The 144,179-nt window shown below is 40.8% G+C and overlaps 3 protein-coding genes and 2 long non-coding RNA genes across 12 annotated transcripts in view; 2 read left to right on the plus strand and 3 right to left on the minus strand.

The window, feature by feature from the left end:
* Nucleotides 1-29,436: 29,436 nt before the first annotated feature.
* Nucleotides 29,437-35,678, minus strand: LOC121393152 (protein spinster homolog 1-like). Its single transcript, XM_041560781.1, has 11 exons — nt 35,354-35,678; nt 35,060-35,125; nt 34,709-34,845; nt 34,386-34,537; nt 34,153-34,222; nt 32,879-33,024; nt 32,312-32,455; nt 31,719-31,908; nt 30,613-30,678; nt 29,857-29,952; nt 29,437-29,765 (listed from the first exon to the last, which is right to left on the minus strand). Exons 1-11 carry the CDS (start codon nt 35,541-35,543, stop codon nt 29,559-29,561), a joined length of 1,464 nt encoding a protein of 487 aa, XP_041416715.1. The 5' UTR covers nt 35,544-35,678; the 3' UTR covers nt 29,437-29,558.
* Nucleotides 35,679-44,984: 9,306 nt separating this feature from the next.
* On the minus strand, nt 44,985-82,614 carry phrf1.S (PHD and ring finger domains 1 S homeolog). 5 transcript variants are annotated; one of them, XM_018260062.2, is made up of 20 exons: nt 82,457-82,614; nt 79,880-79,991; nt 79,673-79,762; nt 77,262-77,476; nt 69,263-69,346; nt 68,668-68,786; nt 66,719-66,813; nt 66,415-66,578; nt 64,747-64,879; nt 64,383-64,480; nt 63,816-64,003; nt 63,092-63,211; nt 62,811-62,965; nt 57,437-60,162; nt 54,616-54,904; nt 52,803-53,095; nt 50,583-50,760; nt 49,483-49,541; nt 47,534-47,662; nt 44,985-46,269 (listed from the first exon to the last, which is right to left on the minus strand). In XM_018260062.2, exons 2-20 carry the CDS (start codon nt 79,965-79,967, stop codon nt 46,123-46,125), a joined length of 5,370 nt encoding a protein of 1,789 aa, XP_018115551.1. In that variant the 5' UTR covers nt 79,968-79,991; nt 82,457-82,614; the 3' UTR covers nt 44,985-46,122. The 5 variants fall into 5 exon arrangements, with proteins under 5 accessions (XP_018115551.1, XP_018115548.1, XP_018115549.1 ...); XM_018260059.2 differs by having other exon boundaries at nt 62,811-62,968; XM_018260060.2 differs by having other exon boundaries at nt 79,673-79,765.
* Nucleotides 82,615-85,570: 2,956 nt separating this feature from the next.
* Nucleotides 85,571-90,121, plus strand: LOC108715174. Of its 2 annotated transcripts, none has more exons than XR_001935470.2 (2): nt 85,571-86,406; nt 89,575-90,121. It is a non-coding gene; the product is annotated as an uncharacterized LOC108715174 (long non-coding RNA). The 2 variants fall into 2 exon arrangements; XR_005960768.1 differs by having other exon boundaries at nt 85,571-86,402.
* Nucleotides 90,122-91,749: 1,628 nt separating this feature from the next.
* On the minus strand, nt 91,750-132,194 carry rassf7.S (Ras association (RalGDS/AF-6) domain family (N-terminal) member 7 S homeolog). Of its 3 annotated transcripts, none has more exon segments than NM_001091312.1 (6): nt 91,750-92,206; nt 94,376-94,471; nt 97,031-97,196; nt 101,888-102,786; nt 103,751-103,931; nt 132,025-132,127. In NM_001091312.1, coding segments are annotated over 5 exon segments (1,296 nt in total). In that variant the 5' UTR covers nt 103,854-103,931; nt 132,025-132,127; the 3' UTR covers nt 91,750-92,174.
* A 93-nt stretch (nt 132,195-132,287) lies between these two features.
* Nucleotides 132,288-144,179, plus strand: part of LOC121393153 — a 13,730-nt gene continuing 1,838 nt past the window's right edge. The window contains exon 1 of the long non-coding RNA XR_005960769.1: nt 132,288-132,360. This is a non-coding gene — a long non-coding RNA (uncharacterized LOC121393153). The remainder of the gene's footprint in view (nt 132,361-144,179) is intronic.

Raw genomic sequence — 144,179 nt, forward strand, 5'->3', positions numbered from 1 at the left:
AAAACCACATCGGTGAAGGTATTAACCACCACAAGCAAACCGAGAATTACGATGATTGACACGGAACGGCGAAAGACGGATCTATTGGAATCTTGTTCTTCCATCTTTTCTTCTTCTTCTTCTTCATCAGTCTTGTTTTTCTCAATATCTATATCATCAATCTGTTGTTTCTTGAAATAATTCATTGTTTTTTGTTTGATGTTTTGTAGAGATTGTTTGAAGCTGAAATCATAAGAGAACGAATTTAGATATTATGGAAATAATTGGAACATTTTCTAATTGGACCAGTGTTGTTAGTGGAGTCCCGCAGGGCTCTGTACTAGGTCCCTTGCTTTTCAACTTGTTTATTAATAACCTGGAGGTGGCCATTGAAAGTACTGTTTCTATTTTTGCAGATGATACTAAATTGTGCAGAACTATAGGTTCCTTTGCACAGTGATTTGTCTAAGTTGGGAAACTGGGCAGCAAACTGGAAAATGAGGTTCAATGTTGATAAATGTTGGCAAAAATAATATAAATGCAAGTTATACACTAAATGGCAGTGTGTTGGGAATTTCCTTAAATGAGAAGGATCTTGGGGTCTTTGTAGATAACAAGTTGTCTAATTCTGGGCAGTGTCATTCTGTGGCTACTAAAGCAAATCAAGTTCTTGTATAAAAAAGGGCATTAACTCAAGGGATGAAACATAATTGTGTCTCTTTATAGGTCCCTGGTGAGGCCTCATCTGGAGTATGTTTTGGACTCCAGTCCTTAAGAGGGATGGGAGGGAAGAGTTAAATTATGAGGGGAGACTGACAAGGTTGGGGTTGTTTTCTCTGGAAAAAAGGCGCTTGTGAGGGGACATGATTAGACTTTACAAGTACATTAGAGGACATTATAGACAAATAGCAGGGGACCTTTTTACCCATAAAGAGAATCACGTACCAGAGGCCTCCCCTTCAGACTAGAGGAAAAGAAGTTTCATTTAAAGGAACAGAGTAAGGGGTTCATCACAGTGAGGACAGTGAGGTTGGGAAATGCACTGCCGGGTGATGATTCAGTTAATGACTATAAGAGGGACTTGGATGATTTCTTGGACAGACATAATACAAAGGCTATTGTGAAACTAAACTCTATAGTTAGTATAGATATGGGTATATATAATTTATGTGACAGTAGGGAGTGGGGTGTGTATGGGGCTGGGTTTTCATTTGGAGGGGTTGGACTTGATGGACTTTGTCTTTTTTTCAACCCGATTTAACTATGTAAAATTTAAACTGATCATTTTCAAAGAAACCCCCCCATTGATATATTACCCCAATACCCACAGTATGAAATGTGTGCTTCTATTAGATGTGTTATGCCCCAGCCGCAGTAACAAATATGCTTTTGACATATAGGACACACAGTGACTACTGAGAGTATCAGCTTGTTATAATAAAATACTTCAAAGTTGATCATTTGTGGGAAACATGTTTCACATTAACACCGTATATTTCAATGTGTTCCCAACATATGATATTGCACTGGAGCCCATTTTTTATTAATAAATACTATGAATGACTGAACATATATTGACAGAGTGTTAGGGGGTTATTTACCGAATGTAAAAATTCCGATTTTTTTTTCAATTAAATCGGACTTTTAAAAAAATCACACATTTTTCAGAATTTATTAAACCCCAAGGACGGAAAAGTCAGAATCTGAAAATCCGGCATTTCAGACCTGTCGAGGTTGCATATAAGTCAATATAAGTCCCAATGATTTTTTGAAGCATCCTGGGTTTTGTGCAATACCCCGAAGTGAAAATCGGATGGAAAAATCTGAAAAATTGTGAAAATCTGATTTATTTTCCCCGCAAAACAGATTTACAGGAAAATGTAATAATAAATAGGTGTAAACAACACTTGCGGATTTTATCGGAGTTTATAGCAGAAAATATTGAGGTAAATTCAGACTTTGATAAATAACCCTTAGTGTTGCTTAATCACAACAGAGCTACTAATATAAAGAAACAGCCACAAATGTTGTGTAGCGATTGCTGTTTGCAACAGACAATTACAGCAGTTGGACCGAAAGATATTCAGTTAAGGGGATGCTTTGCTTAAATCTATTTAGTACACACCAACAGAATGACCCAAAATCTCCAAAATAACAGTTTTGGCCTTAAATACACGAAGAATCCATAATTTGGAGTCAAACCACAATTTACAACACTCCCTACCCTGACACTACAGAACAAATAATGGGTTTCATTAAATGAAGTCAAAAGCTTTACAAGTCTAGATGAATATATCTATATATAATTACTAGGTATAAATATATATGATTCAAGGCCATGCGATTAACTGGGATGACAAGAAAGGCGCTCACTTACCAAAAGGTCATTTTGCACTCTGTTCTCGTCGAGTGTAGAATGCAAAATGATTTGTGTTTCACTGGCTACAAGTAATGCCCTTAACTGTATTATGACATCATGATGCTCTCATAATGGTTTCCATAGAAACTCCACAGCTGTTAACAATGAAACAATACTTGACCTTGACTTCATTATGACATCATAATACTCTCCCAGTGGTTGCCATAGAAACACCATACTCTGTTTACCCAGGATAAATTTATACAAATCACTGAAACAAGGGATTCCTAGGCAAGATGGTCGAATATAATAATAATAATATAATAGGGATCTTTAGTTTATTGATTATAATGACTAGGGGGTGGTACCTAACAAATTGCTCCTATCCAGTGATTAAACCTTTTCTTACTGATCAAGTTCGCTTTACGTATTACACAATGGCCTATGTTTGTCACCGTTTTTAAATTGTTTGTGCCGCTGCCTCTTTCCATCTTGTAATTTAAAATTTCCATTGTAATATAAAATGCAATGTTTGCTGACAAACAAAAAACATTGCTCCAATTTTTTTGAATTCGGCCACAAATGTTGTGTAGCGATTGCTGTTTGCAACAGACAATTACAGCAGTTGGACCGAAAGATATTCAGTTAAGGGGATGCTTTGCTTAAATCTTTTTAGTACACACCAACAGAATGACCCAAAATCTCCAAAATAACAGTTTGGGCCTTAAATACACGTAGAATCCATAATTTGGAGTCAAAATGCAATTTAAAACACTCCCTACCCTGACACTACAGAACAAAGAAAGGATTTCATTAAATAAAGTCAAAAGCTTTACAAGTCTAGATGAATCTATCTATATATAATTACTAGGTATAAATATATATGATTCAAGGCCATGGGATTAACTGGGATGACAAGAAAGGCGCTCACTTACCAAAAGGTCATTTTGCACTCTGTTCTCGTCGAGTGTAGAATGCAAAATGATTTGTTTCACTGGCTACAAGTAATGCCTTAACTATATTATGACATCATGATGCTCTCATAATGGTTTCCATAGAAACTCCACAGCTGTTAACTATGAAGCAATACTTGACCTTGACTTCATTATGACATCATAATACTCTACTAGTGGTTGCCATAGAAACACCATACTCTGTTTACTCAGGGTAAATGTATACAAATCACTGAAACAAGGGATTCGTAGGCAAGATGGTCGAATATAATAATAATAATATAATAAGGATCTTTAGTTTATTGATTATAATGACTAGGGGGCGGTACCTAACAAATTGCTCCTATCCAGTGATTAAACCTTTTCTTACTGATCAAGTTCGCTTTACGTATTACACAATGGCCTATGTTCGTCACCGTTTTTAAATGGTTTGTGCCGCTGCCGCTTTCTTTTATGTTGCAAACTCATCCACTAGAATTTGGAACAACCATTGGCCAACTGATTCTCAACTGATACTCAACTAAATGTGCAGACATCAGAAGGCTGGTCCTGCAAACTCTGGCATCTCTTCTGGGGCACCTCTTATCTAGCAATTACTTCTGTATATGGGACCTACTGGCATAAACAAATATTAAATGAATAAAAACACAACACACAAGGATTTGCATATGGTGGCAGTTTAGTGCTTTTGAAATGTGTTGCCCTGTATATCGTACGTGGCAGCTTCTTTGTTTCCGCTGGATGTGGTATTTCTCCCATCAATTTTTATAACCTTTATGGTCAGTTCCTGTACCCCGTCCTTGGTTCTGGCAATCAATTGAAAGTATAGTTGGTGGAACAGACCAGGTAGACGCAGAACTTTGCTGCAAAAAAATTATTTTATTGTCACTACATGTTTCGAGCAGAAATGCCCTTTGTCAAGGGGCACATTTACCTAGGGTCGAATATTGAGGGTTAATTAACCCTCGATATTCGACCGTCAAAGTAAAATCCTTTGACTTCGAATATCGAAGTCGAAGGATTTTGCGCTATTTTTCACTCTAACTAAGTAAATGGGCCCCGTAGTGTCAATAAAATAATTTTTTGCAGCAAAGTTCTACGTCTACCTGGTTCCACCAACTATACTTTCAATATGGTACGTGGCCCCATTCACCCAATTTACCTTCATCTTTCCAAGGTACTGTATGTATTCTGCTAATAAAATGGTCTTTGTACAGAGCCATCTGCTGTCAGTTTTTCAACTTTGATCCAGGCAGCAGAACTATTTAGAATAAAGGAAGAGAATTGTTCTTAAAAATACATTTATCTGAGGTGTCTCATGTCTTTGCTAAACAGCATGCCCAACACGGTGCTTGGTTGGTACAACATTCATTATAACAGAGGTGTACATTTTATTAATGTTTTATTATTATCTTGGGATGTACAAAAAAAAAAGTAATTTAGACTGGTTTGAATAGAACTGAGCAATTTAAAGGTTTACATTTGAGGTCCAACATTTTGTCAGGGACTGCCTTATAAACAGGTTACAGACAAAAAAGAATTCTTTATCAGTCACTATAAAGGTGGCCATACATGGGCAGATCCACTTGTTTGTACAGGTTGCCAAACAAACGGATCTTTCTCCAATGTGCCCACCCTAAACAGGTTTCATCTGGCTGATCCGATCTTGGGCCCCAGGGCCCAACAATCGGGTCACAAGTCCAGGAATGCAGGATGTGGGATCAAGGACAATTTTAACGAACCAATGTGGTCCTCGATCCAATGGGAATTTTAATCCTGCCCAATCTACACCTCGATGACTTTCAGCCAGATAACAATCGTCAAAGCCTGATGGAGGGCCCCAATACACTGGCCAAGAAGTTTCTGACTTTGTCTGTCGTCAGCTTTTCTTGGACTGTGTATGGTCTTATTTCACCAAAATAACAGTAACCTTATTTCTCCCCCTACCTATTACAAGGGGAACTATTGCAAAAATGAAAATATGAAATAAGCTTCAGCATAATAAAATAAGAAACTTTCCGCCTAAATATTCGGAAGGGGTTTTTTACAGTGAGAGCTGTGAAGATGTGGAATTCTCTCCCTGAATCAGTTGTACAGGCTGATACATTAGATAGCTTTAAGAAGGGGTTGGATGGCTTTTTAGCAAGTAAGGGAATACAGGGATATGGGAAATAGCTCATAGTCCAAGTTGATCCAGGGACTAATCCGATTGCCATTTTGGAGTCAGGAAGGAATTTTTCCCCCTCTAAGGCAAATTGGAGAGGCTTCAGATGGGTTTTTTGCCTTCCTCTGGATCAACTGGCAGATAGGTAGTTAATAAACAAAAAAAAAAAAAAAGGTTGAACTCGATGGACATGTGTCTTTTTTCAACCTTACTTACTATGTTACTATGTTACTATGTAAATATCAGGCCCGGCCGATTGGGCCGATTGGTCGCAATTGGGCCCCGCAAAGCCAATGAGCAGAGCTGAGCCGAAGGGGTTAAGGCATGGGTAGATGGGGAAGCAGATTGTTAGTGGAGGAAGGCGCAGCATTGTGAGCTAAAATGAGATAGGAGACGAACATGTTGTGATTAGCCCCCCCAACAGGTAATTTTTTAATCACATACTTAAAGGGATCCTGTCATCGAAAAAAACATGTCTTTTTCAAAACACATCAGTAAATAGTGCTACTCCAGCAGAATTCTGCACTGAAATCCATTTCTCAAAAGAGCAAACAGATTTTTTTCAATTCAATTTTGAAATCTGACATGGGGCTAGACATTTTGTCAATTTCCCAGCTGCCCCCAGTCATGTGACTTGTGCTTGCACTTTAGGAGAGAAATGCTTTCTGGCAGGCTGCTGTTTTTCCTTCTCAATGTAACTAATGTATCTCAGTGGGAAATGGGTTTTTACTATTGAGTGTTGTTCTTAGATCTACCCGGCAGTTGTTACCTTGTGTTAGGGAGCTGCTATCTTGTCATTGTTCTTTTGTTTGTCTGCTGGGGGGGGGGTGATATCACTCCAACTTGCAGTACAGCAGTAAAGAGTGACTGAAGTTTATCAGAGCACAAGTCACATGACTTGGGGCAGCTGGGAAATTGACAATGTCTAGCCCCATGTCAGATTTCAAAACTGAGTATAAAAAAAATCTGTTTGCTCTTTTGAGAAATGGATTATGCTCAGTGTTGTTTTGCATACAGTTTATTTTTGATACCTTTCTAACTCTAAAAGTAAACTGTCATCTGAATAAGTTTTCACATTGCCAGAAAACAATGAGAAATATTGTGTTTGTATAGAGTAGTTTTGGGGAAAATTTTAATTTCCTTTATGTAAAATACAGAGAATTGAAAATATCCAGAATGCTTGGGACCTGCTATTTTCCAGTTACCTGATCTTTCTGTAATTTAGATCATCATATATCAAGGGGCACATTTACTTAATTAACCCTCGATATTCGACTGTCAAAGTTAAATCCTTTGACTTCGAATATCGAAGTTGAAGGATTTACCGCAATCCGTTCTAACGATCCGAAGGATTTTAATCCATCGATCGAACGAAATTCCTACGATCAAAAAAAGCTTAGAAAGCCTATGGGGACCTTTCCCATAGGCTAACATTGAGGTTCGGTAGGTTTTACTTGGGGGTCGAAGTTTTTTTTAAAAAGACAGTACTTCGACTATCGAATGGTCGAATAGTGGAACGATTTTAAGTTCGAATCGTTTGAATCGAAGGTCGAAGTAGCCAATTCGATGGTCGAAGTAGCCCAAAAAAACGCTCGAAATTCGAAGTATTTTTTCTTCTATTCCTTCACTCGAGCTAAGTAAATGTGCCCCCAAGTCTACTAGAAAATGTTACTGCTCTTTAAATTGGGGGGGCCCCACCAAAGTTGCTCCAATTGGGCCCCGCAGTTGGTAAGACCAGCCCTGCTAAATATAATCAATGAAAAAAATCTGCATTGTTTCTGAAATAATCAAGTTTATCTTCACTATTCCTCTCTCAGCATCTGTTTCTCTTCATTCTGTCTTCATGCAGCAGTTGGGTGTCAGATATTCACTGACAGTTAGATCCAATATATCTTATAGGGGGGCTCCTTTCCTAGCAGATGTATTAGAGCTCAATCAAACAACTGATTCCAGTACAAACTAAATAACTGTGTTTTGCACAAATCCTGCATGTAGAGAGACATGATGATGATTTTAAAGGAGAATTCAGCCCTAAACTTAATAAAAACCCTACCCCCAGCCTAAGTGTTACTCCGGGCAAATGCGGCACATGCGCAGTTGGAGCAATTTTCTGTTTCATCACAACTGCGCATGCGCCGAAACTCACTAAAATTGCCAAAGCGCCGGTCTCATTACAAAGATTAGCGAAGCGGGTGAAGATGGCGTCTGCAAATTCCAATGCCTGAATCTGCACCAAGGGGTAAGGAAATCGTTAGGGGCATTTGCCCGGGGTAACACTTAGGCTGGGGTAGGGTTTTTAAAGTTTAGGGTTGGATTCTCCTTTAAAGGGTTTATTCACCTATGAGTTAACTGTTAGTGTGATGCATAGAGGGATATTCTGAGACAATTTGCAATTAGTTTTCATGTTTTATTATTTGTGGTTTTTGAGTTATTTAGCTTTTTGTTCAGCAGCTCTCCAGTTTGTAGTTTCAGCAGTCTGGTTGCTAGGATTCAAATTCCCCTAGCAACCTTGCAACAATCTGAATAAGACACTGGAATATGAATAGGAGAGGACTGAATAGAAAGATGAGTAATACAAATTAACAATAACGATAAATGTGTAGCCTTACAGAGCATTTGATTTTTAGATGGGGTCAGCGACGATTCGAAATCAGCAAAGTGTCCGAAGAAAAAGGCAAATAACTATAAATATATAAAAAAAAATTAATGAAGACCAATTGAAAAGTTGCTTAAAATTGGGCATTTTACAACATACTTTTAATAGAGTGAGCTCTGATACATCTTCTAGGCAAAATGAGCCCCCCTATAAGAGATATATATAAATATATAAAACTGTGCTGCATGAATCCGTACTGGTGGCAAAACAACGCAAGCGTTTCGTAACCAGATAATATCTCCTATACTTGTAATAGTCATGTAAATTATACTGTTTTAATGACCGTATATGTTGTTTGTCAACTTAACATTCAATGTTTCTAGGATATACCGTTTTTTGTGGTGAAGGTTTATATGATTTGAAGCTGTAGATGTGGCGTGCAGGGGGCACCAGCGTAACACGCACATAAACAGCTTGTGAGTAAAGTTACCAATAGGCAAGTCTATATGTGTTTGTGATCTACACTAATACACCTTGTGCCAACAGTGATGACATTAAGGGCAAGGCCAGACGTGGTGTTTTTACTTTGCGTTTTTAAAAATGAACAGCCAGGCGTAAATACGCATAAACTGCACTACCACTGAAACGAATGGAAAACGCACTATAGCAATTTCACACAGGGTTCTTGCAAGCTGAAATCCGCCACAGGACGCCAGTTTTTCTGCTAAAAAAACGCCAATACGTCAAGAAACTACCAAATCATTAGACTCTATGGGATCTGCACGTTTGAAACCACACTGTATGTAAATACGCAGCGTATTTTAAATATGGCGTCCAAATTCAATGAGAACAATGAGAAGTTCATGTTGGGAAAATAACCGTACGTGCTGAAAAACGCATGAAAACCGCATGTTGACGGTTGCGTGTGGTTTCAGTAGCGTATTTACGCCTGGTTGTTCTTTTTTAAAAACGCAATGTAAAAACGCCACGTCTGGCCTTACCCTAAGGCAAACACTTCTATTGCTGAAAATACACCCCATGACCAAGCACTGGCGCTTCACTTATTTCTAAGGATGCACCGAATCCACTTTTTTGGATTCGACCGAACCCCAGAATCCTTTGTGAAAGATTTGGCCGAACACCGAACCAAATTGACCCCTATTTTGCATATGCAAATTAGGGTTGGGAAGGTGAAAACACTTTTACTTCCTTGTTTTGTGACAAAAAGTCACGTGGTTTCCCTCCCCACCCCTAATTTGCATATGCAAATTCGGACTCAGTTCGGTCAGGCAGAAGGATTCGGCTGAATCTCAATCCTGCTTAAAAAGGCCGAATCCTGGATTCAGTGCATCCCTACTTATTTTCCTCTGCCCCATTAATAGAAACGATCATTGATCTTGTCATTAGTCTTAGAAAACTAGAATCTAAACCCCTTGCCATAAAGCATGACAGGATTGCAGCGCTCTTCTCTTTCTTGTTTGCGATCTCCTTCAAAGTTCAGCGAGTCCCTCCTGCTCTGAGATTACAGTCATTTCTCAACAAGCCTGTATATATGTAAGGGTTAAACCACCCTTGAGCCTTATCAAGCCTTTAAGTATTGGAGGGGCAGCCCATCAATCACTAGTGAGCAGGAGGGCCAGCGGCCCCATTGAACTTTGATGGAGAAAGAGAAGAGAAAAGCTGCAGAAACAATTACATGTATCTCAAAGCAGGTACAAATTTTTTAACAGACAAAAGTGTTTTATTTAGTGCTAGGAACCTATTTATGCATTTTTAAAATTTACTTTAGATCCCCTTTAATGTACGATCCCTTATCCGGAAACCCGATATCCAGAAAGCTCCCATAGACTCCATTTTATCCAAATAATCCAAATTTTTAAAAATGATTTCCTTTTTCTCTGTAATAATTAAACAGTCGCTTGTACTTGATCCCAACTAAGATATAATTAATCCTTATTGGAGACAAAACCAGCCTATTGGGTTTATTTCATGTTTACATGAATTTCTAGTACACATAAGGCATGAAGACCCAAATTACGGAAAGATCTGTTATCTGGAAAACCCCAGGTCCCGAGCATTCTGGATAACAGGTCCCATACCTGTACTAACAAATTCTCTAATACCTTTAAAAAAGATTGTGTCCATATATTGCAATATACTGAAGCTGGTCAACTACATCAAAGTCATCCCTGGTCTAATGTAACCCCTGATTAATGTCCTATACAGTATACAGTTATGGGATCCTTTATCTGGAACCCCATAATCCAGAAAGCTCTTAATTACAGTTAATACCATAAATTATGTTTATTGGTATTTCAAAATAAACAGTAAGAGCAAAGTCAACAAGATATTGGCTTAAAAAAATAAATTGGGGGCCCCAGAGAATATTTTTAAAAAAAAAACATTGGTGGCAGGGGCCCATAGAGTATTAAAATATTAAATTTTTGTCTAGGGGCTTAAAATAATAAAAAAAACACACATTGGTGTTCAGTAGAACTGAACTCGTGGCTTCAGGACTTCAGCTTAGACTCCTCTTGTGACTTTGGGCAGTACAGCTGTGCCCCTCTGTGCCCCTCTGATGGCGGTTGTTAAAAACAACAAATAAAGTTTGTTAAAGAACAAGAATGTAGCAGTGCGTTAAACTCTTATAATTATAGAACTGTGATTAAAGAAGTTATATTTTGGGCTGATTTATTGAAAATTTCTCCAAAACCCTACTAGTGTTGCACTTCTTTCCCAGGATGTGCAGGGGGACCTTGGCAATCACCAAACTGCTCTGTAGCTGGGGTAGCCACCCGGCCTGGCTGCTAAAAATGATGGTTGATCCCAATGTTAATAGGGAAAAAAGATAAATATATCTGTAGCAAAGGGCTGCAATTTTGATGTTTGTACATCTGCTGCTACCAGTATTGTAATATGGGAAAGCTTATATAAAGTAATATGGGAAAGGTTATGTAAAGTAATATGGGAAAGCTTATATAAAGTAATATGGGAAAGGTTATGTAAAGTAATATGGGAAAGCTTATATAAAGTAATATGGGAAAGGTTATGTAAAGTAATATGGGAAAGGTGTGGTTCTACTGGTATAGAAATATTTGTCCCAAAGTCATAAGGGTAAGTGTCACTACTCACAATTATCACAGTAAGTTCAAACCTAAAACCTGTATTTCTGTTCTTTGGGGAAAATTATGGCTATTACATTTTGCTTATTGTCAGGAACCGATATGCCCAGGCTTGTGAATTCATATTTCTTGAGAACACATAGATCTAAAGTACTTCTAGGATGTAAATAAAATTGTGAAGAGTAAAGGTCCAATCTCAGCAACTGATGAATATTGATACAAGGAAACCAGAAAATAAGGATCCAGTATTTATGCAACTGAATTGGTCTGTTGACAAACCAAGCTTTCTCTGGGGAGGGTTGTGGGACAATTCTGAGAGTGACATAGTGGAGAAAAAGCTGGGTAAGTAGTGGGGTATATGGAAAAGGTGGGAAAATAAAGGCTGTATGAGTAAAAAAGAAAAATATATAGGTATTTTTTTCCAAAAAAGGTTGCAACCCTATCTGTAGCACAGGGCTGCAATTAGGGTTGCCAGGTTTTCTGGAAAAAAATCCCGGTCTTCATATATATTTATCTTTATTCCCTATTAATAACATTGGGATCACTGACCTTCCTATATATTTATCTTTATTCCCTATTAATAACATTGGGATCACTGACCTTCCTATATATTTATCTTTATTCCCTATTAATAACATTGGGATCAACCATCATTTTTACCGGCCAGGTCAGTAAAACACCGGCCAGGTGGCAACCCCAGCAGCAATTGGCTCCCCCTCATCTACAACAAGGACACGTATGCTGCAATTTTTGGGGTAGAAAAGCGACTGACGAGGCGGATTATGTATATATATATATAATGTGTTTGTTACAGTGCGTATATATAAATATAGGCATCTCTGAGGGACGCTCCCCTAAAGTTACAACTCTTGGCACAGGCCCTAGGGTGTCTACATATAAACACAGCCGTGGCTACAGATTTTCAGTCTAATCCTGACCTGAGGGAATTACCTCAGGAGACAGAGGCCCAAGCTTAGCCTTACTCACTATAGGGGCTTTCAGTAAAAATATCAGTTTAAATCCGACTTTTTGCCTCACAAACTGAAACAAATCCTGCACAAGAGCTGTGGTGTAAATAGATGTTTAATGTACATTCATCTGTACTACTGAGCCAGCATTCTTGCACTTCTACTGATACGACAAAGAACATCCCTAAACTATCGTGTTGTAAGTAATGGCTAGAACTAGTCCCACATTATTTTGCTTTGTGACACAATGAGGGAGGTCCAGAGCTCAAGTTCCTTGTCATGACACTGACAGGCCGTCTCTCTCTCTGAACGACTCAGCTAATGGCCGTCACTGGGACCCGCCCCTTGTTACAAAACAAACACAAGAAGTGGCCGGTGTCATGTGACTTGTAGTAAAAGGCGGGCTGTTTGGTATCACACGCAGTCCTCTTACAACGTGTTTTGCATAAGACTTGCCCAGAACGCTGTGATTGGCTCTCCACTGAAACGTCACTCAGAGCTGGGCGGGGCTATGTTGTATATAGGGACAAGACTAGGCTCTAGTGACTGACACAGACTGAGAGCTTAGAGTGGAGTCACTTGACTGAGGTAAAAACATGAGGCTTTTGTGCTTGGCCAGTTATGTGACTGTGGGGCACAACAATAGAATATTTCATTGCTCAGGTTCCTTCTCTTACACAATGGGGGAAGGATATACACTGGGACATATCAAGGGACTGTTTTCTACTTGCACCGGCTGCTCCTTCTTTACATCCCAGCTGTTAAAGGGGAAGTAAACCCAAGAACACATTAGTGAAAGAAAAAAAAGGTGCCTTTTAGTTATTTAGTCATAGAGATGTGGGGCCTGCACATAATGGAGGTACGGAGAGCACAGACAGCGAGTCGCACAACTATGAGAAACATTTTGTGTTTTCAACTTCTGGAAAAGCGTCAGTTTCTGACGGCAGTGACCTGACCCTACAAATCAATTAAATATTCTATGTAATTTCTGAATATATGTCAGATATTCACTGACAGATCCAATATATCTTATAGGGGGCCCCTTTCCTAGCAGATGTATTAGAGCTCACTCACATAACTGATTCCAGTACAAACTAAATAACTTTGTTTTGCACAAATCCTGCATGTAGAGAGACATGATGATGATTTTAAAGGAGAATTCAGCCCTAAACTTAATAAAAACCCCTACCCCCAGCCTAAGTGTTACTCCGGGCAAATGCGGCACATGCGCAGTTGGAGCAATTTTCTGTTTCATCACAACTGCGCATGCGCCGAAACTCACTAAAATTGCCAAAGCGCCGGTCTCATTACAAAGATTAGCGAAGCGGGTGAAGATGGCGTCTGCAAACTCCAATGCCTGAATCTGCACCGAGGGGTAAGGAAAACGTTAGGGGCATTTGCCCGGGGTAACACTTAGGCTGGGGGTAGGGTTTTTAAAGTTTAGGGTTGAATTCTCCTTTAAAGGGTTTATTCACCTATGAGTTAACTGTTAGTGTGATGCATAGAGGGATATTCTGAGACAATTTGCAATTAGTTTTCATGTTTTATTATTTGTGTTTTTTGAGTTATTTAGCTTTTTGTTCAGCAGCTCTCCAGTTTGTAGTTTCAGCAGTCTGGTTGCTAGGATTCAAATTCCCCTAGCAACCTTGCAACAATCTGAATAAGACACTGGAATATGAATAGGAGAGGTCTGAATAGAAAGATGAGTAATACAAATTAGCAATAACAATAAATGTGTAGCCTTACAGAGCATCTGATTTTTAGATGGGGTCAGCGACGATTCAAAATTAGCAGTGTCCGAAGAAAAAGGCAAATAACTATAACTATATGAAAAAAAATAATGAAGACCAATTGAAAAGTTGCTTAAAATTGGGCATTTTACAATATACTTAAAGTGACCACCCTTTTAATAGAGTGAGCTCTGATACATCTTCTAGGCAAAATGAGCCCCCCTATAAGAGATATATATAAATATATAAAACTGTGCTGCATGAATCCGTATTGGTGGCAAAACAACGCAAGCGTTTCGTAACCAGATAATATCTCCTATACTTGTAATAGTCATGTAAATGATACTGTTTTAATGACCGTATATGTTTTTTGTCAACTTAATTTTGACGTTTCTAGGATATACCGTTTTTTGTGGTGAAGGTTTATATGATTTGAAGCTGTAGATGTGGCGTGCAGGGGGCACCAGCGTAACACGCACATAAACAGCTTGTGAGTAAAGTTACCAATAGGCAAGTCTATATGTGTTTGTGATCTACACTAATACACCTTGTGCCAACAGTGATGACATTAAGGGCAAGGCCAGACGTGGCGTTTTTACGTTGCGTTTTTAAAAATGAACAGCCAGGCGTAAATACGCATAAACTGCACTACCACTGAAACGAATGGAAAACGCACTATGGCAATTCGCACAGGGTTCTTGCAAGCTGAAATCCGCCACAGGACGCCAGTTTTTCTGCTAAAAAACGCCAATACGTCAAGAAACTACCAAATCATTAGACTCTATGGGATCTGCACGTTTGAAACCACACTGTACGTAAATACACAGCGTATTTTAAATATGGCGTCCAAACTCAATGAGAACAATGAAAAGTTCATGTTGGGAAAATAATCGTACGTGCTGAAAAACGCATGAAAAACGCATGTTGACGGTTGCGTGTGGTTTCAGTAGCGTATTTACGCCTGGCTGTTCTTTTTTAAAAACGCAACGTAAAAAAGCCACGTCTGGCCTTACCCTAAGGCAAACACTTCTATTGCTGAAAATACACCCCATGACCAAGCACTGGCGCTTCACTTATTTCTAAGGATGCACCAAATCCATTTTTTTGGATTCGACCGAACCCCAGAATCCTTTGCGAAAGATTTGGCCGAACACCGAACCAAATTGACCCCTATTTTGCATATGCAAATTAGGGGTGGGAAAGTGAAAACACTTTTACTTCCTTGTTTTGTGACAAAAAGTCACGTGGTTTCCCTCCCACCCCTAATTTGCATATGCAAATTTGGACTCAGTTCGGTCAGGCAGAAGGATTCGGCTGAATCCGAATCCTGCTTAAAAAGGCCGAATCCTGGATTCAGTGCATCCCTACTTATTTCCCTCTGCCCCATAATCCTATGTCTCTTTATGATACAGTGCTGTAAATGCAATGAAAATCTTATGTTTTTTTTTTTAAATATTTTTATTTCTGGAAAAGAAAATCTTATGTTTTTAATAGAAACGATCATTGATCTTGTCATTAGTCTTAGAAAACTAGAATCTAAACCCCTTGCCATAAAGCATGACAGGATTGCAGCGCTCTTCTCTTTCTTGTTTTAGCTCTCCTTCAAGTTTCAGCGAGTCCCTCCTGCTCTGAGATTACAGTCATTTCTCAACAAGCCTGTATATATGTAAGGGTTAAACCACCCTTGAGCCTTATCAAGCCTTTAAGTATTGGAGGGGCAGCCCATCAATCACTAGTGAGCAGGACGGCCAGCGGCCCCATTGAACTTTGATGGAGAAAGAGAAGAGAAAAGCTGCAGAAACAATTACATGTATTTCAAAGCAGGTACAATTTTTTTAACAGATAAAAGTGTTTTATTTAGTGCTAGGAACCTATTTATGCATTTTTAAAATTTACTTTATCCAAATAATCCAAATTTTTAAAAATGATTTCCTTTTTCTGTGTAATAATAAAACAGTAGCTTGTACTTGATCCCAACTAAGATATAATTAATCCTTATTGGAAGCAAAACCAGCCTATTGGGTTTATTTCATGTTTACATGAATTTCTAGTACACATAAGGCATGAAGACCCAAATTACGGAAAAATCTGTTATCTGGAAAACCCCAGGTCCCGAGCATTCTGGATAACAGGTCCCATACCTGTACTAACAAATTCTCTAATACCTTTAAAAAAGATTGTGTCCGTATATTACAATATACTGAAGCTGGTCAACTACATCAAAGTCATCCCTGGTCTAATGTAACCCCTGATTAATGTCCTATACAGTATACAGTTATGGGATCCTTTATCTGGAACCCCATAATCCAGAAAGCTCTTAATTACAGTTAATACCATAAATTATGTTTATTGGTATTTCAAAATAAACAGTAAGAGCAAAGTCAACAAGATATTGGCTTAAAAAAAATAAATTGGGGGCCCCAGAGAATATTTAAAAAAAAACATTGGTGGCAGGGGCCCATAGAGTATTAAAATATTACATTTTTGTCTAGGGGCTTAAAAAAATAAAAAAAAACACACATTGGTGTTCAGTAGAACTGAACTCGTGGCTTCAGGACTTCAGCTTAGACTCCTTTTGTGACTTTGGGCAGTACAGCTGTGCCCCTCTGATGGCGTTTGTTAAAAAACACAAATAAAGTTTGTTAAAAAACAAGAATGTGGCAGTGCATTAAAGTCTTATAATTATAGAACTGTGATTAAAGAAGTTATATTTTCGGCTGATTTATTGAAAATTTCTCCAAAACCCTACTAGTGTTGCACTTCTTTCCCAGGATGTGCAGCGGTACCTTGGCAATCACCAAACTGCTCTGTAGCTGGGGTAGCCACCCGGCCTGGCTGCTAAAAATGATGGTTGATCCCAATGTTAATAGGGAAAAAAGATAAATATATCTGTAGCAAAGGGCTGCAATTTTGATGTTTGTACCTCTGCTGCTACCAGTATTGTAATATGGGAAAGCTTATATAAAGTAATATGGGAAAGGTTATGTAAAGTAATATGGGAAAGGTTATATAAAGTAATATGGGAAAGCTTATATAAAGTAATATGGGAAAGCTTATATAAAGTAATATGGGAAAGCTTATATAAAATAATATGGGAAAGCTTATATAAAGTAATATGGGAAAGGTTATGTAAAGTAATATGGGAAAGGTGTGGTTCTACTGGTATAGAAATATTTGTCCCAAAGTCATAAGGGTAAGTGTCACTACTCACAATTATTACAGTAAGTTCAAACCTAAAACCTGTATTTCTGTTCTTTGGGGAAAATTATGGCTATTACCTTTTGCTTATTGTCAGGAACCGATATGCCCAGGCTTGTGAATTCATTTTTCTTGACAACACATAGATCTAAAGTACTTCTAGGATGTAAATAAAATTGTGAAGAGAAAAGGTCAAATCTCAGCAACTGATGAATATTGATACAAGGAAACCAGAAAATAAGGATCCAGTATTTATGCAACTGAATTGGTCTGTTGACAAACCAAGCTTTCTCTGGGGAGGGTTGTGGGACAATTCTGAGGGTGATATAGTGGAGAAAAAGCTGGGTAAGTAGTGGGGTATATGGAAAAGGTGGGGAAATAAAGGCTGTATGAGTAAAAAAGAAAAATATATAGGTATTTTTTTCCAAAAAAGGTTGCAACCCTATCTGTAGCACAGGGCTGCAATTAGGGTTGCCAGGTTTTCTGGAAAAATAACATTGGGATCACTGACCTTCATATATATTTATCTTTATTCCCTATTAATAACATTGGGATCAACCATCATTTTTACCGGCCAGGCCAGTAAAATACTGGCCAGGTGGCAACCCCAGCAGCAATTGGCTCCCCCTCATCTACAACAAGGACACGTATGCTGCAATTTTTGGGGTAGAAAAGCGACTGACGAGGCGGATTATGTATATATATATATATAATGTGTTTGTTACAGTGCGTATATATAAATATAGGCATCTCTGAGGGACGCTCCCCTAAAGTTACAACTCTTGGCACAGGCCCTAGGGTGTCTACATATAAACACAGCCGTGGCTACAGATTTTCAGTCTAATCCTGACCTGAGGGAATTACCTCAGGAGACAGAGGCCCAAGCTTAGCCTTACTCACTATAGGGGCTTTCAGTAAAAATATCAGTTTAAATCCCACTTTTTGCCTCACAAACTGAAACAAATCCTGCACAAGAGCTGTGGTGTAAATAGATGTTTAATGTACATTCATCTGTACTACTGAGCCAGCATTCTTGCACTTCTACTGATACGACAAAGAACATCCCTAAACTATCGTGTTGTAAGTAATGGCTAGAACTAGTCCCACATTATTTTGCTTTGTGACACAATGAGGGAGGTCCAGAGCTCAAGTTCCTTGTCATGACACTGACAGGCCGTCTCTCTCTCTGAACGACTCAGCTAATGGCCGTCACTGGGACCCGCCCCTTGTTACAAAACAAACACAAGAAGTGGCCGGTGTCATGTGACTTGTAGTAAAAGGCGGGCTGTTTGGTATCACACGCAGTCCTCTTACAACGTGTTTTGCATAAGACTTGCCCAGAACGCTGTGATTGGCTCTCCACTGAAACGTCACTCAGAGCTGGGCGGGGCTATGTTGTATATAGGGACAAGACTAGGCTCTAGTGACTGACACAGACTGAGAGCTTAGAGTGGAGTCACTTGACTGAGGTAAAAACATGAGGCTTTTGTGCTTGGCCAGTTATGTGACTGTGGGGCACAACAATAGAATATTTCATTGCTCAGGTTCCTTCTCTTACACAATGGGGGAAGGATATACACTGGGACATATCAAGGGACTGTTTTCTACTTGCACCGGCTGCTCCTTCTTTACATCCCAGCTGTTAAAGGGGAAGTAAACCCAAGAACACATTAGTGAAAGAAAAAAAGGTGCCTTTTAGTTATTTAGTCATAGAGATGTGGGGCCTGCACATAATGGCGGCACGGAGAGCACAGACAGCGAGTCGCACAACTATGAGAAACATTTTGTGTTTTCAACTTCTGGAAAAGCGTCAGTTTCTGACGGCAGTGACCTGACCCTACAAATCAATTAAATATTCTATGTAATTTCTGAATATATGTCAGATATTCACTGACAGATCCAATATATCTTATAGGGGGCCCCTTTCCTAGCAGATGTATTAGAGCTCACTCACATAACTGATTCCAGTACAAACTAAATAACTTTGTTTTGCACAAATCCTGCATGTAGAGAGACATGATGATGATTTTAAAGGAGAATTCAGCCCTAAACTTAATAAAAACCCCTACCCCCAGCCTAAGTGTTACTCCGGGCAAATGCGGCACATGCGCAGTTGGAGCAATTTTCTGTTTCATCACAACTGCGCATGCGCCGAAACTCACTAAAATTGCCAAAGCGCCGGTCTCATTACAAAGATTAGCGAAGCGGGTGAAGATGGCGTCTGCAAACTCCAATGCCTGAATCTGCACCGAGGGGTAAGGAAAACGTTAGGGGCATTTGCCCGGGGTAACACTTAGGCTGGGGGTAGGGTTTTTAAAGTTTAGGGTTGAATTCTCCTTTAAAAGGTTTATTCACCTATGAGTTAACTGTTAGTGTGATGCATAGAGGGATATTCTGAGACAATTTGCAATTAGTTTTCATGTTTTATTATTTGTGTTTTTTGAGTTATTTAGCTTTTTGTTCAGCAGCTCTCCAGTTTGTAGTTTCAGCAGTCTGGTTGCTAGGATTCAAATTCCCCTAGCAACCTTGCAACAATCTGAATAAGACACTGGAATATGAATAGGAGAGGTCTGAATAGAAAGATGAGTAATACAAATTAGCAATAACAATAAATGTGTAGCCTTACAGAGCATCTGATTTTTAGATGGGGTCAGCGACGATTCAAAATTAGCAGTGTCCGAAGAAAAAGGCAAATAACTATAACTATATGAAAAAAAAATAATGAAGACCAATTGAAAAGTTGCTTAAAATTGGGCATTTTACAATATACTTAAAGTGACCACCCTTTTAATAGAGTGAGCTCTGATACATCTTCTAGGCAAAATGAGCCCCCCTATAAGAGATATATATAAATATATAAAACTGTGCTGCATGAATCCGTATTGGTGGCAAAACAACGCAAGCGTTTCGTAACCAGATAATATCTCCTATACTTGTAATAGTCATGTAAATGATACTGTTTTAATGACCGTATATGTTTTTTGTCAACTTAATTTTGACGTTTCTAGGATATACCGTTTTTTGTGGTGAAGGTTTATATGATTTGAAGCTGTAGATGTGGCGTGCAGGGGGCACCAGCGTAACACGCACATAAACAGCTTGTGAGTAAAGTTACCAATAGGCAAGTCTATATGTGTTTGTGATCTACACTAATACACCTTGTGCCAACAGTGATGACATTAAGGGCAAGGCCAGACGTGGCGTTTTTACGTTGCGTTTTTAAAAATGAACAGCCAGGCGTAAATACGCATAAACTGCACTACCACTGAAACGAATGGAAAACGCACTATGGCAATTCGCACAGGGTTCTTGCAAGCTGAAATCCGCCACAGGACGCCAGTTTTTCTGCTAAAAAACGCCAATACGTCAAGAAACTACCAAATCATTAGACTCTATGGGATCTGCACGTTTGAAACCACACTGTACGTAAATACACAGCGTATTTTAAATATGGCGTCCAAACTCAATGAGAACAATGAAAAGTTCATGTTGGGAAAATAATCGTACGTGCTGAAAAACGCATGAAAAACGCATGTTGACGGTTGCGTGTGGTTTCAGTAGCGTATTTACGCCTGGCTGTTCTTTTTTAAAAACGCAACGTAAAAAAGCCACGTCTGGCCTTACCCTAAGGCAAACACTTCTATTGCTGAAAATACACCCCATGACCAAGCACTGGCGCTTCACTTATTTCTAAGGATGCACCAAATCCATTTTTTTGGATTCGACCGAACCCCAGAATCCTTTGCGAAAGATTTGGCCGAACACCGAACCAAATTGACCCCTATTTTGCATATGCAAATTAGGGGTGGGAAAGTGAAAACACTTTTACTTCCTTGTTTTGTGACAAAAAGTCACGTGGTTTCCCTCCCACCCCTAATTTGCATATGCAAATTTGGACTCAGTTCGGTCAGGCAGAAGGATTCGGCTGAATCCGAATCCTGCTTAAAAAGGCCGAATCCTGGATTCAGTGCATCCCTACTTATTTCCCTCTGCCCCATAATCCTATGTCTCTTTATGATACAGTGCTGTAAATGCAATGAAAATCTTATGTTTTTTTTTTTTAAATATTTTTATTTCTGGAAAAGAAAATCTTATGTTTTTAATAGAAACGATCATTGATCTTGTCATTAGTCTTAGAAAACTAGAATCTAAACCCCTTGCCATAAAGCATGACAGGATTGCAGCGCTCTTCTCTTTCTTGTTTTAGCTCTCCTTCAAGTTTCAGCGAGTCCCTCCTGCTCTGAGATTACAGTCATTTCTCAACAAGCCTGTATATATGTAAGGGTTAAACCACCCTTGAGCCTTATCAAGCCTTTAAGTATTGGAGGGGCAGCCCATCAATCACTAGTGAGCAGGACGGCCAGCGGCCCCATTGAACTTTGATGGAGAAAGAGAAGAGAAAAGCTGCAGAAACAATTACATGTATTTCAAAGCAGGTACAATTTTTTTAACAGATAAAAGTGTTTTATTTAGTGCTAGGAACCTATTTATGCATTTTTAAAATTTACTTTATCCAAATAATCCAAATTTTTAAAAATGATTTCCTTTTTCTGTGTAATAATAAAACAGTAGCTTGTACTTGATCCCAACTAAGATATAATTAATCCTTATTGGAAGCAAAACCAGCCTATTGGGTTTATTTCATGTTTACATGAATTTCTAGTACACATAAGGCATGAAGACCCAAATTACGGAAAAATCTGTTATCTGGAAAACCCCAGGTCCCGAGCATTCTGGATAACAGGTCCCATACCTGTACTAACAAATTCTCTAATACCTTTAAAAAGATTGTGTCCGTATATTACAATATACTGAAGCTGGTCAACTACATCAAAGTCATCCCTGGTCTAATGTAACCCCTGATTAATGTCCTATACAGTATACAGTTATGGGATCCTTTATCTGGAACCCCATAATCCAGAAAGCTCTTAATTACAGTTAATACCATAAATTATGTTTATTGGTATTTCAAAATAAACAGTAAGAGCAAAGTCAACAAGATATTGGCTTAAAAAAAATAAATTGGGGGCCCCAGAGAATATTTAAAAAAAAACATTGGTGGCAGGGGCCCATAGAGTATTAAAATATTACATTTTTGTCTAGGGGCTTAAAAAAATAAAAAAAAACACACATTGGTGTTCAGTAGAACTGAACTCGTGGCTTCAGGACTTCAGCTTAGACTCCTTTTGTGACTTTGGGCAGTACAGCTGTGCCCCTCTGATGGCGTTTGTTAAAAAACACAAATAAAGTTTGTTAAAAAACAAGAATGTGGCAGTGCATTAAAGTCTTATAATTATAGAACTGTGATTAAAGAAGTTATATTTTCGGCTGATTTATTGAAAATTTCTCCAAAACCCTACTAGTGTTGCACTTCTTTCCCAGGATGTGCAGCGGTACCTTGGCAATCACCAAACTGCTCTGTAGCTGGGGTAGCCACCCGGCCTGGCTGCTAAAAATGATGGTTGATCCCAATGTTAATAGGGAAAAAAGATAAATATATCTGTAGCAAAGGGCTGCAATTTTGATGTTTGTACCTCTGCTGCTACCAGTATTGTAATATGGGAAAGCTTATATAAAGTAATATGGGAAAGGTTATGTAAAGTAATATGGGAAAGGTTATATAAAGTAATATGGGAAAGCTTATATAAAGTAATATGGGAAAGCTTATATAAAGTAATATGGGAAAGCTTATATAAAATAATATGGGAAAGCTTATATAAAGTAATATGGGAAAGGTTATGTAAAGTAATATGGGAAAGGTGTGGTTCTACTGGTATAGAAATATTTGTCCCAAAGTCATAAGGGTAAGTGTCACTACTCACAATTATTACAGTAAGTTCAAACCTAAAACCTGTATTTCTGTTCTTTGGGGAAAATTATGGCTATTACCTTTTGCTTATTGTCAGGAACCGATATGCCCAGGCTTGTGAATTCATTTTTCTTGACAACACATAGATCTAAAGTACTTCTAGGATGTAAATAAAATTGTGAAGAGAAAAGGTCAAATCTCAGCAACTGATGAATATTGATACAAGGAAACCAGAAAATAAGGATCCAGTATTTATGCAACTGAATTGGTCTGTTGACAAACCAAGCTTTCTCTGGGGAGGGTTGTGGGACAATTCTGAGGGTGATATAGTGGAGAAAAAGCTGGGTAAGTAGTGGGGTATATGGAAAAGGTGGGGAAATAAAGGCTGTATGAGTAAAAAAGAAAAATATATAGGTATTTTTTTCCAAAAAAGGTTGCAACCCTATCTGTAGCACAGGGCTGCAATTAGGGTTGCCAGGTTTTCTGGAAAAATAACATTGGGATCACTGACCTTCATATATATTTATCTTTATTCCCTATTAATAACATTGGGATCAACCATCATTTTTACCGGCCAGGCCAGTAAAATACTGGCCAGGTGGCAACCCCAGCAGCAATTGGCTCCCCCTCATCTACAACAAGGACACGTATGCTGCAATTTTTGGGGTAGAAAAGCGACTGACGAGGCGGATTATGTATATATATATATATAATGTGTTTGTTACAGTGCGTATATATAAATATAGGCATCTCTGAGGGACGCTCCCCTAAAGTTACAACTCTTGGCACAGGCCCTAGGGTGTCTACATATAAACACAGCCGTGGCTACAGATTTTCAGTCTAATCCTGACCTGAGGGAATTACCTCAGGAGACAGAGGCCCAAGCTTAGCCTTACTCACTATAGGGGCTTTCAGTAAAAATATCAGTTTAAATCCCACTTTTTGCCTCACAAACTGAAACAAATCCTGCACAAGAGCTGTGGTGTAAATAGATGTTTAATGTACATTCATCTGTACTACTGAGCCAGCATTCTTGCACTTCTACTGATACGACAAAGAACATCCCTAAACTATCGTGTTGTAAGTAATGGCTAGAACTAGTCCCACATTATTTTGCTTTGTGACACAATGAGGGAGGTCCAGAGCTCAAGTTCCTTGTCATGACACTGACAGGCCGTCTCTCTCTCTGAACGACTCAGCTAATGGCCGTCACTGGGACCCGCCCCTTGTTACAAAACAAACACAAGAAGTGGCCGGCGTCATGTGACTTGTAGTAAAAGGCGGGCTGTTTGGTATCACACGCAGTCCTCTTACAACGTGTTTTGCATAAGACTTGCCCAGAACGCTGTGATTGGCTCTCCACTGAAACGTCACTCAGAGCTGGGCGGGGCTATGTTGTATATAGGGACAAGACTAGGCTCTAGTGACTGACACAGACTGAGAGCTTAGAGTGGAGTCACTTGACTGAGGTAAAAACATGAGGCTTTTGTGCTTGGCCAGTTATGTGACTGTGGGGCACAACAATAGAATATTTCATTGCTCAGGTTCCTTCTCTTACACAATGGGGGAAGGATATACACTGGGACATATCAAGGGACTGTTTTCTACTTGCACCGGCTGCTCCTTCTTTACATCCCAGCTGTTAAAGGGGAAGTAAACCCAAGAACACATTAGTGAAAGAAAAAAAAGGTGCCTTTTAGTTATTTAGTCATAGAGATGTGGGGCCTGCACATAATGGAGGCACGGAGAGCACAGACAGCGAGTCGCACAACTATGAGAAACATTTTGTGTTTTCACCTTCTGTAAAAACGGCAGTTTCTGACGGCAGTGACCTGACCCTACAAATCAATTAAATATTCTATGTAATTTCTGAATATATGTCAGATATTCACTGACAGATCCAATATAGCTTATAGGGGGCCCCTTTCCTAGCAGATGAATTAGAGCTCACTCACATAACTGATTCCAGTACAAACTAAATAACTGTGTTTTGCACAAATCCTGCATGTAGGAGAATTCAGCCCTAAACTTAATAAAAACCCCGACCCTCAGCCTAAGTGTTACTCCGGGCAAATGCGGCACATGCGCAGTTGGAGCAATTTTCTGTTTCATCACAACTGCGCATGCGCCGAAACTCACTAAAATTGCCAAAGCGCCGGTCTCATTACAAAGATTAGCGAAGCGGGTGAAGATGGCGTCTGCAAACTCCAATGCCTGAATCTGCACCGAGGGGTAAGGAAAACGTTAGGGGCATTTGCCCGGGGTAACACTTAGGCTGGGGGTAGGGTTTTTAAAGTTAGGGTTGAATTCTCCTTTAAAGGGTTTATTCACCTTTGAGTTAACTGTTAGTGTGATGCATAGAGGGATATTCTGAGACAATTTGCAATTAGTTTTCATGTTTTATTATTTGTGGTTTTTGAGTTATTTAGCTTTTTGTTCAGCAGCTCTCCAGTTTGTAGTTTCAGCAGTCTGGTTGCTAGGATTCAAATTCCCCTAGCAACCTTGCATCAATCTGAATAAGACACTGGAATATGAATAGGAGAGGACTGAATAGAAAGATGAGTAATACAAATTAACAATAACGATAAATGTGTAGCCTTACAGAGCATTTGATTTTTAGATGAGGTCAGCGACGATTCGAAATCAGCAAAGTGTCCGAAGAAAAAGGCAAATAACTATAAATATATAAAAAAAAAAAATGAAGACCAATTGAAAAGTTGCTTAAAATTGGGCATTTTACAACATACTTAAAGTGACCACCCTTTTAATAGAGTGAGCTCTGATACATCTTCTAGGCAAAATGAGCCCCCTATAAGAGATATATATAAATATATAAAACTGTGCTGCATGAATCCGTATTGGTGGCAAAACAACGCAAGCGTTTCGTAACCAGATAATATCTCCTATACTTGTAATAGTCATGTAAATGATACTGTTTTAATGACCGTATATGTTTTTTGTCAACTTAATTTTCGATGTTTCTAGGATATACCGTTTTTTGTGGTGAAGGTTTATATGATTTGAAGCTGTAGATGTGGCGTGCAGGGGGCACCAGCGTAACACGCACATAAACAGCTTGTGAGTAAAGTTACCAATAGGCAAGTCTATATGTGTTTGTGATCTACACTAATACACCTTGTGCCAACAGTGATGACATTAAGGGCAAGGCCAGACGTGGCGTTTTTGCTGCGTTTTTACGTTGCGTTTTTAAAAATGAACAGTCAGGCGTAAATACGCATAAACTGCACTACCACTGAAACGAATGGAAAACGCACTATAGCAATTTCACACAGGGTTCTTGCAAGCTGAAATCCGCCACAGGACGCCAGTTTTTCTGCTAAAAAACGCCAATACGTCAAAAAACTACCAAATCAATAGACTCTATTAAATAAACGTACGTGCTGAAAAACGCATGTTGACGGTTGCGTGTGGTTTCAGTAGCGTATTTACACCTGGCTGTTCTTTTTTAAAAACGCAACGTAAAAACGCCACGTCTGGCCTTACCCTAAGGCAAACACTTCTAATGCTGAAAATACACCCCATGACCAAGCATTGGCGCTTCACTTATTTCTAAGGATGCACCAAATCCACTTTTTTGGATTCGACCGAACCCCAGAATCCTTTGTGAAAGATTTGGCCGAACACCGAACCAAATTGACCCCTATTTTGCATTTGCAAATTAGGGGTGGGAAGGGGAAAACATATTTTACTTCCTTGTTTTGTGACAAAAAGTCATGTGGTTTCCACTCCCCACCCCTAATTTGCATATTTGGACTCGGTTCGGCCAGGCAGAAGGATTCGGCCGAATCCCAATCCTGCTTAAAAAGGCCGAATCCTGGATTCAGTGCATCCCTACTTATTTCCCTCTGCCCCATAATCCTATGTCTCTTTATGATACAGTGCTGTAAATGCAATGAAAATCTTGTGTGGTTTTTTTTTTAAATATTTTTATTTCTGGAAAAGAAAATCTTATGTTTTTAATAGAAACGATCATTGATCTTGTCATTAGTCTTAGAAAACTAGAATCTAAACCCCTTGCCATAAAGCATGACAGGATTGCAGCGCTCTTCTCTTTCTTGTTTTAGATCTCCTTCAAAGTTCAGCGAGTCCCTCCTGCTCTGGGAGCTGAAGAAACAATTACATGTAACTCAAAGCAGGTACAACATTTTTTAACAGACAAAAGTGTTTTATTTAGTGCTAGAAACCTATTTATGCATTTTTAAAATTTACTTTAGATCCCCTTTAACGTAGAATCCCTTATCCGGAAACCCGATATCCAGAAAGCTCCCATAGACTCCATTTTATCCAAATTTTTAAAAATGATTTCCTTTTTCTGTGTAATAATAAAAAAAGTCGCTTGTACTTGATCCCAACTAAGATATAATTAATCCTTATTGGAAGCAAAACCAGCCTATTGGGTTTATTTAATTTTTACATGAATTTCTAGTAGACATAAGGCATGAAGACCCAAATTACGGAAAGATCTGTTATCTGGAAAACCCCAGGTCCCGAGCATTCTGGATAACAGGTCCCATACCTGTACTAACAAATTCTCTAATACCTTTAAACAAGATTGTCTCCATATATTACAATATACTGAAGCTGGTCAACTACATCAAAGTCATCCCTGGTCTAATGTAACCCCTGATTAATGTCCTATACAGTATACAGTTATGGGATCCTTTATCTGGAACCCCATAATCCAGAAAGCTCTTAATTACAGTTAATACCATAAATTATGTTGATTGGTATTTCAAAATAAACAGTAAGAGCAAAGTCAACTAGATATTGTCTTATATTAAAGCCCATCAATTTACAAAATAAAAAAAAAGGGATTATTACAGATCCATCCAATGAAAATAAAGCAACAAATGTTGACTTTAAACAGAAATCATAAAGAGAAATAAGTTGAAACAAAATAAAAATACAACATTTTCCTCTCTATCAACCAGACAAATAAAGCGTTTGTTATATTACTGGACAACATTTCTACATCATTAAATTATCCTGGAACATAGAGTGAGTAAAAAAAGAGTTTTCATCAGAATTCTACATAAACGTCCCAATAATAACTTTATCATCAGACTCTAGATGTTCTGCCTACCCTTCCCTATTTTTTTTCCCAAGAGCACAGACGATAAATTACTTGTGACCTGTAATATGTCTATTTTTTACAAATATTTAATGTAGTATAGGCTATATAATAATAACATCTGAATAGTTTCAATTGGATGAGAAATACTGATCTCGTGGCTGATCGACTACGATTACATTTGGAGAAATGTTTTTTTTCCCCTCAAATTAAAATCAGCCCATTATGTGAATTTCATCATTTAGTTTGGACTTTTGAAGGCAAATCCCGCCTTAAAACAAAATCGCCAGCGTTTTCTACAACTTTAATGCATTTCTGATATACATTTTTCTCAGTTCGCCTGGTCTGAGGTGCGAAGTAAACTCTGGCGAAAGAGGTAACGTTCAGTAAAATTCGCATTTTAGTGAATTTGCAGAGTAACGACCGTTCGGCAGATCAAAAAGTCGCCTGGCTATGGGGTGCAAATGAATGCTAGCGATGGTCTCGTTCGCAAGCGAAATGTCCTCTTACGTCTCTTAGTGAATTGTCACTAGCGACGGCCACTTTGCTCTTTTCTTTTTTATATCCCTGGCCACAGTGTTTATTTTTACTTTTATAGAGCCCTGACCACTATTTTTTTAAATTCTAATTTAATGGGGGACCCTGGCCACTGGTTGTTTTTTTTTTACTTGGGGAGTGGGGACTGGCCACCAATGTTTTATTTTTTCAACTTGGGGGGCTGGCCATCTTTTATCTCCTTTTATGGGGGGCCCTGACCATCAATTTTTTTTAACTTGTAGGGGGGGGGTCTGGCCGCCAATGTCGCATATTTATATTTGGGCTGCTTTGATGTTTTTGCCAGGGCTGCTTTTTACTGCTAGTCCAGCTCTGATATAAAGTCAAACCCTGTCCTCCCAGATTTTACAACATTTTTTTATTGGTTCCACCAGAGTTTAAGTCTTGATTTTTCTGAAAATTACTGTTTCATGGACTTTATTTTTCATGGCCCCTTGAACAATGTAAAACCAAGGTTTGACTGTCTATACCAAGCTTTTTAACATTCATAGGAAAATTCACAGGGCTTTACCTCTTATACAATATAATGTTTGGTGTTTGAATTGTCCCTCCATGGACGAAATGGTAATATCTGAACCTGAAAGTTATCAGGTGGGTCCATGCACCCCCTGATCCTACATCACACACATGGGCATAATGAGCGAATTAGGACACTCAACCATTAAGTGAATGCATGTGTCTCAGCGGTGCTTTCCATATGAAAAGGGGTGTGTTTTAAGTATATTCAAATTTTGTGTAACGTTATGAGCATATGGAACACTTGTCTAAAATGAACCAATGTCATTTAGATCGAAGGTTATATAACGCAATAATAATACATGGGACAATTTTTTTTATTAAATTAATTTTTATTATAAAAATATACATGACAAACATTTATATACAAAGATATATACAATATACAGTATATTCTATAACAAATATATAATAAAAAATATATACAAAATAAAGATTTGTAAAAAAGGCATTTTCTTGTGAGTCTTTGTTGTAAAACAGTAGAGCATTCCCCTGGGCTATGGAAGTAATATGCCATTCAGTCTGAAGATTCAAGAACTTCCGCAAGGTCTGGTGGGTTTAAATATTGCTGAACTGCCTTCTCATCATCCTCAATATATTTAGTTGTCATTGTAAACAGGCCAGCGCCGATCAAAGCCATGAATGGGCAAATCAAGATCACATACTCCATACTATTCTGGAACAGTTCAGAATGTTGGTTGACTTTTATCACTTTTACAAAGATCTGTTGGAGGGAGATAAAACAGTATTATCAAGGTTATTTTCGTGTTTATTAGAGCTCACACAATTTCTAAAGTTAAAAAGACGCTACTTACCTTATTGAAAATTACTGGAACCCCATTATTTGCAGCTGATTTTCCAACTGACTTTACGGAATATGCCCAACTGTAGCTGGTTGGAATCACTGTTGTCTGGAGAAAGAGAAAAACATTGTGGACTGTAAGCTTTTTTGGCAACTATAGTTAAATTATACAATTACAATTAGGGATTCTACCTAAATAAAATGTTTGCTTTGTGCTCTCTTCTTAGGGCTTTTCTGTTAGATATATTAGTTATATAGCACTGCAGACCCCGCAGTTTGAGTGTGTGTGTATATATATATATATATATATATATATATATATTGGGCAAAATCATTTATTTACCGAGTATATGTTGCTTCATTGTTTTAGCTTGTTCAATGAACAGGGCCTGTACTAAACATACTGCTTGTGTATATAGCTTCAATAACACATCATTTAGTTTATCAGTGTCTAATTATCCACCCAGATATAGAATAATTCCTATTTTGGTATTTATTCTGTGTAGCTTAAGCGCAGAGACACGCGTGGAGATTCATGGTGCTCTGAAGAAGTGGCGAGACAAGGGCACGAAACGCGTTAGTTTGCACCCCACTGCTGTAACTGTACTTGTGTGCTTATAATAAAGCGCTTTTGATATTACTACCAGTTTCCTCTCTTGGATCAGCGCCTGATTGCGAGACAGAAGCAGTATAACATCCCTAACAATAGCACTGGTACTTTATTTGTGTGAGACATTACAGGGGCAAGAAAGAAAACTGGATACGTTACCATAATAATTTCATTTGTCGAGATCTCGTTCAGAGACAAGAAAATCCCACTTAAAAGGAAGAGAATCTGGAAAGATAAAGAAGATGGGAGAACGGTTGGTTAGATGATGTTTATGTTTATACGGTGTACTATTACATACAGTAGAACCTTCATTTTACATCCCCTGATTTTAAGTTTTCCCTCATTTTACACTGTTGTTTTATATGTGGGGGTTGGGTAAAACCTGACCTGCACCTGACCTGAACCCAACCTCCCTCCACTCACGCCCACCCGCACCCGACTTCCAGGTTCCTTTTATAGACCCGTGCTGACCCACCCTGCCAATGACATCACAAAAGGGGCGGGCAAGCAGGCGCGTGGCTATTACTGATATCAGGGCCGGCCCGATAACCACAGGACCCGCGGGTTTGGGCTGACCTCGCACTGTTCTTCACGGGTGGTGGTTGAGCTCTTCTCCTGCTCTCCCCGCCCACCACCATGAAATGCCAGTTTCCGGGTTCATCGTTTATAGATGCTGCACCTGTTCACCCCGCCCCTTTTGTGACATCATCAGCGGGCGGCTCGGTTCTATAATATCGAACTGAAAGTCGGATGCGGGCTCAGGTAGGGCAGGTTAGGGTCGGGTGCGGGCCGACCCACACATCACTAGCGGCTATAAAAAGCGGAAGGCAGTGCAAAGTGGCGGGTGGGGAAAGCAGGAAGAAGCAGTGGCGGAACTACCGGGGGAGCAGGGGGTGCAAGCGGACCCCCTCAGGGCCCCCCCCGGAAGCACAGTGTGCCACTGAAATTCGGGCCGTACGGAGGCGGGCGGGGGCCCGGCTGCGCGTCATGCACCAGGGCCCGCCCCCCTCTAGTTACGGTACTGGGAAGAAGAGCTCAACCCGGCCCATCCGCCACCCTGCAAATGGGTCGGACCAAACCTGACCAACCCGCAGGTCCCATGGGTGTCGGCCCGGCTCGCACATCACTACCACCTATATATTATGCATAATACATTTCCCTGATCTAACATTTTCCTGGATTTTACTTATTTATCTCTGATCCCCTGAAAAATGTAAAATGGGGGTTCTACTGTGTGTCCTAAAATTTCCTAGGATTATACTAACTTGGGCTGTGAAGAGATCTCTCTTGATGGAAATAATACCCCCGCAGAGAAGGGGAGCAGCGAGGAAAAGTCCTATGAGGCACAGGTTCGGATGTGCTTTTAGATTCGTCTTTTTGAAAAAGTGGCTGATCACTGTGCCCAATGTAGTTCCCACGATGGTGGACACACAGTTGAGCAATTCATATTGCACGCTGAGAAAAATAATAGAGATTAAATGGACACATATTAGGAAATATTCACAACTTTAGAATCAGTCTGAATTAGAAAAGAGCAGTGTCGGACTGGCCCACAGGGATACCAGGAAAAGTCCTGATGGGCCCCGGTGTCAGTGGCCCCTCGTGCTGCTAAACATTTGGCCTATTTCATGGCCATTCCCTATTTCTATGAGAACAAAGAGGCTAAATAGATGGAATAATAGATTATAGTCTGTAAAGAAAAGAGATTAGGAGAATAGAGGTTGAGTGAGGAGAGGAAAACTAATAATAGTGAGAGTGGCCCCTGGTCTAAAGTTTTTTGGTGGCCCCTGGTGTCCCAGTCCGACACTGGAAAAGAGTAACAAATTAACCAGTAAGAATTAGGAAATTAAGGACCTACTTGTAATCCAAAGTGCAGATAAATGAGTTACACGGCTTGTTCACATTGTGTACTCTCTTCATTATGGAGAAGGCCCACATAAATATGCCTGTGCTAACACAAGAAGCAGCTGCATAACCGGTGACGGAGCAAATCAAGCTGCGGCTGAAATACGATAGAGCATCAAATGAGTCACAAAACAGCACATTTCTCTCTCTCTTGCCCCTCATTCCTCAATAGAAGACCATTTATATCACCAAATTAACAAAAATGTCTCTTTTGAGGTGACACAAGTTATGTCACTCTAGAAAGTATAATCATTCTTTGTCTGAAGTGGAAAATCTGAATTGTATTAAATCGGTTTGCTAATATGAGAGACACCTTTAATATCTTGTCAAATCTGTTTCCTAGTTTTAAATGAATGTTATGCTTTGAATGTATTAGTGTATTCAGTTCACGTCAATGATCAGGGCAAGGTGTGATTAAAAAGTAAGATAAAATCAGATCGATGTAATAACAGGATCTCTCTTTTCTTGCCATCTTGGGTGTGTTACTTGCCCCTTTTCGTCTACTATAAAAGATACTCACTTTACAATCAAAGCCAATATATTTGACATGATGCTTCTTTTCTTCGGGTATTTTTTAGGATTGATCACCAAGCCGCATATTTTTGGACTCCTGGACCGTATACACAATATTAGTAGCAGAGCAACGATGGAAATTCCGGCATCCAGCTGTTTTCAAAAAAAGATAGCTGTCAGTTAAGCGCCCATTGATCTACACCAGTGCTGTCCAACTGGCTGCCCCCCCTTGTGTGCCCCCCCACATGAAAGTCTAACTGCTGTGTCTGCTTACCATGTGTAAAGACCCCCATACACAGGCCGATAAAATCTGCAGGCAGACCGAGTCGGCAGCTTATTAACCTGTGTGTGGGGCCTTGCAACAGGCTTCCCCGATCTATATATGGCCAAAAGTCGGTCAGATCTTGATTGGGCAGGTTAAAAAATCCCAACGGATCATGGTTGCATCTGTGTGTTTATGTGGTCCCGCTATCCGCCCGCCCGTATTGATTGCATTATGATCCGATTGTGGATCAGCCCAATATCGCCCATCTCAATGTGGGTAAATCTGGGCTCGTTTGACAACATCGGCAAACGAGCGGATCTCTACATCTATGGCCACCTTAAGATTTAAAAGGTATTCACTACAGAGAATAATTGGCCTCTGCATTGTTTTTACATCTCAGATTTATAAACACCTCAGATTTATAAACTCTTGCATTGCTCACACTTGTGGGGGTGCTGTGTTATCCACAGGGGGGAGGAGGCACATGGATTTAAGGTTATGTCGTAATATGACAACTTTTTTCCTATAGGAGTGATGTCATATCCCTGCAGTGACCACCAGGGGTCCCCAACCAGAACCGGGCCTTGGACAGTCCTGAATTGGGCCACCGAGCCTAGCCAGCAATTAATGTGGCGCACCAAATTGGACGCACAGTTGCTGCTGCCCCCCCAACCCCCTCGTGACACCCCCCCTTGGTCCTTGCAAAAAATGTTGCCTTTACGCTGGTCCCTAGGCCAAAAGAGGTTTGGGGGCCGCTGTCCTACCACAATTAACATGGACAAGCTCTCATGCTCTACACTTTTAACCTATTAGGCTAAGGGCACACAGGACATTTTGTCACCCATAATAAATCTCAACTACCACAACAAAGCAACACTAGTTTCCTTCCTACTGGCAGTAGTGTGTATTGTCAGTATACAGTGCAAAGCAATCTGAACTTCACATTATTTTGTAACAGGAAAGAACGCAAATGCTTTCCCACTCACATTTGTTACATCCATAAACATTTCTCTTACCAGCAGTATGTGGCGCCAATTGGGATTCAAAAATGTGATCATATTTTGTCCATAAATGCTCCCCAGGACACTACAAAGGAATAAGACAGAGTTAGAAATCTAGACGCATGGGTGTGATACAAGGTGTTTCAAATAAATGAATATTAGATTTTGGGAATTCAAAGTTACCATGCTGGAATGCAGACACACACACACAGAATAAAGCATAAAACACTAGAATATTAGGAACTTACCATCCCATAGAATAAAGAATACAAATGATGCACTGTAGTTTCATTCGAGTTTCTCTGTAGAAAAGGTCAGCGGTGATCAGGGGTGCATTCGTCATATAGCCGCCTCTTATTGAGCTCGTTACACTTTTAAAGATGACTAAGATCCAAAATCCCTAAAGGGTCCAAGAAATACCACATATTTAATGCATCAATAGGAAACAATGAACAATAGTAATTGTTGGGTGAAGTGGCATATATATATATATATGGTTATAACTGTATGTAACATGCTTTATTATTGTATTCAGTTTGCTCAAAGAGCAGAAAGGAAATAAAAGATTTACCTTATTTGGAATGAATAAACTGGCAATGGAGAATATTATCCGTGTCGCAACAGCTCCAACAAGTATTTGTGAACTACTGTATTTGCCCCATAACAAGCCGAACAACGACGCAATTACTATTCCAGCGACGGGACATACTGTTAAGATAAAAAGATTCGATTGTGAGGCAAAGTGTTAGAAACATTCAACAATAGAAGGTATATTATAAGAGAGCAGTTTGTAATCCAGTACTGATTTACTCAACAGTGGGCAACCCACAAAATAAAGGGACATATTATGGTAGGTAATGAGAGATGACAGCTTTATAGATGATATACAAAGAATACAAACAGTGCAAATAAGATTCATTACTTTTCCTTATAATCCATGGCTTCTCTTCAAAGTGTTCATGTTCTTCTTTCATCCCGTTTAACGAACCTATGGAAAAAAAATCACCAATAAGTCAATGAAAGGAAGTTAGTGAAGATACTCTATTACCTTCTAGAATTAACTCTGTGATTTATTTTGTCTATATCTCATTAGTAAGGCATTTTAAAAGTTATAAAATACACTGACATTTCTAACAGTTGAAAGAAATAAATATTCACAATTCAGCTGTAAAAGAGTCTTAGATTCAAAAGTAGTTTGAAATAAGTTCTACCTTACCCTCAAAAACCACATCGGTGAAGGTATTAACCACCACAAGCAAACCGAGAATTACGATGATTGACACGGAACGGCGAAAGACGGATCTATTGGAATCTTGTTCTTCCATCTTTTCTTCTTCTTCTTCTTCATCAGTCTTGTTTTTCTCAATATCTATATCATCAATCTGTTGTTTCTTGAAATAATTCATTGTTTTTTGTTTTATGTTTTGTAGAGATTGTTTGAAGCTGAAATCATAAGAGAACGAATTTAGATATTATGGAAATAATTGGAACATTTTCTAATTGGACCAGTGTTGTTAGTGGAGTCCCGCAGGGCTCTGTACTAGGTCCCTTGCTTTTCAACTTGTTTATTAATGATCTGGAGGTGGCCATTGAAAGTACTGTTTCTATTTTTGCAGATGATACTAAATTCTGCAGAACTATAGGTTTCTTTGCACAGTGATTTGTCTAAGTTGGGAAACTGGGCAGCAAACTGGAAAATGAGGTCCAATGTTGATAAATGTTGGCAGAAATAATATAAATGCAATTTATACACTAAATGGCAGTGTGTTGGGAGTTTCCTTAAATGAGAAGGATCTTGGAGTTTTTGTAGATATCAAGTTGTCTAATTCTGGGCAGTGTCATTCTGTGGCTACTAAAGCAAATCAAGTTCTTGTATAAAAAAGGGCATTAACTCAAGGGATGAAACATAATTGTGTCTCTTTATAGGTCCCTGGTGAGGCCTCATCTGGAGTATGGGGGCAGTTTTGGACTCCAGTCCTTAAGAGGGATATAAATGAGCTGGAGAGAGTGCAGAGACTAAGTGCATCACAGTGAGGACAGTGAGGTTGGGGAATGCACTGCCGGGTGATGTTGTGATGCTGATTCAGTTAATGACTATAAGAGGGACTTGATGATTTCTTGGACAGACATAATACAAAGGCTATTGTGATACTAAACTCTATAGTTAGTATAGATATGGGTATATATCATTTATGTGACAGTAGGGAGTGGGGTGTGTATGGGGCTGGGTTTTCATTTGGAGGGGTTGGACTTGATGGACTTTGTCTTTTTTTCAACCCGATTTAACTATGTAAAATTTAAACTGATCATTTTCAAAGAAAACCCCCCCATTGATATATTACCCCAATACCCACAGTATGAAATGTGTGCTTCTATTAGATGTGTTATGCCCCAGCCGCAGTAACAAATATGCTTTTGACATATAGGACACACAGTGACTACTGAGAGTATCAGCTTGTTATAATAAAATACTTCAAAGTTGATCATTTGTGGGAAACATGTTTCACATTAACACCGTATATTTCAATGTGTTCCCAACATATGATATTGCACTGGAGCCCATTTTTTATTAATAAATACTATGAATGACGGAACATATATTGACAGAGTGTTAGGGGGTTATTTACTAAACTCCGAATGTAAAAATTCAGATTTTTTTTTTAATTAAATCAGACTTTTAAAAAAATCACACATTTTTCAGAATTTATTAAATCCCAAAGATGGAAAAGTCTGAATCTGAAAATCCGGCATTTCAGACCTGTCGAGGTTGCATATAAGTCAATATAAGTCCCAATGATTTTTTGAAGCATCCTGGGTTTTGTGTAATACCCTGAAGTTTTGGGTGAAAATTCCGAAAAAAATAGTGAAAATCGGATGGAAAAATCTGAAAAATTCTGAAAATCTGATTTATTTTCCCCGCAAAACAAATTTACAGGAAAATATAATAATAAATAAGCGTAAAAAACACTTGCAGATTTGATTGGAGTTTATAGCAGAAAATATTGAGATAAATTCAGACTTTGATAAATAACCCTTAGTGTTGCTTAATCACAACAGAGCTACTAATATAAAGAAACAGCCACAAATGTTGTGTAGTGATTTCAGTTTGCAACAGACAATTACAGCAGTTGGACCGAAAGATATTCAGTTAAGGGGATGCTTTGCTTAAATCTATTTAGTACACACCAACAGAATGACCCAAAATAACAGTTTTGGCCTTAAATACACGTAGAATCCATAAATTGGAGTCAAACCACAATTTACAACACTCCCTACCCTGACACTACAGAACAAATAATGGGTTTCATTAAATAAAGTCAAAAGCTTTACAAGTCTAGATGAATCTATCTATATATAATTACTAGGTATAAATATATATGATTCAAGGCCATGGGATTAACTGGCATGACAAGAAAGGCGCTCACTTACCAAAAGGTCATTTTGCACTCTGTTCTCGTCGAGTGTAGAATGCAAAATGATTTGTTTCACTGGCTACAAGTAATGCCTTTAACTTTATTATGACATCATAATGCTCTCATAATGGTTTCCATAGAAACTCCACAGCTGTTAACAATGAAACAATACTTGACCTTGACTTTATTATGACATCATAATACTCTCCCAGTGGTTGCCATAGAAACACTATACTCTGTTTACCCAGGATAAATTTATACAAATCACTGAAACAAGGGATTCCTAGGCAAGATGGTCGAATATAATAATAATAATATAATAGGGATCTTTAGTTTATTGATTATAATGACTAGGGGGTGGTACCTAACAAATTGCTCCTATCCAGTGATTAAACCTTTTCTTACTGATCAAGTTCGCTTTACGTATTACACAATGGCCTATGTTTGTCACCGTTTTTAAATTGTTTGTGCCGCTGCCTCTTTCCATCTTGTAATTTAAAATTTCCATTGTAATATAAAATGCAATGTTTGCTGACAAACAAAAAACATTGCTCTAATTTTTTTGAATTCGGCCACAAATGTTGTGTAGCGATTGCTGTTTGCAACAGACAATTACAGCAGTTGGACCGAAAGATATTCAGTTAAGGGGATGCTTTGCTTAAATCTATTTAGTACACACCAACAGAATGACCCAAAATCTCCAAAATAACAGTTTTGGCCTTAAATACATGAAGAATCCATAATTTGAAGTCAAACATCAGTTTACAACACTCCCTACCCTGACACTACTGAACAAAGAAAGGATTTAATTAAATAAAGTCAAAAGCTTTACAAGTCTAGATGAATCTATCTATATATAATTACTAGGTATAAATATATATGATTCAAGGCCATGGGATTAACTGGCATGACAAGAAAGGCGCTCACTTACCAAAAGGTCATTTTGCACTCTGTTCTCGTCGAGTGTAGAATGCAAAATGATTTGTGTTTCACTGGCTACAAGTAATGCCTTAACTTTATTATGACATCATAATGCTCTCATAATGGTTTCCATAGAAACTCCACAGCTGTTAACTATGAAGCAATACTTGACCTTGGCTTCATTATGACATCATAATGCCCTCCCAGTGGTTGCTATAGAAACACCATACTCTGTTTACCCAGGATAAATTTATACAAATCACTGAAACAAGGGATTCCTAGGCAAGATGGTCGAATATAATAATAATAATATAATAGGGATCTTTAGTTTATTGATTATAACGACTAGGGGGTGGTACCTAACAAATTGCTCCTATCCAGTGATTAAACCTTTTCTTACTGATCAAGTTCGCTTTACGTATTACACAATGGCCTATGTTTGTCACCGTTTTTAAATTGTTTGTGCCGCTGCCTCTTTCCATCTTGTAATTTAAAATTTCCATTGTAATATAAAATGCAAATGTTTGCTGACAAACAAAAACCATTGCTCCAATTTTTTCAGTTGTGTTGTTAGATGTTATTTGTCATTTTATTTAAGCCTGGTCCTATTCATCTTCTAATTATTTAAAGCATTGCCTGGTTGCCAGGGTAAATGAGGCCCTTTTGATGCAAATCAAAAAATGACCAATTATGAGTTGTGTTACAGCATCAGGCTACACATTATATTGAGGGGCAGATTTATCAAGATTCGAAATTTGAATTAAAAAAAAAAAATTGAAGGCCGTTTACGTTCGGATTGGAATCGTACAAATCGAAGTTTTATCGAAATCGATGCAAAGTTGTTTTTTTTTTAAAAAAACACTTAGATTTTTCAAAATCCACCGATTGACTCCAGATGGGTTGTAGGAGGTCGCCAATAGGCTAAAACAGCAATTCGGCAGGTTTTAGATGGTGAATGGTCAAAGTTAAATATTTAACGAGACCGTACATGATAAATTTCGATATTTAAAAACTTTTCGAATCGAATTTGTACTATTCCCTAGTCGAAGTACACAAAAAAAAGCTCTAAATTCCAATTTTTGACCCTTCGACCTTTGATAAATCTGCCCCCAAATGTTAATGTTAGGTGACAGACCTGACCAGATGTGGGCCAAGGAGCTTTGGCAACAATGCTAATCTGCACACCCCCAATCTACAGTCCCCAACAACATTAAAGGAGAACTAACCCCCCTAATAAGAAAAGCCCAATTCTACTACCCTACATAGTCCCCCTTCCTGCTTCCTACCCGCATAGTGCCTTAATTCATAAAGGGTTCCAGGACAGCACGCTCATTTATTTGTGCAGAGTAGTGCAGCGAGCTCATGGGCGCCATCTTCCAGGTCTTCAGTCTTCCTCTGTAAGGGAACGCCATATTTGGCGCATGCACATTTGGGGCAGTGCGGTATTTGTACCGACTGCACATGCGCTGAAAAGTTCCTTCAATTGCTGATGGGAAGGAAGAGGATCGGAAGATCATTTCAGGGGCTCAAAAGTAATTGGACAAATGAAAAAAGTGAAAATGAAATGTTCATGTCTAATAGTTGGTTGAAAAGCCTTTGCTGGCAATGACAGGCTGAAGTGTTGAACTCATGGACGTCACCAGATCCTGGGTTTCCTCCTGTTTAATGCTCTGCCAGGTCTTTACTGCAGCCGCTTTCACTTGTTGTTTGTTTGTGGCCTTTCTGTCCCAAGTTTAGTCTTCAACAAGTGAAATGCAGCTCAATTGCCTTCAGATCAGGTGACTTGGCCATTCAACAATATTCCACTGGCAGCCAATCACGCCCAAGCCATCACACTGCCTCCCAAATGTTTTATACACAACTGTGCTATGCTTTGGATCATCAGCTCTTCCACGCTTTCTCCAGACTTTTTTCTTGCCATCATTCTGCTAGAGCTTCATCTTGGTTTCATCTGTCCAAAGAATGTTTTTCCAGAACTGTGCTGCCTTTTTTAAGATTTTTTTTTTAGCAAAGTCAATGTAGCCTTTGTATTGTTGATGCCTATGAGTGGCTTGTACCTTGCAGTGCACCCTCTGTATTTACTTTCATGCAGTCTTCTCTTTATGGTAGACTTGGATATGGAGACTCTACCTCCTGGAGACTGTTCTTCACTTGTTTGGCTCTTGTGAAGGGCTTTCTCTTCACCATGGAAATGATTCTGAGATCATCCACCACTGTTGTCTTCAGTGGACGTCCAGGTCTTTTTGCGTTGCTGAGTTCACCAGTGATTTCTTTCTTTCTCACCATGTACCAAACTGTAGATTTTGCACATACACCCCCCTCAAATCAACTCCAGGGCTTTTATCTGCTTCATTGATAATGACAAACAGGCTTGTAAAAGAACTGAGAACTTTATTTAGGTCACAAAGTAGATAAATAAATAGCCTTACGCGTTTCGTGCCATTAGGCAGTTAATCATCAACTATACAAGCCCGTTTGTGGGATCTGTGAGTGCCTGCCATTTTCTCTTGTGGTTATGTAGTTGGGAACATGCTTGGGTGGTTGGTATTCAGAGGTAAACGTGGACCCCAAGACTTTTAAGTCCTACCTCTGATTCCAGAGTGATCTACCTACTCCAACTCATATATGTAACACTATTTTTGTATATCTTTTTTGTTACTAATAAATTCAGGGTGGGATAAAAAAAAAATAAAGGCTTCAAGGTCAAGAAAAGAGCTGAGCGTCACTATTATTCTTATCATCCCCCTTCTAATTGTATTGTGTTAAGGGAGTCCGTATGGACCCAATTCTGGTTTCCATATTCCTCCGAAAATGGAGTAAGGGTAAGAGGAAGAATAGGGCGAGTTTGTTTAGTTCACACACTGGTGGTTCAGACATTAACAATTACGTCTATTAGAGTTCACTCTATTAAAATCACCAAACATCATGTCAGATATTAATTGACAGTTAGGTCCAATATATCTTATAGGGGGCTCCTTTTGCCTAGAAGATGTATTAGAGTTCACTCTATTAAAATCACCAGACATCATGTCTCTCTACATGCAGGATTTGTGAAAAGGGTAGTTACTTTGTTATATTTTGTTTGTACTAGAATCAGTTATTTGAGTGAGCTCTAATACATCTGCTAGGAGGTTAAGTGTCAGATATTAATTGACAGTTAGGTCCAATATATCTTATAGGGGGGCTCCTTTTGCCTAGAAGATGTATTAGAGCTCACTCTATAAAACTCACTAGACATTGTGTCTCTCTACATGCAGGATTTGTGTAAAAGGCAGTTATTTTGTTAGATTTTGTTTGTACTGGAATCAGTTATTTGAGTGAGCTCTAATACATCTTCTAGGCAAAAGTAGCCCCCCCTATAAGATATATTGGATGTAACTGTCATGAATATCTGACACCCAACTGCTGCATGAAGACAGAATGAAGAGAAACAGATGCTGAGAGAGGGATAGTGAAGATAATAAGGATGCACTGAATCCAGTATTCGGCCGAATCAAATCCTAATTTGCATATGCATATTAGGGGCGGGGAGGTTAACCTTGACTCTTTGTCACAAAACAAGGAAGTAAATTTTTTTTGCCCTTTCCACCACTAATTTGCATATACAAATTCGGATTCGGTATTAGGCCGAATCTTTCGTTAAGGATTTGGGGGTTCGGCCCAATCCAAAATCGTAGATTCGGTGCTTCCCTATAAGATAAACTTGATTATTTCACAGAGTTTTCGATTGATTGTATTTTAGAAAGTTTCTTATTTCAGTATGCTGAAGTTTATGTTAAAATGTTATGTTCACGATAGTTCCCCTTTAAAGAATTCGTCAATGAAGCTTCTAAATGTGTTTACCCATTATCTCCACCTACAAATAAAAAGTCACTTTTTATCAGGTTTGCCCGGCCTTTAGCTGAAAACAAATACAACTCCAAACACCTCTCAAGAACCGTTGGCAAATAACCTTATGTTTTGTTTTATTTATTTAGGACGGGGAGGTACATTGTTCCTAATATAGGAGTGAGGTCACAACTGTAACATAATATTGTTCTATTCTTACAGTCGCAACATCACAGCTGTATCATTATAACAATATTAATTACAGGACATTAGAATCATTTCGAAATTTTGCATTTAACACAAACAAATCATATTGAATCTGCTTATTGAGTAACTCATATGATAGACATAAATACGGTCAGGAGCTTGGACAACGGAGGACACTATGGGGCAGATTTATCAAGGGTTGATTTGAAAATTCTGATTTTTTTTATGGTCAAAACTGTCAAATTCAAATTAGATTTTCGAGATTTATCATACTGGGGCCCTTTAAGAACTCAAATTCGACTATTCGCCACCTAAAACCTGCCCAAGTCAATGGGAGACGTCCAGGGATCAATTTGGAGCTGTTTGCAAACTTCCTGACATTCGAGTTTTTTTTCGAAGAAAAAACGCAAATCGTAATCGAGTTTTCAGGTCGATTGCATTCATCTAATTTGATATATATATATATATTTTTAAATAGATTTAGATTGGTCGAATTTCGAGTTTATGGGAAATTCGACCTTTGATAAATGGGCCTCTATGCATGTTCATATGTTACTTAAAGGGCACCTGTTGGGTAAAAATGTTATCCCCAAGCAAAGGTGCAGGCTAATAGAGCCCCCCGCCAGCGCTAGGCTACCCACACCAGGACGGAGCAGCCATTTTGTGTCACTCTCATGCGAATAACGCGCATGTGACGTCACGCACGCGCGCAGAACGAGCAGTTCGGGGAAGCTTTTCATTATGCATATGCGAGTGACCGGGCATGGCTGCTCCCTCCCGGGGCGGGTAGACTAGTGATGGCGGGGAGCTTTTTTTTTTTTTTTTTTAAAAACTACTGTTATCCCCAACTGGAATGCAGGCTCTATAAGCCCTCACCTTTGGTTGGGGATAACATTTTTACCCAACAGGTGCCCTTTAAAGCAACTGTAACACTTAAATTTGTTTATTGAAAAATCATTCTACTCTAACAGTAATAATAGATCTACCCTGCATACAGTTTATTATCAATGTTTTATTAAAAGAATATTATGAGAAAACACTGCTTCTTGTCTACTGAAAAAAGGCGATCGGGCGATTCACGCTGCAGGATCTGCGCTCCACATCTACTCCTGACCAGATTTCTGCCAAAACCGGAAGTTAAGTGATACGGCTGTACGCGGTATTTTTTTTTTATTAGGAGTCAGACTGTTTTATATTACAAGGCGGCCTAAAAATCCTCTGTACAGCCGTATCACTTAACTTCCGGTTTTGGCAGAAGTCGGGTCAGGAGGAGATGTGGAGCGCATATCCTGCAGAGTGAGTCGCCCGATCGCCTTTTTTCAGTAGACAGAAAGCAGTGTTTTCTCATAGTATTTCTTTTAATAAAGCATTGATAATACTAAACTTTATGCAGGGTAGATCGATTATCTAATCAAAAATTTTTAGTGTTACAGTTCCTTAAGGGCAGAGACACACGGTCAGATTCGGGGAAATAAGTCGCCAAACGACAAATCTCCTCTTCTTTGGGCGACTAATCTTCCCGAATTGCCTTCCCGCCGGCTAGAATGTAAACCTCCGGTGGGACTGTGAGCGCTTCGTTTTCTGAAGTCGCCTCATGAGGAAACTTCGGAAAACAAAACGTTTCAAGTGCCATCCCTCCGACGATTTACATTCTAGCAGGCGGGAAGGCAGAAGATTAGTTGCCTGAAGAAGAGGTGATATGTTGCCGGGCCCGAATCTGACCATGTGTCTCTGCCCTTAAGAGCGAAACCTGATTTCTCAGTCTGAAGTGTGACAGACACATCTGAAAGTAGAGCATCAAAGAACATCAAAAGTTTAATTTACTGTAATGTGATGAGTCTCCTGACACCTCCCACTGAGTAATAGGACTGAGCAGGAAAGCATCAATTACTGTAAATTGCTCAGAAGAGCACACATAAATTTATACATAGGGAATATGTCATCTTTATTAATTCATACAAAAAAAAAAAGACCTGGTAAAGAGGTACAGGCATCATGTATAAACCACGGCAGAATAAATATGAAGATACAAATATGGGACCCATTATCCAGAAACCTGTTATGCAGAAAGCTCTGAATTACGAAAAGGCCATTTCTCATAGACGCCATTTTATTCAAATAATCCAAATGATTTTGCTTGTACTTGATCCCAACTAAGATATAAATAATCCTTATTGGAGGCAAAACCAGCCTATTGGCTTTATTTCATGTTTATATGATTTTCTAGTAGACTTAAGGTATGAGGATCCAAATTACAGAAAGATCCATTATCCGGAAAACCCCAGGTTCCCAGCATTCTGGATAACAGGTCTCATACCTGTACTTGATCCCAACTAAGATATAATTAATCCTTATTGGAGGCAAAACCAGCCTATTGGCTTTATTTCATGTATTTAATCTTTATATGATTTTCTAGTAGACTTAAGGTATGAAGATTCCAATTACGGAAAGATCCGTTATCCGGAAATCCCCAGGTCCCAAGCATTCTGGGTAACAGGTCCCATACCTGTATATGGAGCTAGAATGTATAAATCAGATCTATGCCTTTTCTATCTTTTTTTTAGGGATGCACCAAATCCACTATTTTGGATTGGGCTGAACCCTCGAATCCTTTGCCGAATACCGAACGGAATCCTAATTTGTATATGCAAATTAGGGGTGGGAAGGAGAAAACATTTTTTGCTTCCTGGTTTTGTGACAAAAAGTCATGTGATTTCTCTCCCGTTCCTAATTTGCATATGCAAATTAGGATTTGGTTCGGCCGGGCAGAAGGATTCGGCCGAATTCTGGATTGGGTGCCACCCTACTTCTTACCATTCTGCCGTGTTCCATTTCATGCCGATCCGCTTCTACAAATGTGATTTCATCATTTTGTACGTACAATTGACTAAACAATTTAAGCGCCACTTTATACCATTGGGGGGTAACAACGCTTTAATGCAAAGTGTTACGAGGTGCAGCACTTTTTTTTCCCCGTGATGCGCGTTGATCCTGTACTTGTGTAAATTGGGCAGCGGCACATTTTCCCGATTTGTTAAACATCAAAAACTTTCATTTCTAGTGCAAGAACCGCCTTGACAAAATGATAACAATAAAAACTATTCAAAAAGAGCTTTAGAAATTCTGCCCTTGATATTTCTTGATATTCTTTCATCTCCCGTGGCCCCCTCTCAATTCCTTTGTCTGCCATGCAACAAAAACCTGACACAGAAATTCCTCTCTTTTACAGACGAGTTTACTTGTCCTTCGTGGAGAAATTGTGAACACAGGGAGCACCAAGATGGCGCTCGGGTTTCCATACAAGTCTTCGATTGGTGTAAAAAATAGGATGCCATCTTGATTTTTTTTTTTCCCTCTAAGTTTCACGCCTTGAAACTTTTTTTCTTGACTCACAGAGGGGCCCTGCCATCTGTATATTGAAGTCCAAAGAAACCAAACTGGGACTGGTGAAAATAAAGGATTGGGTGTGTTGAGACAAAGAGAACGCCAGCTTCTTGTACAATAATAATTACCAACTGCAACAACGAGCCCCCGTACAGATCAATTCTCTGCTGCACAATCTCTGAGGCTGAGCAGTTTTACATCTGGTTTTTATAATTTGAGAAAGATTTTCTTCTCATACTGGTGAATCACACATAGTCCCATGGTCCTCCAACGACTCCGTCTTCTTATGTTTTCGTACGTGTTTGTACTTGTCCACATAGGCTTTCACCAGATTTACCACCTTAACTGGGTTTATTTCTCCACTCTTGCTGTGGCAAATCTAAGTATACACAGAATTATATTCATCAATTATATATATATATATATATGTATGCAATAATTAATAATAATGAATAATACGGCCAATAATTACAACAAAAAAAATCTTTGTATACCGGACATCCGTGAACCATGAGCCCCACTACACTTAAAGGAACAGTAACACCAACAAATGAAAGTCTTTTAAAGTAATGAAAAAATAATGCAGTGTTGCCCTGCACTGGTAAATCTGGTGTGTTTGCATCAGAAATACTACTATAGTTTATAGAAACAAGCTGCTGTGTAGCCATGGGGGCAGCCATTCAAGCTCAGGATACACAGTAGATAACAGATAAGTACTACTATAGTTTATATAAACAAGCTGCTGTGTAGCAATGGCAGAAATCAATTGAAAAAAGCCTATCTGACACAGGTTAAATAGTGGATAAAAGATAACATTATGTTCTACAGAGCTTATCTGATATCTGCTGTGTAACCTGAGCATTTTCTCCTTTGAACGGGAGCAGCTTGTTTATATAAACTATAGTAGTACTTATCTGTTATCTGCTGTGTATCCTGTGCTTGAATGGCTGCCCCCATGGCTACACAGCAGCTTGTTTATATAAACTATAGTAGTACTTATCTGTTATCTACCGTGTATCCTGTGCTTGAATGGCTGCCCCCATGGCTACACAGCAGCTTGTTTATATAAACTATAGTAGTACTTATCTGTTATCTACTGTGTATCCTGTGCTTGAATGGCTGCCCCCATGGCTACACAGCAGATTGTTTATATAAACTATAGTAGTACTTATCTGTTATCTACTGTGTATCCTGTGCTTGAATGGCTGCCCCCATGGCTACACAACAGCTTGTTTATATAAACTATAGTAGTGCTTATCTGTTATCTACTGTGTATCCTGTGCTTGAATGGCTGCCCCCATGGCTACCCAGAGAACTATACTAGTGTTTCTGAAGCAAACACACCAGTTTTACCAGTGCAGGACAACACTGCATTATTGTTTTATTACTTTAAAACAATTTCATTTTTTTTAATGTTTTTGTTCTTTTAAAGGAGGGCTAAACCCTAAAATGAAATAGGAGTAGAAATGCAGTATTTTCTATACTGAACTACACCAGCCTAAAGATTCAGCAACCCTATAACAGTAATGACCCGGGCCTTTATACTATGGTCAGTGAGCAATGTTATATCCTTCTATGACATTTCATAAGAATAAGCCTGTGTACTGGAAACGGAGGATTTCACATATAACCGAAATACTGACCTTCTGCACAGCTTTGCGCAGGATATCCTTGTATTCCTCTTTTGTGATCTCCCTCTTCTGATAGAAGGGTTTAATGGCCAGTTTGACCTCTTCTACAGCTCTCTCCTGCATGTGCAGCTTCTTCATGTACTGATCAAGAGCAAAACCAAGGTTTGTGAGAAGGAAACGAGTGAGGCCTAGCTCATATCACATGAGAAAACTGCCCCGGATATCAACATAGCATCAATCCACTCAATAACGTTTATTTTTTTATCATATATGAGAGAAATGTTTCACTGGCGAAAATGACGCCCTAGACTCGAATGGGTGCAAAGATTTTGTCGCCCTTACACTTTTATGCAATTCAGCGAATTTTCGCCTTTTAGCGAATTTCTGGCGAAGCAGTTCAGATTCACCCATCACTAATTAAAATTTTCTAAGAATCTATGCGCCTTCCTCTTATACAAAATATATATTGTACCAATTAGGCATGCACCCAATCCACTATTTAGGATTTGGCCGAACCCCCGAATCCTTTGCGAAAGATTCGGCCGAATACTGAACCAAATCTGAATTTGCATATGCAAATTAGGAGTGGGAAGAGGAAAACCTTTATTACTTCCTTGTTTTGTGATAATATGCAAATTAGGATTCAGATTCGGTTCGGCCAGGCAGAAGGATTCAGCCAAATCCTGCTGAAAAAAAAACCGAATCCTGGATTCAGTGCATCCCTAGTACCAATATACCTCAGTAATTCAATATAACTTAAAAAGAGAGAGTTGAACAGAGCTCCTTCCAAACCCTTTCAATGTTTCATTCACATATAAAAGTTACTTGTTAGATGTTAAAGGGGAACTATCGCTAAAATAAAAAGTTAATATAAGCTCCATCATCATGAAACAAGAAACTTTCTAAATACAATCAATTAAATATTCTGCATTGTTTCTGAAATAATCAAGTTTATGTTCACTATTCCTCTCTCAGCATCTGTTTCTCTTCATTCTCTCTTCATGCAGCAGTTGGGTGTCAGATATTCACTGACAGTTAGATCCAATATATCTTATAGGGGGGCTCCTTTTGCCTAGAAGATGTATTAGAGATCACTCTATTAAACTCACCAGACATCATGTCTCTCTACATGCAGGATTTGTGCAAAAGGCAGTTATTTTGTTACATTTTGTTTGTACTGGAATCAGTTATTTGAGTGAGCTCTAATACATCTGCTAGGAAAGGAGCCCCCTATAAGACATATTGGATCTAACTGTCAATCAATATCTGACAAATCCTGCATGTAGAGAGACATGATGTCTGGTGAGTTTAATAGAGTGACCTCTAATACATCTTCTAGGCAAAAGGAGCCCCCTATAAGATATATTGGATGTAACTGTCAGTGAATATCTGACACCCAACTGCTGCATGAAGACAGAATGAAGAGAAACAGATGCTGAGAGAAAGTGAACATAAACCTGATATTTTTCCAGAAACGATGAAGAATATTTAATTGATTATACTTACAAAATGTTACTTATTTCAGTACGATGAAGCTTATATTACATTTTCATTTTCGCTATAATTCCCACAGTGCTCGTCATTCAGGTGTGAGTGGAATATACAGTTTGTTGGAGCCCATCACTAATGTACACAGCATTTAGATAATTTGCAGTTGGTCTTTTTTTTATATTTGCTGTAGTTTAATGTGCAGCAGTCAGACTAGTAACTGAAGAGTAATACGGGGAATAATAAATGGTAACATCTGTAAGAACAACACAATCACTGATGGGATGCAAAGAATCCAGGATTGGGTTCGGGATTTGGCTCGGGATCCTGGCCGAATCCCGAACCCAATCCTGGATTCAGTGTATCCCTAGTTACAATCAGTGATTGTGTTTTTCTTACAAATAGTGGATTCGGTGCATCCCTAATTGTAACCTTGAAACTGAAGCAAATTCAGGGTGATCAAAACATTTTACCTCGTCATTTTTCACCTTCTCTCCTTTTTTAGAAGACTTTGTTTTCCCTTTGTCTTTACCTAGAAAACAAAATGCAGTTGCAAGAATTAAACAAGAATTTTAGAGAAATGACACTCAATTCAGGTAAAGAATTAGCATGATGTAGTGTTGAGCACACTTTATATACATATCCAAGTTCCTAGGGCTTTCTCTTGAAGAACGGCAGATGTATAAGGAGAAACAGCTGGACTTCTTGGTGCTCTACTTCATATAATAAATCTCTCTTTCTGGTTTAGGAACAGACATTACAGCTTTGTGGAATCATAATGGAATCCAGTGTTGCTCCCCTGAATTATCTTTTGTGCTTTGGCTTGGAGGAGAGTAATCTTGAGACTTACACTGATCATTGTTTGGCTTGGAGGTGATAGGCCAATGATATTTTTGTCATATAAAGGGGTCACCTGGATTCCATAGTCTGGTTTCATGAGCAGCTTTGTAGTGTTCCTGGTAACACTGGTTAGACTTCAACTATAGACATAAGTTGTGTTCATTCTTGACCTCGAAGAACTGTGAACCTCGTTTACAACCATGTTGTGTTGTTGCAGAAGTTAAAACTGCAGTGATGGTCAACTACGTTCATGGCAGGTTATGTAGAGGACTGCTGTGATGGACGTCTTTGAGATCCCAATATCAAAACTGAGTTCAGTGGGGGTTCTATACTTGAACCCCTTTTTTACATGAAATTTTTAGGATAGATAGACCACATACACCCCCTATATCCTTGCAGTTCTGCAGTCGCGGTTCTTTGTGACAAAATAATCTATTTTATCATGTGATTTAGCCACATCCTAAACTTCTCGAGGCTGACTTTGTGCTACAAGTTCCTGGTACATCGCTATTTGAATGAATGGTTGGAATAAAATGCCTGGTATTCTCTGGGTGTAAACCGATTTCTTTCGGCCAACTTCATGTAAAAACAAGCCACTCTTTTAACAAGAAACCTTCAAAACAAATTCATTGAATATACATTTAACTCCCCTAAATGGGTGGAGAAGAGAGGACAGCAATTTTGAAATAAAACCAGTAAAGGGTTTGTTTGTTTTTTTTCTACAGGTACTTACCTGTGCTGGCTGCTTGTATTTTAGGTTCGTTAGCAGTGGCCAAACTACCAGGCTTTGGAGTTGGGCTAAATATTGTTCTGTTGCTCTGGAGAATACACGGAACTGCAGGTTCACTAACAGGAGCATATGGTGGGAATATTGGAGGAAGAGGCAATGGAGGAAGGGTCTGTGGAAAAGTCTGTGCAGAGAGATACAGCAAGAGCATATTTAATGTTTTCTCTAGATACACACGCAAAACGTATACATGAATAAAATACTAGAAAACCCACTTATAAACGGGAACAAGTATATTAATGAAGGGTTTTTATCCTACTCTCTTCACTGAAAGGAGAACACAGGCACTAAAGGGTTAAATGCAGATTCAGCATGCCACAGTCCTTTGTTGGAATTACAAGAAGGGCATCAGCCTTCATGCCCTGAGAACAAAGTAGAGGTATGGGTGCGGTTATCCAGAATGCTCGAGACCTGTGGTTTTCCGGATAAGAGATCTTTCTGCCATTACTAAAAATGAAAGGCCCTGATCGGGGGGTTCTTCGCAATCAAACATTGGAACAACAAGGAAAGGGCTGAAATTTGGGTTTCGAGTGAGGCCAGATAAAGGCTCTCGTCGTGCCCCTGTTGAACAAAACTGAGCAGCTGTCCTGTATCTGTGTGGATAAAACGAGTGGACAGATCACCAAATAAACAGCCATGTTTAGCAGAAGACATTAGAAGATGAAGGCTGTCTAGAGGCAATCATAGTACAGGTGACCCTGACCCTTAAACCCTGCTATTTGAGGACTAGGGTTTCAACAGCCAAACTGTCAAATGGAATTGCTGTGAATCTGCTCTGCTAGATCTGGTGGAGGAACTGTGTCGGATCTGGAGGAGTGACCGTGAATTAGGCTTATTTGGGCAAAGGAGTAGAAATGAGCAAGGTCTTGGCTTTTTCCTGCTTTGCCACCTGAGGATTCTGGGAAGAATAGGGAGAAGGGAATATGCAGATGAAGACTACAAAGCTTCCAGGGTGAGAGCATGCTGCCCCCATATGGAGACAAAATGAACTGGGTGGTGCCAGCCCCCAAGTGGACGGAGTAGCCTGTGCCGATAGCTTGAACCATGGGAGAGAGGTCAAGACTAATGATGTGTAGGCTGGCCCGATACCCACGGGTTTACTTGTAGGTTGGGTGGGTTCGCACTCCTCTTCACGGGTGGCTTGAAATGTCGGCTTCCGACTTAATAGCCTGCTCACTCCGCCCCTTTTATGACATCATCGGCGGGGTGGCACGGGTCTATAAAAGGAAGTCGGATGGGCGCGGGTTGTGGGAGGGCAAATCCGGTTCGGGTTTTACCCGACCTGCACATCACTAGTCAAGACTTAACTCTTTTAGCATCCTTTCCACCTTGCAGGTGGAGATAACCCTTCAGTACCTGGTTTCTCCTGAAATGAAAGAGAACAACTTATCCCAAAATAATTAAAAAAACAAATCAAACACTGAATAAGTAATTCAGATATTGGCACCTTCGCCGATTCAGCGTTGATATTTAAAAAAAAGAAGAGTGTTAAATTGATGCAGGAGATATATATGGAATACGGTTACTGAGCTGTTCATGCTTTCAGCTTTTTTCAAACTGACTTCAAATAATTGTTCCTCGTCCAAGAGCCAAGGACACATAAATATGGTTAAGTCGGTAGCTTGTCTGCATTTACGTTGGGTTTCTATTTAAATCTGACCTGTTTGCGGCTCAGAAACTGCAATACCGTATATACTCGCGTATAAGCCGTCCAGAGTATAAACCGAGGTACCTAATTTTACCTCCAAAAACTGGGAAAGCTTATTGACTTGAGTATAAGCCTAGGGTGAGAAATGCAGCAGCTTCTGGTAAGTTTCAATCAAAAAATTGATGGTTTCTGCTCCCATTAGAGGTGACGGCGTCTTGTTTTTGGGTGCCAGCGTCTCGTTTTTGGATGCCGGCAACCATTCTTGGATGGCGGCAAATATTCTTGGAGACTATTCTTGGGCGCCAGCGACTATTCTTAGATGCCGGCGACCGTTTTTGTGCTTGACCCGAGTATAAGCCGAGGTAGAGTTTTTCAGCATATTTTGGGGGATGAAAAACTCGGCTTATACTCGAGTATATATGGTATCTAACCCTTTTGTGGCCTTTTAAACCTAAACCTCAGTAACCGTTTGTCTGCATTCAAGCTTTACATAATAAACAGAAATGAAGCAAAAAAACCTGAACTGGAGTCTCCAGTGTAACCCGGGGCAGCTGTTTGGCCTCTTTGGCAGGTCTGTCTGGTGCATTCCCTGCTACATGACTGGTGAGTTTAGAAACTAAATCCTCAGTTGGTTTTTCTAAAGAATTCCAAGGCAGCGGACTTGACAGTTGTGATCGTGACTCTGCAGCAAGTCGAGCCAGAAGACTGATACTTTGTTTTGGAGAAGCGGAGATGTTCGGCTTGGGAAACACGGGGACACACTGCTTGGGAGATCGCGGTCGTGGCTCCTCTATGATAGAGAGAGGGAAAACTAATAAAGGCACGGAGATAAAAAATGGCAAAGAAAAAATGTTGCTTAAAGGGATTCTGTAATGATTTTTTTGATGTCGTTTTTATTTCTAAATGACACTGTTTACACTGCAAATAATTCACTGTACAATATAAAATGTCATTCCTGAAGCAGCAAGTGTATTTAGTTGTAATATTGGTGTGTAGGTGCATCTCAGCTCATTTTGCCTGGTCATGTGATTTCAGAAAGAGCCAGCACTTTAGGATGGAACTGCTTTCTGGCAGGATGTTGTTTCTCCTACTCAATGTAACTGAATGTGTCTCAGTGGGACCTGGATTTTACTATTGAGTGCTGTTCTTAGATCTACCAGGCAGCTGTTATCTTGTGTTAGGGAGCTGCTATCTGGTTACCTTCCCATTGTTCTGTTGTTAGGCTGTTGCTGGGGGGAAAGGGAGGGGGTGATATGACTCCAACTTGCAGTACAGCAGTAAACAGTGACTGAAGTTTATCAGAGACTAGTCACATGACTGGGGGCAGCTGGCGAACTGACAATATGTCTAGTAAAAACCCATGTCCCACTGAGACACATTCAGTTACATTGAGAAGGAAAAACAGCAGCCTGCCAGAAAGCATTTCTCTCCTAAAGTGCTGGCACAAGTCACATGACCAGGGGCAGCTGGGAAATTGACAAAATGTCTAGCCCCATGTCAGATTTCAAAATTGAATATAAAAAAATCAGTTTGCTCTTTTGAGAAATGGATTTCAGTGCAGAATTCTGCTGGAGCAGCACTATTAACTGATGTGTTTTCCCATGACAGGATCCCTTTAAACTAGAAACGGCCGAATCCCCAAATCCCTCATGAAAGATTTGGCCGAATACCTAACCGAATCCTAATTTGCATATGCAAATTAGAGGTGGGTAAGGAAAAAGTGGAAAAAAGAATATTTTACTTCCTTGTTTTAAGATGAGAAATCACGTGATTTCCCTTCCCACACCTAATTTATATAACCAAATTAGGATTCGTTTCGGCTACACACACGGATTCGGCCGAATCCTGCTGAAAATGGCCGAATCCTGGATTGGGTGCATCCCTACTTTAAACATATGAACCATCAACTCACTCCTAAACACTCAAAATTCATGTTTTCCAATGTTTAGCACAGAAAAGGAAGTATCCCGTATCTCTTTCTGCAGCTGACACCTATACCCACCTCTGGGAATATTGTGCTACAGCTACAAAAAAAAAACATGTGCGGGGTTTAACTTGCCCATTATTAACCTACTCTTGCTTTATCCAGATGTTGCCTTTCCCTTATACCCCAGACAGGAGGAGGAAGCACAATGGAGATGATTCAACTAAGATTTACTGTAGTAGAGCCATGATAGAGCCCTTATAGATACAAACGGTCATTATCAAAGGCTCCATAAAACTGGAAAACTCTTTGCTTCTACATTTTCCCAAAATAGGAGAAAAATGGCGGTACCAAAATGAAACGCACTGTTTCTATGCGTTTACATTGCCCCAAACAAGGATTTCTACCTGGAGATGTTTCTGTTTCAGTGTTTTCTGAATTCTTGTGTTGAAGGTTCCAAGTTACTCTCTTCGTTGCCAGTTTGGCCTTGGTCAAAGCCATTAGGTCTGGCTCAGATTTAGGAGGACTGCGAGATTTGCTTTTGTCTAATGCCGACACGTCATCTTTTGCTTTGGCCTCAGCAATATGATTTGCAGCTTCTCCGCTGCCTGGTTTTACTTTATCCTCGACCTTGTCTTCATCGTCTTGGAGAAAAGGGATGACTTGCTTTTTGCTGAAGCTAACAACGGCCTTTTCCTGTAAAACAAAAACTCATTTAAAATGTCTACCAGTGACAGATCTTATTTACAAGGAATTATTTCCTTTCCTGCGGATGCAGATGACAAGGTTTTGCCTATGCTGGTTGTATTATATTTTACTATTAGGAGGAAGAGTAGGACTATAGCAGCTTTTCACAAGCAACCCACTGTATATACACAGTGTACGCATGAGTCCTACACAAGAAAATGTATTCTTTCAAATTTAATTTTAACCAAAATGGAATGATAAGCTGCTATGTAGCCATGGGGCAGCCATTCAAGCACAGGATACACAGTAGATAACAGATAAGTACTATTATAGTTTATATAAACAAGCTGCTGTGTAGCCATGGGGCAGCCATTCAAGCACAGGATACACAGTAGATAACAGATAAGTACTACTATAGTTTATATAAACAAGCTGCTGTGTAGCCATGGGGGCAGCCATTCAAGCACAGGATACACAGTAGATAAGAAATAAGTACTACTATAGTTTATATAAACAAGCTGCTGTGTAGCCATGGGGCAGCCATTCAAGCACAGGATACACAGTAGATAACCGATAAGTACTACTATAGTTTTATATAAACAAGCTGCTGTGTAGCCATGGGGCAGCCATTCAAGCACAGGATACACAGTAGATAACCGATAAGTACTAGTATAGTTTATATAAACAAGCTGCTGTGTAGCCATGGGGGCAGCCATTCAAGCACAGGATACACAGTAGATAACAGATAAGTACTATTATAGTTTATATAAACAAGCTGCTGTGTAGCCATGGGGGCAGCCATTCAAGCACAGGATACACAGTAGAGAACAGATAAGTACTACTATAGTTTATATAAACAAGCTGCTGTGTAGCCATGGGGGCAGCCATTCAAACACAGGATACACAGTAGATAACAGATAAGTACTACTATAGTTTATATAAACAAGTTGCTGTGTAGCCATGGGGGCAGCCATTCAAGCACAGGATACACAGTAGATAACAGATAAGTACTACTATAGTTTATATAAACAAGCTGCTGTGTAGCCATGGGGGCAGCAATTCAAGCACAGGATACACAGTAGATAACAGATAAGTACTACTATAGTTTATATAAACAAGCTCATGTGTAGCCACGGGGGCAGCCATTCAAGCACAGGATACACAGTAGATAACAGATAAGTACTACTATAGTTTATATAAACAAGCTGCTGTGTAGCCATGGGGGCAGCCATTCAAGCACAGGATACACAGTAGATAACAGATAAGTACTACTATAGTTTATATAAAAAAGCTGCTGTGTAGCCATGGGGGCAGCCATTCAAGCACAGGATACACAGTAGATAACAGATAAGTACTACTATAGTTTATATAAACAAGCTGCTGTGTAGCCATGGGGGGACAGCCATTCAAGCACAGGATACACAGTAGATAACAGATAAGTACTACTATAGTTTATATAAACAAGCTGCTGTGTAGCCATGGGGGCAGCCATTCAAGCACAGGATACACAGTAGATAACAAGATAATATCTGAAGAATCCCATTGTAAGACTACAGAATCTGCTGTGTATCTACTTCTGGGGAATGTGTAGTGTAATCTTATGTGGCTTCACAATAAACAGCTTACTTATCCTTTAAAAACATTATTCCTTTAATATAGTGAAAAGTATGTGAAATATATGTGGAATTAAAGATTATCAACATATATTATTATCCACGCTGTTCTTGGAAGAAATGGAAGCCTTGACCAGCAGGTCATCCTTCTATTATCCCCAGTTGTGCTACTGTAATATAAGATTAGTATATATGATGACTGATAAATATTCCCGGGATTCATAAGACACTGCTAGTGAATCAGAGGTAAGAATTTTCTCTTACTGGCAACTTGGCCAGCGGGTAGAAAAGATTATTAAAACAATTAAAACTGATCAATTCATGTCAAATTTTAAAACACAGACGTTGAACCTTTTTAGATAAAACTTACACTAAGGGATTCTCAGCACTATGACAATAGAAATGAATGAAGTGCTTTTGTTGGGACATAAAACAAATAGATCTTATCTTCCACCATGTTTCTTTTAAAACCATTCATGAATTCAACAGCCCTAAACGTATTACGCTGCTTACCCCAATATATACATATATATAGTACAATACCTGTTCATCTCAGTTTGTTGTTCGGACACAGCAAAATTATGGTGCAGTTCTAAGTGGATCCAATGCAAATCTTGGACGAACTATTTTGGATTCGGCCGAACCCCTGAATCCTTTGTGAAAGTTTCGGCCAAATATCGAACCGAATCCTAATTTGCATATGCTAATTAGGGGTGGGAAGGGGAAAACATATTTTACTTCCTTGTTTTGTGACCAAAAGTCACGTGATTTCCATCCCCGCCCCTAATTTGCATATGCAAATTAGGATTCAGATTTGGTTCGGCCGAATCCGAATCCAGCTGAAAAAGGCCGAATCCTGGCTGAATCCAGAACCGAATCCTGGATTCGGTGCATCCCTAAAATGTTGTGGTTGTCTGCCATTGCTCACCTCATAGTCTTCACTAGTCTTCATCATTATCGCCTCTTCAAGATCAACATCATCGGGGCTCGCTGCTTCCACCGAGCCCACGTCATCTGACAGTTCATTTATCAAGAAGTCATCTAAGTGGGATGGAGACCACTGAAGATCATCATCTTCTGTTTTCACAGCTGGATGAGTTCCAAGTTCATCTGTTTTTGTGAAAGGACTAGAGTGTGGACTGGGAGGTTCAGTATCTGTAGTCAATGGGGAACCCTGAGGACTCACAACCTCGGCTTTAGGAAGCAAGTATTTAGGGGAGTCAATATCCTTTGCCGATTGCATTTCTTCAACATCATCAGGTTTGTCCTCGGGGAGTAAACAATCTAAGAGTGATGGAGACCATGGTGGGCTGCTATTGTTTCCTACCTGGCTTTCATCATCATCATCGTCATCCTCATCATTGTTTGATAGTTCGATATCTTTATCCTCTTTAACCGGTGTTGAATCGTCACTCTCCAAAATAGAAGTGGATTCTATTTCAACCTCCTCTTTGGGTGCAATTAATGTGCATTTACGTGCCGCCTGCTTGACAGAGTGAAAGTCTTTTCTAACACTTACTGTACACGTCACAGTCCTTTCCTCTCTTTCTGGTGAACGCGAAGGCTCTTTGCATAGTTCCTGATCTCGGAAACGTGAAGTTTTATCTTTAGTTCGATGAGTTTTCTGCTCCTTGATTGTAGGTGGCGACCTCGACCTGTGTTTGGCCCTTTCATCCTTCGATTTCTTTCTCTCTTTTACTCTAGAGTCCCCTTCTTTGTTGGAATTTTTCTCAGACTTGTGCTTTCGTTTCTTGTCCTTTTCAGGGCTAAAAGAACGGCCCCTGGATCCAGACCGGGACCCCCGCTTCTTTTTCTTCTTCTTTTTGCTGTTGTACATTCTGTGGGAAGAGCTGCTGCGGCTACTGGACCTTGATCTCTTTCTTTCCTTGAAATCTGTGCTTTTTTTCTTTTTCTCCTTTTTCTTTTCTTTTTGACGTTTTTTTCTAGAACGTTCACAGCTACCGGAGCTGGACCGATCACTGCGTACCCTTTTTGCTTTGTGAGATTTCGACTTGGATTTCTTTTCCCTTTCATCCTCTGTGGACAATGAAGCTGATCTTGAATCTCTGTCACGTGATCTTGGCCGAGACATGGAGCTTGAGGGAGTCTTCCCTTCCTCCTTAATTGTGATCTTTCTCTGTATTTCTAATCCTCGACTGTTAGATGAAGGAATAGCTGGTGAAACAGACTCAGATTCCCACATCAACCTGCTGCTTGAACTCTGTTGAATGCTCCTATTTGAGAGTGTGTCTGGCTCAGCTTTAATGCAAATGTTTTTTTCTTCCTCTATATCAAAATGAAATCCTCTAGTACCACCAGGTGTCAGGTCAGATGTAATTTTCAAGCCAGTGAATGGACATGAGATTTTTAAAGGAGTCTGTTCGATTCTCGGTTCCTTAGCAGCTTCATTTTTTATCTCCTTTTCAACCTTTATGAAAGGAGTCAAAACGGGACTAAGCTCTTCAGCACTGTCCTTTTCTTGTTGATGCTTGCTGGCAGGAGAGAGATCGGAGAAATCTGGTCCCAGCTTTGAGACTCCCACTTTTGTGGAGTGTGAAGGGAGTAGCCTAAAGCTTCGAAATGTTCCCACTTTGGCTCCACTTGATGTGCCTACACTAGTAGTCTCTGTTGTTGTTACAGCAGTGGCTGCTAATGGCTGAGATGAAGGCCCAGGCCTTTCTGGGCTACTATCACGAGAGCCTGAATCTGAACCAGTTGGCTCAAACGGGTCATATATTTCATTTTTAATAGGTTTTTCCCTCTTGGTAGAAGTAGCTGGAACAGGGGGAGCTCCTTTTGGTTGTGTCTTACCCTCAGATGAATGGAATGGGGCCTTTGCACTTGGACTAACTTGCCTACAAGCACTGGCTGAATTTCCACTGATTGTTATCCGAAGCCCACCACCACCTACATCCAGGGACCCCACACTTCTCGAGGTACTGGAGTAAAGCGGTGTAGTGCTACTGCTTGCACTCGAATGGCCAGCACTAGATCTTGACTGGTCATGTGACTCTTGACGAGTGTTCTTCGTTCTGCTTTCTGTGGTGTTAAACTTTCCCAATTTGTTACTCTCTCCACGACCGGTTAGTTGACTTATGCAGCCACTGGGAAGGCTATTGTTTATATTTGAGTCATTTATAGAATCTGAGGGCTTCCCTCGAACATTGCTAGGGCTACTGTCCATTTCCTTCTTGATCTTTGGTATCCTGGGAAATTCTGAAATGTCTAATCTCATTGCAGGAGGTTTGGGTGGGCGCTTCACACTTGGGCCCTTTGCATGTATATTATTATCGGAGCTAGGTGGCTCTGGCTTGTGTACAACTCCATTGAATCGAAAAGACTCTGCAGATTTGGAGGTCACTCGGCCTGCCGAGGCTTGCACCTGGACGACCCTCGGTGTAAAAGCATTTTTTAACCTAAAGGCAGAAGTCCCAGGCAAAGATAATGCAGGAACAGATGATGGAGGTGGAGACGGGGATGGAGAAAGTGAGTAAAGATCCGACGATGGAAATCTGAGTCGCTGCTCTTGGATTGGTTTCCATTTATCTACTGAAGAGGCGACAGACGGAGACCCTGAGTGAGAGGAGCATGGCTCCACATGACCATCTGCTGTAGGCTCTTCCCTAGACATATTTTTCTGTGAAGCAGGATCACCTGAGGAAAATTAAAAGAATACGGTTTACTGTAGTACGCTTTTTGTAACGACGGAAGCTGCTGTGCCAATTAATACAAGACACTAGGGCTTCCTTAAAGGGACCCTGTCATGGGAAAACATGTTTTTTTCAAAACACATTAGTTAATAGTGCTGATCCAGCCGAATTCTGCACTGAAATCCATTTCTCCAAAGAGCAAACAGATTTTTTTATATTCAATTTTGAAATCTGACATGGGGCTAGACATATTGTCAATTTCCCAGCTGCCCCTGGTCATATGAATTGTTCCTGCACTTTAGGAGAGAAATGCTTTCTGGCAGGCTGCTGTTTTTCCTTCTCAATTAATTGAAGGAGTCTCAGTGGGACCTGTATTTTACTATTGAGTGTTGTTCTTAGATCTACCAGGCAGCTGTTATCTTGTGTTAGGGAGCTGCTATCTGGTTACCTTCCCATTGTTCTTTTGTTTGGCTGCTGGGGGGGGAAGGGAGGGGGTGATATCACTCCAACTTGCAGTACAGCAGTAAAGAGTGACTGAAGTTTATCAGAGCACAAGTCACATGACTTGAGACAGCTGGGAAATTGACAATATGTCTAGTCCCATGTCAGATTTCAAAACTGAATATAAAAAAAATCTGTTTGCTCTTTTGAGAAATGGATCTTTAGTGCAGAATTCTGCTGGAGCAGCACTATTAACTGATTCATTTTGAAAAAATGTTTTTTTTTTCCCATGACAGTATCCCTTTAACGTTGTACATTTCTAACAAAGCTACTTAGAACAAAGTTCCCAGCATAACATAATTGAATGATGGGAAAACTGGGCTGACATAGGACTACTCTCTCAGTGCATGGGGACACGGATATGGCACTGCGTGGTTTAGAACTTCTAAATAACTTGCCAGTGAGAATCTTCCTCGCAGCAAATTTACCCAAAATGTAATACATTTCTTGTTATAGAGGAGAGAACAAGAGCCAAAGCAACATGGGGTAACTTGTGAGCAGGCATACACAGTGCCCCCATAAAGTAAGCTCTAACACTAGCAAGCTCACCAGCACTGTGAATTTGCAACAGTGAAGGTAAATGAGGGCCTGGGGAGGGCAAACCCTGGGCCCTGTATAGTACAGGTATGGGAACCAGTTATCCATAAAGGCCATCTCCTGTAGACTTTATTTTATCCAAATAATCCGTATTTTTAAAAATGATTACATTTTTCTCAGTATTAATTAAACAATACCTTGTACCTGATCCCAACTAAGATATAATTAATCCTTATTGGAAGCAAAACCAGCCTATTGGGTTTATTTCATGTTTATATGATTTTCTAGTAGACTTAAGGCATGAAGACCCAATTTACAGAAAGATGTTATTCACAAAACCCCAGGTCCCAAGCATTTTGGATAACAAGTCCCATACCTGTATTTACACCAGTGAATCTCTTGTATTGCATCAAACAGTATTCACTAACCATGTGGTTTATTGGGCCAATAGATAGGTCTATAGGGGCACAACTTAGATAGTCCACCTCCAATTGCACCCCTCCACCACAGACACAGTAGCAGCATTAGTTTGCTCCATTATGCAGCAAGTAAGTGTTTAGGGAGAATTACAATTCTATGTCATTCTTCTAAAACACCAAAAGAAAAGCCCCCGGTGAGTTCTGTAGCAAAACACTAGACTGCTTTGTTCTGGATGAGAAGAAAAAAAATAAATAGAAATATCCAAAAAAAGCTAAAATAAAGAAAAAGAGATAGAGAAACTTGTTCTTAAGGAGATTTGCAGTCTCAGTCTTCACTGGCGAGTGGGACAAGCTAACTTTTAGTATCATTTAGTGATATTCTAAAACAAATTTATTTGTTATTTCGCATTTTATTCAGCAGCTCTCCAGTTTTCAGTTTCACCAATCTGGTTGCAAGGGTCCAAAACGACCCTAGCAACCATGCATGGATTTGAATAAGAGACTGGAATATGAATAGGGGAGGTTCTGAATAGGAAGATGAGTAATAAAAAGTAACAATAACAATAAATTTGTAGCCTTACAGAGCATTTGTTTTCTTGATGGGGTCAGTGACCCCCATTTGAAAGCCGGAATCCCTAAAAACCCCCAAAAACAAAATATATGAAGACCAATTGAAAAGTTTTTAAGTATAGCATACTAAAAGTTAACTTTAAAGGAGAACTAAATCCCCCTCCCCAAATAACAAAAGCTCCCCTTAACTGCCTGCTATCACCCCCTCCCTTCTCCGCACTATACATTAGAAGAAGCCCCTGTCCCTAAAATACAGAGCAGGACAGTTCCTGGGAACCATCTTTTGACCGTTCGTATTCTTTCAGGTCTCTTCGCTAATACAAAGCCTGTGGGAGCATGTGCAGTTGGGCCCAGTCAGGAACTGGCTTTAACTTTCTCGGAGCTAAGACCAGAAGAGAATGCGAATGGACGGTGAGGGGACAGGCAGTTAAGTTAAGGGAGTTTTTGTTACCAGGGGGGGGGGTTAGTTCTCCTTTAAGGTGAACCACCCCTTTAAATAGGCATATTGATAATCTTGTGCTTTACATATTTTGCTGTTCAAACAACATGAAATTTTTAAATCTAATGACATCAAAAAGGGAACAAAATTGATTTGTAGCTTTGTAATAGAATCAAGTTATTATACCTGTTTTCATTGCTGTTAACGACCCATCACGGCTAATAACAATATCTGAACTCCTCATCATCAGAATACTCTGTCCAGACAGGATACTCCCTAGGAGGTCGGGCACAGGCTCTGCCACTGGTAAAGCTTCATGAACTTGTGGAGCAACACCACCCCTACTGAATAGGACAAATAACAAGAAGTATTTCAATCATGAACTGTCGTTTATTTATTATAGTATAAAGTGTCGGTGTTGCTGCATATGCACTGAGCCTCTCTAATAAAGTGCCAGACAGTCTTACCTTGAGAGACCCACAGATATAGGACGGGCAACTGGTTGATGAGATCTCAAGGCTGAGCGGGAAAGCACCCTGCGCTTTGAGGTAAGAGGAGAAGCTGGGTTGCTTAAATGGTCCTCGTTACTGCAAGGAAAAGTCGTATAAATAAATGATGTTGAGGGAAAAGCAAACAGAACACAATGCAAATGAATCCTATTGCCTGTGCTACCCAAACCTATAAGCTACCGTATATACTCGAGTATAAGCCGTCCTGAGTATAAGCCGAGGTACCTAATTTTACCTCCAAAAATTGGGAAAGCTTATTGACTCGAGTATAAGCCTAGGGTGAGAAATGCAGCAGCTTCTGGTAAGTTTCAATCAAAAAATTGAGGGTTTCTGCTCCCATTCTTGGACGCCGGCTACTATTCTTGGAGACTATTCTTGGACACCGGCGACTATTCTTAGGCGCCAGCGACCGTTTTTGCGCTTGACCCGAATATAAGCCGAGGTAGAGTTTTTCAGCATATTTTGGGGACAAGACATTTCAGAGTAAATAAAATAATTAAAATATCAACGAACACTAGTAAAAACTAGAAATAACCAGCAATAAGCAATAGATAATGACCAAAATGTTTGACTACAACTGTCTGACAAACACGTCAAACAGAAAATATTATATTTATAATTATGTGAATGGAACAAATTCAAATTTCACCAAGACTAGTAATGTAAATTCCAAGCTTTTCACCTGTCAAATGGGTCCAAGTCATACGAGTTCCCAAACACAGAAAGTGTTGCAGCTCCTATGTCGTGTCTCATGGAGCCCAGCGTCTGTTCTGCGGGACGTTGAATACGAGGCAATGAAGATCCTCGAGGCGGGTTGCAAATCCCCAGTGATCTGGCAATACGACTGTGAGAGGAGGCCACTTTTCTAGCCTGGGAAGGAATCCGAAAACTGTTTTTAGTTCCAAAGTCATGTTTCTTTTAAACGGCACAATTTTAGAAAGCTCAAAATATTTTTTTTTTTAAAAATAACCCCTGTAACACGACAAGAACGGGAAAGGAAAGTATAAACGGTCACATTAAAATATAATGCTTGGGCAAATGCCTAGAATACTATACAGGTAAAATCATATAAAAAGGAGGGGGGCTGCAGACCCTGTAACTGCTGCTGAAACAAGAGGGACAAGAGGACCCCAAGAAGCATTTTCACTTTGAGCACCTGCAACGTCTAATTCCACCTGAAATGTTGAACTTTTATTGAAGTATATGCATAATAGCCAGTCAAACATATATAGCTCATCAGTATAGTCACCATTTTTTTCCCTTTCCTCCGCCTGAACCTCCTTCGGCGCTTCTTCCCCACTCCCCGTGTTCCTTTTGAGACCTTGGACTGGCTACTCTTCTTCCTGCCTGATATACACAATAAATATTAACAATTTTCACAAATGAGGAGCAAGTAACTAAGATAATAGCAAACTTAGTCTCAATTTAAATTGACATAGCCCAGTATACATCTACAACCAAAAGTATACGGTAGTGTTTATTTTCACAGTTGGCCCAAAATAAAAATGTTCTCCGAGATTTCAGTACTCCAGATTGTCACTTAGCTTCGTATAGCAGATGATGATAATGATCTGGCAATTAGTTAAACATCCCAGTATAATTATAATACCAACCAACTTTCTTTTTCCTCCTGCTGGTGGTAGTACGAGAGGTTAAAGGTCTCTGGTAGACTGCAGTGTTTAGTCCAGCAACTACTGCCTCAATGGTTTCATCAAGTAGAGATGACATTAGGTATCTTGGAACATGCTATAGAAAAATAATTACTTTAATAAGATATATATATATATATATATATATACAGTATATATATATAGACACACACACAAAATACATGCACATGTTTGCTACATCACAAATATAATGCGCATTACTTTCCCAATACAGCCAGTATTAGGGAATGCTGCCAGAATAATATATGAGGAAAACTATATAAACTATAAATACAGTATACACAGGGATATAGCCTTCTTTTAAAGGGGTTGTTCACCTTCAAACTACTATTTGTTTACAGATAGATCACCAGAGATAACGACTTTTTCCAATTACTTTCTATTTTCTATGTGTCACCGTTTTTCTAATATTGAAGTGTAAAGTGTAATTTTTCACCTTCTAAAGCAGCTCTGGGAAGGGGGGGTCGCCGACCCTGTAAACTGTTCAAAAATGATACATTTAGTTGATACATTTCTTATCTTTGTCCCTGCTGAGCAGAATCCCTGGGTTACATTACAGGCAGCTGTTAGACTTGATACAATAGTTACTGATACTCCAGAGATGCTGCTGAGAAATGGATCAACTCAATGTTGTAAAATTGTGACAGTTTAGAGTCTGAATCACCTGAATTACTGAACTGTCAGACTCAAACACCAGAGACACAAACATTCAACTTTACACTTAGATTTTGGGAAAACGGTAAAAAATTCATAATGGAAAGTAATTGAAAAAAGTCTTTATTTCTGGGGAACAATCTGAAAACTGAACTGAAAATAGTGTTTGGAAGGTGAACAACCCCTTTAAGAAAGGGTCCTTTTCCCATTTGTTAATATAAATTATCAGTAAAAATAGATACTTTTAGGCTATTTTTATGGGTTTGATCCTACTTATATAAGGAGCGCTGGCCAAACGCCTCACTATGACACTATAAAACATCATTTATATTTCCACATAACAACAAGTTCTTCTAGGCTTAAAGAAGAAGGAAAGCTACTGAGGCAGATTATTGCCAATAGATTAGCCACAACAAGCTAGAACTCTATTTATTCTGAAGAATGCTTTATCGTACCAGAGTAAACAGCTCTATACATTCTCTCTGTTTGGGATAGCAGCTGCCATATTAGCTTGGTGTGACATCACTTCCTGCCCGAGTCTCTCCCTGCTCACTCATAGCTCTGGGCTCAGATTACAGCAGAGAAGGGAGAGTTGGAGAGGAGCAAACTGAGCATGCTCAAGCCCAAGCCCTGGAGGTTTATGCTGATACAGAAGCCCATGAGTACACAATAGAAGGAAAGAAATGTGCTGTTTCTTTTGACATGTATATATTTATATAAACTGTTTTGATAAAGCTTGTTTAGTTTCAACCTTTCCTTCTCCTTTAAAGCACGAGTTCAGTGCAATTTCCATGCTAAAAAGGCAACTATATATAACTGTATTACCAGGTTGCCTTATACTGGCAAACAAAATATCTGTGGCATTTCGAGTTGCTTTCATAGATTCCTGCCTGTTGCGCTACCTTTCACTTGTGAACCCCATGGGATTACATGATACAAAACAACTCAACTCAATACCTGGATATTGCGAGCAGTGCTGATTCGGTTTCTGTTGACGTTGGCTCTCACCCTTTCGCTTTGCCTAGTCCGAGCAATAGCGCGAGTCCTAACCACATTGGGACGTAGACGGCTAGTGGTGGGAACCACATCTGCAAGCAGTCCAGCCACCTCCTCCTCACTCACTTCATTTAGTAAAAATAAAAAATAAAATTAGAAGTACAAACCATATACCTGCAATACCTACCTCCTAATTACTGCATTATTAAAATATACTATTACTGTATAATGCAATTGTTGCCAACCTTAAAAAAACCACAGTTACCTTCCTCTGGCTGATTGGCATCTGCGCATTCTGGACAGAACCATTCATTTACTGGAACAGCATTCAGAGGAGGAGTGAGGCAGTCCATATGGTAGCTGCAGAAAACAGAACACAATCGGGGGATTACATCAATTCCATAGACACTTTGGCTTCCACATTATTAGGGAATTGAAAATATGAAGAGCCTTTCTTCAACCTGTTTCCTTTCCTCTGGCCAGAGGACAACACATTAGCTTTCACTCAAAGATGAGGCCAGTATTCTGCAGACAGACAAGGATATCTAAGATATACAATGGAGAAAACTTATAGAGAAAATCATTTGCTAGTCATAAGGGGAATGTGGGGATTACAGGTAGCAGTATATATTAAATACCACAGCATGATGAAGTTTGCCTCATCTCCCCTAATCAAACAGTCAAGCCTGATGATTAAAAAAATAGCATTTCACATCTAGCTGGTTAGATAGAGTCCTGCAGCGGGTTGGGTACCCGCGGGTTACCTGCAAAAACTTGCGGTACCCTGCGGGTTTGCATGTAGAAGTTTCGGGAGCGAGTATAGAACAGGGTCGGCGGTTCTGAGTGTTTGCGGGTGTTCTCAATGGCAAGTTTTACTCATTTTTTTCTGTTCATCCCTACTTCCAATGATGTTACTTCCGGTTTACAATGACAGCACTTCCTATTTTACTCCTTTTTTAATGATCATGCCTACTTCTAATGATGTCACTTCCAGGCCAGGATTTTCGGAGAGGCCACCAAGGTCTGGATTTTAGGGGGCAGCTTGGTGCCCAACCACACCCAAATTGGTTCAATTCTCAATGGCAAGTTTTACTCCCTTTTTTCTGTTCACACCTACTTCCAATGATGTCACTTCTGGTTTACAATGACAGCACTTCCTGTTTTACTCCTTTTTTTAATGATCACACCTACTTCTAATGATGTCACTTCCAGGCCAGGATTTGTGGAGAGGCCACCAATGTCCGGATTTTAGGGGGCGGCATGCTGCCCAACCACACCCAAATTGGTTCAGAAACACTGGGGATGCGCAGGAGATACCTGTGTGTCAATCCCCATTGCTCCCCATTAAGATGAAAATTTGAATGAATAAAAGGGGGGGGGACAGGGGCGACTAACGACAGTGGGCCTAGAGGCGCCTGCTATGTAAATTCGGCATTGGTCACTTCCTGTTAACAATGACAGCTCTTCCTGTTTCTTGATGGTGAGCGGGTCACGGATTCGGTTGCACATAAGGTACTTGCGGGTTGGGTCGGGTAGCAGGTCCAAGCGGGTAAGTATGCAGGTTGGGTTTAACAAATTGGTTCCACGCACTACTCTAACACAAGGGACATACTGGGTTCCCAAGCCATCAGTGTAGCCCTAGACTAATACAAACATATTAAAGGACATGTAAAGCCTACATTTTCCTTCCGTTGGGCATATCTTCCCCACCCAGCCACACCATTTGTACTGCATATACCCCCTCCGTTAGCCAGCGCCATCACATTTTCCCAAAAAAAATAGCTTTCACTCGGTGGACATTTTCCCCCAGTAACATTGACATGTGCAAACAATACATGCAATGCACAATGCAGTTTGATAAAAAGTTCTGCTGGGGTTGAGCACTGTAATGGTTAAGCTGAGCTTAGGAGAGGTGGTTAGGAAAAGAAATAGGATCAGACAAAACGTCAAACGTCATTGGCTGTTAGACTGGAGGGCGTGTTTAGTAATCCGAGCTGAGAAGAACTGAGCATGCTCAGGAGCCAACCAAGTAAATTCCTGAGGGAGGAGGCAGAGTGGGTTAGAGGAGTAGAAGGAATTCTAAGTGATTAAGGGGATGCTGCAGCATTAACAACTAGAGTGGCAGGTATCTGAAGATTTCAAAGAGGCTGTTCACTGGCAGGGGGGGGGGTTACATGTCCTTTAATGAAAAATATGTTCAGAGACAGCACCCACCCTGCATCACAGCCATCACAAAGTAGCAGTCGATCCTCACGGTCACATCGTCCACACACCGCACAGTTGGTGGTATCTTCCTCCACCTCCTCCTCTACTGCTTTTTTGTGTATAGGAACCTATTAACACATTAGGCATATTTAAATAAAGAGCATAACTACACTTACACATACATAATAGATTTAAAATTACACTCAAACACAAGTAAATGTTAACTCTATATCTGGACGCCCTGAATGGTGACAACCTTACTTCCACAAATGTGGAAATGAACGATATTAATCAATTAAAGGAGAAGAAAAGGTTAAAATTAAGTAAGCTTAAGGTCTATATAAATATAAAGTTATTTTTTCACAATGCCAGATTTGATGTCTGATGCAATTAAACTGATGACTTCAACTTGAGGGAGTTTGCAAAGTAATTTGCTGTACAATTGGAAATATTGGTGGTTTATGTATTTACAAAAAAACTGAATCATAACTATATAAAAGGAATGTGAAGCCCAAGCTACTGTAGCAATAGAACAGATACAAATACTTGGCCTATTCGATAGGACATGGACAGTGTTATAATGGAATAGGGTTCTCCCATTTACCTTTTTTAGGATCTCGCCCCCAAAGTGCGCTCGTATGTGAATGCAAGAAAATGCAATTCTGTCCACAGGGCACGAGTTTGCATTCTGCATAAAATAGAAAAAAAATGTATACCTAAAGACATAGTAAACATAATTTCAAGCAACTTTGCAATATACATCAATTAAAAAATATGCAGACTTTTCATGATTTTTAATGGTTTGGAACAGTTCCCTAAGCCCAGCCCCCTGCTCTCCTGCTGATCTGTCTGACTACTTTGCTGATCTGTCTGACTACTTTGCTGAGCTGTCTGACTACTGTTACATTGTATCCACATCTGTCCTCAGCCTGCACCTCCAAACCCCATAATTCCCTGCACACATGATTTCAATAAGGAAAGGAACATCCCAGTGCAATGCATTGTGGGTTATGTAGTTCCTACATGTTGTCTGTAAGCTGTGAAGTTGTTACAATTTGTAACATAAGCAAATTAGGGTCGTGGGGAGGGAAATCGCATGACTTTTTGTCACAAAACAAGGAAGTAAAAAATGTTTCCCCTTCCCACCCCTAATTTGCATATGCAAATTAGGGATTCGGTTCAGTATTCGCCCGAATCTTTAGCGAAGTATTCGGTGCATCCCTAGTGTTTAGTCCCTCCTTCCCTGCCAGGATTTCAAATGATGCAGAAAATAGGATTTATTTACTCACCGTTAAATCCGTTTCTCTGAAGTCGACAGGGGGACACAGGAGACCGATGGGGTAAAGCACCATCCTTCAGGAGGCAGGACACTTGATTGACAGATCAAAAGAGGGCGTGCCAGGACTCCGGCTTTACCCCTAGCATTTCCTCTTTTAACTCAGTTGGTACCAAATAACTGGCCACCAGGCAAAAACAAGGTAGAACAGGTTTACTATTTAACTTATAACTATGTACAAGCATGAACCGGGTGGGATGTCCTGTGTCCCCCTGTCGACTTCAGAGAAACGGATTTAACGGTGAGTAAATAAATCCTATTTTCTCTGACGTCTCTGGGGGACACAGGAGACCGATGGGGACTTACCAAAGCAGCCCCACAAAACAGTAGGGAGGGCAACAGATTTGTGAATGCTTGCCTTTAGGCTTGCACCACTGCGTGTAGAACTTTGCGGCCAAATGCCGCCTCCGCCGATGCAAATGTATCTAGGCGGTAGAATTTTGTAAAAGTGTGAATTGTGGACCAGGTCGCTGCTCTGCAGATCTGTTCCACTGAGGCAGAGTTTCGCCAGGCCCAAGAGGCTCCCATTGCTCTCGTTGAGTGTGCTCTGATTCGAAAGGGTGGAGTCTTTCCTTTCGCTATATATGCTCTCCCAATGGCTTCTCTAATCCATCTAGATATGGTTGTCTTGGATGCTGGTTGACCTGCTCGTGGTCCCGATGGAATAACAAAAAGAGAATCTGATTGTCTGATTTCTTTAGTACGTTTGGTATATATCCTCAGCGCCCTAACTACATCTAGGCCATGCAGTCTCTTTTCCTTAGGATTCTTGGGATCCGGACAAAAAGACGGTACAACTATTTCTTGGTTGATATGGAAGGAGGATACCACCTTGGGAAGAAATGAAGACTTAGTTCGAAGCACCGCTTTGTCTTTGTGAAACACTAGGAATTCGGGATCACATGAAAGTGCTGCTAGCTCTGACACTCTGCGTGCGGATGATATTGCTACCAAGAAGACTACCTTCCAAGTAAGCCATTGCAGGTCAAGTGAAGAAATCGGTTCAAACGGAGGATCCACAAGTGCTGTGAGCACCTCGTTTAGATCCCAGCTAGGTGTTGGACGTTGACGTGGTGGAGCTATATGAGCTACTCCTTGCAGAAATTCTTTAACTGTGTTATCCCAGGCAATCTTATGTTGAAAAAGCAGTGACAGAGCTGAAATTTGTACTTTGAGCGAATTTAGCTGTAGACCCATATCGAGACCTTTTTGTAGGAAGGACAAGATAGATGGTATGGAAAGAGTCTCAAAATCGATGCTTTTCTCTTGACACCATAACCAGTAACTCCTCCAGATTCTGTGATAAATTCGTACCGAAACTGGTTTTCTGGCCTGCAGTAATGTAGCAATTACTTCCTCAGAAAATCCCTTCTTTCTCCAGATGGACTCCTCAACAGCCATGCCGTTAAATTGAAGAGCATTGGATTGGAGTGATGAATGGGACCTTGCAGTAGTAGATCCCCCCTGCGAGGTAGAGGGATATATGCGTCTGCCGACAGATCTTGAAGGTCGTGAAACCAAGTTCTTCGCGGCCAGAAGGGGGCGATTACAATTGCCAGGAGGTCTGAGTGGCGAATCTTCTTGAGGACTCTGGGTAACATGGGAATCGGTGGAAACACATATGCCAGGTCGAACCTCCACAACTGAGTCATGGCGTCTATCCCGTCTGCTAGTGGATCCCTGTACCGAGCAAAAAACTGGTTGACCTTGCGATTTGTTCTTGACGCCATGAGGTCTATCTGTGGAGTTCCCCACTTTTGTACAAGTTCCTCGAATACTTCGGGATGCAGCTCCCACTCCCCTGGGTCTATCTGGTGTCGGCTGAGGAAGTCCGCCTGGATGTTGGATACTCCCGGAATGTGGATCGCTGACAACTGTACTAGGTTTTTCTCTGCCCAATGAACAATCATTTCTGCCTCTTTTAAGGCCCCCTTGCTTCTGGTGCCTCCTTGACGGTTTATGTAGGCCACAGCTGTGGCATTGTCGCATTGTATTCTGACCGCCTGTGCCTTCAGTTCCGACGCCCATTTGTTTAGAGCCAGTCGGATTGCCCTCAGTTCCAACAGGTTTATTGGCATCTTGGATTCTTTTAGTGACCATTTTCCTTGTGCTGTGTATCTTTGCCATGTCGCTCCCCATCCGGAAAGGCTGGCATCTGTTGTCAGGATAGTCCAGTCTGGAGTTGCCCATGATTGGCCTTTGGTCAGTGTATTCGGATGAAGCCACCACTTCAGAGAGGATGTGGTCTCGTGGGACAGAGGAAAGGTTTGCATTAGTGATCCCCTCTTCCACCAGCGCAGAATGTCGGACTGCAAGGGTCGCAGATGAATTTGGGCAAATGGAACTGCCTCTATGGTCGACACCATCGAACCTAGAACTTTCATGGCTTGATGTATAGTTGGACGGCGAGATTGATATAAGTTGGATACTTGTTTCTTCAACTTGATCTGCTTGTCCCGTGGCAGAAACACTCTCTGAGCTACAGTGTCGAATTCCAACCCCAGATATATCATCCGATGGGATGGATGTACCTGTGATTTCTTCCAATTGATCCACCAACCAAATTGCTGGATTATCTCTGTTGCTCGCTTCAGGGCCGCTTGTGCTTGTTCCATTGAATTGGCCTTGATGAGAAGATCGTCCAGGTATGGAGTCACTGAAATTCCCTGGAGTCTCATTGACGCTGTTGTGACTGCCATCAACTTTGTGAATACCCTTGGGGCGGACGACAGTCCGAAGGGTAGTGCTACAAATTGGTAGTGTTGGTTGCGGAATGCAAATCTCAGGTAGCGTTGATGGGCCGGCCAAATTGGAACATGTAGGTAAGCGTCCTTGATGTCCAGAGACATAAGCAATTGGTTTGGCTCCATACCCCTGATGACTGATCGTAACGTCTCCATCTTGAATTTCGCGGCTCTGATAAACTTGTTCAAGTCCTTTAGGTCTAGGACAGGTCGAAAAGTCCCTTCCTTTTTCGGAACCACAAACAAATTGGAGTAGAACCCGTAAAATTTCTGTTGCGGGGGTACTGGAATTATTACCCCCGTTCTTTGAAGGGTTGTCACACAGTTGTAGAAAGCTTGCGCTTTGTTCGAATCTGTGGGTATTGTGGACATGAAAAACTTTCTGGGGGGCATAGCCCAAAAGTCGAGGTGATATCCTTCTGTAATTATTTCTCTTATCCAGGATTCGGAAGTGTGTTGAACCCATGTTTCCTGGAATAGTCGTAGTCTGCCCCCTATTGCCCCCTGCTGCCCCAAGGGGCTCGCCCCATCATGCTGAATTGGACTTGTCCTGGGCGGGCTTGTTTTGAGATTTATTAGATCTCCAACTTGGTCTGGTTGCTTTGTCAGAGAATCGATTGCGAAAATTGTTTCTGCGTGGAGAGGTTGAACGTTTTGTTGTTCTATTACTTTGGCCACGAAAAATTTTTCCCCTACGGAATGTATTAGCTGAGCGGGACTTTGACTGGGGGAGGAAGGTACTTTTTCCCCCTGTGGCCTGAGAAATTATTTTCTCTAATTCCTCTCCAAAAAGGCGTTGGCCTTTAAACGGCAGTGCAATTAATGACTTTTTTGAACTGAGGTCAGCTGACCAGTTTTTGAGCCATAGTGTCCGGCGAGCGGCAACTGCTAGGGCGGATGAACGTGCTGTCAGTTGTGCTGTGTCAAGTGCAGCTTCGCTAATATATGCGCTGGCTTCTGCCATGTCCCGTGCTATGTCCATGAGACTTGCTCTGGATGTCCCATCTTGTAGACCTGACATTATGGATGTGGACCAAGCTTCCATTGCTCTACCGACCCATGCTGTGGCTAACGCGGGACGAATAGCCGAACCTGCTGTTGAAAATACTGCTTTAAGGAATCCTTCCATCCTTTTATCAGTCGGGTCTTTAAATGCAGCTGCGTCCGTAACAGGTAGTGTGGTATTCCTAGACAATCTAGAAACTGGTGCATCCACCACAGGTGGTATCGCCCACTTATCTACTGTTTCTTTTGGAAATGGATACAACTTAGTAAACTTTTTGCTTGGTTGAAACTTTTTGTCTGGAGTGTCCCACTCGTCTTGTATTACTGCTGTTAGTTGATCATGTGACGGAAACTCAATTGTAGTTTTGCGTTGTCTCTTAAACAGGCCTTTGGACTGTGTTTGCTGGTCTGTAGGTGGATCTAGTTTTAACGTAGTAATAACTGCTTTTATAATGGCTTCCACATCATGGTTTATCTCTTTATCCATCTCCCCTTCATCCTCATGTTCTGACTGAGAAGAAGAAGAGGAAAGGATTTCTCCCTCTTGTTCAGACTCTGATTCTGATGGTTGTAGAGTTAGTGTCACTGGTGAATGAGATTGTATGTGTTTAGCAGATCTCTTACGTTTCTCCCCAGTGCCTTCCTGAATTTTTGACATAGACTTCTCAATAGTCTCGACTATAGAACTGGCAATAGAGTCGGCAAGAGAGGGTAACTGCTGGAGAGAAGCTAGTGACTGAGACAATTGTAAAGCCCATGGTGGAGCTGATATCTCTGACTGAGCCCTAGTTTCAGAACTCTGAGCATTCGTATCCTGAGGAAAAACTTGTCCCTCTTGATTAGTAGGGAGCTCCAGGGATACTGGCGGAGCCTCTGACTCCAGTAAACAAGACCTACAGAGCGGGTCTGTTTGGCCCAATGGAAATTTTGCCTGACATTTATTACACGCCAAATATGTAACCTGTGCCAGCCCTGCTGCTAGTGCAGCACGTCCCCCTCCACTCCGAGTAAATAGTCCCCCTTTCCTACCTTCAGCCATAGTAGTAGTGCTAGGGGTGAAGTCGGAGTGTGGATACCGGACAATAGTGTAACCGGCAAGTCTGTGCGCCGCAGTGAGGAAGCTGTTCCGCTTCGCCGCACTTCAGAAATCCAAAATGGCCGCCGCTTGAAGCTGAGCTCAGTTTCGCGCCTTCGGTACCAAGATGGCCGCCGATGGGACTCACAGGTGCGCGAGATGTGCGCGAGATGTGCTCTCTCCCCTCCCTCACCACTACCGCGCTGTTCTTCACAGCACTGTAATGCCAGCAGAAACAAAACGAGCGGCCAGCATATGAGTAGCTGCGGTGCGGAGGGGTTTCACAGACACGCTGTGCGCGCGCGTGCGCACACACACACACACTTAGTGACCCGCATTAAGAAATAGCGGACAATGCGTCAGGAGTAAGCCTCCTCTTACCTTATCCGCATGTGTCTCCCGGCCAGAGTCCCTGTACCCCCCTCAGGGGGCAGGTTTAGATCTGGAAGGCTGCTCCCTAAAGGTGAGCTTTTGGCCCCGGGACTGTAGTATTCCCACGTCGGGGGTTAACTATTCTGGGTGTAGGTGAACCCTAACCCAAGTCTGGCCCCGGGTGTCAGTGCTATTCACTGACCGGAGCTTCTCTAGTTGTGTCTCTCTAGAGACCGATGGGTCCATCCTCCTGTGGACAGGACACTTGAAAAACTGAGTTAAAAGAGGAAATGCTAGGGGTAAAGCCGGAGTCCTGGCACGCCCTCTTTTGATCTGTCAATCAAGTGTCCTGCCTCCTGAAGGATGGTGCTTTACCCCATCGGTCTCCTGTGTCCCCCAGAGACGTCAGAGAAAGAGAAGAACTGTTAAACTTTTTGAAGAAACAGGTAACGGTGATGGGGATATTAGGGGTTTCAGTGTTATGTGGCCTCTTTATCACATTTTAGTTTGGAAGCTGTTGTTCCCCTTTAATGGGAGGACATAGTTAGACTGGGAGACAATTTAAGCTGGTCACACATGCTCCAATATTTCCAAAATGTGTCCAGTATCTGATCAAGTTTGCAAGTGGATTAATTAAATGACAAACGGAGATGCAGGTGCAGTGAAGGCAATTCAAGTGCATCACTTAACAGAACCTACATGCAACCAATTGTCATACAGAAATGTATCATAGAGCCCGGTGGGCCAGTCCGACACTGTTTATTTGAGAAAAAAATGAGTAATGCCAATCTGTGTTTCTTATACACAAATGAGAGGTTGTATAATGGTTTGTGACTTTTAAAGGGGAAGGAAACCTAGTCGGCGCAGACCCAACACCCCCCCTCCCGTGAGTTGCCCACCCTCCCTCCTCCCCCCTGGCCTACCCGTCCCGCTGGGCAAATGCCCCTAACTTGTTACTTACCCTTCTGCGCAGGTCCAGTCTACGGAGTTCACAGACGACATCTTCTTCCACGCAATCTTCTTCCTGCTTTGACCGGAGCATGCGCAGTAGGAGCATTTCGCCGGTACGATCTACTGCGCATGCGCCAAAAGTGCATTGTGACTTTTGGCGCATGCGCAGTAGATCCGTACCGGCGAAATGCTCCTACTGCGCATGCGCCAAAACGCCGTTCAAAGCAGGAAGAAGATCACGTGGAAGAAGATGTCGTCTGTGAACTCCCTGGACTGGACCTGCGCAGAAGGGTAAGTAACAAGTTAGGGGCATTTGCCCAGCGGGACAGGTAGGCCAGGGGGGAGGAGGGAGGGTGGGCAACTCACGGGAGGGGGGGGGTTTGCGCCGACTAGGTTTCCTTCCCCTTTAAAAGTCACAAACCATTATACAACCTCTCATTTGTGTATAAGAAACACAGATTGGAATTACTCATTTTTTTCTCAAATAAACAGTGTCGGACTGGCCCACAGGGATACGAGGAAAACTCCCGGTGGGCCCAGGTGTCAGGGGGCCTCTTGCTTCTAACCATTTAGCCTATTTCATGGCCCTTACCTATTCCTTTATGGGGAAAAATGCTTAATAATGGAAAAATATAGTAAATAGATATAAAAGACTAGCAGACTAAATAGGTTGAGTGAGGAGAGGAGGAATAATAGTGGGCCCACGGGCTAAGGTTTTCTGGTGGGCCCACGGTCTAAAAAGATCAGTTGATTTAATTTAAAAAGCTATAAATGATTAAGATGTAACCAATAAATAGAATAAATGAATTGACCAGTATGCTGAAATGCATAGAATAAGTTCAGAGAAAATTGGAAAATTCAGATGGTGGAGTTGTCCCACAAACTTGCAGCCTAATATTTTCTAGACCTGGGACACCACAGAGATTGGAGTAGGAAGGGTAACCGGGACTGTAGTCACATATATCAGCTTGTCCTATTCTGTAGAAAGGCTGAACTAAACCTGAAAAACCACAAATCCTCAGTTAAAAAATTTAAAATGAGGGGATGTAAAATTGAGGTTTCACTGTATTTAACCCAAGATAAAGGCTTGAGACCATGGAGGAAAGAGGAGAATACTAACCTTCGACCACTCCACAATGCAATCCAGGCAGAAATAATGACTGCAGTTTTCGGGAGTGCCAACAACTTGGTCTCTGAAGCCGTTCAGGCAGATCGGGCAGTTTTCTCTTTCATCATCGGAACTAAAGTCCTCATTAAAATCCCCTGCCGGCTGTGTTGGATCTAAACTTTCCGTTGCAGCGTCTTCATCCTCATCTTCCTCCTCCTCTTCAGAGTCTCATGATATAAAAACATTGTGTCACTTAGAATTCATGACTAAATCAAGAGAATCCTATCTCGGGCTGAGAAAGCAACATAATGGCTACACAAACGTCACACTTGCCGTTTCTCTGCAGTGGAGAAACACACAAAACCACCCGCAATGCCCATTATTGTATTTAAAGGTAACACAACAACACAGCTGGTACAGGTGGTTTTCGTCCAGAAAATCTGGGCCCATCACCCCCTGTATCAGAAGTCACAGACAGTTACCTTGCTTGCTTGGGTGATTTGGGCCAAAGGAAATATGTTTTTAAAGAAATTTCAGGTGTACAGTTACTTAAGAACTATTAGAACAGCAATTTATCTCTTACTCTTTAGAGTGTTAAGCTTAGGCTTAAAGGAACCATAATGTCAAAGAATGAAAGTGTTTTAAAAGAAAGACAATATAATGTAGTGTTGCCCTATACTGGTAAAACTGGTGTGTTTGCGACAGAAAAAAACAACTATAGTTTATATAAACAAAGCTGCTGTGTAGCCATGGGGGCAGCCATTCAAGCACAGGATACACAGTAGATAACAGATAAGTACTACTATAGTTTATATAAACAAGCTGCTGTGTAGCCACGGGGGCAGCCATTCAAGCACAGGATACACAGTAGATAACAGATAAGTACTACTATAGTTTATATAAACAAGCTGCTGTGTAGCCATGGGGGCAGCCATTCAAGCACAGGATACACAGTAGATAACAGATAAGTACTACTATAGTTTATATAAACAAGCTGCTGTGTAGCCACGGGGGCAGCCCATTCAAGCACAGGATACACAGTAGATAACAGATAAGTACTACTATAGTTTATATAAACAAGCTGCTGTGTAGCCATGGGGGCAGCCATTCAAGCACAGGATACACAGTAGATAACAGATAAGTACTACTATAGTTTATATAAACAAGCTGCTGTGTAGCCATGTGAGCAGCCATTTAAGCACAGGATACCCAATGGATCACAAATAAGTTCTGAAGAATCCCATTGTATACTATAAGGTTTAACGGTTATCTATGTGTCCTGTGCCTTTTCTCCTTTTTCTGCTATGAATTGCCTCCCTCATGGCTACTCAGCAGCTTGTTTATATAAACTATAGTAGTACTTATCTGTTATCTACTGTGTATCCTGTGCTTGAATGGCTGCCCCATGGCTACACAGCAGCTTGTTTATATAAACTATAGTAGTACTTATCTGTTATCTACTGTATATCCTGTGCTTGAATGGCTGCCCCCATGGCTACACAGCAGCTTGTTTATATAAACTATAGTAGTACTTATCTGTTATCTACTGTGTATCCTGTGCTTGAATGGCTACACAGCAGCTTGTTTATATAAACCATAGTAGTAATTATCTGTTATCTACTGTGTATCCTGTGCTTGAATGGCTGCCCCCATGGCTACACAGCAGCTTGTTTATATAAACTATAGTAGTACTTATCTGTTATCTACTGTGTATCCTGTGCTTGAATGGCTGCCCCCATGGCTACACAGCAGCTTGTTTATATAAACTATAGTAGTACTTATCTGTTATCTACTGTGTATCCTGTGCTTGAATGGCTGCCCCCATGGCTACACAGCAGCTTGTTTATATAAACTATAGTAGTACTTATCTGTTATCTACTGTGTATCCTGTGCTTGAATGGCTGCCCCCATGGCTACACAGCAGCTTGTTTATATAAACTATAGTAGAGTTTAAAACAAACACAAAGCAGTTTTACCAGTGCAGCACAATCAGTACATTATATTTTCACTTTAATTGTTCGGTGTTAATGTTCCTTTAAGTGTAAAGTTATGTTGTAAGAGCAATGGTGCCTTTAGTTTAGAGGTGCTGGCAACACATTTAAGGACAATGAAATTCCTTGCCATTAGGTTACGCGCCACCAAATGAACCCAAACACTAGGTTTTCTCCCCAGGTCACTGTTCCTTTCTGTATACAAATGCACCAGCCCAATGTAAAAATGCAGTACAGCAAAAAAATAAAAATAGTCTATATTATACATTCACTGGGGACACCTGGGAAAGGCAGATAAAATGGCGACATGTTTCTCCGAGGCTTTACTTCCAAAAAGAACACAGAGCCAGAGAGAAAAAAACGTAGCAATTAAACAACATTTAATTTGGTCTGGAAACTCTTTTGAAGCCCCATCAACCCAGATCTGCTTACCAGTTCCCTCTTCATCCTCACCACCTTCTTCTTCTTCTTCCCCATCATCACCATCTTCACTCTCAAATTCATCCTCTGAATCTTCCATTTCTTCTGTAGCACAAAGAATTTATATGTTACCTGACGTCTAGCCGCCAAATTTCAGTTCAGCCTCATTCCATTTTAAAATTGACTAAATTTGAAAAAACAAATAAAATCTGGCATTACCGCTATCACTTGCAGGAAGCTCTTGCTGCCGATTTCTCCCTTGGGAGCCGTTTCTGTTAATTAGTTGGTTCTCCTCCTCGTCCTCCATTGCTCTTCATCAGGAGACTAAACTCTAACAATGACAACAGACATTGGTGGAAGAGAATAAAAAACACATCGTTTACTTGGGCAAAACGTCCATCTTGGTATCTCAATATAATTCTCATACTGTACAGGTACGGGATCAGTTATCCAGAAACCCGATATCCAGAAAGCTCTGATTTACGGAAAGGCCGTCTCCCATAGACTCCATTTTATCAAAATCATCAATTTTTAAAAATGATTTCCTTTTTCTGTGTAATAATAAAACAGTCGCTTGTACTTGATCCCAACTAAGATATAATTAATCCTTATTGGAAGCAAAACCAGCCTATTGGGTTTATTTCATGTTTATATGATTTTCTAGTAGACTTAAGGTATGAAGATCCAAATTATGGAAAGATCCGTTATCTGGAAAACGCCAGATCCTGAGCATTCTGGATAACAGGTCTCATACCTGTAATAATAAAACAGTCGCTTGTACTTGATCCCAACTAAGATATAATTAATCCTTATTGGAAGCAAAACCAGCCTATTGGCTTTATTTCATGTTTATATGATTTTATAGTAAACTTAATGTATCAAGATCCACATTACAGAAAGATCCGTTATCTGGAAAACGCCAGGTCCTGAGCATTCTGGGTAACAGGTCCTATACCTGTAATAATAAAACAGTCGCTTGTACTTGATCCCAACTAAGATATAATTAATCCTTATTGGAGGCAAAACCAGCCTATTGGCTTTATTTCATGTTTATATGATTTTCTAGTAGACTTAAGGTATCAAGATCCACATTACAGAAAGATCCGTTATCTGGAAAACGCCAGGTCCTGAGCATTCTGGGTAACAGGTCCTATACCTGTAATAATAAAACAGTCGCTTGTACTTGATCCCAACTAAGATATAATTAATCCTTATTGGAAGCAAAACCAGCCTATTGGCTTTATTTCATGTTTATATGATTTTCTAGTAGACTTAAGGTATGAAGATCCATTATCCGGAAAACCCCAGGTCCCGAGCCTTCGGGATAACAGCGCTACGCAATATGTTGGCGCTATATAAATACATGTTAATAATAACAGGTCCCGCACTTGTACTTGATCCCAACTAAGATATAATTAATCCTTATTGGAGGCAAAACCAGCCTATTGGGTTTATTTAATGTTTATATGATTTTCTGGTAGACTTTAAACTGTTAGTAGGGTGTATACAGGGATATTCTGAGACAATTTGCAATTGGTTTTTATTTTTAATGGTTTCTGAATTATTTAGCTTTTTATTCTCTCGTTTGCAGTTTCAGCAATCTGGTTGCTAGGGTCCAAATTCCCCTAGCAACCAACCATTGATTTGAATAAGAGACTGGAATATGAACAGGAGAGGATCTGAATAGAATGATGAGGAATAAAAAGTAGCAATAACAATAAATATGTAGCCTTACAGAGCATGTGTTTATTAGACGGGGTCAGTGACCCTCATTTGAACGCTGGAAGACATCAGAAGAAAAACTATATATAAAAAAAAAATAATGAAGACCAATTCAAACGTTGCTTAGAATTGGCCATTCTATAATATACTAAAAGTTAACAAAGGCGAACCACCCCATAAGATTAAAATTACAGAAGGATCCATTATCCGGAAAACCCCAGGTCCTGAGCATTCTGGATAACAGGTCCCATACATGTACCAGATTTGTTTGGATGAAATACTTCCATGACAACCTATGGCTCAAGTGGGGTTATGTATGTCTGCTACTTGTAAAGTATACTCGAGTGTTGCACAAGTTGTGACAATCAGTTAATGGCAGTTACATATTATCTACCACTAACATTGTTGTAAAGACTAAAGCAGAGCTCACACGACCCTTAACTGCACTAAACACTGGTACTTAGCAGCCAATATGTCTAGCCCCAGATTTCAGAATTGAATATAAAAAAATCTGTTTGCTCTTTTGAGAAATGGATTTCAGTGCAGAATTCTGCTGGAGCAGCACTATTAACTGATGTGTTTTGGAAATGGGGTGAGAGATTAGGTGCCTTTAGGTTACTTATCTATCAAATTAGACAATAAGAACTGTGAGTTTATCAGGAAGTATTTCCATAGAAAGTCTGTATAGTGAAGTTGTTATGTCAGTGAGGAGTCTGTGATAACTAGTCTGTAATAACCAGTCTGTAATAACCAGTCTGTAATAACTAGTCTGTAATAACTAGTCTGTAATAACTAGTCTGTAATAACCAGTCTGTAATAACTAGTCTGTAATAACTAGTCTGTGATAACTAGTCTGTAATAACTAGTCTGTAATAACTAGTCTGTGATAACTAGTCTGTAATACCTAGTCTGTGATTACGAGTGTGAGACTCAGCAGTCTGTATGGACAACACGGTCAGTGTATTGACTAATGGAGCTTCTATGACTCCCCTTTGCTGCTCAGCCTCCTCCTCTATGGGATGTTAATGAGGACGGACGGACTGACACTGCAGGGGCTTTAGCGCTGTCTCTCACCTCACTCAGTCTCCTCACCGAATCCACCGAGGCCTCGGGCACCAAAGCAGCGAAAGGCGTCCGGAAACCGACATTACAGGGATTCCCCTTCCGGGTTCACAGACTTCCATCACAACGCTGACCGGAAGTCCCGCCTCCGAACGCTGTGTGGAATCTTAGTTCTCGTGGCATGTTGCTGGGGGGACATCTTTTTCTGAGGACACGAGCTGTAACCAACACAGAACCGGTCACAAACTGTCTCTGGGTCTCGGCTGAGAAAGGGAAAGCGATGGTGGTTTATTTGGACACATTGTTACTACCAGGGCCAACATCACTATTAGCTGGGCGAGGTCTGGGCCCCCGTACAAGTTAAAGAACCCCCATTGGTGGTTGCCCAGCCCCCCCCAAATTTAAAAAAAATGTAGTCAGAACTCCCCAATAAATAAAACAGAAAACATCACTGGCCAGGGCCCCATCACAAGTAAAAAAAATTAGTGCCCAGGGGTTTAAAAAACAGACAAAAATGTTGGAACTTCCGTTTCTTCCTCGACTCCCACGTCGGCGACTCGGCTCTTTGTGACGTTGGCGGAATGTGGTTCTCTCTAATTCAGATATACCCCTATGAGCTCTGCCGGGCTTTACAGACTATATATATATAATACACAAAAGCCATGAATATCCTGTAAATTATATCCTTATAAACAGTGAGTAGTGATGTCATCAGTTATAAACGGTGAGTAGTGATGTCATTTCTGTCACATGACTCACTGAAACTTGTGTATTATAATAAATAAAGTACCCCCAGTTGTAAAATATGAGGATATTAGAAGTTACCTCGGAGTTCCATGACCTGTATAAAAACACTCGGCCTCGTACTTTTATATGGTCATGAAACTCCTCGGTAACTTATAATATCCTTATATTTTACAAGAGGGGCTACTTTATTCACTATATATATATCATTCACATCAGTCCCTACTAGTGTTGCCAGCTTTTCTGGGAAAAAATACCGGCCTTCCTATTTATTTTCTTTTCCTATTAATAATATTGGGATCAACCATCATTTTTATTGGCCAGGCGAGTAAAATACCGGCCAGGTGGCAGCCCTAGTCCCTACCCCCGTTGAGATTCCTATCCTGGGTAGGACTGGAGCACAGGGAGCCCACTGGGTTCCACACTTCTGGGGGCCCCGGCGCAAGGTTGACAGGAAACTTTTCTGCAGAAATGTCGCACACAACTACTCCAGAAGTCACACTGCGCATGCTCACATCACTCCCACTGACATCCCTGAAATGTTCTGCACATGCAGATTGAAAATCAGATTTTCAATGAAAATCCTGGAAAATCGTCAGAAGTCACCAGAAACAGGGAATGTGTAAGCAGGGCCGCCATCAGGGGTTACTGCTGCACTCTTCCGAAATTGCCGGGTCCCCCTTGACAACGTTGAAGCTGTGCCACCTCTCCTGAAGTTCCCGAACAGCCGAAGACGCGAAAACAGTTGAAGTCCTGAATCGGCAAAAAAACCCGAAGTCACGAAACAGCCGAAATTGAAGTCCTGAACCAGTGAAAAGCCCCAAAGTCAGGAAAACAGCTGGAATTGAAGTCCTGAAGCAGCGGGAAATTGTTTGTTTGCCTCTTTCTAATTTTATTTTTTTACGACCATATATTTGATCACTTAACCCATTAGATTGACACTTGCTCCACAAACTGCCTTTGTGCACAGCGTCGGACTCGGGTGTCCAGGGTCCACCACCTTGTACCATGGCTGCTTCAAAATTAGCGGTCCTGGGTCAATGGAGGGCTTAGAACCCATGACTAAGCACCCTGAGGGGTGTGAAACGAGTAGGGTGGATGGAGATGGAGCTATAATTTTAACTTTTCTACCAATAAATTTATTTTTTAACTGAATATCTCTGGTCTTGTGTATCCGTATGAGTGCCGGTCAGCCCTGCTTCTTTATCTTCTGCTATACTGTTTCTATGCCATTGACCCAAATGAGGAATGGTTCTGATTGGCTGATGACAAGTTAAACAGGAAAACCAGCTAATTTCTTTAATGTCCCTTTTACCAATAACAACTGTACAAACATTTCCTCTTTGAAATGTAAAAGACCCTCTCCAGATGGTTTCTCTGGGTGTGTCCTACCTACTAGCTAAATGGGGGTTAATTACAATCCTTTGAAGTAGACAGGAACTTAAAGGACAAGGAAAGTCTAAAATAGAATAAGGCTAGAAATGCAGTAGTTTGTATACTAAACATAAACATGAACTTACTGCACCACAAGTCTAATCAAACAAATGATTTATGCTTTCAAAGTTGGCCACAGGGGGTCACCATCTTGTAACTTTGTTATACATCTTTGCAAGACCAAGACTGTGCACATGCTCAGTGTGGTCTGGGCTGCTTAGGGATCGTCATAAACAAAGCTGCTTGAGTTCTGCATGGCTGGGAAGTAAGGCGGGGGCTCCCCCTGCTGTTCATAAGTATGATTGTTTCCCTGCAGAGCAGTTAGGGACCGTCTGACAATTCCTATCCACAGCAGTAAATGAAGGGAGAATTTCACTGAATACAGTCAGGTTTTTTATTAAAATGGTACACATTTTTTAATTAAAGTATATTGGCTACAATGCCGGAAAATTTCTAATACCGGCCCCGGCCTTGGCAGGTGTTTTACCGGCTAGGCCTACTTGGCACTAAGCTTAGTTTATAAGCAATTAAAACTTGCCTCCAAGCCTGGAATTCAAAAATAATCACCTGCTTTGAGGCCACTGGGAGCAACATCCGAGGGGTTGGGGAGAACATTACTCACGAGCTACTGGTTGGGGATCACTGATCGAGATATTTTGGTGGCCAGCAGCAGATTTTTGCCCCAAAATTGTCTGAAATGGAGGAAAGTGAGTGGAAAATGTGAGAATGCTTAAGAGTGACGGGAGACTGGGGTACAGAGGCCAAAATGTGGGAACTCCCGACTTCTACACAAGTCAGTCCCATTGCATGCTGGGTATTGTAGTCTTACATTCAACTTGCCACAAAAACCACATTACCCAACATGCACTGGGACACACAGGCTTGGCACATTAGGGCAAGGAGAAACTTTGACTGGTTTCCAAAGTACAAAAGGCCCAAAAAGTAGCCCAAATCTGTACCTTGACTAGTTTGTACTTTCATAACCAGCCTGGGCTTTGAATTAGTAGCCCAATTTGTTTGGAAATCCTCCAACCTGACAACCCTCTGCCCTGAAGCAGCTAAAGACCACCCATATATTTATTTTCCCCTGAAATCCCTCCCTCTTATTATGGGACCACGCCCCCGACGTCACTCATCTGTGTGGTACGTGCGCATTGACACAGTCCTCATGGCAAAACAAAGCTGAAGCACCGGCTCCGGCGTTACCATTAATGAGGAGGGGAGTATTCATAGAATACTTACATTCTGTTTCTTAATTAACCCGTCTACCACTAACGGTGCTGTTTAAGTGGTATTTTTATTATTATCTTTAACTCCAGTTGCTTAATCCATCCCTAAAATCCAGGATAATAGCTAAGCAACAGTCGACGTTTGCCGCAGTCCTCCCGTGGGTGGGGCAAATAATGGTACATTCCACAAAGTAAGACGTGCAGAAATGAACGCGCCTCATCCCAGCCAGCTGCAGGAGCGTGGCCTTGGAAGGTTGGATCCGCCCACGTCAACTCGGATTGGCCCTTGAATTCGAGCAGGCGTGGACGCCGTAGGGAAACTATCAATTCTATTGGACGGTTGGGTGGAGTGTCTGAGGGCGGATGAAGCCGAACTGGGTGACAGGTGGTGAGGGCAGTGCAGTTCCAGCCCAGCTGTAAGTTACAGTGTGTTTGCTGGGTCCTAACAAGGAAACTTTCCGCTGGAGCTGAGCCTTGTTTTACATATTAAAACTAATATTCCTATTTGTACAGGTGATTGGATGTTACTTCTGGAAAAGAAGAATAAACATGTAGGTAAGTAAGGTTTATATATCTCTCCCCTAGTCCCTGGAGCTTACACTCTAACATTCCTCTCACAGTGGCACCCAGTGTGTGATAGATTGTCAGCTCTGTGGAGCAGGATCAGTATTGTCTGTGTCGCTTTAGAAATACTTTCACATATAATCTATTAATACAGTAAATATTAACGACTCGTTGATGTAACGTGGCTGCGATAAACTGCCAGTCGGCGTTCCTGATATAAATTAGATGCATTGAGTGTCAGCTCTTGGGACAAGGAGAAGACATTTTTCTTGTACGGCTTTCTATGTGCAACAATGTCTGGAATTTGGTTACTGTAGTGACTGGAAATGAGACAAATCTGCTTTAAACGGTGTCAAACTGTCCACTGACAACTGTCAGTTCCTAGTGATCAGCAAGTGGCAGCTACAGGCTGGTTAGTCTGTCCGTATATGACTGTCTGTGCCATGAATATGCTGCCATTGGTTGCTACATGCTTCATGTATGTGCTCGGGGCGTGTGCCGTCTCATGGAATGCAGCCTTAGCCCAAATGAGGAAAATGAAAGCGTGGGCAGAAATAAGAATCCACCTGTCACGGAATATCAGGATCATTAATGACAGGGCTGGACACACACACCATACAAATGGGATAGAATGGCAGATATGTCGGTTATACCCCATTAAACTATCAAAACAATCGTTTTTATTATACATTTTTCAATTTAGTACTTGAATTATCACTTACATAAAGGGGCGGTTCACCTTTTAGTATGTAACTTTAAGGGTAAGGGCACACCTGGCGATTCCGGGAGATTTAGTCGCCCGGCGACAAATTGCCTCTTCTTTGTGGCTCCCCTCGAACGGCTTCCCCGTCTTCCAACGGCTATAATGAAAAAACGCCTGTGGCATGGCTCATACCACGCTTCGGGGAGATTAGTCGCGATTAGTTGCCTGGCGGCTAAATCTCCCCGAATCTCCAGGTGTGCCCTTACCCTAAGGGACAGACGAGAAGATTCGTGGTAGATTTAGTCGCCCAGCAACAAATTGGCTCTTCTTTGGGGCGACTAATCACGCTGAACTGTGTCCCCGCCTGCTAGAATCGAAATCATCAGTGGGTGGCACTCTGAGCACTTTGTTTTCTGAGGTCGCCCGAAGTTGAATCACAAGGAAACGTCCGACGATATAATTAATCCTTATTGGAGGCAAAACCGGCCTATTGGGTTTATTTTGGGGCAGATTTAACAAGGGTTGAATTTCGAAGTAAAAAATACTTCGAAATTTGACCATCGAATTAAAACAATTCGACTTCGAATATCGAAGTCGAAGGATTTTTTACCGAATTTGGCAATCGAACGATCAAAGTAAACTCGTTCGATCGTGTGTTTAATTCGCTTGAATTGAACGATTCGAACGATTTCAGCGATCGATCGAAGGATTTTCCTTCGACCTCTAAAAACTAAAGAAAATTGCTCTAGAAGGTCCCCTTAGGCTAACATAGCACTTCGGCAGGTTTAATTTCGGCGAAGTATTGAAGTCGAAGTTTTTTTTAAAGAGACAGTACTTCTATTATCGAATGGTCGAATATTCAAACGATTTTTACTTCGAATCGAAGTCAAAGTAAATTCAAAGTCTTAGTATCCTATTCGATGGTCTAAGTAACCAAAAAATTACTTCGAATTTCAAATTTTTTTACTTCGAAAATTCCCTCCGACCCTTGATAAATCTGCCCCTTAATTTTTATATGATTTTCTAAAAGAATTTAGGTATAAAGATCCAAATTACGGAAAGATCCATTATTCAGAAAACCCCAGGTCCCGAGCATTGTGAATAACAGGTCCCATACGTGTATATAGAGCCACCTACACACTCACATATATAAAACTAGACTGTATCTGCACATATCTAGACTAAACTAACTGTAGATCTTAATATCGCTATTGTATTGGATATTATACTTGTCCAAGAAATCATCACAGTATTAATAGAATCTGCCCTGGCAGAGGTGTTAATAATAATAATAACAATAATAACAAGAGCCAATGACATAGGTTGGGCTGAGCTGACATATGAGCAATAGGCTGCATGAAATACGACACTGGGTGTCACGTGTCTTAAATATAATGGTTCAACTAAGTTATGCCTTGGTTTGTCCATAGACAATATTAAAGGGATACGGTCATGGGAAAAAAATTTTTTTTTTCAAAACACATCAGTTAATAGTGCTGCTCCAACAGAATTCTGCACTGAAATCCATTTCTCAAAAGAGCAAACACATTTTTTTATATTCAATTTTGAAATCTGACATGGGGCTAGACATATTGTCTATTTCCCAGCTGCCCCCAGTCATGTGACTCTGATAAACTTCAGTCACTCTTTACTGCTGTACTGCAAGTTGGACTGATATCACCTCCCTCCCTTTCCCTCCCAGCAGCCTAACAACAGAACAATGGGAAGGTAACCAGATAGCAGCTCCCTAACACAAGATAACAGCTGCCTGGTAGATCTAAGAACAACACTCAATAGTAAAATCCAGGTCCCACTGAGACACATTCAGTTACATTGAGTAGGAGAAACAACAGGCTGCCAGAAAGCAGTTCCATCCTAAAGTGCTGGCTCTTTCTGAAATCACATGACCAGGCAAAATGAGCTGAGATGCACCTACACACCAATATTACAACTAAATACACTTGCTGCTTCAGGAATGACATTTTATATTGTACAGTCAATTATTTGCAGTGTAAACAGTGTCGGTTAGAGATAAAAACTACACCATAAAAATCATGACAGAATCCCTTTAAAGCAGCAGTCCCCAACCTTTTTTGCCCCAGGGACCAGTGTAAAGCCACAATTTTTTGCAACAACTGCAGTTCGCCACTTTAACCTCGGGCGCGCCAGCATCAAATTTCGTACGTGCCGTGCCAAAATTCAGGCGCCCTATCATCAAATTTGGTGCATCCTCATCAAATTTGGGGCGTCCGCATCAAATGAGGACTTGGCGGCCCCATACCTTGATGTTCTCCTTTGTTAATATACTTTACTTTCCAGCAAGCTTGGTGGGCAGGGAGAGGTACTGTGTGTGTGTTGGGTCTCCAAAAGCTTTTGCAGGAGGGGGTTTCAGCCTTTCCAGGTTTGCATGAACGGGGTTACTTTATCTGTAATACTTTTATTCTTTTTCTTTGTAGGTGGAAAATTATAAACGTGTACAACTTCCATGCGCAAGAAGTCTACGTTAATAATCGGATAGATCAGGTCTCGGTACGGACAGACTCTCCAGATGCAGGTGAGCCACTGACTAACGCACATTGCGCTGCTGCTAAAATGCCACTGTGCGTGTGACAGCGGCTAACCAGCATCTAGGAATACCGTCCATTGAATTGTGGCCTTTATCTTCCCCCACATCTTTTAAAAGCCTATGAAGAAGTAGCCGTCCAATCAGATAACGTTGATTTCATCTCTCCACAATGGCAATCAAACAAGCAACGTGGGCCAGAGGATCTCCCTAATTGTTTGTGAGAGTGAGCTCTTCAGGTCGGGTTCTTTGATTGGCCCAGTCCAATACTGGTCTCATTCCATAATGGTTGAATTTCAAACATCGTTTGTCTCCTCTGCAGGTGGTGATGCTGCAGCCACAGCCGGGTGTTTGCCGCCCAATAAAACCAGTGAAATGTAATAAATAACTTCCAGTGACAAAGTGATTCTGTTGTTTACCTGCAATAAACTTTGAACTGCAAGCGGCAGTCTGATCGTTTTTATTTTCTAACGTGACTGAAACATTTATACAAATAAAAAACATATGATTGTTAGTGCTAAAGGGTAATTTAATTGAAATATTTTCAATATTGTGTATAGCGCAATGCCAGGCTTTTAATATTTTAGCCTGACTCGGTCCTACAGCAGCTGCTTTGGTCATACTGTGCTTTGTGCTGTCCCAGATCATTTTGATGAGAACCTCCATTATGTTGGTGCGCCTTTTCCATGGGGAGGGGTTAGTCTCCAGTTTCTTTTTCGTGCAATTAAAGTCGTTTTGATTTCTAAATGACACTGTTTACACTGCAAATAATTGACTGTACAATATAAAATGTCATTCCTGAAGCAGCAAGTGTATTTAGTTGTAATATTGGTGTGTAGGTGCATCTCAGCTCATTTTGCCTGGTCATGTGATTTCAGAAAGAGCCAGCACTTTAGGATGGAACTGCTTTCTGGCAGCCTGTTGTTTCTCCTACTCAATGTAACTGAATGTGTCTCAGTGGGACCTGGATTTTACTATTGAGTGCTGTTCTTAGATCTACCAGGCAGCTGTTATCTTGTGGTTGCTGGGGAGGGGGTGATTATCAGTCCAACTTGCAGTACAGCAGTAAAGAGAGACTGAAGTTTATCAGAGCACAAGTCACATGGCAGGAGGCAGCTGGGAAACTGACAATATGTTTAGCCCCATGTCAGATTTAAAAAAAAATCTGTTTGCTCTTTTGAGAAATGGATTTCAGTGCAGAATTCTGTTGGAGCAGCACTATTAACTGATGTGTTTTGAAAAAAAACATTTTTTTCCCATGACCGTATCCCTTTAATATTGTCTATGGACAAACCAAGGCATAACTTGAAACATTATATTTAAGACACGTGACACGTGACACCCAGTGTCGTATTTCATGCAGCCTATTGCTCATATGTCAGCTCAGCCCAACCTATGTCATTGGCTCTTGTTATTATTGTTATTATTATTATTATTATTAACACCTCTGCCAGGGCAGATTCTATTAATACTCCGATGATTTCTTGGACAAGTATAAAAAGCATGTTTTCCTATGACAGTATGCCTTTAAGGGTCAGGGCACACGCTCAGATTCAGGGAGATTAGTCACCCGGCGACAAATCTCTTCTTTGGGGCGACTAATCTCCCCGAACTGCCTCCCCGCCGGCTAAAATGTAAATCGCCTGCGGGATGGCACCTGGCGCAATTAGTTTTCTGAAGTCGCCTCACAAGGAAACTTCGGGTGAGTTCGGAAAATGTGCCGAGTGCCATCCCGCCAGCAATTTACATTGTAGCCGGCGGGAGGCAGTTCGGGGAGATTAGTCGCCCCAAAGAAGAGGAGATTTGTCGCCGGGCAACTAATCTCCGTGAATCTGCCTGTTTGCCCTGACCCTAAGCCGTTTTGCAGTGGTTGAGAACTGTGGCCACTAAAGGGCACTGGGTTTTTTTCAGTCTATGGATGAAATGTATAATATAATTTATATAATAATATATAATTAGTTAAGACTATGGAGACACAGCGGTGACGTCTGAAGTGATCAGTTTGCTTCTTGCTCGGCCCGTCAATCACAATCCACTGGGAGATCCTTTAAAATGAACGAAGTTTATGTTTAAGAAAATGTTACATTTATTTAAATATTCTCCAGGCAAGTCATTGGTTAAAAAAAAAATACAAAGTCATTCGTAATTTTCCCTTTCCAAAATTCTTGGGTTGGGAGGGGGAGGAGCACAAATAAACACCCACTGCGCTGCTATTAATTCCCACGGGTGATCTTCCCACTCCACTTTCATAGATTAAAGGATCATCTCAGTGGGAAAACTTCACAAACGATTAATTTTATTCATTAGACACGAGCCTGGGAAAATCCAACGGCATCGCTCTAAGTACATGGAGAATATTCCCTTTATACAGAACGGTTCATTCATATATTTATAATACAAAAATATAAACAATATATATATATATACAGCTTTATAATGGAATTACAACAGATATAATTCATGGGTTACAGGAGGGAGACGCTGCTCTATTCTTTAAGTCCAGGACGTCTCTCGTGATGATAGAACTGTTGGTAGGAAAGAAAAGGGGAGATAATAAGTGAATCAATTATAGAACTGGGATTCCACTAGAGCATTTGAATCCTGCACAGCGAGACGTTAGAATATAACAATTGCCCCTCATCATTTCATTGGCTAAAGGACAACGTTTGCTCCAGATGGGTAGGACCAGGCCCGGACTGGCAATCTGTGGGTTCTGGCAAATGCCAGAGGGGCTGCTATAAGGTGCCATAGAAAGTCAGTATTTAGTGGCTGGTGGGGCTGTTTGGGCCTCTATGTGGGCTGATTGGGCCTCTGTGTACCTGAAATGCCAGGGCCTATTTTAATTATCAGTCCGGACCTGAATAGGACTACATGGACGTTTTCCAACGTGCTGCAACAAAACGCCGGCGTCTAATCGCATGTGACGGAAATAAGATAAGTGAATGCATTGTCGGATGGTGTCGCAGCAGATGCTGCGTCTGCATCCGACAGTCGTGTTGCGTCAGATCAACGATGCGTCTTCATCCGACATTTCCATTACTTACCTTATTTCCGTCACATTGGATTAGACGCCGGCGTTTTGTTGCAGCACGTCGGAAAACGTCCATGTAGTCCTATCCTTAAGGTCAGGGCACACAGGCAGATTCGGGGAAATTAGTCGCCTAGTGACAAATCTCCTCTTCTTCGGGGGGCGACAAATCTCTTCTTCTTCAGATTGAACTGCCTCCCTGCCGGCTAAAATGCAAATCACTGGCAAGATGGCACTCGGCACGATTAGTTTTCCGAAGTTGCCTCACGGGGAAACTTCGGACAACTTTGGAAAAAGGATCGCAAAACGGAGTGCCATCCGGCCGACGATTTACATTTTAGCCGGTGGGGAGGCAGTTCAGGGAGATTAGTCGCCCCCCCCCCCCCAAGAAGAGAAGGAGGATTTGTCACACGGCGAATAATTTCCCCCGAATTTGCCTGTGTCTCCTGACCCTAAAGTAGAGCCACTGTGACAAAAAGAAGAGATAAGACACAGCAGAAAAGCACTAACACTTGTTAACTTAGTGTAGAAGATTTAGCATAAATAGTAATAAGATGGACAGAAGATTCAGAGTGTTCCTGAGAAAGAAAGTGTCTGTGTAAGTAAAGGTTCTGATATTTGCTATTCTATTTAAAGGAGAACTAAACCCTAAAAATGAATGCGACTAAAAATGTCCTATTTTCTATAGTGAACTTATTGCAGGAGGCTAAAGTTTGAGCTTGTCAATAGCAGCAATGATCCAGGACTTCAAACTTGTCACAGGGGGTCACCATCTTGGAAAGTGTCTGTGACACTCACATGCTCAGTGGGCTCTGATTGGCTGTTGAGAAGCTAAGCTTAGGGCTCGTCACTAATTATCCAGCAGAAACTGAGCTTCCCTGGCTGTAATATAAGCTGATGCTACAGGTTTGCTGATTATTCAATTCTGATGCTAATTGCACTGGTTTCTGTGCTGCCATGTAGTAATTATGTGTATTAATTACTAATCAGCCTTATATTGTGACATTTCTATTCTATGTGTACTGTATATTGTGAGTGGCTCCCTATGCTCAGTAAGTGACAGCAGCACAGAGCATGTGAATCAGTGAATCAGCAGAAAAGAAGATGGGGAGCTACTGGGGCATCTTTGGAGACACAGATCTTTACTGCTAAAGGGCTGTGGTTGCCTTGGGCTGGTACAGAAGCACAAAACATCATGTACAACATTTCTAACTACTTCTTTAGTTAAAGTTAGTTATGCTTCTGAGGAAGTGGTGTGAAGCCACGGAACACGTCAAACGTGGGGTATGTTACACTACTGCGGATGATTGATTGGTTTTCATTTATTTAATAAAATAAAGTTTTTGATCGGAAGCTGCCTGAGTTGATACTTCTTTAGTTAAGCTTTACTTCTCCTTTAAAGGCAATACCCTTGGTTCCTGAAAATCCAGTGTGTTCAGAGAGAGTTTCTTAAACTGCCAGGTTTGACTTAGGAACCTGAACACTTAGTCCTGACACTCACTCCTACTCTCTAACTATTGCCCACGGGAAGAATCCAGGAGGCAGTTTCCTTTGGTCCATAAATGACACTTTTGCTGAATTATTCACTGTTTGAGGCGATGCTTTGAGGTGGCGGAGCAGACAGAAACCCACCACCAAGAAGGGAAGAGGCCTCAGACATACGCACCCTCAGGACTCAAACTGGACACCAGTGGGTTCTGCAAATTCCGGGGGTGGCCGACGAGATGATTGGATGCTGGTCGTGGAGGGGAATCCATGGGTCCTGAAAAGACACCGTGTTTGCATTATTTATTTTTATATATAATTTAGCAAGAGTACCATCTACTAGTGATGTGTGGGCCGACCCCTGGACAAAATGCGCGGGTCGCGGGCGGGACGAGCTCTTCTGCTCTCACCCCCTGCGACCTAGTACTGCTGGCTTCCGGCGCCAGAATTTATAGACTTCCGCCTGCTCCGCCCCTTTTGTGACGTCACTGCGGGGCAGGCGCAGGTCTATAAATAAAGGAGAGCAGCGGGGTCGGGTGCGGGTCGAGAAATTCTCGACCCGCACATCACTACCATCTACCTATATCCACAATCCTTACTACACCTCACTTAACTACAACTCCTATGTGTAATGCAACTGTGCGTGCTTTTGCAAGCAATCATTTCTGCTGTGATACATTAGTATAATTCATGTTTGATAATCATCTTGTAAGAGCAGGCAGACCGTTTCTGGGGGACGTCTGAGCTCCACCGTAGCTTTAAAGAGTAATCGAAGGCTGGACAAGGAAAATTCCCTGTGTATTCCTCTGTACACAATAATACTCTAAGGGCAGAGACACGAGGAGATTATTCGCCCAGCGACAAATCGCTTCTTCTTTGGGCGACTAATCTCCCCAAAATGCCTTCCCGCCAGCTAGAATGTAAATTGCCAGCGGGACGGCACTCAGAGCCATTCTGCTTTCCTGAAGTCTCCTGAAGTTTCCTCGCGAGGAAATCGAAGCGTTCCAAGTGTCATCCCGCCCGTGATTTAGATTCTAGCCAGCAGAAAGGCAGTTCAGGGAGATTTGTCGCCCGAAGAAGAAGAAGTGTCGCTGGGCGACTCCCGAAATAGCAGCGTGTGTCTCTGTCCTTACATGGTGATAATCCTTTAAAGGAATTGTTCAGTGTAAAAATAAAAACTGGGTAAATAAATAGGCTGTGCGAAATAAAAAATATTTCTAATATAGTTAGTTAGGCAAAAATGTAATGTATATAAACTGGAGTGAGTGGATGTGTAACATAATAGCCAGAACACTACTTCCTGCTTTTCAGCTCTCTAACTCTGAGTTAGTCAGCTACATAACTGTTCAATGAGTTTGGAATTGGTCCTCAGTATGCTGGTTAGATTCAAAAGCAACAGTTATGACCCATGTGGCTCCCCCTCAAGTCTCTGATTGGTTACTGCCTGGTAACCAATCAGTGTAAACCGCTGAAAAGCAGGAAGTAGTGTTCTGGCTATTATGTTACACATCCAGTCACTCCAGCCTTTATACATTACATTTTTGCCTAACTAACTATATTAGAAACATTTCTTATTTGGCACAGCCTGTTTATTTACCCAGTTTTTATTTTTACACTGAACTGTTCCTTTAAAGAGAAAAAATATACAATATTTTAAGTAAGAGGCAATAAAACATAAGGCCATAGATCAGGTCTGCAGAGGAAGCCATGATTGCTCCGATGAGTCATCTCATCATAAGGAACCAGCGCCCTCTGCTGGCTGAGTTATCAAGAAATCTATACAAAGATACTTTGTTCTGACTTTACAAGTTATAATGTTCTGTTATAGACACACAATCTCTAATCTAGTGTAAATGTCATTTCTAAATCAGTTATGGGCAAGTTTCTGCCCTCTGGATGTTGTTTTTCATCCCCACCTGAGGCATAACTCCCAACTTTATGGGAACAGAAAGAGGGACAAAAATATTTGGCGCTCGGAGCGCGGCAAAATGTTTTTGACCATGCCCTTTTTTTGTGGTCTCACCCCCTAATTAGCATATTTATTTTACAAAATTTGGCAGGTTATGAAAGTTTGAACACATTTCTGTGTTTTTTATGTGTTAATGAAGGTGAATTGCCCTTTAAAGGAGAACTAAACCCTAAAGTTAAAAAAAACCTTCCCCCCTACCCTACATAGACCCCTCGGTGCAGATTCTGTCCAGCGGAGTTCAGAGCAGCCATCTTCTTTTCTTCGGTAATCTCTGGGAAGTAAGTGGCGTATTGGCGCATGCTCAGTTGGAGCAATTTTATGTTTTGCGACAACTGCGCATGCACCGAAACTCGCAGAAATTTCCAAAGCACCGGTCTCATTCCGAAGATTACCAAAGAGAAGAAGATGGCTGCCGTGAACTCCGCTGGACAGAATTTGCACGAGGGGTAAGTAAAGACTTAGGGGCATTTGCCCGGGGTAGCAGCTAGGCTGGGGGGAGGAGGGTCTATGTAGGGTAGGGTTTTTTAACTTTAGGGTTTAGTTCTCCTTTAAGCTGCAAGTCAGTTTCCCCAAGAGACCTCCTTATCTTAAAATGTTACAAAAGTATCCATGTATCTATTCTGGGCTCTCAGCCAAAAGCCAATTAAGTTAGAAACTTTGAATCTTTTTTTCTGGCTGTTCAGTGCAGTAGATCAAAGAGAAACTCGGGACATTTCAGTAACAAACCCGCGACTGCGGGATGAGCTGTCAAAATCGGGACTGTCCCATGAAAAACAGGACAGTTGGGAGGTATGTCTGAGGGGCAGCAAGATATCTGTATGTATGTATTGCTCCCGGATCCTATATGAGCATATTCCTTTCTCTTACCTCTGTTCCTCTGCTGGTTTTGGACATCATGAGGCTCAGCAGGAGGAGGATCTTCATCAGGCCGAAGCTGAGCACTTGTCACTGTAGATCCTGTCTGAAGGATAAATTGTTGGAGGTTACACTGCCTGAGGTCTTTATTCACTTCCTCCAGTTCCTCATTCCTGGCCTGTAAAGAGACAACGCGTGAGATCCGTAATGTGCCAAATATTGAGTTACTCCTGGTCAATATCTCGACTTAGTTTCTACCTTTGCTATAAATTTCTATAATGTGAGACTCAAGATGTCCACTTCTGCTAAAATTGCAGTTAAAGGGATTCTGTCATGATTTTTCTGATGTCGTTTTTATTTCTAAATGACACAGTTTACACTGCAAATAATTGACTGTACAATATAAAATGTCATTCCTGAAGCAGCAAGTGTATTTAGTTGTAATATTGGTGTGTAGGTGCATCTCAGCTCATTTTGCCTGGTCATGTGATTTCAGAAAGAGCCAGCACTTTAGGATGGAACTGCTTTCTGGCAGCCTGTTGTTTCTCCTTCTCAATGTAACTGAATGTGTCTCAGTGGGACCTGGATTTTACTATTGAGTGTTGTTCTTAGATCTACCAGGCAGCTGTTATCTTGTGTTAGGGAGCTGTTATCTGGTTACCTTCCCATTGTTCTGTTGTTAGGCTGCTGGGGGGGAAAGGGAGGGGGGTGATATCAGTCCAACTCTCAGCAGTAAAGAGTGATTGAAGTTTATCAGAGCACAAGTCACATGACCAGGGGCAGCTGGGAAACCGACAATATGTCTAGCCCCATGTCAGATTTCAAAATTAAATATAAAAAGATCAGTTTGCTCTTTTGAGAAATGGATTTCAGTGCAGAATTCTGCTGGAGAAGCACTATTAACTGATGCGTTTTGGAAAAAAACATTTTTTCCCATGACCGTATCCCTTTAAGCTGGCCGTAGACGTAAAGATATAGTCGTATGAATCCAAGTTTCGTACAGTTTTCAAACCGTGTGTGGATCTTTCCGACATTTTCATACCATGGCAATCAGTCGTTTAGTTGATTGGACAGGTTAAAAGATTTCCGTCGCCTAATCTTAATTTCTCTGCATTTATTGCCTATATGACAATATCAATGGGTGACCGTCACTAGCATTTGTTGGACATAACTTTCATACGATTTCTGTCGCGGGCAGAACATTGTCTGATTCGTTCTTTTACTACTTTATTATATCTGAATGGTTAGTGGCAGGCGGGAAGATTGGGAAATCCGTTTGTTCATCCTATACAAGGGTGAAATCTGTCTGTCTATGGGCAGCTTCAGTCAAATTGACCTCTGTTGTGACAGATTCCAGCACCCGACCTGAACTTCGGACAACTTCGGAAAATGAAGCGATATGATTGCCATACCACCGGCGATTTAGATTCTAACCAGCAGGAAGGCTTTTCGGGGAGACTAGTCGCTCGAAGAATAGTCTATTTGTCGCAGGGCGACTAAATCTACCCGAATCTTAGTGTGTGCCCTTACCCTAATACGGTCACCAGATACAACTTCTCAACGGTTTTATTGATTCGGATTTGCAGGATTCAAATCCATACTTTACTAATGCGAGGTCTACTTTTAGTGATGGTGTCTCATTATGATCTACATCCATTCTGTTCCATGGAAAATATGACTTAAATACTAATTTATAAGAAAATGTTTATTGCAGTATTTAACAAACAACTATTTCTAATGTCAAGGTGGCCATACACGGAGACATCCGCTCGTTTGGCCATGTCGCCAAACGAGCGGATCTCTCGCCGATCGTTCCCACCTTGAAGTGGGCTATATCGGGCTGATCGTGGGCCCAACGATCGGATCCTAACGACTGGTAACGGGTGGTCGGATCGCGGGACCGCATCAAGGACAGATGCGGCCGCGATCCAACGGGATTTTTAGTCCCGTCTGATCAACATCTGCCCGACTTTCGATCGTGGAAGCCCGTCAGAGGACCCCATATATACGGGCCAATAAGCTGCAGACAGCTTTTATCGGCCCGTGTATGGCCACCTTTAGTTAATAAATATCTGAATGAAAAGATTGAAACAGGAGGATGATTTGGACAAGCTGTTTGTTGACATTGTCTTGAGATCTACTGACCACCAGCTAAAGGTCTACTGATAGATCCCAATGTAGCTTTTGGGCACCCCTGGTTTAGTTTGTCTACCACAAAATCTTTTTAGCAAATCCACTAGGGGGCACAGGAGTACCTTTATAGTCTCATTGAAATCAAAAACCACCTGCTGTAACTAGTGGAAAATTGTCTTATGGACCTGCTAGCGTTGTAGAGAATAGCCAACTTGATTATACAGTTGTGCTCATAAATTTACATACCCTGGCAGAATTTATGATGTCTTGACCATTTTTCAGAGAATATGAATAATAACACAAAAACTGATGTTTTTTGGATTCAAAGTCATGGGGCAAGCAAACGAATTGTCAAAGGTTCTGCGGGAAAAGAAAGTTTAACTCTATAAAACAGGAAAAGGACATAAGAAAATATCAAAGGGATTGAGAATGCCAATCAGCAGTGTTCAAACTCTAATTAAGAAGTGGAAAATAAGGGATTCTGTTGAAAACAAACCAAAGTCAGGTGGACCAGCTAAAATATCAGCCACAACTGCCAGAAAAATTGTTCGGGATGCAAGGAAAACCCCCACAAATAACTTCAGGTGAAAAACTGGAGGAAAATTTGCTCTCATCAGCCCGGAAGCTGCGCATGGGACGTACTTGGACATTCCAACATGACAATGATCCAAAACACAAGGCCAAATTGACCTGTCATTGGCTACAGCAAAATAAAGTGAAGGTTCTGGAGTGGCCATATCATTGAGCCAGTCTGGGGAGACCTCAAACCCCGTGCAGTTCAAGCAGGACAGCCCAAGAATTTACGGGAACTGGAGGCTTTTCACCAGGAAGAATGGGCAGCTTTACCGTCTGAGTGTCACGGTCGGCACCCAACACCAGAACAAATTCCAGGCACCCTGGTCTCAGCTCGTGCTTCACCTGGACTTAAACGAGAGGTGCAAGATGAGGGTTCTGGATAGGCAGAGGGGCACGACTGTTAGCGAGAGTCTTTTAGGCCGAGGGTCACGGTACAAAACAGGAAACAGAATCGTAGTCAGTACAGGCAGGGTCGAGGCAGGCAGAAGTCAATCGTAATCAGGCAGGCCAAGGTCAAAACCGGGTAATCAATCAGACAGGAGGGTTCAGCAGAAGGATAGTCGATATTCAGGCAAGGGTCAGATAGAGAAGTCAGGATAATCGTATAGCCAGGCAGGGGTCAAAACCAGAATCAGAATCAAAACAGCTCACAAAGCACCAGGAACAAGATCCTATCACGCGCAATGTCTCGCAGCCCTAATGAGCTTTAAATACTATTCAAATTTAGCGCCATTGCGTGATGACGCCAGCGCGCCTGAGCCTTTAAATGACGTGGAGGCACGCGCGTCCTTAGGCATCCAAGATTGCGCCGGACACGGAGCGACGTGGCGGGCATCCCCACCGATGGTGTGGCGGGCGTCCGCGCCCCACCACCAGGGTAAGTAGTATTCACTACACTAAGATAAAGAGCCTCATCCACAACTACCACAAAAGACTTCAATGTTAATGGGGGCAATACACGATATTAAGAACTGGGGTATGTAAACTTTTGATCAGGGTCATTTGGGTGCTTTTTGTACGGATTATGATTTAAAAAGAGTAAACACAGTTTTTTGACCATAAATGGCCTCTGCCAACCACATACCTCCCAACTGTCCCCTCTTTTGACAGCTCAACCTGCAGTCCCTCGTTTGTACTGGAAGGTCCACAAAAATGGGCGTGGTCAGAAAAATCACCACTTTTTTGTCCCTCTTTTTATTTCAAAAATGTTGGGAGGTATGCAACCACTAACCATGAGTGAAAGAAAACTTTGTGTGGTGTTATTCATATTCTCTGAAAAATAGTTAAGAAATCATAAATTCTGCCAGGGTATGTAAACTTATGAGCACAACTGTATACTTTGCCCTGTTTTATTCGTATAGTACAGCTTCTTTGTAAGTAGAAGATGGTCCAACTAAAAACCCGTATAGAAATTGTCACACTGTGCATGGTCACAAGACAAGCCCAAGGTGGGACACATGCAGCCCCTGTTGCATTTACTCATGCCACCCGCATGTAACAACCAGTGGCCACGACCCATTAACCGGCCTGGATTTCACTCATAGAAAAACTCAACTGTTCTGCAAAATGACATCTACGGATATGGGTGGACTTGTTGGGCAGCACATTTTCCTTGCAGAATAAAATGTCCTCTTTAAAAAAAATATATTTTATTGAAACAAATAACTAACAGATAAGACACATTAACACAAAAGTATACTAAGTGTAAAAATAAATTGTTGTTTTTTTAAAAGTATAAAAACAATATGGCAGTATGTCTATATATAAATATCTCAATTAGAAATGCCTTATGTTCTCACGTTACCCTTCTAATCAACACGGGAAAAGTAGACCCTATTTAGAATCGGTGTGTAAACGGTCTTACTTTATCGATTATTATCATTGATGAACTTAAAATTCACTGTCAGACGAGAAATGTATAATGAATTCACTGTCAGACGAGAAATGTATAATGAATTAATGCTCGTTAGTTCCCTGTGAATCTGTAGGTGACACTAAACTGTATAATACATACAAGGGGAATGTCCACACCCATCATTTAATGATGAGGGATACATGTTCCTTGTCTTTTATTCAATTAATTCGAGTGCTACAATTTTTATTTAAAGTCTACATCCCTAAACCCAGCCTGGTCCTCTTACAGGTGAGCAGTAAGCCTACCTGAATTTTTCTCCTGGCCTCCTCACAAGCCCTTTCCACATTGGATAGGTTCCTCTCCAGCTGCTCTCCTTGGCCAACCTTGGCCTCCAAATCTTTTCTCATCTTGATAACCATTTGCTCCAGGTCAGTAAGACTGGGCTCTGACACAAGTCTCTTGGAAGTCTCTTTTTGGATCTCCAGCTCTAGGGCTTCTGTACTCTCGGTGAGCTCCTGTATTTTCATGGTGTACTCCTCCATTGTAGCCCTAAGCTTTCTCATTTTCTCCTGCCTCTCTTGTTCCTCTGCCCTTTCTCTTTGCAGTTCATCCTCCCAAAACATATCCTCTCTAAGCTCAGCTTCATTGCATTGGATCAGCCTTTCCAAGTAAGCTATTTCATCTTCATCTTCCTCCATGGGCCCCCCAGCCTTGCCCCATTCCCATGTCTGGATATCCTTCCCTAAAGAACCATTTTGCACTTCTAGGGACTTTAGCTGCTCCTGCTGCCGCAACACCATCTTGAATGTCTCCTCTTTGCTGGGGGGCCTCTGGGAGGAACCATCTTTAAGAGTAATGCCATTCACTTGCTTCTGTCTGTGCTTGGACAACATTTCACAGGAACCTATAGGCCCCAAATTAAATGTTAATGACTTTTTGGGCTCCTTTGACTTTGTCATTTCTGTGCCCGCTGTTCGAGTATTTAGGGGCAAACTTGATCTGACAAAAGTCCTCTCTGGGGGCACAGGGCCTGTATCAGAAGATGGGCGTTCAGCTAAGCTTGGTCCTGTGCGCCTCAAAATGAAATGCACATCACTGGCATATTGTCCACTCTTAGACAAGAACTCCAGAGGCCTTTCATGGGGCAGAAGTTGCCTCTCCTTGTCCCGCAGAGTCTGGATGAGGACATAACGTCCAGTTTGACCTATAAGATAAATAATTGCATTATCATTTAAATGTAAAAACTTAAATGGACACTATACCTACTAACAAGTCAATAGCAACTATATGTTTGATAAATTTACCAAGACAATTATTACTTGGTTTTATATTCCCTTTTATTTGTCAAATGGAAACATTAAGAGGTAAAAGTGTAATTATTTCCCCTTTCTTAATTCGATATTTGTATTTTTCTATTGTTCACTAATGAGCAGATTTATCTGAGTGAAAATTCTATTTTTGTTTAATGGCCAAAACGTTCAAATTCAACTAGCGAATTCAGATGTCGAGATTTATCATACACTGGCCCTTTAAGTTTTATTCACCACCTAAAACCTGCTCTTTTAGTCAATGGAAGACGTCCTGGGATCAATTTGGAGTTGTTGCAGCCTTCTTGACATTCGAGTTTTTTTTGGAGAAAAAACTTAAATCGAGTTTTTCAAACTAGAATCAAATTCGATTCAGGTCGATCCTATTCACCCGAGTTTTGAAAATTAGATTTTTTTTTTTTAATGGATTTCGATTAGTTCATGGGAGTTTATGGGAGTACTAAAAACTCCCATGAATTCGAAATTTCACCCTTAATAAATCTACCCACAATATTATTTATGCAAATAAGCCGCATATTTGCATAAATAATCTACCTATGACTTTCAGGTAAGCAAAAGAATGAGGCAGGGTCGGACTGGAGCACAGGGGCCCACGGGGTTCCACACTTTCAGGGCCCCTCACACACATGCCGCGCTGCACACTTTTTTTCTTGAGGCTCAGCCGATTAGGGGAGAGAGCCTGGGCCACCGGGTTTTTTCCCGGTGTCCCGCAAGCCCAGTCAGACCCTGAACTGAGGTCTTTAGATGCCCAAATTGCCAGCTAATTGTCAGCCAATCAAAAAAAACAGCGCAACAGCAAATCTACCAGAGCTGATATGCAAAGGTTTCTGGGATACCCACCTATGGCTTGAGCCAAAGCAATGACCACATCCTGGCAGGAGGTTTGTTCGGATACTCCACAGACCACACGTTGCACTCCATCCACCCACACTTTCAGCTCCATGCTGAACACGAGGAATTGGGTCGGCCTGAATTGCGTTGGGCGTTACAATATCCGCATCACTGCACCAGAGGGTTAACCCTATAAAAACACAAAGAGGGTCTGGTTACCTTTACATGCAATGTACCATAGCAGAAGTATGTATGTTAATATTGTTTGTAAATTATATTTGTGTACTACAGCAATATCCTTAAAGGGATACTGTCATGGTAAAAAAAAATTTTTTCAAAATGAATCAGTTAATAGTGCTGCTCCAGCAGAATTCTGCACTGAAATCCATTTCTCAAAAGAGCAAACAGATTTTTTTATATTCAATTTTGAAATCTGACATGGGGCTGGACATATTGTCAATTTCCCAGCTGCCCCCAGTCATGTGACTTGTGCTCTGATATCACTTCAATCACTCTTTACTGCTGTACTGCAAGTTGGAGTAATATCACCCCCCTCCCTTTTCCTCCCCAGCAGCCAAACAAAAGAACATGGGAAGTTAACCAGATAGCAGCTCCCTAACACAAGATAACAGCTGCCTGGTAGATCTAAGAACAACACTCAATAGTAAAATCCAGGTCCCACTGAGACACATTCAGTTACATTGAGAAGGAAAAACAGCAGCCTGCCAGAAAGCATTTCTCTCCTAAAGTGCGGGCACAAGTCACATGACTGGGGGCAGCTGGGAAATTGACAATATGTCTAGCCCCATGTCAGATTTCAAAATTGAATATAAAAAAATCTGTTTGCTCTTTTGAGAAATGGATTTCAGTGCAGAATTCTGCTGGAGCAGCACTATTTACTGATTCATTTTGAAAAAAACATTTTTTCCGATGACAGTATCCCTTTAATTTGCTAATCCCTGCACTGGTGGTTCTTACTACATGCATCACTGAAACGACTATAGCAGTAGTTAGCACTAATACCTCCTAACATTTTGGAAACACAAAGAAGGACAAAAACTTTTTTTTTGCCATGCCAATTTCTGTGTCCTCACCCCCTAATTACCATGTCCATTTTACAAAATTTGGCAGGTTATGAAAGTTTGAACATATTTCTGTGGTTTAGCAGTTTTGCTAATGAAGGTGAATTTCCATTTACGCTGCAAGTCACGCTTTCCCCAAGAGACCCGCTTATCTTAAATTGCTACAATAGTTTCTTTGCTGATCTTAAATTGTTACAAAAGTATCTATGTGCACCTGCCACATATTCTGGGCTCTCTGCCAAAAGTCAATTAAGTTTTAGAAACGTTGTATCTTTTTCTGGCTGTTCAGTGCAGGAGATCAAAGAGAAAGTCAGGACATTCCAGTAACAATCCAGGACTGCGGGTTGAGCTGTCAAAATCGGGACTGTCCTGCGAAAAACAGGACCATTGGGTGGTATGTTCCAGGCACAATTCCACCTCTCACTATGCCTTGCACATTTTTGAGACTCTCCTTCCTTACAGGTATATTAATGACAATACAATATAAAACTTTTTTATGGTCAAAATTGTCTAATTAGACTAGGGAGTTATTAAAATTCGATTAAAGTTTTTAAAAAAATTCGATTTCCGAGATCTATCATACATTGGCCCTTTAAGAACTCAAATTCGATTATTGGCCACCTAAAACCTGCCGAATTACTGTTTAAGTCAATGGGAGACGTTTTTTATCGAATCAAGTTTGATTCAAGTTTTCGGGTCGATCTAATTCATCAGAGTTGTAAAATTTAGATTTTCTTTTTTAATACATTTCGATTGGTCGAATTTATGAATTTATGGGGGTTTTTCAAAACTCACATGAATTCGAAGTTCGACCTTTGATATATGTGCCTCCCCATATTGGTTAATGAGTTAGCCTTTGTACGGTTAGCAGCGACACAGGCATATAGACCATCATTTGTACAATACACTAATTACATAGAAACAAAAATAAAAGAAGAAAGTCTGCCTTATCCCAGAAAAAGGAGGGGTACAGGTGTATTTATATCTACTGGGTTACTGCAGTCTGCTCTGTAATTATGCATTAGTAATAAATAGAATGGCTTTCTATAAATATATATATATATATATATATACACACACATAGAAATATATATATATATTTTACTGTTTTAAAGGACAACTAAAGTCTAAAATAGAATAAGGCTAGAAATGCTGTATTTTGTATACTAAACATAAACATGAACTTACTGCACCACAAGCCTAATCAAACAAATGATTTATGCTTTCAAAGTTGGCCACAGGGGGTCACCATCTTGTGACTTTGTTATACATCTTTGCAAGACCAAGACTGTGCACATGCTCAGTGTGATCTGGGCTGCTTAGGGATCATCATAAATGATCAAAACAACACAAGTCAAATAATATCTGCCAGAAGCCGATACACAAGACTGATTAATAATCAGAATATACAGACTGCACTGGGTCCTGTGTTGTCATGTAATCTAATGTGGATTTTATAGTTTTTGTATTGTTTAATATAAACTTTCTCCAACTCTGCAGAACCAGTGGCTGCAGCAAAATAATCCTCCAAATAGAATCCCAGTTTATCTGTTTAAATCTGGCTCCATGATCTTTGTCCCTGCAGCTGGAGTTGGAAACAGTAAAGGGGATGTAAAGGCAAAAATAAAATCCAATACAAATCTCTACACAGTCGCCGACTGCTCTACAGGGAAACAAACAAAGCTGCTTGAGTTCTGCATGGCTGGGAAGTTAGGCGGGGGCTCCCCCTGCTGTTCATAAGTATGATTGTTTCCCTGCAGAGCAGTTAGGGACCGTCACAATTCCTATCCACAGCAGTAAATGAAGGGAGAATTTCACTGCATACAGTCAGGTTTCTTATAAAAACTGTACACATTTTTAATTAATTAGAGTATATTGGCGATAGGTTTCTTTTTCATTAAAGAAAGTAAAAATGGGATTTAATTTTTTTGCTATTACATGCCCTTTAAATGTGCATAGGTATCAGGTGTATTACAAGGAGGAAGGACACAGCATGTGTAATTACAGCAAACACACACATGCAGTACATGTAGCCTGATTTTTCTCTATACAAATACACCAGGAATAAACAGAATATCCCAGGACAGAATGGATGGGAATGCAAAGTACCAAGGGGTTAACCATTAATGATTTTCCTGCCAATGAATTAAGGAGTGGATATAAAGTAAAGTATGTGAGGAATGCAGGGCAGCTCATTGTGAGCAGTATTCATAGAGCTACTGATTCATTAGGAAACTGCGCTATAATAAGACCGGGCCACAAGGATCACAATCTATTGCAACACAAACAAATTGAAGTTTCTAATTATTATGCTATTAGCGACCAGTTTCACTTAAGACATTATTAGGGCTATTGAATGTATTGCTTTTATGTCTAGTGCATTCTGCCAGCCAACATGTGCCACACACCAGAGCCGGGTTCTTTGAAATCTGACATGGGGCTAGACATATTGTCAGTTTCCCAGCTGCCCCCAGTCATGTGACTTGTGCTCTGATAAACTTCAATCACTCTTTACTGCTGTACTGCAGGTTGGACTGATATCATCCCCAGCAGCCTAACAACAGAACAATGGGAAGGTAACCAGACAGCAGCTCCCTAACACAAGATAACAGCTGCCTGGTAGATCTAAGAACAGCACTCAATAGTAAAATCCAGGTCCCACTGAGACACATTCAGTTACATTGAGTAGGAGAAACAACAGCCTGCCAGAAAGCAGTTCCATCCTAAAGTGCTGGCTCTTTCTGAAAGCACATGATCAGGCCAACTGGACAGTGAGCCAATACCCAGGGGTTTGTGCACTTACCCAACTCAGATTTCTCATGCAGAATTGTATATCCCACTCTCCATGCAGGTAATGCCTATCCAATTACTTAACAGTAATAAATGATATATATGTTCTATCTGGCAGGAGGAACTGGCCAGAGGTCTGGCTGAGAAGTGAGCAGAGATTACCCGATTGTCCTTTCGGTTTCTCCGATTGTCCCTTCTTTAAGGAGTTTAATCACCCCCCCCCCTTCCTTTCATTCCACCCTCCTGAGTTTCGGGTAAAACAGGAGTGGCTGCTGGACTAGTAAAACCGGCCTTACTGATTTTAGACAAAGGGATTATGATACTGGACACAAGGAGAGGTATACAAGTGCAGGTATAGGACCGGTTATTCGTAATGCTCAGGACCTGGATAATGGATCTTTCCTTAATTTGGATCTTCATACCTTAAGTCTACTAGAAAATCCAGTAAACCCCATGTGCCACTCCTCGCCTTTAGTATGTGAGTGAGGAGGATTTACACAAACTAGAGTCCTGCAGCGGGTCGGGTACCAGCGGGTTACGGGTAGAAGTTCTGGGTGCGGGTATAGACGTGGGTCGGTGGTTCTGAGGGCTTGTGGGTCGCATGTCGGGCCTTCTCAATAGCGATTTTTACTCCTTTTTTCTGATCACGTCTACTTCCGATGATGTCACTTCTGGTTTACAATGACAGCACTTCCTGTTTTACTCATTTTTCTGAGCACGCCTACTTTCAATGATATCACTTCCGGTTTACAATGACAGCACGCCCTGTTTCTTGATGGTCATCGGTTTGCGGGTCCGGGTTGCGGATAAGATACTTGCGGGTCGGGCAGCAGGTCCAAGCGTGGAAAAATGCGGGTTGCGGGTCCAGGTTGTGGGTTCGGTCGGGTATGGGTTCCAAAAAATGGACCCGCACAGGACTCTAACACAAACACTGAAGCCTATATTTCTTTCAGATCTAAAGTATCCAGTCAACTAGTTGAGTAAATCTATGTTTTTGTATATATAAAGAATAAAGTACCCCAAAGCAAAATGTTAGCATATAACATGTAAAGCACAAGTTTAAATGAATGCTAGGCATGCTATGGCTTTTCAGTATTATGTATCGATTAGGGATGCACCGAATCCACTATTTTGGATTTGGCCAAACCCCTAAATCCTTCACGGAAGTTTCAGTCGAATACGAATTTGCATATGCAAATTAGAGGTGGTAAGGCGAAAACATTTTTACTTCCTTGTTTTGTGACAAAAAGCCCCACGATTTCCCTTCCCACTCCTAATTTGCATTTGCAAATTAGGATTCTGATTCGGTTTGTCCGGCAGAAGGATTTGGCCAAATCCGAATCCTGCTGGAAAAGGCCCACAAGCTCAAAGTCCACCTTGAACAGCCATTACAGCTACACTTACATATAAATATTAAATAACTACTCAAGAACTTATCTTACATGATCTTTATGTTCATGTCCGCTTAAACCGTATTCATTAGAAAGTGGTGCAAATTGCTAAAAAGGAATGTAGCAAGGAGCATTTCTACTTAATGAGCAACTCTCCCTTAATTAAGGGATATATATGTTTATTGTTATTACTTGCACTAAAGCTACAGTTAATTAGGGCAGATAAACTCAGGCTTAAAATCAGCCCATACGCTTGAATCAGCATTCTTCTGCGCTTGCACCCACTGAAGAGGACATTCTTTCACATTTTGTAGGGATTGGATTTTGTTTGGCCGGATCGTGCGGTTTCGGCTGAATCGAGCTGAAAAAGTTTTGGATTCTGTGCATTCCTAATAAAGACTTGACAAACTAGCGGTAGCAATAAAACGGCACATGCCTCGGGCACAACGGAGGTGGTGGTGATGGTGGGGGGTTGGAGCTAGGCACATATAGGGTTGCCACCTTTCTGTGGCCCACGATTCGGGCAAGGGGCGGGGCATGACATCAGAGAAGTTTGCCAGTGGAGATGCAGGCGGAGCATTTGTTTTTGAGATGGGGCCAGTGACCTCCATTTGAAAGGTGGAAAATTTAAAAACTATAAAGAAAAAATGAAGGCCAATTGAAAAGTTGCTTAGAATTAGCCATTTTATATAACATACTAAAAAGTTAAATTAAAGGAGAACCAAAGCTACCAAGGCAGTTTATTGCCAATAGATTAGCCACAACAGTGCACGGTAAAACGCCATTTATCATTTAGAATGCTTTACCATACCTGAGCCAACAGCTACAGACACTGTTTGTTAAGGATATCCGCTGCCATATTAGCTTGCTGTGACATCACTTCCTGCCTGAGTCTCTCCCTGCTCACTCATAGCTCTGATTACAGCAGGGAGGGGACCACCATATTTGCTTTTGGCAAGTGCTGCAACCCAAAACACTGGCCAGCGCAGTGATACAACAGCTTTTATCATGAGCAACTGTATAGTAATAGCAAATACGTACATAAAATGTTTTATAGCACCGAGACACCCACCCTTAATTTCTTATTATCAGAACAAGAAGTGCCACAGTGAGTTAAACAGAGTGACAATGAGGACACAAATGACTTTCACACCATCACAAAGAGACAGTGAACATTTCGGGTATCACTCAGCAGGTGAAACCTCCAGCGTTCCTCTGTCCTTACCCATAATCTTGTGGTTATACAGAGGCTTAGTATTCTGTCAGGTACATTTGTTTCGCTGGCACAGAGTAAGGAGCCTCTTTATCCCTATTCCTGGGCACAAATCCAGAGTAATATAAAAAAACAAAGTATTATTAAACAACACCTTGTTACATTGTGACTGCAGCAGGGAAAGCCTCCATGATAGGGCCAGGTCCATTACATGCCTCATGCACAGGTTTTCTGACTATTTGGGTTCTATGGTCCGCTTTTAGTTCACAAAAACGTCTGTGATACAAAATCATTGTCATGCAATAGTTAAAATAGCAAAGAATAGCGGCCTAAGGTTTGTATGTGCATCTGATAAGTCTGGATGTTGCTCCCAGTGGCCTCAAAGCAGGTGATTATTTTTGAATTCCAGGCTTGGAGGCAAGTTTTGGTTGTATAAAATAAGTTGTACTGCCAGACAGATTCTCCTGTAGTCTTCCAGTCCACATAGGGGCTACCAAATAGCCAATCACGGTCATTATTTTGCACCCCAGGAACATGTTTCATGCTTGTGTTGCTCCTCAACTCTTTTTACAATTGAATGTGGGCTCACAAGTAAAAAAAAAAAAAGAGTGGGGGTCCCTGGTCTAGAGTCTAGCTCAGTTATCCCTGATCAGTAGCTTGGGAGCAACATGCTGCTCACTAACCCAACGGATGTTGCTCCAAGTGGCCTTAAAGAAGGTGCTTATTTTTAAATTCCTGGCTTAAAGGCAAAACTTTAATTGCATAAAAACCTGTTATTCTGCCAAACAAAGCCTCCTGTAGCCGGTCAGTCCACATAGGTGCTACCAATAGAAAGTCACAGCCCACATTTGGCACCCCTTGGAACTTTTTGCATGCTTATGTTGTGCTCCAACTTTTTTTTTATATTTGAATGGGGCTCATGTGTCAAATGCTTTGCCCCTCTAGACCAGAGGTATCCAAACTTTCTATCGGCCCATGTATGGCCAGTTTTACTGGTGGGCAATGACATACAGGGCTCTGCAACCCCTTCCTTTGCAATCTCCCCCCATGTAATTGCCATTAAGTTGTAAACAATTAAATGAATGTTCTAAATTCTGTCTGGCTACAGGTTGATCCCAATCTGCTGCACTTGAATTTGGTTAAACCAACGCTAAAACAATAAAAATAAAATTGAGTGTTCCAGTGTCGGACTGGGCCACAGGGATACCAGGAAAACTCCCAGTGGGCCAAGGTGTCAGTGGGCCCTCCTGCTTCTAAACATTTGGCTTATTTCATGGCCATTCCCTATTTCTATGAAAATAAAGAGGCTAAATAGATGGAATAATAGGTTATAATATGTAAAGAGAATAGGAGAATAGAGGTTGAGTAAGTAAAGGAAGAAAATAATACTTTGAGTGGGCCCCTGGTGTCCCAGTCCGACACTGGGGTGTTCAGTCCAAAATACCCTTCAAAAAGCAGAGCAAAAGAAAAAAATGTTTCTTCACCATCGATATCAGTACAACAAAAACTGTATAGACATGAATACAGCCAGTGGTCATAAAAAGACAATAGGGTTCATCATCTACATAACACACCTGTGGGGCATCAAATTTTCTGCCAGTTAGTTGTGTTAAAATCCCTTTCATAAAAGGTAATTGCATCAACAGGAGCTCCTAGCACATCTGTACTGCTTATCCCTCCTAAGCAAGCAATATGGAAATGACCTCTCGAGTATAAATACAATTATGCAGGGAAAGAATGTGCCGTAAAAAAAGCCCAACATTCCCACAACCCAACAATCCATGCACCATTCGCATTCTTTTTAGTCTGTCTATGGAAAAATAAATAGCAAAGAAGAGCACATTTCTCATCTCAGATCAACAAAAGACTGAACACCTGCTTCTGTATTTCTATACATTTCTGGCTAGAATCTGAAGCTTTACTTCACAAACGAAATTGCAATAGTAATTTCAAGTACCTAGACTGGATGAAAAAAGATTTAACCAAATAAAACTCTTCCCCCCCCCCACCAGGGGCACGATGACCAGTTATCGAGAATTCTTGGGACTTCATACTAGTGATGTGCGGGTCGGACTTTGCATTTTTAAAGTGAATATAAACTTACCCTTTAAATTGCTCAAGGAACGAGTCATACGCTGAAACCCAAGACGCAAATTGTCTTTAACAAGGAGGAGGTGGAAATATAATGAGCTAATTAGCATTCTATTAAAAGGGCAAAATTAGATAACTGTCCAGGAAATTGCATCTTCTTTAAATAGAACAGTAACCACCCACTAATTAAATCTAAAAATGTTGACAACAGCACCAATTTTGGCACTGCCCGCTCTCTAATTAGAGATTACTTGTATCCCTGCCTCGCACCAACACAATGGCTGCTCCAAGCAAAGGCACATGGGTCAGAAAGAGGAGGCCAAGAGAAAGGTCATAAACATATTTTAACGAATGCTTTTAGAGGTAATATTTAAAAACATAAAATGTCATATCTACATTACGCTAAATATTATATATCTCGTTTCATGTGATTACCCGGTTGATCTGACTCCCAATTTCATAGGTTGCCTATCACAGTCCCTCCAGTATGGTTATTGCCAGTTTTTAAAGATACCCATTAGGACAGCAAGAACAGTGGTAAATAAAATGTTCTTAGTTTAAGTCCTACTGAAAAGTCCATGCTTTGACAAGGGGTCAAACTTTTGATCAGGGACTCCTTTAGATCATGAAACATAGGGTTTAGGAAATCATTGGTGTATCAGTCATTCGTGTAAGGTGGGAAAAGAGCCGACCGATATCATCAAAAGACTTGGATATCAGTCGGCTCATCGATCGGGCTGGACGGAAAATTTTGATTGGGCGCCTTTGAAGGAACCCAAACATCGGCCATTGTTAGTGCTGAATCGTCAGATACAGGTAGAATTCTATTGTTTCTATATGTATATCTGACATTCAGCTCTACACGTGTGTATTGAAGAAGATCTTTTCCAAGAAAGATCGTAATTGTTACGTATATGGCCAACTTTACAACTAAAATAACAGAGTAGCCTCCTGCTAAATTATTGGCCGATTCTATTGGTCAACACTATGAATAAGGATGCAACTAGGGATGCACCAGATCCACTATTTTAAGATTTGGCCGAATCACGAATCCTCTGTGAAAGATTCTGCCAAATGACAAACCAAATCCGAACCCCAATTTGCATATGAAAATAAGGGAAATGAGAGGTAAAGAGAACCACCCAAGCAGCTAAAAAATATTTGTCTTCCTTTTTTGGATTTGATTTGGTCAGGCACTTGGATTCAGCCAAATCCTGACCAAATTCCGAACTGAATCATGGATTTGGTGCATCCCTAGATGCAACATACATAACCCTGTCTATCTACCACCTACCCCACCAACCCAAATAGCTGTGAAGGATAGTGACTTGAATCAGATATTTTACCAATATTTAAATCCTCTCCAATACAATACCTATTAAATTCAGTCAAGCCTTGGTAAATACTTGCATGATGGTCTACCTAACTTGCCCCACAGACATGTGGCTGATTTTTCAGTCAAATACTGGAGAGGGAGGCCCCTTCTCGAAGGTCCCATACATGGCCAATAAACGGCCGACTTGGGGATAAAAACATAAAATAGGAACTGCACACAATACTGGTTGTGCTGTGCAGTTGCTGGTTGCTTGAGAGGAACAGCATGCAAATATTGCCTCTTTCTCAATGCATTGCTCAAAGCTGCCAACTCAATCCTGAGTGGCTGAATCAACAGCTTTTACCGGCTAGTTTATGGTCAGTTTTAGGCACCTGAACTTTTCACCCTTTAATTACTTCCCCTTAATTACTATTTGTTGTGCCTTTCTGTCTGACCCTGTTCTACTGAATCTGCCCTGAAGGCCTAAGTCAGAGGTAGCTTTTCTCAGATCCCCGTTCAATAACTTACAGAAAGTCGTTCCCGACAACCCCTTCCCACTGTCCTTCAAAATACAATTTTGTTCCTAATTTGTAGTTGAATTGCACTTTGTAATGCTCGGTCACAATGCAGAGTCATTGTTCTACAAGTCACCCATGACTGCCTCCTCCCTACATGTAACCTTCCCACCACCAAATACAATAACGTACTTCTAACCATCACACCTATTGTCTGAAACTCCCTTCCACATCCATAGCATTTCATCCTTATCTTTTGAAACAAAAATCCCCCAAATTAACTGCTCTGCTCATTAGGGCATAGACACACGTGGAGATTCAGGGAGATTAGTTGGCCAGCAACAAATCGCCTCTTCTTCGGGCAATTAATCTCCCAGAACTTCCTTCCCGCCGGCTAGAATCTAAATTGCGGGTGGGATGGCACTCGGAGCGCTTCGTTTTCCAAAGTCACCTGAGGTTGCCTCACAAGGAAACTTCAGAAAATGAGTGCCATCCCGTCTGCGATTTAGATTCTAGCCAGCGGGAAGGCAGATTGGGGAGATTAGTCGCCAGAAGAAGAGGAGATTTGCCGCTGGGCTACTTAGGGTAGGATTACATGGACGTTTTCGGCGCAATCCGATGCGCTGCAACAAAACACCGGCGTCAAAACGCATTGAAGAAAATAAGGTAAGTGAATGCATTGTCGGATGGTGTTGCAGCGTTGATCCGACGTGAAACGACTATCGGATGCAGACGATGCACGATGCGTCTGCATCCGACAGTCGTGTCACGTCGGATCAACGATGTGACTTCACCCGACATTACCTTATTTCAGTTGCATGCGATTTGATGCCGGAATTTTGTTGCAGCGCATCGGATTGTGCCGAAAACATCCATGTAGCCCTACTCTTAATCTCCATGTGTGTCTCTATCCCTTGTTACATGTGGGAAGAGTGAGGCAGATTAAGTAGCCATGACTGATTGTGTGACAAGGAAGATGCATCATTATCATCTGCACAAGAGATGATACATGGAAGTCAATGTGGACATAGGATAATGCCATTTTCTCTGCGGGCTAAGAAATACTTCCCTATACCTGTTGCCAGGGACTTCAACGGCATTAACCTGTCACGTCATACAAGGGGCCAATTCTGCCCTGAAAAACACTCGCTTTTGAATTGTTGGGCTTAAATCCACCCACGGGTGGCATCAGGCGATTTATACAACATCTCACCTACTCTACAACAAACAAAATCCCCCCTGCCCGCAAAAAACTTTATACAGTACTTCTCCAAACAGATAATCATTCTAAAAATGAATGTTAAAATCTATATTGGTTCAGATAAATAAAAGGAAATATCAATAGCTATTTATAAGCTTAGGAATCAAATGCTGTCTCGCGATAAAAGACATGGTTCTTAATGCAAACATTCTGCCTTTGTCAACAGTATTTGATTTAAGCTCTCCATAGACGCGACGATTCTTCTTGCCGGACGACCGATTTTAGGGAAGCCCGAACAATCCTTTGACATTATTGTGCGGTAAGTGGGATTCGAATGATCGTACATCTTACGATTTTTCGGCCGACATCTGTCAGGAAATTGATCGGCCAGGTCAAAAAATCTTTGTGGGTCCCAGTGCAATGTATCTATGTTTCCAGGGCCAAGCAGCTCCCCTTTGTTTTCCTGCCAAATTGGTCTTTTTAGTTGATGGACAATTCGTACGATCGTTCTGAGATAATCGTGGTCTCACGATCAGGATCTGATCTTTTAAAAATCTCAACATCTATGGCCAGCTTTAGGGTCTGTGGATGTGCAGTACTATTTACAAGTAATAAAAACTCAAATTGCAGACAAATATGGCTCCCAGTGCAGAAGAACCTGTTCCAGTAGAGTTTACTGAGCATCTACTGAAAGACAAGTGAATGTACATCATTCTTCGGGTATATTGTTATTTTATAGCAGACATAACGTCACTGTACTGAACACAGAAGTATGTCTATGTCTGGTTTCCATACAAATCAATAAAAGTCATACCAAGGGACGAGAAGTGGCAGCTAAAATCGAATGTAGCAATGATAGAAAGGCTGGAGAGCAGCAACCAACCCAATTATCTCCCACATTACCGGCCCCCAAACTGAACCTTCAGAGAAAAATGCGGTTTATTCTTGAATGGAACAGGGACTGAGCAGGAAGAAGAGCAGTTTATACCTTATTGTTATGTATTATACTTCCTATCTAATCCATCCCCTATCTACAAAAGGGAGGTGGGAACCTCTGCTGCCCTCGCTGCTCTTGTTTCTGTGTTTTCTCAAAGCCCTTGGGTTGGCTGAACATTTTTTTTTCTTTTGGGCCCAGTAACTTCCAGTTACGCCACACTGGGGTGCATTCAATATTTGCAGCAAGTGGGACATGCTATACATTGTGTCTGGGGTGTAGGGGGCTTTGCATGCTATAGTCTCTATAGAAAATTCCCTGAAGTTGGAGCTTCCTTAAAGGGATACTGTCATGGGAAAAACATATTTTTCAAAACACATCAGTTAATAGTGCTGCTCCAGCAGAATTCTGCACTGAAATCCGTTTCTCAAAAGAGCAAACAGATTTTTTTATATTTCATTTTGAAATCTGACATATTGTCAGTTTCCCAGCTGCCCCCAGTCATGTGACTTGTGCTCTGATAAACGTCAGTCACTCTTTACTGCTGTACTGCAAGTTGGAGTAATATCACCCCCTCCCTTTCCCCCCAGCAGCCAAACAACAGAACAATGGGAAGGTAACCAGATAGCAGCTCCCTAACACAAGATAACAGCTGCCTGGTAGATCTAAGAACAGCACTCAATAGTAAAATCCAAGTCCCACTGAGACACATTCAGTTACATTGAGTAGGAGAAACAACAGCCTGCCAGAAAGCAGTTCCATCCTAAAGTGCTGGCTCTTTCTGAAAGCACATGACCAGGCAAAATGACCTGAGATGCACCTACACACCAATATTACAACTAAATACACTTGCTGCTTCAGGAATGACATTTTATATTGTACAGTCAATTATTTGCAGTATAAACAGTGTCATTTAGAAATTAAAACTACATCATAAAAATCATGACAGAATCCCTTTAACCAACAGCATCCATTGCTTCTCCAGCTCAGCTGCATGCCACTGTCACTTTAAATCTGTAACACAGGCATTGTAACTCCCAGCACCTGCACCTGCTAAGTTCTCTACAGATAAAGCCGGCGGCATGTTATTTTATTCCTTTTGCCAGCCATGCATTGATAACCTCCAGGGAAATTACTGACATTCTTGGTAACAATCCAGCCCTCCTCCTCCCTTACTATTACTACTACTACTAAAAGCAGGTAAAATGGCCTCTAGATCAGAAGCTGGTTTGTTTCCTTAAGATCACGTGTCATGCCTATGTGACAACGTGTGTTGCAACTTAAGTATTAATTGCAAAGTTCTCTTGTCCTTGCTGAACTCAAACCAAATACAATTAAAGGGGAAGCGAAGACCCAGATTCCAATTTCAGAATAGAATAGCAGAATCCAGAATAGCAATGTTGCCACGATTTCATACAATATTTAAGTCCTACCGCTCTCTTATGCTTGAACCCTTGTGCACCTAATTGGTGCATTTAATACTGTATGTCATGCATAAAGAAACCTGTACTATTCTCTTCTATGTATATCATCCCCCATGAGATTCCCGTGACTTGCAAAAGAATCCCCACCTTTGTATCCATTTTAGCAAAATGCACTTGCAACCCTAAATCCGCCTTACTCGGTTGAGCAGTTTGTCCCCCCCCCCCCACAGCAATTAGTATATCAGTGTATTGGGGTTCATAGATGTGCCTATTAGCGAATGACTCCAATTAACATCATCCATGTAAACTAGACCTTGTTCCCCTATTTCTGTTGGAACCAATTTGTTAAGCCCAAACACGACCTGCAACTCTCACCCGCAAGTACCTCATCTGCAACCCGATCCGCCAACCATCAACAAACAGGAAGTGTGGTCATTGTAAACCAGAAGTGACATCATTAGAAGTAGGCCTGATCAGAAAAAAAGAGTAAAACTCGCTATTGAGAAGACTCACGACCCACAAACCCGGAGAACCGACAACCTGTGTTTATACCCGCTCCCGAAAATTCCACTAACAACCCACAGGGTACCACAGGTTTTTTTGGGTACCCGACTGGCTGCAAGACTCTACCTCAACTACTACTACTACTCTTTCTTTAACGGAGACCTCACCTTCACAAAGGTTGAGCAATTTATTCCTTTGGCTCAATTAAAGTGTAATCATAACCTTTTTCATCACCGCAATCCACCATTTCCACTGTCCATGCACCCGCACAACATTTAGGGGCAGATTTATTAAGGGTTGAATAGTAAATTCGAATTTTCAAAAAAAATTTGGTGTCAAAATTCACTCTTTCAAATTTTACTCCCCTTATTCGAATGTAAATTCAACCTCGACCATGGAAACAGTCCTAATTCGAATATTCGCCACCTAAAACCTGCCGAGTTCATGTACAAGTCAATGGCAGAGGTCCGTTGAGCCATTTGAAGTTGTTACTAGCCTTACTGACATTCGAAGGGAAAACTCGTATCAAATACAAACCGAATAAGAATCGAATTTTCAGATCGTTCCTATTCGATCGAATATTAGACGTTCAAATTTTTCTTAAATAACCTCCCATTCGAGTTGTGAGTATATTCAATTTATTTTAGTAAAAATAAATTCAAATAAATTCGACCTTTGATAAATCTGCCCCTAGAGTGGCATGGCACATACAGTTTTAAATTACAATTGGCTCTAAAATGCTGAAAATGGTTCATTAATTTATATTGGAAAGCTACTCAAAATTGCGTTTTCTTTTATAAGGCAACGTATGATTTAGACTTACAGCTCCTTCAAGTTGTATTGTTGGTACATAATTTAAATAGAGATGTTGGCATAAGTATACCAATACTGTTTTACCTATTTAAATGGAATTGTTTTATATACAGTAGAAGCTCCATTTTAGGTTTTTCAGGGACCAGAGTTAAATCAGGAAAAATGGGCAGTTGTGGTGCCGGCTGAGCATGTGCCTACCCCTAGTTCCGGCCCTGTGTATAATCAAGAAAATGTATTATGCATAATATATTTAGGTGGGACCACAAAAAAACCTATGTAAAATTAGGGAAAACGTAATAAAAAAAAGATAGACGATAAACCTCTAAAACAAGCCAAGTATGTTGCAGGAACAAAAACGTTGGCTGACATTTCTAACTTGGTTTGACGTTGATTTAACAACTTCATTTTTCTTCATACAGTGTGAAGTTTTCAGTAATGATAGGTGGGTTATCTTAGCAAAGCTTCAGGCAATTTTTCAGCCGTTCCCAGAGAATACAATGGGTCCTTTATTGCGATGCCAGCGCAAGCAACTAAACTCGTTTGAGGGCGAGGCTGAAAGGCCTTTGCTAGATTGTTAGTTGTTTGGTTCACTGGCATTGTAGCATAGAAAATAGAAGTTAACACAAGGAAGCAATTATGTAAGGTAGGTCTTTATGGGAAAATTGCGTTGCGGTATCTTAACCTCAAAAACAGCAGCTGTAAGCAAGTTATTTTTTATGGAACAGAAAGCTGAAGCATTGTTGGGTGACAATCAAGTTACCAGAAACCTGCTAGAACCGAATCTGTTCTTTTAGGGTAAGGCCACACGAGGAGATTCGGGGAGATTTTGTCGCCTGGCGACTTATTGCCTCGTCATTTGAGCAACTATCTCAGCGGTTTTTTCCCATCGGCTACAATGAAAAGTCGTCTGCGCTAATGCACACGCGGCAATGCGTTTTCTATAGTTGCCCGAAGTTGCCTCTTTGAGCGACTATTGAAAACGCATAGCCGCGTGTGCATTAGCGCAGGCGACTTTTCATTGTAGCCTATGGGGAAAACCTCTGAGGCAGTTAATCGCTGAGGGGAGATAGTCGCTCAAAAGACGAGGCGATTAGTCGCCAGGCGACCAAATCTCCCCGAATCTCCTCGTGTGGACTTGCCCTTAGTAAGTGGCAGGTAGAAACATATCTTTAATGCTTACTTCCCAAAAGCTGTATTTTCCCCCATAAACAGTTTATCATGGCAATGCAGAGCATGACTGAATTTAAAAAGAAATTAAAAAAAATTAGCAGAACATCTTAAAAAAAAAAATTCTCTTACTAGTCGTGTTCTAGATGTTTCACAACTTTGGCCAGATATTGATCAAGGAAGCCCATTGGATGGCCCCACACATGGGCCAATAAGCTGCCGACTCAAAACCGCAGCTTTTATTGGCCTGTGTATGGGGGTCTTTAGGCTAGGGCCACACAGGGGCAGTGTCCTCTTCTTTTTTCTGCATTCGTAAGTGTTGAATCGGCTGAGCTGCAAACCGACTTCAGTGAATTTTGTTTCAAAATATAGACTTGCGGTAAGGCTGAATCAGCCAGTGTATTTCAGATAGCTGATTTCGGCCCATGGGTGGCCCTAGTCTAGGGTTGCCACCTGGCCGGTATTTTACCGGCCTGGCCGGTAAAAATGATGGCTAATCCCAATGTTATTAATTGGAAAAAAAGATATATAGGAAGGCCGGTATTTTTTCCCCCAGAAAAGGTGGCAACCCTACCCTAGTCTAAGCCACTGATCTCTACTAAACACATTCGTTATGCTAATAATGGTTCTATATGAACTTACACCCTGCTTATGGCAAATGGCTTTGGTCATCCATGGGATGGTGACAAGCAACAAAACGCCCCAAATTCTAAAAATTTCCTGTTCGGAGTAAGTAAATCACACAAAAATATGAATGGAGGCATTTTCACACAATTACAATATTTAATCATCTAGAAACAGCCATTGTCAAGGGTTTCAATTGAAGGCAATTTTAAGGGAGTGTATTGTCTAGTGTCGCACTGGCCCACAGGGATACCAGGAAAACTCACGGTGGGCTAAACCTTTGGCCTATTTCATGGTCATTCCCTATTTCTATGAGAACAAAGAGGTTTAATAGATGAAATAACAGATTATAGTCTGTAAAGAAAAGATTAGGAGAATAGAGGTTGAGTCAGGACAGGAAGAGTAATAATACTGAGAGTGGCCCCTGGTCTAAGATTAATTGGTGGGCCCCTAGTCAAAGGTTTTTGGGTGGGCCCCTGATGTCCCAGTCCAACACTGATATTGTCTCACAACATTAATGAAACATATGAATATCAGGAATAGGCTCCAAACGAGGGGCCAACAGGTAATTGTCCCAACTAACTCTTGTTCCTATTCCAGTGAGGCAATGCGGTACCTGTTTTGATGAAAGGGAAAGAAGGCACAATATATTTTACAAAAAAATAAGCAGCCTTAATAAAATAAATATATAGAGTTAGACAATTGAGATCAATTAAAATTCAAACGTGTATATATCTTTTGCTTGAGGAAGGTAAGACATATATTCAGATTAGAGATTTGTGGATATAGCTGAATACCATAAATCCACAAAAGATTCATCGTACTGCTGAACCGAAATGGAACCCTAACCGGCATATTCAAAGTTGAGGAAACTAAATAAAAATGTCATGAATTTTGAATTGACATTTTTCTTTTGTATTCAGTTGCCTACAGAAGGAGACATGATGGGTTTTGATTCAGTTTTTCCAGAACCTCAAATTGAATCCTGGATTCGGTGGATCGGCACTTTAATCATGAATGCAAAACAATGGTTTTCCCAGTGTGCTTTTAGTTTACGACATGTAAAAACCTACAGAGATCAAGATTCTGATTACATGTTGGAGAAATATGAGCAAAAAGAAAAACTTCAGAAAAAGTCAGGAGAGTTAAAACAACAAAAAATTCCTTTTTAATAACGTATCCTTTCCCAAAATCAACCATCCCCCCATCTCTCCCTACACATCAAGCACAGCCGACTCTTATCTTGTACCTGACACCGAAAGGGTCTTTTGTATGGGCAGACAATGCCAATTTCCAGACCCTGTAGAGAAACTGTCCCACTAAAGCGCCAGTGATGAATAGTCCTATTCTATTACAAGCTTCTATTACAAACAATATCAAGGATATAAAATATGCAACATCCCTACTTACTTAGTCCTCTGAAATTAGATTCCATGCCTTTTGTTTTCGAGAGTTTACTCTTAATTATCAACATAATAAAGGATTGCATTTTCTAGAATAACCCTAACCCCTGCAGCAGCATCACATCTGTAACTCTCTTGGTCTGGATTAAAATATAGAATAGAGCTCTGCACAAATTCATTGTTTTCTCGCTAATGCCAACCTTCTGGTTGGTAGATTGGTTGGACGATTGGCAAATGTAAAATTGGAGATTGGGTATTATATACAGAGTAGGACTTAAATATAGATAAACGGCTAAACTGAGATTCCATAAAGATATTTTACTCACTTACTAAAAACAAAATCAAGCTGCCGAGCAGAGAGCATGTGGTGTGGGGAGGACATGAGAAGTGACATCTTGCTAGTTCATCTCCCTATCATGTGCCAACATCCTCCAACACCATATAAAAACCAAGCTAATGATTTTGCAGATCACTAGCCTTAGACCTGGGGTTGCCACCTTTCTGTTTGCCCAACTCCAGGCAGGTGACTTTGAAGAGCAGGGCAGGTGATGTAAGAGGCGGGATCGGTGATGTAAGAGGCGGGACCAGTGCAGTAGGGGTGGGGCTGATTATGTCAGGGGCAGGGCTTGTGAAATGGAAATTAGCGTCTGGTTGATTGCCATGCCATTTACTTCAATGTCCTGTCCGGATTTCCTAATTTGGAAATCCAGACAGGCAGTTTTCACCCAAACAGCCCGTCCAGGTGAAAATCGGACAAGTGGCCACTCAACTTGGACCTCATCTGCACCATTTATACTGTTCTCTGTGTGAATGTGCATGATACAGACCTGGGGAAGGCATGCTAATGTGCCGTTGTTCAGTATTTTAGAACCAGACGAGACTTGCTGTTGGCTTCTTGCATTTACTTGCCTGACTAACTGGCTTGCGGGCTCATAAGTCACAAAGTAGCTACATTCTTTTTTTTGTCACAGTTCAGATGTATAACCTACACCTTTATGTTGCTGGAGCAGATGTGCACACTCTCTCTTTTGGTGGTCATTCTAGGGCCAGAAGGGGCCGAAATCAGTCTCCTGATCCACAGACTGATTTCAGCCACTGACCACTAGCAGAGTCCTCTTCTCTGCTGTCATCTGGAAGCCATGCGTCAGCTCTGGAGCGAATACACTTATCGGTTTTTGGCTTGAAATGCAAAGTCTTGGGTTTCTTTGAAAATCCGCAAGGCTGATTTCACTCCCGTCTGGCCCTAGCCTAAAGGTTCTCTCACCTGAGTAACAGATTCCAAAAACATCTTCTAACACTAATAAAGCAGTTATCCCACTTTTGACCATCAAAATCACAAGGATGAAAGCAGCAATTATACTCAGACTAAGGGGAGTGCCCCCCGAAACGTTACACTTTAAAAAATACACAGAGGTCTCCCCGCTTGCATTGTGTCCTGTGTGCCGGTAATTTTGCTATTCTCTCACCCGAGTAACAGATTCCAAAAACATCTTCTAGCACTAGAACACGTCTGGACGAAAGCAGCAATTATACCCAGTTAATTAACCCAGACAAGTTTGTGGAAAGGGAATGACAGATGCACTTGCTTATCTAAGTCTATTTACAAATAAAAGAACAGGATCTATCTGGGATGCATGAGACCTGGATTTTCAAAAAAAAGGGATCTTTTCTGTAATTCAGATCACCATAACTAAATCCTGCTAAACATCACTTTACCATTTAATAAACATAATATGACGGTTTTGCCTCCAATATGGATTCATGCATGCATTTCCAGACACCCAGTTCAAATGGATAATTGCACTTTGCCCTTCAAACAGAAGGCAACTCTTACAAAAATGAAAAAAAATGTAACTTTCAGATCATAATATAGACCGTAGATTTTGTAAATAGACCCCTCTGATCTCACCACCAAAGGCCACATTCTATTACTTTGTGACCTCAGCAAGATAGAAGGGGCAGTGTTACAACTGGCGGGTCAGTTTTCCACTGATTTTCCAAGTTAGTTAATCAATAACCAGTCCTCCTCCTCACTGCAGACCTTGAAAACAAGATAAGAGAAAAAAAGCACATAACAAAAGCAACACTAACATCAAATTATTAAATTGAGAGCCCTCCAGTAAACAGTTTCGTTTTTTGTGGGATGCATAACCGACCGTGAACACATTATTAAAGGAAATAAAATCTGTGCTCAAACACCCCTTAAAATATAGAATACACAATATGGTATTTTTTATCCAGTTTCCACAACTTTTAACAATAAAATGTGTTTAAATGGAAACTAGCTTAAATTGGAGTTAAATGGTCAGTAAAGAATGAGAACATGGTGTGTGCAGCAATTCTCTCTCCCTCTCTTCATATTTCTATGTATACATTCTACATCAGTGTTCCAATAGTTTTTCTCAAGTAAATATAGTGGAAGAATTTGCATCATGACCCCAAAATTTGATTTATAAGCCTAGTTTAAATGACCATTTCTCTGTATTTGGGAGTAGACAGGAGGGGGGGGGGTGGAAATCATAGTGACCCCACTAAACAGCACAGGGATCCTGTAATCCATTCTATATAGACAAGACCAGCCAAGTCATATTACTGGTATAGCTCCTCTGAACAAGTCAATTTGGGGGGTGATTTTGAGCATTTTGTCTCTTAACAATTAACTTAGTGCACAGATAATAAAAAAAGTCCAATTGCCCTAGAAGAAACTTTGCTTTAAGGAGAAGGAAAGCTACTGAAGCAGTTTATTGCCAATAGATGAACCAGAATAGTGCAAGCTATAACATTGTATTTGTATTGTAGAATGCTTTACCATACCTGAGTAAACAGCTCTAGAAACGCTCTCTGTTGGTTTAGGATAGCAGCTGCCATATTAGCTTGGAGTGACATCACTTCCTGCCTGAGTCTCTCCCTGCTCACTCATAGCTCTGGGCTCAGATTACAGCAGGGAGGGGAGAGAGGAGCAAACTGAGCATGCTCAAGCCCTAGCCCTGGAGGCTTAAGCTAAAAACTGGAAGTCTGATACAGAAGACCATGGGGGAAATTCACTAAAGGGTGAAGTGGCTAAAGCTGGCAAATTACTAACGGGCACTGGCGTCAATTCACTAGTGAAGGAGATAGACTCCAGCGCTACTTCGCACTCCAGGTGAATTTTCGCACTGGCGAATGGATGTAACTACGCTAATTCACTAAGATGCAGATTTTTCAGAACGTTACCTCTTGCGCCAGACTTGCCTTCGCCACCTCAGACCAGGGAAGTGCAATAGAGAAGATAGGGTGATAGGCTGAAAAAGATATAATTTTTTTTTTTTTGGGGTACCCTCCTTTCCTGTGTGTAGGGCAATATAACACCTCTATATAATTTTATTAAGGTTCCCTGGGCTTGTGTAGTGTAATGTATTTGCTCCAGCATATCCGGCCATTGTACTTTAACTGCACGCCATATGCAAATTAGCCAACGCTAGCGTAGCTTCGAACTGATGATTGTATTATCGCTAGCGCAATTTCGCAAGCGTTCGGTACCCTGTGCGCAACTTCGGATCCTCATGAATTAGCATTGTCCGGGCGAATTTACGCCTGGCGAACTGTTGCGATGTGCGCGAAGCCAATTTTCGGAGGTAAGTAAATTTGCCCCATGTGTACACAATAGAAGGAAAGAAATGTGCTGTTTCTTTTGACAGAGGACTCAGAGCAACATTACTTTGAGGGTTTACTGGTGTATTTATATAGACACTTCTGATAAAGCTTATTTACTTTTAGCCTTTCCTTCTCCTTTAAGTGGTAACAACTAATAACTCCAGGCATCCGATTAAGGGATTCTGGGTGTCCCAGAGTGTAGTGGGCCCTAATGTGCAGTTTCAACATATATCTACAAATCAGGCCACACATGCTCAGATATATACAAGCAGCTTGGGCTAGTATAGCCCATTCACACTAACCCAGCAGATTGCCTACTGGCACTGGTGAAAAATTTGGGGGAAATGAAAGAGTAGCAGCATTTCCACTGCTCTCCTTGACTTCCTGCTGTCGCGATCATTAGGATGGTTGGCCGCAACCAACAGAACAATACAAAGGTTCCCATGCACATGGCCCATCATATAATGTTCATCAGTTTGGCTCACACTAACAGTGTTAGAAATTCAACAGAATTACAACAAAAAATTACAAGCTGTACTTTAAAATGCAATATAAATTCCACTTGGGTTTCTTGACAACCTCTGCATGACAACCCATTTGCTCTATAACCAAAATGACCATCAGTACTCCATGCTGAATTACTGCATTCAAGCAGTCATAAATCTGGCTTCCTCGATGTACAATGCAAAGCCCCTTGTTATCTCTCAGGAGCAGGACTATCCTACAATGAGCTTTCTCCCCAAACGCCTTCCCTCACGCGGTTTCGAGTGACTTCGGAAAACGAACCGCTGTGTGTGTTTAGCGCCGTCGTTTTTTGCCCGGCGCAGAGTGAGGGAAGGCGTTTGGGGAGATTGGTCGCCACAAAGACACGGCAATTAGTCACCAGGCAACCAAATCTCCCCAAAACGCCCAGTGTGGCCTTACCCTAAAAGTTAACTTAAAGGTGAACCACCCCTTTAACACTGGGGAGAGTGGATAAGACCCACAATGACCCATTAAATACACTATACACAGACACACACAGACACACACAGACACACACAGACACACACACTATACTGCAGAAAGCAACAGTTACTGGTTATACAGCAGGCACCAGAGGGGAAAAGCAGACAACCAATGAAAAGCATGCATTTTTTAAACAAGTACTTAAAAACAAATGGGCCAAAAAAATTTAATTATAAGTGATCTGTTGTAAGAAGCTCAGAAATGCCATAAATCCTCTACCGTTAACAAAACATGATCTGGGGGTGGCGGGTTGTTTGGGTTTTGTAGCTGGGTGCTTACGAACTTTAAAGGAATGTGAGGAATTTTAATCTGTACCTTACTCTACCAGCCTCTCTCCTGTGAGTCAAACAAGAACCAAACAGGGGTTGGGAATGTGTAGCCGGCCCACTGACATTATCTACATACAATTATCAACACGACTTGCAATGAATATTTAGGGGCAGATTTATCAAGGGTTGAATTTCGGAAAAAAAAAAAAAAAACCTTTGAAATTCTAATAAAAAAAGACCAACCAAACTGTATTAAAAAAACAAAGGTGAATCGGGCCGTTTAAGTTCGATTTCAAATCGCACGAATCGAGGTAACATCGTATTCGATCTTTCTACAAAAAAAAAAAAAAAAAGTCCCCCATAGGTTTTAGATATCGAATGGTCAAAGATGATAAATCAGCCCCTAACTGTATTAAATCAGATATTTGGGCTCATTTACCAAAACCAGGAAATTCTGCATCAGAACAGTTGCCATTCGCAACAAATCACAGGTTTATTAGTATTATTATTATTATTGTTATTATACAGCCTGCATTAAATTGGTTGACGCTTAATACCATCTGGTTACTGCACTAGTACAAATATACCCATGTGAAAAAAATTAGCTGTATGGTTTACAGGACTACAGTATATAGCCACTTTCACCAATGACGTTAGAAACAGGACCCCCAGAAATAAGACCTTGTGCATCGATTGGCTTCTATGTGGTCCTGTATCTACAGACACAAAGATAAGCCACAACATAGGTATTTACTGTAAACTGTACTTCCCCTTTAATATACCATACTAATGACTGTATCCACCATAATGAATCTCTAAAGAACTTTTATAATCAGTTAACTGCGCATTTACCAATCACTTCTGTATCCTGCTATTACCCACGATCAACATTTAGATAGTTTTGTTTTATATTACAACTATGGGTGCCAAACTGTGGATGGAATTCACAGTAATTTGCATTTTCACATTTATTATTATTATTTTTATCTAATATTTATATAGCACCAAGACATTTACACAGCACTGAGAATATAAATCTTGCACATGTCTCTGTCCCAGCAGAGCTTACAATCTAAGGGCCCAATTGCATACAAATACAGTATGTACACAGTCCGGCAATTCTGCACAATCAACCAAATTGCATCGCGTGTGAAAAAAAGCTATTTGCTTGTAGTTATAAAGGACTTCATACACAACATTAAAGGGTATGTAAAGGCAAAAAAATTAAATCTTATTTTTACTTTCTTTAATGAAAAAGAAACCTATCTCCAATATACTTAAAATTATAAAATGTGTACAATTTTTTATAAGAAACCTGACTGTATGCAGTGAAATTCTCCCTTCATTTACTGCTGTGGATAGGAATTGTCAGACGGTCCCTAACTGCTCTGCAGGGAAACAATCATACTTATGTACAGCAGGGGGAGCCCCCGCCTTACTTCCCAGCCATGCAGAACTCAAGCAGCTTTGTTTGTTTCCCAGTAGAGCAGTCGGCGACTGTGTAGAGATTTGTATTGGATTTTATTTTTGCCTTTACATCCCCTTTACTGTTTCCAACTCCAGCTGCAGGGACAAAGATCATGGAGTCAGATTTAAACAGATAAACTGGGATTCTATTTGGAGGATTATTTTGATGGTTCTGCAGAGTAGGAGAAAGTTTGTATTAAACAATACAAAAACGATAAAATCCACATTAGATTACATGACAACACAGGACCCAGTGCAGTCTGTATATTCTGATTATTAATCAGTCTTGTTGTATCGCCTTCTGGCAGATATTATTTGACGTGTGCTGTTTTGATCATTTATGACGATCCCTAAGCAGCCCAGATCACACTGAGCATGTGCACAGTCTTGGTCTTACAAAGATGTATAACAAAGTCACAAGATGGTGACCCCCTGTGGCCAACTTTGAAAGCATAAATCATTTGTTTGATTAGGCTTGTGGTGTAGTAAGTTCATGTTTATGTTTAGCATACAAAATGTCTAGCATTATTCTATTTTAGACTTTACTTCCCCTTTAAGATGATGCATAATTATGAAGAAGACATATAGGCAGTGCAGAGCAACAGGGTTTGAGAAACGGTAACAATTAATATAATAAAGAGGAATAATAATACATTTTGGGATGCAGTGTGTTGTTTTAACAGGCAATGACATGCAAAGGAGATGTTTGCCTGCAACCTATTAAAGAACAACATAACCTATAATTTTCTATGAAGGGGCGGGAACTTTAGACCTGTCAGTGTTATAATGTGTTCATTGATAAGGAACCAGTGTGCTTTTTAGCAGGTGCCCTTCTAGGATTTGTATGGGAATCAATTCACATAAGCCACTAATTATCTTCCCATGCCCAAAGGTATTTGCACCTGAGCAGCTGGCAGTCTCATCACATGATCACAGTCCCTCAGCAGGTAATTATATGCAGATTAGGTTGTCATCTGGCTTTTAAATAGCAGGTTAGGCTGCATCTTACATTGGTGCAGGTGTGGGAAAATGAATCAAAAGCACCATCTAATAACTTTAAAGGGAATCTCCACCCAAAAAAAATGTAATTGTTTGGTCCTTTCTCTAGTTATGACTCCTGAAACAATGTAGTCCGTTATTCTTCAGATTCGTTAATCAACCGGCTCAGGTTCCAGAAGCGCAGCGATTATTAATTGCTTATAGATATTATAGATACAGGTTTTGATAGCAATCACAGAACTTTAAAAACTATTGAAAATGCTTAATTAGTGTATATTGGAAAGCAGTTTAAAATGACATGTTCTTTCATTAAGCAAAGGTAACAGATTTTGGGTGTAGCTACCCCTTTAAATATATAACTTTATAAAAAAACAAAAAAGAGACAACAATCATACAAACGGAGCAAGTAAATTATAGATCAGATACAAATGGTAAATGCCATAGCTTTATAGTCGTGTACAGATGCAAGAACAGGTGTTATCCAGAATGCTCAGGACCTGGTGCTTTACGGATAATGGATCTTTCTGTAATTTGGATCTACATACCTGGTCTACTATAACATCAAGTAAACATGAATTAAACCCAATGAGCTGGTTCTGCTTTCAGTAAGGATTAATTATATCTTAGTTGGGATCATGTAGAAGATACTGTTTTATTATTACACTGAAAAAGGAAATCGTTTTTGGGTGTGGCATAATAGATCCCGTACATGTACAGATAAATGTAGGGAAAAGTTATTTTCACAAACAAGGCATTGTTAGATACACTTATATGGGGGACGCAGGCCACTCCCCTTACGCCTTTGAATGCAAACGCTGTCCTCATTTACCCAAGTATGTGCCTCTAAAGCGAATCCATTTCTCAAAAGAGCAAACAGATTTTTTTTATATTTAAGTTTGAAATCTGACATGGGGCTAGACATATTGTCAATTTCCCAGCTGCCCCAAGTCATGTGACTTGTGCTCTGATAAACTTCAGTCACTCTTTACTGCTGTGCTGCAAGTTGGAATGATATCACCCCCTCCATTCCCCCCCCCCAGCAGCCTAAAGCTGGCCACAGACGCAAAGATCCGATCGTACAAATCAACGTACGATCGGACTTTCCCATCTCCCGACCTGCCTCTAACCATTCAGATCAAAGTCTTACCATTCCGACCGAATAAAGTAGTTAAAGAACAGATCAGCCGATGTTCTGCCCGACAGCAATCGTACCATAGACAAAGCTAGTGACAGTCTCCCACTGAAAATCGTACGATCGGCAATTAGGGTTGCACCGATTCCACTTTTTTAGATGCGGCCGAACCCCCTGAATCCTTTGCGACAGATTTGGCCGAATACCGAACCTGAACCTTAATTTGCATATGCAAATTAGGGGTGGGAAAGGAAAAACATTTTTTACTTCCTTGTTTTGTGACAAAAAGTCACGTGATTTCTATACCCACCCCTAATTTACATATGCAAATTAAGATTTGGATTCGGTTCGGCCAGGCAGAAGGACTCAGCCGAATCCGAATCCTGCTAAAAAAGGCCGAATCCCAAACCGAATCCTGGATTCGGTGCATCCCTATCGGCAATACACGCAGAGATACTACCCGCAGCCCTGAACGATCGACCAAACGACCAATTTCTGCCAGATGAAAAATGTCGGGACTCTACACACACGTTCCGAAAATCTTATGACATCTTTGTGTCTATGGCCAGCCAAACAACAGAACAATGGGAACCAGATGGGTAACCAGATAGCAGCTCCCTAACACAAGATAACAGTTGCCTGGTAGATCTAAGAACAGCACTCAATAGTAAAATCCAGGTCCCACTGAGACACATTCAGTTACATTGAGTAGGAGAAACAACAGGCTGCCAGAAAGCAGTTCCATCCTAAAGTGCTGGCTCTTTCTGAAAGCACATGACCAGGCAAAATGACCTGAGATGCACCTACACACCAATATTACAACTAAATACACTTGCTGCTTCAGGAATGACATTTTATATTGTACAGTCAATTATTTGCAGTGTAAATTTAGAAATAAAAACGACATAAGTCATCTATTAGTCCCATGATCCCATAAAGGCGCAACGTTATAAATCATCAGACTCTGATGTGACTTCATATTTATTTATTTATATTCATATTTAACAAAACCCCCATTTTTACTTCCTCTATAAACAACTGAATTGTATCATTTCTGAGTGGAAATATCACTTGTTCCCACATAGGAATCTCTATTCACAGTTGTCAAGTTGTAATGGAAGAATAAGAGAAATGCTGAAGATGCTGATGAATATCCAGAACACAACCTGTAAGCCGAGCCTGGTGCTGTAGTTGAACTACAACTTTACAAACAGTGAGAGACAAGTTGGGATATTAAAATTAAACATTCCTTGTGATAGAACATGTAATAAAGTGCCAGAGACCGACTGGGGAAGTTACAAGTCTTACCTGGGCTTCAGGCCACTCTCCTGTCTCACAGGATCCCAGTGATAAAGTCTGAAGGAGAGAAATGACAAATCCAGTCACTAAACAGCTGCTCCTCTCCCCACACTGCTCTCTCCTGGAATGAGCCGGGGAACAACCTGCTTCAGCTCCCAGCCCTGCTATTGGCCAGCCCCTGCTTCCTGTTCCGCCCACACCTGCCAAATCCGCTCATCCCTAAGCGAGTTCTATACGCCACGCCCCGTTTTTGCAGGTATGGGTGTGGCTAGGTGTCATCTGCTCTATCTGAGGTCATTCTCCCCACGTTTAACCCTTTCCGTCTGTTTCCTTCGGTCGATAAGGGTAAGTGCTCCCATTTCTGTTTGTTTCTTTTATATTTTAGACTGAGACAGAGGTAGGGGGTGAGTGTTACACCTTATTGAGACAGTTTGGGTGATGATTTGAGCCAGTCTAGTGGTACAAGAGTTCAGCTGTCTGTGTGTGGCCCTTGTCTACTCTCAACAGCTTCAATGTTGTGATAATAATGAGAATATAAATATGTACTGGTTGTGTCAGCCTGAAGAATCCTCACACCAGTCTTATTCACTATTACTGCATTTATTTCACTTAAATGGGTTGTTTACCTTTAAATTAACTGTTAGAATGATGTAGAGAGGGATATTCTGAGACAATTTGCTATTGGTTTTTATTTTTAATGGTTTTTGACTTATTTAGCTTTTTATTCAGCAGCTCTGCAGTTTGCAATTTCTGCCATCTGGTTGCTAGGGCCTAAATTCCCCTAGCAACTATACCTTGATTTGAATAAGAGACTGGAATATGAATAAGAGAGGGCCCGGATAGAATACCTATTAAAAAGTAGCAATAACAATACATTTGTAGCCTTACAGAGCATTTATTTTTTAGATGGGGTCGGTGACCCCCATTTGAAAGCTGGAAAGACTCAGTAGAAGTAGGCAAATAAATCAAAAACTATAAAAAATAAATAATGAAGACAATTTCAACAGTTGCTTAGAATTGGCCATTCTGGCCATTCACCTTTAAATGAGCTTTTAGTATGATGTAGAGAGGGATATTCTGAGATAATTTGCAATTGGTTTTCATTTTTATTATTTGTGGTTTTTAAGTTATTTGCCTTTTTATTCAGCAGTTTGCAATTTCAGCCATCTGGTTGCTAGGGTCTAAATTCCCCTAGCAACCATGCACTGATTTGAATAAGAGACTGGACTATGAATAGGAGAGGGCCCGGATAGAATAACTATTAAAAAGTAACAATAGCAATACATCTGTAGCCTTACAGTGCATTTGATTTTAGATGGGGTCGGTGACCCCCATTTGAATGCTGGAAAGACTCAGAAGAAGAAGGCAAATAATTCAAAAACTATAAAAAATAAACAATGAAGACAATTTCAACAGTTGTTTAGAATTGGCCATTCTGGCCATTCACCTTTAAATGAGCTTTTAGTATGATGTAGAGAGGGATATTCTGAGATAATTTGCAATTGGTTTTCTTTTTTTATTGTTTGTGTTTTTTGATTTATTTAGCTTTTTAATCAGCAGCTCTCCAGTTTGCATTTTCTGCCATCTGGTTGCTAGGGTCCAAATTACCATAGCAACCAGGCACTGATTTGAATAAGAGACTGGAATATGAATAGGAGAGGCTGAATAGAAAGATGAGGAATAAAAAGTAACAATAACAATACATTTGTAACCTTACAGAGCATTTATTTTTTAGATGGGGTCAGTGACCCCCATTTGAAAGCTGGAAAGACTCAGAAGAAGAAGACAAATAATTCAAAAACTATAAAAAATAAACCATGAAGACAATTTCAACAGTTGCTTAGAATTGGCCATTCTGGCCATTCACCTTTAAATGAGCTTTTAGTATGATGTAGAGAGGGATATTCTGAGATAATTTGCAATTGGTTTTCATTTTTTTATTATTTGTGGTTTTTAAGTTATTTAGCTTTTTATTCAGCAGTTTGCAATTTCAGCCATCTGGTTGCTAGGGTCTAAATTCCCCTAGCAACCATGCACTGATTTGAATAAAAGACTGGAATATGAATAAGAGAGGGCCCGGATAGAATAACTATTAAAAAGTAACAATAGCAATACATTTGTAGCCTTACAGAGCATTTGATTTTAGATGGGGTCAGTGACCCCAATTTGAAAGCTGGAAAGACTCAGAAGAAGAAGGCAAATAATTCAAAAACTATAAAAAATGAAGACAATTTCAACAGTTGCTAAGAATTGGCCATTCTGGCCATTCACCTTTAAATGAGCTTTTAGTATGATGTAGAGAGGAATATTCTGAGACAATTTGCAATTGGTTTTCTTTTTTTATTATTTGTGTTTTTTGACTTATTTAGCTTTTTATTCAGCAGCTCTCCAGTTTGCATTTACTGCCATCGGTTTGCTAGGGTCCAAATTACCCTAGCAACCAGGCACTAATATGAATAAGAGACTGGAATATGAAAAGGAGAGGCCTGAATAGAAAGATCAGTAATAAAAAGTATCAATAACAATACATTTGTAGCCTTACACAGCATTTGTTTTTTAGATGGGGTCGGTGACCCCCATTTGAAAGCTGGAAAGACTCAGTAGAAGAAGGCAAATAATTCAAAAACTATAAAAAATAAACAATGAAGACAATTTCAACAGTTGCTTAGAATTGGCCATTCTGTAACTAAACTAAAAGTTAACTTAAAGGTGAACCACCCTTTTAAATGAGCTTTTAGTATGTTGTAGAGAGGGATATTCTGAGAGAATTTGCAATTGGTTTTCATTTTTTATTATTTGTGGTTATAAAAAAGAGGAGTAATAAAAAGTAGCAATAACAATACATGTGTAGCCTTACAGAGCATTTAGATGGGGTCAGCGACCCCCATTTGAAAGTGTTTTTGAAGCAAACAGATTAGTTTTACCAGCCCCCTAATATTCACAATCCTGTTGGGTGGGGAACTTACAGAGACAAAATAAATCTTTTATAATAGAGCTCTGAGAAATGAAATCACGTTATAATAACTGGGCTATAAGGCATTTTATTGTGAGAATGAACCTTGTCTGTTTGCCTAAATTTGGTTAATACTTGTGTTGCTTATGCTGAACTACAACTCCCCCCCAGAATCCTTAGCTGCTAACCAAGTAAGGAGAGTTTTTGTTGAAGTTACTATTAACCATAAACACAAAAGTATTTCCCATAATTCCGTAGATATACGGTAACAACGCTTTTTCATATCTTGATGCCAAACCCAAGTTCTCACCTGATTAGACCGAGAAAAAGTCGAATCCCGACGTTAGGAAAATCAGCGACACACGTTTCTTGGATGGGGATTGCTCTGCTGCCTGCGTCCCACTTGTTACTCTGCTGGGTGGGCATCTCTCAGGACACAAGACTTTTGGTTGCCATGACACTCCGGATTCAAAAAGAAGTTGGTGACCAATGAGAGAAGCATTGAGTGAATTTGTTTGTGTGTGTGGAGGGGAGGGGGGGACCCTGGAGATTAATGGGGCGGTGTGACTCTGCCTGAAGATGAGGAACAAAAAAAAAAGCCGTGAGGAGGGAAAGGGGGTTAGGGTGAGGGTCACTCATCACAATGGGAAGGCACTCATCCAAACTGCACTGAAAGACAAAGTAATGACAGATAACTGGATGGACTTGCCGGTGTTAAAGGAGAACTAAAGCCTAACTAAAGAAGTAACTAGAAATGTTGTACATGATGTTTTGTGCTTCTGTACCAGCCCAAGGCAACCACAGCCCTTTAGCAGTAAAGATCTGTGTCTCCAAAGATGCCCCTGTAGCTCCCCATCTTCTTTTCTGCTGATTCACTGATTCACATGCTCTGTGCTGCTGTCACTTACTGAGCTTAGGGAGCCACTCACAATATACAGTACACATAGAATAGAAATGTCACAATATAAGGCTGATTAGTAATTAATACACATAATTACTACATGGCAGCACAGAAACCAGTGCAATTAGCATCAGAATTGAATAACCAGCAAACCTGTAGCATCAGCTTATATTACAGCCAGGGAAGCTCATTTTCTGCTGCTGGATAATTAGTGACGAGCCCTAAGCTTAGCTTCTCAACAGCCAATCAGAGCCCACTGAGCATGTGAGTGTCACAGACACTTTCCAAGATGGTGACCCCCTGTGACAAGTTTGAAGTCCTGGATCATTGTGGCGTCTCCCAGCGATCGACTTCCAGCTTCTAATTTTTTTGCACGGGTGCGCATGGAAAGCCAAACTTTAATGAAGAAGTCGCTATTTCGTTGTACTGCGCATGCGTCTGCCCCGGGAAATTTGAAGGAAGAAGAAAGCCGATTAATCCATGTTGCTCGATGGAAGAACCCCTGGACTGTTGCAGTTTTCTCCTGATAGAAGCACCAGCCTGGGGTGTGAGGTAAGTGTATTTAATCACTTGGCGGTGCCTAACTTTTGGCACCCCTAATTAAATATGCTCTTCCTTCTCCTTTAAAGCTAGGGCCACCCGGGGGCCAGCTATCTGAAATATGCTGTCTGATTTAGCCCTTCCGCAGGCTGTAACCTCCTCTCTTTTCTGCATTCAGAAGGGGTGAATTGGCTTTGCCGTGAATAGACTTTGGCCAAAATCCTCCTGAATGTTGAAAAGAGAGGAGGCTACTACCAAGCGTATTTCAGATTACTGATTATAGCCCCTTTGTGGCCCTAGCCCCCATAACTTCAGTATTGCATCCCCCAGGCGCTTAGGCAGTGTTGGACTGGGACACCAGGGGCCACCCAAAAACCTTAGACCAGGGGCCACTCTCAGTACTGTTATTCTTCCTCTCCTAACTCAACCTCTATTCTTCTATTTCTTTACATACTATAATCTATTATTCCATCTATTTAGATTCTTTGTTCTCTGGCACTGCACATAGGCATCCCCCTCACACCCCCTACTGACCATATACCTTACAGCAATGATCCCCAACCAGTAGCTCGTGAGTAACATGTTGCTCTCCAACCCCTTGGATGTTGCTCTCAAAGTCCCCAAAGAAGGGGTTTATTTTTTAATTCCAAGCTTGAAAGCAAGTTTTAATTGCATAAAAACTAATTATAACTAAGTAGAGTCTCCTGTAGGTTGCCAGTCCACATATGGGGTACCAAATAGCCAATCATAGGCCTTACTTGGCACCCCAAGGCACTTCATTCTTGTGTTGCTCCCCAACTCTTTTTACATTTGAATGTGGCTCATGGGTAAAAAAGGTTGGGGCCCCCTGCCTTACAGTCTCAATGAAACAAAGTGCCACCATGATACATCGCTAGCACAGAGAGCACAATTATGCTCTCTGCACAAACAGAGCCGAATTTCATGTTTAATAATGATTCTCAAAGAAGAAATACTGACCAACTGCTGCAGTCTATAAGGCCAGTCAAAAAGGCACATGTAACAATTTCAAAAAAATATATTCCAAGGCATTCTATAAAAGTTAAAAAATCAATTTTTATTTCACATCAAATATTAGAAAGTAGGCATACAGACCAATTGAGTTTCGTACCCAACCGGTACTTATACATATGCCGGTTGGGTACGAAATGCGTAAGGCGGAGCGTCAATTGGTCGGTATGCCCACTTTTTTAATATTTGATGTGAAATAAAACTTTTATAGAATGCCTTGGAATATATATTTTTGAAATAATAATGATTCTCACCTTGCCTCGTGACAGATATACCCCTGGGGGCAGGGCTGTGGGAGAATAGGTGGGGTTTAGTTAACTCATGGGTGGTTTTACCATAATTGGGGCATATTCAGTGAGGATCATGGGCTTGACGATATATGCAAGGGTTTTTTTTTTAATCCGGGGTCCTATTTTTACATCTTGGCATGGCCCACCACCCAGGGGGCCCAGGTGACAAATAATTAGGGTCCCCTGGGGGGAAGGGGACCCTAACTTAGTACTATGGGGCGACATGGTTACTGATAGTGGCTCTGCTGTAAGTGATTGATAAAAGTGATTAGATGCAGAAAGCCCCTCTTTCATATAGTGTCAATATCCTCTGATGTGCCCAGACTTTATAGACAGTTTCACCACAGGGTGTAAAACAGAGAATAGTTTAAATTAACGGTGCCCATTTACCAGGCCATTGTAGTCAATGCTGAATTGAAGTGATCTGCTGCCCACCAAAGCCAATCTACTGGTACATCAACCTGCCATGTAACCAACGAAAAGGCCAAGTGGGTAAACAATGGGGGAAAACAGGATAAGGGGTGTAGGGCAGCCATTAGGGGGGGACAGGGGGGAGAGTTGTAGGGGGCCCGAGGATAAGGGGGACCCTGGCCACACCACACTTACTTGATTAGCCAGGCCCCCCCATCTTTCTGAGAGCTACTGACTTTGGGAAGGCATGGACGTTTAAGGGGCCCTGGCCACCAATTTTATTATGATGTGTGGGGGGGGGCCTGACCACCAATTTTGGCCAATATTTTTTAATGGGGGGGGCCCTGGCCACAAATGTGTTTTTATGGGGGGCCCTGACCACCCATATCTTTTTATTTTTTATTAACATGTGGGAACCCTAGCCACCAATATTTTTTTTGTTTTTTTACTGTGTGGTGGGGAGGGCGGACCTGTAGGTCGGGCTTGCGGTGGGCGCAACCCAGGGGGCCCAGGAAATTTTGTCGTATGGGGCCCTGCGATTTCTGATGGCGGTCCTGAAGGGGTGCCATGGAATGATCAGGACCCCTCCATTTTTTATACTGAAGATTTCCCATACACTTCTTTCCATACACTTTACTCCCAGATATCACAGAAATGGTTTTTTTAACTTGTCTTTTTATAAATTCCAGCAAACAAAAGGGATGGGGCAAAGCAAAACACAGGTGAGAGCTCGGATAAGAGTAACTTTGCTCATTTTTATGATTATTAATGGCGAACTGGGGATACTCCACTATCCAAAGGGTGAAAACAAACTTTGTGTTCCCCATAGTTTATATAAAGTAGGACTGCACACAATATAATTACTGTTGTGTTTATTTCTGATCTCATGACGACGGCTGGCTGACTTTGTTCTTACAGTTATGAGTACTGGAAGTGCCCTTGTTAAGCAAACATATCCAGTCGAAAATTCCATCGCAAACCCCATTTGTGTATTTGTTCTGTTGCTTAAGAGATAAAACGCCGATTGCAAAAGTATTTAGTGTTCAGAAACCCTAAAGCTGGCCATAGATGTTGAGATTTTTAAAAGATCAGATCCTGATCGTGAGACCAATATCTTCTCAGAACGATCGTACGAATTTACCATCAACTAAAAAGACCAATTTGGCAGGAAAACAAAGGGGAGCTGCCTGCTTGGCCCTGCAAACATAGAGAGATTGCACTGGGGCCGACAAAGATTTTTTGACCTGGCCGATCAATTTCCCGACAGATGTCGGCCGAAAAAATCGTAAGATGTACGATCGTTCGAATACCACTAACCGCACGATAATTTCGAAGGATTGGTCGGACTTCCCTAAAATCGGTCGTTCGGCAAGAAGAATCGTCGCGTCTATGGGGACCTTTAGTCTGAAATGAAAAGCTCCAATCGACTACTTGACTGTCAAGTGGGCTGCTTTTGTCTTTTAGAAATTGGATTAAAACGATGTAAGCGATGGTAGAAATGCCTATTCACATTCATTATATCATAGGTACAGGGCTCATACGCCATATCCAAAACTAAAGATTGTTTTTGTCTCTGCATCTTAAAGAATACTTAATTTATAATTGAAGCCTTTTTATTACAACTTCTCTTTGATCTTGTTGTGCTGTGTGTTGCTAGTAAACAAGTGGCACGGATTAAAGAGAAACCTAATAATTACTAATGGTAGGGCATGGGGCAAAGCACCAAAAACAGGCATAAAACACCACTAGGGGGCACATTCACCAAGCTCGGGTGAATGAATAGAGGGAAAAAAACTCGTATTTCGAGTCGTTTTTTGTGCTCCTCGTCTATCGAATTGGCGTAAATTCGCCTGAGTAGAACGATTCGAATAGATCGAGCGCAAAAACGCTGCAATTATTCGATAGTCGAAGTACTGTCTCTTTTAAAAATACTTTGACTGCCTACCTCGCCACCTAAAACCTACCGAATTGCTTTAAAAGCCTATGGGAAAGTTTTTGATCGATTAAAAAGGCATTCGATTGATCGTGCGATCGAAAATGAAACCAGGGGGCGCTGCCGCCTCAGGCGAGTGTCTCAACTCGCCTCATTGGTGGAGCGCCCCTGTGCCTACCCCATGTCCATTGCTCTCCCCTCCCTCCCTCTCCTCTGTGGCCCTCCCTTTCCTCCATTGCTCTCCTCTCCTTCTCTCTCCCCTCCGTCACTCTCCCCTCTCCTCCGTTTCCCTCCCCTCTGTCTCTCCCCTCCATCGATCTCCCCTCGCTTCCCTCTGTCTCTCTCCCCTCCGTTGCTCTCTCGCCTCTCGTCCGTCTCTCCCCTCCCTCCCCTAATCTGGGATTTTGGGTTTCCGGATAAGGGATCCGATACCTGTACTTAGGAGTAAGCAAAACACTGGACTAAACTCTGAATGGACAATATATTTATACAAATGACAGACAGTAGGTGTCATATGCATTAGAGGGAGGAGCTCAGAGACCATGGTGGAGAACCTTGCCTCAGGTGTCACTTTACAAGGGTTGAAAAAAAACTGCCTCTGGAGACACATTTTTAGTTATTTTTTTAAACAGAAATTCAGCTCTTAAAGTGTAGAAAGTATGACCTTTCAATGAGGCGGTATTTCACTCTGCGGACGGTGGTGATCTCTAACTTCACTCTGATAAATCTAGAGTGTTTAATGACCCCTGTCAATACAATTAAATAATACTTAAAGGGGTAGTTCACCTTTAAATTAACTTTTTAGTATGTTGTAGACATTGACATTCTGAGACAATTTGTCATTGGTCTTCATTTCTTTTTGGTTTTTCAGTTATTCAGGTTTTTGTTTAGCAGCTCTCCATTTTGGTATTTCAGCAGCTGTCTGGTTGTCAGGGTCCAAATTACCCTAGCAACCAGGCAGTGGTTTGAATGAGAGATGGGGATATGAATAGGAGAGGGCCTGCATAGAAAGATACAGTAAGTAATACACAGTATCAATAACAATAGTTGTAGCCTCAGAGAGCAATAGTGTTTGGCAGCCCGAGAAAGCAAATAATGCAAAAACGATAGAAAAATAAATAAAACCAATTGCAAAGTTGCTAGAAATAGTAAAACATACTAAAAGTTAACTTGAAGATGAAGCAAGCAGAACACTACAATGGAAGGATTGCCCATTGACAAATAAACAAAGATCATTATATATATATATATTTTATTTACACCTTTATAATTATGTTTCTCCCCAAGAACAATGAAAGGGCTTATATGATTGTACAACCTGTGCACAGGTGAGATGCACGCAGTAGCTCTTCCCATACAAACCCAAACTCGTACTTTCGAGCACATCATGAATGAGACACTTGTTTCCAGCCGGCACTTGGCACAGTAGCTAACAGCACAAATTTGGCATAAACCTAGAAGCACAGACTCCGTTTTCCTCCGGCGCCTTTCTGCTCAAAAATAGGAAGCAACAGTTAGAAGCCGAGAATCAAGTTTTTCTGCCAACACCAGGTTCATTTCAGTGGCACTCATAACAACCTATCAGTGCATTGCACCAATCACTGCATAAATATATAAAATACAGGTATGGGACCTGTTATCCAGAATGCTCAGGACCTTGGGTTTTCCCGCATAAGGGATCTTTCCATAATTTGGATCTTCATACCTTAAGGGGCCCATTTACTTAGCTCGAGTGAAGGAATAGAATAAAAAAAAACTTTGAATGTTTTTTTATGGCTACTTCGACCATCGAATTAGCTATTTCGGACTACGACTTCGAATCGAACTGCCTCTTTAAAAAAAACTTTGACCCCCTACTTCGCCATCTAAATGAAGGTCCCCATAGGCTTTCTAAGGTTTTTTTGGTTGTAGAAAAAATTGCTCGATCGATTGATTAAAATCCTTCTAATTTAATTGTTCGATCGAACGATTTTTCGTTCGATCGAACTAATTGCGGTAAATCGTTGCGGATTTACCTTCGGCAGTTGAATATCGAGGGTTAATTAACCCTCAATATTCGAGCCTATGTAAATCTGCTAGGGATGCATCGAATCCACTATTTTGGATTCAGCTGAACCCCCGAATCCTTTGTGAAAGATTTGGCCGAAAACCGAACCGAATCCGAACCCTAATTTGCATATGCAAATTCGGGCTGGGAAGGGGAAACATTTTTTTACTTCCTTGTTTTGGGACAAAAAGTTACGCGGTTTCCCTCCCCACCCCTAATTTGCATATGCAAATTCGGATTCGGTTCGGCCGGGCAGAAGGATTCGGCTGAATCCTGCTGAAAAAGGCCGAATCCTGGCCGAATCCCGAACCAGAAAATCATATAAATATTAAATAAAGCCAATAGGCTGGTTTTGCTTCCAATAAGGATTAATTATATCTTAGTTGGGATCAAGTACAAGCGACTGTTTTATTATTACACAGAAAAAGGAAATTATTTTTACAAATTTGGAGTATTTGGATTAAATGGAGTCTATGGGAGACACCTGTCCTTAATTCGGAGCTTTCTGGATAACAGGTTTCCGGATAACTGATCCCATACCTGTACTGGATACGGGAGAGGAAGTATAAATAGTTGCATGAATACCTGGTTATACACTCAAGTATTGTTTTTATAGCTATTCTGCTTTAAACAGTCTCTTAGCAAATCTCTTATTCTGACAAGATTTTCTTTTAAGGTGTCCCACCGTCCTCAATGTCCCTAAAGGCGACTAGCATTAAAAAGTAGCTGAAAATGAAAATGCAATATTTTTCATAATAAAAATGAATATAACCTTTACTCAAGGGGCAGGCAGGAGCCGAAGTATGACTTATATTTGTACATTAGTTCAGATTACAAATCCCAGAAAGTGTATTAATACTGGACTGGGGCATTTAATTTTTTTGACTCGCAACATGCTGGGTATGTTCAATTCTAATGCACAATAATATGAATATATCTGTATCTGACGTTATCAAATGGGGTGCTCCCAAATCTATTAAAGGTGCATAAAAAAGTAACTTTTTAGCCACATGTGAGTGTCTTCATGCACCTTTAATAAACCTGGGAGCATCCCTTTTGCTAACTTCTGATGCACCAAAAGTGCATGGTCTGACAACTGTTGTGCTTTCACAGAAAACCATGGCGGTCAAAATGCCATACTCCATCTATGATCAGCCGGATACCTATTGAGCAATTTTATTTTGAGCACTGGTATGTTACATGGTTAGTTACATAGTTAAATTGGGTTGAAAAAAGCCAAAGTCCATCAAGTTCAACCCCTCCAAATGAAAACCCAGCCCCATACACACCCCACTCCCTACTGTCACATAAATGATATATACCCATATCTATACTAACTATAGAGTTTAGTATCACAATAGCCTTTGTATTATGTCTGTCCAAGAAATCATCCAAGTCCCTCTTATAGTCATTAACTGAATCATCACCCGGCAGTGCATTTCCCAACCTCACTGTCCTGACTGTGATGAACCTCCTACTCTGTTCCTTTAAATGAAACTTCTTTTCCTCTAGTCTGAAGGGGAGGCCTCTGGTACGTGATTCTCTTTATGGGTAAAAAGGTCCCCTGCTATTTGTCTATAATGTCCTCTAATGTACTTGTAAAGTCTAATCATGTCCCCTCACAAGCGCCTTTTTTCCAGAGAAAACAACCCCAACCTTGTCAGTCTCCCCTCATAATTTAACTCTTCCCTCCCTCTAACCAGTTTAGTTGCACTTAGTCTCTGCACTCTCTCCAGCTCATTTATATCCCTCTTAAGGACTGGAGTCCAAAACTGCCCCCATACTCCAGATGAGGCCTCACCAGGGACCTATAAAGAGACACAATTATGTTTCATCCCTTGAGTTAATGCCCTTTTTTATACAAGAACTTTATTTGCTTTAGTAGCCACACAATGACACTGCTCAGAATTAGACAACGTGTTATCTACAAAAACCCCAAGATCCTTCTCATTTAAGGAAACTCCCAACACACTGCCATTTAGTGTATAAATTGCATTTATATTATTTTTGCCAACATTTATCAACATTGAACCTCATTTTCCAGTTTGCTGCCCAGTTTT

Source organism: Xenopus laevis, chromosome 4S (genome assembly GCF_017654675.1).
Source record: "Xenopus laevis strain J_2021 chromosome 4S, Xenopus_laevis_v10.1, whole genome shotgun sequence".
Taxonomy (NCBI): domain Eukaryota; kingdom Metazoa; phylum Chordata; class Amphibia; order Anura; family Pipidae; genus Xenopus; species Xenopus laevis.

Coding starts and splice junctions, on each gene's coding strand:
- phrf1.S (XM_018260058.2), bottom strand. CDS start 79,967: ATGGAGGACGAGGAGGAGAACCAACTAATTAACAGAAACGGCTCCCAA. Junction 69,347..77,261: donor GCATTGTGGAGTGGTCGAAG/GTTAGTATTCTC, acceptor TATTTTATGCAG/AATGCAAACTCGTGCCCTGT. Junction 47,663..49,482: donor AGAAGGTGAAAAATGACGAG/GTAAAATGTTTT, acceptor GCTCTTGATCAG/TACATGAAGAAGCTGCACAT.
- LOC121393152 (XM_041560781.1), bottom strand. CDS start 35,543: ATGAATTATTTCAAGAAACAACAGATTGATGATATAGATATTGAGAAA. Junction 33,025..34,152: donor ATTGGCGCCACATACTGCTG/GTAAGAGAAATG, acceptor TTTTGAAAACAG/CTGGATGCCGGAATTTCCAT. Junction 30,679..31,718: donor GAGATCTCTTCACAGCCCAA/GTTAGTATAATC, acceptor TTATCTTTCCAG/ATTCTCTTCCTTTTAAGTGG.
- rassf7.S (XM_018259552.2), bottom strand. CDS start 103,853: ATGGAGCTGAAAGTGTGGGTGGATGGAGTGCAACGTGTGGTCTGTGGA. Junction 102,787..103,750: donor TGCTTTGGCTCAAGCCATAG/GTGGGTATCCCA, acceptor TTTATCTTATAG/GTCAAACTGGACGTTATGTC. Junction 92,207..94,375: donor GTCCAGTTTGAGTCCTGAGG/GTGCGTATGTCT, acceptor TCCTACCAACAG/TTCTATCATCACGAGAGACG.